We start from the raw sequence: 144,179 nt of genomic DNA on the forward strand, positions 1-144,179 counted from the left end.
CCAATCCTGGATGGCTGGCAACCCTAGTTGGGGATGAGCTGCAGTGTCATTACAGAGAGAGCTTTACTGTACATCGAAGCATGCTATACCTGGCTGCATTCCTCAGCATGTTTCTAGAGAAAATTCCACACTTCTGCATTCTCTGTCACACTCAATGGGAGCATTATTTGGAGATAAGATTACTGCACTGTAGCCTTGATTTTCTAACCCTCATTTCTTGTGAAAATGCATTCCCACAGGTAGCAGTGGATCATGGAATTCGCCTCCTGTCTATTTATAAACAAAATATACAAATTGCACTCCTTAGTAATGTGAGAAAACATAAGAATGTTTTCATAATTTCCCTATTAAAAAGGTAAGAGCCAAAGTCCATTACAAACAAATGATGTTTCAGGGAATAATAGCCCAAATTTTCTGGTATCCAGATCATTGGAGATTGGACGCCAGTTGGGAGATGTGTGTCAGGACCCCACGGAAATCCTGATGCATACACGTGCTGAAATTGCCCAGGATGTTTAAACTTCTGGGTGGCTAATTTATGCTGCCCGGGGCTGTCCGCAAAAGTCTCCAACACTGAGCTCAGTGTCAGTGGCCAAATATGTGGAAATTACCTGCTTACTTACCTTTGAAATGTTACGCTGGTTAATACCTGATCTAACTCAATGATTAGCCAGTGTAACTGAACTTAGCACCACAACCGACCCCCCCATATCATCTCCCCGACCCAACCCGACTAAACCCCCAACCCAACTACCCCTCTGAACTGAATACCTCCCCACCCAACTATATCTGACCCAACCCAATTACCACTCCAACCACCTGACTACCCCTTCAACCACCCACTCAGACCACCTAAGTATTTCCCTGACCTAACTACCCTTTGACTCGGCCCAACCACCTCCCTGACCACCCGAGTATCTATCCCCCACCCCGACCACCCGACTACTCTCCTGATCACACTACACCCCTCCAACCAGACCCAACTATTGCCCTGACCCAACCACACTACACACTCACACTCGGCACGATGCTGAACTCTTCTTCCGCCGTCTTCGTCTCCGTGCTCACTTCTTTGGGCAGGAGTCCCCTCCCCGTTCAACGGATCCTTTTACCCACCTCAATATTCCCCCTCCACCTGGACCCCTCCCTCTGGATTCTTACCTTCTCTTGATCTTTTCATTGAGAACTGTCGGTGTGACATTAGTCATCTCAATTTCTCTGCTCCTCTCACCCATTCTAATCTGCCTCTCTCTGAACTTACTGCACTCCGTTCTCTCAGGTCCAACCCCAACATTGTCATCAAACTCGCTGACAAAGGTGGTGCTGTTGTTGTCTGGCGCACTGACCTCTACCTTGCGGACTCTTCCTCCTACCTCTCCCTGAACCATGACCCCACCACTGAACATCAAGCCATTGTTTCCAGGACTGTCACTGACCTCATCTCCTCTGGAGACCTTCCTCCCACAGCTTCCGACCAGATAGTCACCCAACCTCGGACGGCCCGCTTCTACTTCCTACCCAAAATCCACAAACAGAACTGTCCCGGTAGACCGATCGTGTCAGCCTGCTCCTGCCACATGGAACTCATTTCTTGTTATCTTGACTCCATTCTCTCTCCCCTTGTCCAGTCCCTTCCCACCTACATCCGTGATTCCTCTGACACCTTACGTCACATCAACAATTTCCAGTTCCCTGGCCCCAACCGCTTCCTCTTCACCTTGGACGTCCAATCCCTCTACACCTCCATCCCCCACCAGGATGGTCTAAGGGCCCTTAGCTTCTTCCTTGAACAGAGGCCCAAACAATCCCCATCCACCACTACTCTCCTCCGTCTGGCTGAACTTGTTCTCACACTGAACAATTTCTCCTTTAACTCCTCTCACTTCCTCCAAATAAAAGGTGTGGCTATGGGCCCCAACTATGCCTGTCTCTTTATGGGGTATGTGGAACATTCCTTGTTCCAGTCCTACTCCGGCCCCCTCCCACAACTCTTTTTCCGGTACATCGATGATTACTTCGGTGCTGCTTCATGTTCTCATCGGGACTTGGAAAAATTTATTAACTTTGCTTCCAATCTCCACCCCTCCATGATCTTCACATGGTCCATCTCTGACACTTCCCTTCCCTTCCTTGACCTCTCTGTCTCAATCTCTGGTGATAGACTGTCCACCAATATCCATTACAAGCCTACCAACTCCCACAGCTACCTCGACTACAGCTCCTCACACCCCGCTTCCTGTAAGGACTCCATCCCATTCTCTCAGTTCCTTCACCTCTGTCGCATCTGTTCTGATGATGCTACCTTCAAAAACAGTTCCTCTGACATGTCCTCCTTCTTCCTTAACCAAGGTTTTCCACCCACAGTCGTTGACAGGGCCCTCAACCGTGTCCAGCCCATCTCCCACGCATCCGCCCTCACGCCTTCTCCTCCTTCCCAGAAACATGATAGGGTCCCCCTTGTCCTCACTTATCACCTCACCAGCTTCCGCATTCAAAGGATCATCCTCCACCATTTCTGCCAACTCCAGCATGATGCCACCACCAAACACATCTTCCCTTCACACCGCCTGATGGCATTCGGTAGGGATCGTTCCCTCCGGGACACCCTGGTCCACTCCTCCATCACCCCCTACTCCTCAACCCCCACCTATGGCACCACCCCATGCCCACACAAAAGATGCAACACCTGCCCCTTCACTTCCTCTCTCCTCACCGTCCAAGGGCCCAAACACTCCTTTCAAGTGAAGCAGCATTTCACTTGCATTTCCCCCAACTTAGTCTACTGCATTCATTGCTCCCAATGCAGTCTCCTCTACATTGGAGAGACCAATCATAAACTGGGCGACCGCTTTGCAGAACACCTGCGGTCTGTCCGCAAGAATGACCCAAACCTCCCTGTCGCTTGCCATTTTAACACTCCACCCTGCTCTCTTGCCCACATGTCTGTCCTTGGCTTGCTGCATTGTTCCAGTGAAGCCCAATGCAAACTGGAGGAACAGCACCTCATCTTCCGACTAGGCACATTACAGTCTTCAGGACTGAATATTGAATTCAACAACTTTAGATCTTGAACTCCCTCCTCCATCCCCACCCCCTTTCTGTTTCTTCCCCCTTCTTTTTGTTTTTTCCAATAATTTATATAGATTTTTCTTTTCCCACCTATTTCCATTACTTTTAAATCTTTTATGCCCCGCTAGTCTTTCCACCCCACCCCCACTAGAGCTGGAACTTGAGTGCCCTACCATCCATTCTTCATTAGCACATTCATTTAGATAATATCACTACCTTCAACACCTCTGTGTTCTTTTGTTCTTTTGTCTGTGACATCTCTTGATTATCTGCTCCTATCACTGCTTGTTTGTCCCTACAACCACACCAATACCACCACTCCCCGCAACTTCTTTTCTCCCCCCACCCCCCACCCCGCCACCTTAACCCAGCTTATAGTTCACCCCTCTCCTTATATTCGCTCAGTTCTGTGAAGGGTCATGAGGACTCGAAACGTCAACTCTTTTCTTCTCCACCGATGCTGCCTGACCTGCTGAGTTTTTCCAGGTAATTCTGTTTTTGTTTTATACTCACCCTCTCATCCATTCACTCACTCATCCATTCACTAACCCACTCATCCATTCACTCACTCATCCTTTCACCCACTCACCCATTCATCGATTCACCCACTCACCCATTCAGCCACTTATCCATTCACCAACTCACCCATTCACTAACCCACTCACTTACAGACATGAGACCTTTAAAAACTTTCCTGAATATGGCAGCTACTGTTGTGAAAAGGGGCTGTGCTGTCTTTGTCCATCTTTTCTTGTACTTGACGGTCTTCTCCATGGATGTTTGTGCTGACCCATCAATGCTTCAGCCTGGATCGGAAGTCACGACTCAAAAATCAAAACAGGGTCAAGTTGCAGAAATCTTCGCTGGCCAGCGTCAATGTGCACAGACCAACCGGAAGATCTGGACCAATATATTTGATTTTCTATTGCACAATTTCACTTTCAAAACGTCTCAAAAATACTTCTCATACATTGAATTACTTTTGCAATAAAGTTGTGTAGGCAAGCAAAGCAGCTATTTTGCACACAAAATCCCATGCACGAATTGAGATGAATGAACAGTTAATCTGTTTTTCTGGTGGCTACTGAGAGAAAGACGTGGAACTGTGTTTATTTTTAAGAGATGTATACATCAAAATAGATCACACTTTCAAAGCAGCTCTACCTCACCACCACCTGTCTCAACACCTCCACTGCCTCTTTTTGATCAGAGTGCTTGTCCAACATCCAGTCTTGGATTAACCTCAGTTTTCTTCAGCTGAGCATTGGAAAGATGAAAGCCATTGCCTTCAGCTCACACTACAACTCTGTGTCCTTGCTACTGACCCTATCCCTTTCCCAAGGCTACTGTCTTGGTTGAACCAGGTTATTTCCAACTTCGGAGACTTATTCAATTTGAGCTGAGCTTTGTATCCTATATCTTCTCTATCACAAAGCCCACCTACTTCCATTTCTGTGATATCACTCAACTCTGCCTGTACCACTGCCCATCTGCTGTCGAAACTTTCATTCTTGCCTTTGTCACCTTCAGGCTATACCAATGCTCTCCTAGCCATCCTGTGTCCTCCCTAAAGTTCAGCAGATCCAAAACTTTGCTGCCTGTATGTTATCCTGCACCAAGTCCCTCTGGTCTCTCATATAATCCCTCTCCCTTCACCCCACCATTGACCACCAGCCCTCAGCTGCACAAGACCCACTGCTCTTGGCTTCCCTCCTTAAACCATACTACCTCCGGCTGAATGACAACAACTTGATTTAGATAGCACCTGTAACATAGGAAAGCATCCCTTGAGCTCCTCACACTTGTTAATGTTTTGAGGAGGCCTCCATTAGGCATAAATTTGGATGAAGGTCTCTACCTGAAGGATTAATCCATCTGGTGTCCTTCAGCTGCTGGCAGACCTGAGGTGCATTTCCATTAATTTTTCTTTTTATTTCATGTTTCAAGCACTTATGTTCTTTTTCTCATTAAGTTCCCATTGGTATGGGTTGTTCCACTGAAATGATTAGATTCAAATAAACATTGGCTTCCTGAATAAGTATCATTATTGTTTCTTAACAATGTGATGTAGTGATGTAAAACATATTGGAATATATTCTGGTCTAGGATTATGCAGCAGAAGATTTCTTCTGTATACTAGTTGTAAAAACATGAACATATTTGTAACTTTTCTGCATCACATAGGTGCGGAATACGCACATCCATGATGATTAAAGTGATGCATAGCCCTCCTCCATTCTCCAACAAAAGAAATATAGCAAACACTTTTTCATATAAAGTGCCTCTTTAATCTCAATAGAAAGCTGAAACTTCTGTCTAATATAGTGTTTAAATCAATGTTTTCCAACTAATGCAATACAATTGCTTATTCTATTTGTAATGCAATCTTTTTAATGCTTCCTAATGCATTATTAACTTGCTTTGAATTAATGCCCAAGTTAAAAATACACACAGAGAGATTTAGTATGAGTAGATTAAATTATTGTATGACTAAAGCACCAGTCCGAAAACAAATAGCAAAATCTCAAAAAGATGATGTGGAACCAAATATGTTTCATCCAAGCTAATCGAAAATTGTCTGTGATCATCAGTTAAACTATAACCAATGGTTATTTGGTGGGTGGGGGGGGGGAGGCAGGGAGGGGAGGTGGTGGGATGGTTGGCGGGTGGTAACATGTGTCTCAGATATGCTGTTTTGATTCAAACTACCCAAAAATTGTAAAAATACATTTTATTCTAAGAATGAGCAAATTCCAGAGAACAGTTACTCGGTGATAAGATCACTTTCAATGGCCTGACAATGGGACTCAGTAGAATCCAATATTTTACCAGACCAATTTCTGCAAATACATAATTTTGAACTATTAAAAGCTACTGGATTATAAAATGCAATCTTTCTGTCACAACCTCATGAAATACACTTTGAAGTTTTACATAAAAAAAAACAAAATTTTAATGTCTTATCAGGAAAAGGAATTGGGGAAAGTGAAGGATGTGCATTTTTCCAGGTTGATTTTTTTTAATAAAGTCAGTAAGGTAGAAAGGTTCCTTTTCATAGGCTTTGTCATGGTACAATGCATTGCTGGGGATGAGAGGCTATTGGCTACATGATTGCAGCATTTTGCAGTAAAGAAATGTTGGGTATTGGGAGACTCACTTCCCCCTGTCCTCCTTAAAAATCACCTTCCATATAAACTCTCTTATCTATATTCATGAAAACTCTCTTGATTTTGCCATCTCCAATGGCCTCTCTATTTCAACTGCACTTTCAAACTCTCAACTGCATAGTCTTTGGTTCCTGCAATTACCACATTGCAAATGGTTCCCTCCCTTCAAGTACGGTGTCCCTCCATTTCAGAAGTGATGTCATCATTGTCTTCCTCAAAAAAACCCCGCCTTGACTCCTCTGCAAAGTGTTTGATTGTGCTGTTACCTCCCAAACCAAAATCTACTTTTCCCACATCCTGATTCCTGTTTGAATCACTTCACCCCTACAGCTACAGCACTGAATTGGTACTAACTAAAGACACAAATGATATTTTCTATGATTACTATAACCAAGGTGCATTATTTTTTCTCAGCCTCCTCAACCTCCCTGCAGCCTTTGGCAAACTAATCATTCATAACTATTTCTATTAGTTGCCATCTTTGTTAAAGTTCTCTCCGTTGTTGGCCGGTTTGACTTGACTGCCCATACTTGGTTCCACTCTTATCTTCTGATCATAGCAGGGGCATCTCCAGACATTACTTCTGTTCCTGCACTTGTCATCCTTGAAAGTCTATCCTTGGTCCTTTCCTCTTCCTCATTTTCATGCTATTACATGGTGACATAGAAACAGAGCTGGCCACCATCCGCAATCGGCTCCGCGCCGCCATTTTGCACGGGCGGGCCAATTAAGGCCCGCCCTGCATAAGATGTGAGCAGTAGCGCTCAGCACTACCTGTGCAGGCGGGGGGAGGATGGAGAGTCAGGGCCAGCACTCTTTCACATTGTGTGTGAAAGAGCCCTTCAATCTCCCTGAAGCATGGAGCTGCCTCAGGGAGATTGAAGTGCTTTTTAAAAACATAAATAAATGTAATAAAAATTTATTGAAACATGTCCCCTCATGTGACTGTGTCACATGAGATGGGACATATTTTTATTTTTCTGAAAAACTTTTTATTGCATTCATAAAAGCTTTAGGAAACCTCATCCCGCTCGTAGATGAGGTTTCCTAAAAAACTTAAAGGCCGCTTGGCCTTTTAGGCTGCCCATCAATCATAAGGTTGGACGGACAGCATAAACTTGAAATTAATTACCTAGTTAATGGCCTTAATAGGTCTTTCGATTATCGGTGGGTGCGCAACCAATTCCGGTACATGCCCACTGAATGAAACATCGCGAGAGAGTGCGATGACGTCGGGACTTATGCCCGATGTCATCACGCGTCGATTTACACACCAGCGTGTCGGGCCCACTCCCATACGCCAACTAAAAAATCCTGTCCATAGAATCACTGACTGCAATTTCTGGAATTTCGAGTTTAATTGTGCATCTGCGGACTTCAGGAATTACTGTCAGCTTCAGAGGAGTTATGATGGCAAACACTGTTAGTTTTATAGTTATTATCACAATATCTGGGCCAATAAATAAACATTTTGCCTTATTTTTCACTAAAGAGCTGTGTATTGTTATAGCACATGATGTGGATGTAGAACAGTTTTTGTTATTCAAAGAGAGACAATAGAAGTTACTCAAATTTCCAGTTGATAAATTGCTTTGACCTGATGGTTTACATTCAAGGATCCTGAGAAAAGTAGGAGAGAAATAGCACCAGGGTTGAAGTATAATTTTCCAAAGTTCTGTGGAAATGAAAATTATGCCAAAGGATTAGAAAGTGACAAACACAACAGCCTTCTACAAAAAAAAGACAAAATTAGGCCAAGAAATTATATGTCATTTAGTCTTACTTCAGTGGCTGATAAACTACTGGAATTTATAAAAGACATGAAATTACTAAGCATTTTGTGAATCAAGTTAATTACTGGCAGTCAGAATGAATTTCCATAAAGCTGGTCATGCTTGATCAAAAAAAAAATCATTGAAGAAATAATAGGAAAGATAGATTAAATAAATGCAGTGAATGTGGTTTATATAGATCTTCAAAAAGCATTTCATAAGTTACCAATTAAAAGAGCTATGTCAAAAATAATGAATCATGGATTTCAGGGAATTGGAGCCATATGGATACAGTGATTATTGAATGGAAGAAAGCAATGGCGAGATGTATTAGTAAGCTTCTAGGACTGAGAAGACTATAGTCAAATGGGGTTAATATTGAGCCCGGTTTTTATTTACAAATAAATATTTTATATATATAACATATAAATACAATAAATCTTTTATTTGCAAATACATGATCTGCACTTGCAAAATGAGGGAATACAATTTAAGTTTGCTAATGACACCGAATTAGGTATATGGAAATTTTGGTAAGGATTGTGAAAAACTACAATCTTGACAGGCATGTAACAGATGCAGTTCAATGTAGAACAATGCAGAGCAGTAAATTTAGAAACAAGGTCAGGGAAAGGACATACAATTTGAATTAAAAGACTTTAAATGGAGTAGAGAAAAGGGAACTTGGTGGATCAATATACACGTCAATAAAACGTGCAAGCAGATAAAGCCATGATAATTGGAAACCATTGGTTTAGTACCTAGAAACATGGAATTTAGAAGCAAGAAGATAATGTAGAACTTGTGTAAAACCTTATTTAGGCTTCAATTAAAGTATTAGGTACAGTTTTAGATATCTCATTAGGATAAAATCAATGGGGAAAGTCCAGCATAGATTTAAAAGAGATGATGGGGTTACCTCTGAATAAGAGTCATACGGATTCGAAACGTTAACTCTTTTTTTTTCTCTCCACAGATGATCTTTGACCTGCTGAGCTTTTTCAGCATTTTCTGTTTTTGTTTCAGATTTCCAGCATCCGCAGTATTTTGCTTTTATCATGGGGTTACAAAGATTTGTTACAGACAGGGAGGAGGCTAATTTAAGCAGCCTTGAGTTCTTCACTCACGACCAGTCCATAAACAGGCAGCTGTTATGATTTGGCTTCCCCCTTTATAAGCGGTGGTGTATTTCCCAACTTCTCAGTTTTGGTGTAATCAAATTTCTATTAATAATCCCACAGCAAACCTGTAATAGGATGAACTCAAAGGGTTAGCTTATTTGCACACTCTCAAACGTGGGAGGAGGGTAGCAATGTTGCTTCTTTTTCACTCATAGAGTAAAAGAGGGATAGAGAAAGAAAGATTTACAGAGCAAAAACCACAGATAAAAGAATGATTGTTTCACATGAGTCCAGAATCAGAGCCCAATGAGGTATTCCTTCATGGGGGTCTGCAGATTGAAAACCAATGCTGTATAATTCACTTTTCCAATGGAGTTAACTTCACACAAGGAGATAGGCATGCAGAGAGAAGTCAGTCTTGTAGGTGAAGGTACAGAAGTTCCAGTAGAAACAGTATAGATGGGACCAGGTATTCAATCTGGGCAGGGCCCATATTCTGTGCTGCTGCTGCTTGTAGATTTTAAAATAGCAGACTGAGTTGTCAGTATAGCAATGCAATATAACTGGTTTCACCAGCTAGAGGTTCATGTCACATGACTCCCACCTCTCCCAAAACAATGTCTGAGTCCCTGAGATTCTTAAATGTTCCAACCATTAAGAATCGAAAGGAAGGTTGCAGGGTCCTTTGTCCTGGCAGACAAATAGGCCCCAGTTTGCCAGCTTGGCTTATGAAATGCAGATGGCCTTTGTATAGTTCTCTTTGAATTTGATCTCTGTAGCCCACAGGGGCTCGTTCATGTCTCTTCAGAGATAATGAGGTGCAGGTTTCTGTGATACTGCCATGGTAGCTCCTTTTACTAGAGGGCCACCGACAGACATAGCTTAAGCCATGTTGAGAGGTCTTTATCCAGTTTTTAAAATTTTAGAAATTAGCCATGAGGTATTATATATATTTTATAAATAAAAAATATATATTATTTCTATATATAAATATCCAGTGTGGGATCTTAGTCTCCTGACAGATTTGAGAAGTTAGGAGTTTTCACTAAGTCTGAGAAGGATATAGGATTACCTGATAGAAATGTTCAAGATTTTAAATAGTCATGTTAAGTTAAATAGTGATAAGTTTGTTTCCAATGGTTAGCACAACAATAACAAAAAGAAGTAAATTTAAGGTAATCATATTTAAAAAAATAAAGGGGAATGTTATGAATTTAGATTCGTAGTAAGGTACCTTTGAAGGTTCAGTGGCGTCAGTATATCTCCTATTATGTTGTGAAGTCTTAAGTTTAAGAGAGTTGGATATTTATTTGTATGATTGCATAATCCAGGAATCTAAAAGCAGCCCCTTGTGATTTGGTTTAGCTACAATTTTCTTTTGCACATTTGTACCTTCAATCTCTCTGAAGGAAGACCGAGCAAATTTGGTTTAAATATTAAACTGCATTATTCCATGGCAAAGTTAAATGTACGATTTAATCAGTTTGATCAGAGTTGCTTAGCCTCCTGCCATGCAGTGAAAAGTTTGTTTTTATTTCCTCAACCAAAATCTTTCATGACTTTGAACACTTTTAAAAATGTTCCCTTAATGTCCCCTGCTTTAAGGAGAACAATCCTAGCTTCTCCTAGTCTCTTCACATAACTGAAGTCACTCACCCCTGGTAACATTCAAATAAACCTCCCCTACGCCCTCTAAAAGCCATTGAGTCCTTCCTACAGCCATTTGAGACTGAGTGGCCAGAATTCCCTCCCTAACAGCACTATGGGTGTACCTATACCACTTAGACTGCAGCAGTTAAGAAGGCAAGCTCACCACCACCTTCTCAAGGGCAATCAGGGATGGGCAATAAATGCTGGCCTAGCCATCGACATCCACATCTCATGAACGAATGAAATCAAGCAAAATACCCAGAATTGGACAAGATACTGGCCTGGTTAGTCACACAGTGACTGCCATTACATTTGAGGCTTTCTGCGACTGGTGGGCAGCAGATGGACTGGAGTGGATTGTAGATGAAAAAACAATATTATACTTTGAAAAGATTTGTATCAGAATTTGGAATTCATTGTGTCCCTTTAAAAAAGGTGGAAATTATGATTTGAGGAATTAAGGGTTTCTGCTTCAGGATTAATCAACCTAATTGGTAAACTAAAAGAATTATAGTAGAATGGGGAGAAAAAATACCACCTGAAGAAGATTCATGATGTACAAAAACAGAAAATGCTGGAAAAACTCAGCATGAAAGAAAGACAGTTAACGTCTCGAGTACATATGACTTCTTCAGAGATGGACAACACGAGGAGTCAAGATTCTGACATCTCATTGGCTGACTGCATTGTCAATCGGTATGATGTTCAGGAACTGTCATGGCGACGGCCAGACCAATGGGGAAAGGTAGCGGGCGGGAGCTATACTTGAGACGCAAGGCGTAGAGGGGCGACGCGCACAAAAGCCACGGCGGAGTGATGGACGTCCGCACCGTCCAATCGTAAGCGGCGGATTGAGAGTGGATTGGGCGGGCCCAGAGGCGGCCCAGTGAGAGCGGGAGACGGCGGTTGGGCGGGACTTAACGGTTGCCGGGAGGAGAAGGTGTTGTTGGTGCTGCCGCTGCTGCTTGGGGCCGGTTGGAGGTGAGGAAAGAGCTCGAATGTGTGAGGGAAAAGGGCGGCGGCGGCGGCGGGGGGTGGGTTCAGGGAGCGGCGGCGGGGTCTTCACCTCCCGGTTGAGCGGCCGATGGGGCTGACGGGCGGGGAGGGAGCGGCCTGTGGGTTGTCAAGAGGACGAAGCGCCGCTTCTTCCCCTCCCCACCCCCTGTGGCCACCGGCCTCAGCTTCCCTCGCAACAACTTTACAATAATATAGGAACAATATAAATTGTATGAAAGAAACCGCAGGCCCAGTGTACTCACCATCTTAGATCCATTTGTGCCCTTTGATATTACATTTCTGGACGTTTTGAAGCATTTATATTGAGAATTTGTGATAATTAAAAAAAAATATTTAGTTAAAATTCGTTTTGCTTACCTGGGAGTTCTATAGAATGTAAGTATATATTATCCTTGTGACCATGTGCCTTGGGTATTCATCATGTGTAGTCTGGGGCCGAAAACCATTCTGCTTCCCATTTTTGACTTATGGTTCATTGTGATTTTTTACTTCTGCCTGTCAAAGCCAGCTGGTGGGAGATGGTCACCTGTCAAGTGTTAAAGTACAAAACCCCGGCCTTAATATTTGGGTCTTGAATGTGGCCTACCCTTTTTACAGTTACTGCTCAGGTATACACCTTGTCAGAAAGTTGTCTCTAACTGGGGAAATGGCCTATGTAAACGACTGCAGTTTATCTGAGACCATTTATAGTTACTTGTAAATTTCTGCCTACAGGATTGAAGGACCCATCCTGAAGTAGTTGATTTTTTTTCTAAAGTTTGCTTTCAATCTATAACTAAGTGACATCTGGAATTTTATGACTTCACGCTAATATAGATATATGTTGTTTCAAACGCTAACATAATTGAAATTGCAGTGAAGATAATGCTCTCCATTCCAGAATGTTTTATGTTGTTATTGTTTGTGGATGCTACATTGGTAAGGTGGGAATTTTGCAAACAAAAATTGATAATATATTGTAAAGACAAACATGATATACTTTGCCATTGTGGAATTAATATCTGTCAGCAGCTCAAGTAATCTTTGCACTAAATATTTTGTTTATGGAATTGGAGGTACAAAAGTAGATTGTCCATATAAATGAATGCCAGTTTCCAGAACTGTGGATCCCCTATAGTTTGATAGTTCTTTTGCTGATAAAATGAACGTTTGGTCATTTGAAGCCTTGAATTGTTTAAAAAGTAAAGGAACTAATTAAAGAAGGGGTAAGAAATTTAAAACCTTTTTATAGAAGGGTGGAAACTGAATCTAATGGTCAGGATATTTATCATATTTACTTAATAAAGTACTTAATTTGATTTGTGGCATCTGGGAAATGTCAAACAAGGTTGGTAATATCTCTGTAAAAATGCTGCCAACTTTGTACCAAAAAAAAATGCTAACAAAGTCAACATTGCCCAACCCTAGATGCCCTTGAGAAGGAAGTGAAAAGCCACTGCCTTGAATTATTGCACCCATAATATTTTTTATTATTCCAGATGCAACTTACCATAACGCTTGCAAGATAGTACATATCATGCCCATTATAGCAAAGCCATAGGTGATGCTTTAATTCCAAGTGAAGCTCAAATGGTTTCATCAATTGTCTAAATTCTTCCGACCTGAAACCTGCTTCACTGCATGTGTTTCATTAATGCATGCAAAATTCAAATGCTTACTACAAGGCGATGCTTTAACTTCAGATAAATATTAAGGAAATACATAATCCATGAAGTTTTTTAACCATTTACAGAGTTAATTTTGTTGAAGTGCTGAAGCAAAAGCTTTCACCTTAGTGTGAATTCAGAAGAATTTCTTCCCTTTCCCTTCCCCACTGATTTGAACTGCAGTGGTCTTTGTTTCTGTTACTGGGAATATTCTAGCTGTTGTCTCGGGAACACTGATGGCAATTTTATAGACTATTTTCAACCATTGAGATGTGTACTGCAAGCAGATATCTTGCTGCTGCTTTGCAGTTCGTCACCTGCATGTTATGTAAAATGATCCTAAAATGCTGTATTCCTATTTTCTATACTTAAAGCTGCTAGGTATCTGTAGGAAGTGGGAAATTGACAAGTTGAGCAGAAAAATCATGCTTGTTTGGAAAATAGTTCATGTTTCCCAGCTAGAAATCAAAGAAGAAAACACACTACTGTCATTCACTTTCCTGACTTGCATTGCATCCCTGAAACTTTGATCATACCTTCTGTTTTGCTGTGAGTGATGCTGCATAAAAGACATTAGTTTCATCTATTTTTACGTGGTAAATAGCTGCATATTGAGCACAGATTTAATTAAGGAACTTGGATTTATGTGTAGGTTTGAAATAAGAACTTCAATTAGGATGTTCAAATTGGCTCCTTCCACAGACCCAGTACTGTCTAACCTACTGCACAGTCAGCACCACAGAGTTAATATCCCACTGCATTAAGTTTTGCATAAATAAGCCCTGATCCCCAAAGAGAAATCCTGAAGTATATATCATTCTTTTGCCTATATTTACTCTTAGCCTGCACCTCTTTGCAAGCAATGCTACTGGCCCCACCTTGTCTTGATGGAATATTTAATCATAAGTCGGTATCTTTCTTTGTAATTTCATTTCAGTTCCTAACCAGATCTTTTTGACAGAATAACTAACACCACATCAGTTGATTTTGTTGATGTCAGTTCCACATACCCATTATTTGTGGAGGTTTGGGAGAAGGGGCTGATTTTTTATATATACATAATCTCTAATCTATCCTGAGGCCCATTCATTTGGAAGTGTGGTTTGCATACACCCACACTTTAAAGATTGGTCCAGCAAGTCTCAGATTACAGTGGTGAAATCATCAGTTGGTATTGTCAGATGAAACTGGAGACTAGTTTTCACTGTGAAATTACTCAAAGGTATCATTGTTAATCATATGTAATGTTTGTTTTATGTTTCAGTGCACAACTGTCAGTTTTGAGATTTGTACACGATGACTAATGAACTAATATATAGTGACTTCAGGGCAGTAAACCAATTTCCAGAGATCTGGAGAACACTATTGAAACATACAAGCAGAGCATCTTGGTTATTGGTAATCTTGTGCACCATGTCGTTACTGAATTGCATTGAATTTACAGCATTAAAATAGTCCACACAGTCCAACTGGTCTGTGCTGGTATTTATGCCCCACACAAGCCCCCTGCCTTCTTAACTTAGTCATATCCATCTATTTATTTCTTTGTTCCTCGTGGATTTACCTGGTTTCCCCTTATATCCATCTATGCTATTTGCCAGAACTACTAAATGTTCCACATTCTCTCAATCCTTTGAGTAAAGAATTTTTCTCCAGAAATCTTTATTGCATTTATTGATGACTGTCTGTCTTACATTTTGTCCAAAATGGAAGCATCTTCTCTAAGTCTACCCTATCAAACCCTTACATAATTTTAAAGACCTCTGTTGGGGACCTATTTGACAATAATTGCAAACGTTAATGGATATTTACAGTTACTGTATATTGCTTTGCAATTCTATGTTGTAATTGATACTAAGGACCAAATGTAAAGGTGAAATAATGGCCAAGAGCAAGTCGAGGTTACTTGTGAAGGCAATGCACAGATTTCACTGTGGAAGTGACCTCTGTTTATATAAGCTGAATCAACCTGTTGTTTCAGTTGCTTGTACATTGCTTACAACTGGATCAAAGTGTAAGTGCCAAAACAGACTTGGGTAAAAGTAAGTTTCAATCTGAAAATAAAACTTTTGCTAATCCAAGGCTCAGAATTGATGGTTTAAGAACAGGGTACCAAAAGTGTATAAATTACATTTAGACGCACGTAAAACAAGTTAATCTAAGTCTCTTGTTTTTGTTAGAATTCTTAGGGCCACATATTAAATCAATATTCCAATACTCTTACCTATATTCTAAGTTGCTGATACCAACACATCTCCAGGACCTGATTAGTACAAATCCACCACCGCTCTTTGCAAACCTTCAGGTCTGAGAAATTCAAATGGAACAAAACAATGAAGAAAAAAATTTGAGCACAGATAAGATTCAACTATCTGACGGGGTTTGTAGGTGATGTGACCCACAGGTCATTTGGGATAACGCAGCAATGCAGGACTTCTCATTTGTAAAGGCTTCTGAAAGATTTTTAAATTGTCAGATTTGTAGTAGGGGATTTTTTTTTTAAAAACTTTGTCTTTTGGTTTTAAATTTAGGCTGAGAATTCCACTCGTTCTAAAGAAGTTTCCACCTTTTCCTGCATTTTTTCCTTTTGTGGGTGGAGAGGAAGAAACTTTAGGGAGTAGACAAATTCCTACGTGAAAGGATTTGTGGTGATTACATTTTATAAATGAATATGGGTAAAGATAACTCTCAGAAATGGAAGATTATAATAGGATAGGCAGGCAAGATGGCCGATGCTATTTGATGTTGCTATGCTACAATCTGTGTGGGAGGGCAGATGTGACCTACAGTTACTTCCTGAAGCTGGCTGCAAAAAGCAAGAGAGCTTTCTGGGGATAGTTTTTCCAATAGGAAGGTACCTGGTTTCAGCTTGCCACCTCCCCATAGCCGTGCAGAAATTTTAGATATTTTGTATGACAAGAATCTAGATTGGCCCTGCAGCTGTGAGAACCTGTTCCATGCCAATTAAAGATAGGGGACGTGCAAGCTCACCTGGATGTCCTAGAAAGACAAGGATTCGGGCTGGTAGGTGATGGTTGGCAGGTGGAAGGTGATGTCTGTGGGGGGTCGACACTTGGGAAAGATGGATGACTGGGGAAGGGAAAAGGATGGGGAAGCTGATCAAAAACTTGACTACAATCATCGCTGTCAAAATCGAAAGCGGGCGGAGCCTCTTGTTGGAAGGGCACAGGTGCTGCATGGGAGTGCGATCAGTGGGTGGGCTGAGATGCAAGTTGCTCAGATGGACAACTGAAAGGAAACCCCAACAGGCAGCATTGAAGATACTCAGGATAGTAAAATGAGTGTGATGAATGAAGGCTCTGCGTATGTAGGAGGCTTCAAGAGGCCCTGCCACATATGCACTTCTCCCTCCAGAGTCATTCGTGGTCTGGCTGCATGCAGCTGAACTGCTGGTGGGGGGAATGCAGTGGGAGGACTCGGGAAGCCTGCCAATGAAGCTGAAAGACAACATTACATGATGTTCAGTGAAAGTGAATATATTTTCAGATTATAAAGTGACAAAATGTATTCACCCATGCAACCACTTGTGATTAGAATTTCTTAACTTTTCTAGGCCTACCACTTCGTCTAGGTGCTGCCCTGACATCCGCAGCAGCGTTGAGACAGCCTGTACAATGGTTGGCTCTATTGCCTCTGATGACTTTGATGTGGTTTAGGCATGTTCATTGTAATCCACCTTTTAGAAACTTCCAGAAGCTTGTCCTGTGGTAGCCATTTAAGTCAGTGTCTTTTTTTTAGCAGTTGAAACTGCTGTTTTTTTGAAAAAAGTTTCATATGTGAGTCCTGCAGATCAAATTGAAATCCAACGTTTGACAACCCACCTCCGTAACAACCCAGAAGCAGTTCTCACTGCTGTTTCCTGTTCCCAGACGGAAAATCCAGCCTGTGGATTCTACCATTAAAAATGGCAGTCACTGTATTTGAATATAAATAACTGGTGTATAAAAAAACAATGCCATGAGTGGTTTCCAATAATATATTGTTCATTTAAAGTTCAAATTACTCAAACTTAATCTCTCAACAAAAGAAGCTTTTTTATCAAAATGTTTTCAAAACTTGTGAAGAATTTTGAGAAGGTAAAAAGTGAAAGACTAGTTGTGCTGGTTGACAAATGTGTCGCATACATATTGATAATAACGACAAGAACAAGGAAGGAGGAAGCTAAATGAAATGTTTTCACGCAAATGGTTATTGAATCATGAAGTGTTTAACCACATTGACTATTAGGCAGACACTTTAAAAGGCAGCTGGTAAATATTTGAAAAGGAATTTTGGAGAATGTGGGGAAATAGCAGGAGAGTAGGATTTAGATCAGATTTCTCCAGTTGAACTGTTAACGTGTAAGCTATGGGCTGCATGCACTTGTTCTGCCCTCTTACCATTTGAACTAAACTCTTGTGATTTTTAAAAATATTTTGCATCATTGGGTGAGATTTTATCGCATTCCTTCTACATGCCTGTTCTTTTCTAAATGCTCGAAAGTTAAAAATTAGAAAATAACATTTTTCAGTCCACTATGGAAATTACTTTGGACTTTGTGTTATAAATACAGGTTTGACTGTATTCCAAGTGTTCTGATAAAGTACTTGCCAATAGTGATATTTCATCATAACATATTATAATCCAGTCTAAATTGCAAAGTGCAAATCCAAAGGTTCAGGTTCAGAGCTTGACTTGATAAGCTTTGTTATTCTGAGGATGAGGTGACAGATTTTAGGTACTCTACTTGTAGCAAGAGCTGAAGACGTAGGTGGAAGCTGTTAGTTTTGGGGGGAAAATATTTCCCTTGTTCAATCTCCAAAATTGTTTGGTCTATCTCCTGGCATTCGAAAACTAGGATTAAGAATATCTATCAACAATCTGCTTTTAGAAATTTTGGTATGAAATTACATTTCACTTCCACTCTCCTCCGCACCACACTCATGTATTTACTTTGAGAAGTGGGCAGCTAGGAAAAAACTGATGCTTGACTTTGCATTCCATGTTATAACTCCTTCCTGAATGATGGTTGAGATTTAGCAGATTGCTATTGACTTCTACTTTTTAAATATTTAATCAAATTTCCGTTTGTCAGTTTTAATAGCTTGATTGCAAAACAGATCGAATAACATAGGTTTGTTCTCAATATCGCCCACCACAGTGTAATTTGTAAATTGCTTTAACTGTCTCCATCAATGTAAACAAGTTGTGTCATGGCTGGGGCAGGCTGCTGTAAATAATGATTGCACCTATGGAAAAGGGATGTGTTAAAGCCACATAAATCGTTTAAAACTTAAAGAGCATTAGGTCTTTTAAAGCCAGTAGTTTAATTTTTGTTGGTTTTGAGAGGTGTTTGTTAACCAGGCTTGGTTTGATAACATTTGACCCTTGTGCAAAAGATTGTGCATTCAAGCTGCACTCCAGGATGGGCGCATAAGAGATGCTTTGAGGCACATGATTGATGCAAGTTTTTTTTATTTTATCGGCAAGCAGTGCAAAGAGCAATGCTTCAGTGAATATTACTCTTATTACTCTAAAGAGATTTTTCAATTATGTAGATTGAGAGCATTGAGGTGTTGCTTATTTGGAAAGGAGGTTGATAAATATTGAAACAAAGCAGTAAAATAAATTGTGAAATTGATATGCAATGGAGGTAATTGTTGTAAGGTAGAAAAAGATGAGAGGATAAAGCACTTGCAGACTTGTGTGCTAATGGAAAGACAAAGGGTTAGCTGCTTTTGATAGAGCAGTGTGAGAGATGATGCAACAATGGCTATAATCCCTGTTTCCTTGTCCCCAATTCACTGACTTCAAAATTACACAGCATAGAACTGGCAGTTCAGCACCACAATTCTATGCCAGTGTTGATACTCCACATGGGCCACCTCTCATCTTCCTTGATCTTGCTCTATCAAGATATCCTTCTATTGCTTCCCCCTCATGCACTTGTCTAGCTTCCCCTTAAATGTATTTATGCTATTTGTCTGCACTATTCTATGCAGTAGAAAATTGCACATTTTAACCATGATCTGGGTAAAGTTTCTCCTGAATTCCTTATTGGATTTATTATTAATTATTTTACCTGATGGCCTTCAAATTTGTTCACAACCTCATCCTCCCTAATGTTGCATTCTTTTCCACTCCTTTGTCCAGCTAGTACACTCCATTCCAAAATATGCTCCTCTCCCTCTCTGTATAATCAATGGCAATGTTTTCAGGCTTCTTACATCAACACAATGGAACTTTCTCTTTTGAGCTCTTTGTCGTGCTACATTTCTCCACACTTTCAAAACCTTCCTTTTAAAACCTGCCTTTTCAGTACTGTTTTCAGCCAGTTCTCATAATACTCCTTCCACTTTAGTGTGACCTTAACTTTAAAGCACCTCGGGGCATTTTTCTGCATTAAATTAGGAACACAAGTAGAACACTCATGGCAAGAAGTATATAGCAAATTTTAGATTAGGCCAAAACTTTCAAACCAATGGATAATTTGAGAATTAACAACAGCTTTGGCAACTGTAGAAAATGTAACTATAAAGTCAATAGGTATGTAGTTACAAAGGCATAAAACATTATTTGATTTGCTGTTTATTAAAACCTAAAACTAAATCATAATTCTAAAATGTAAGGTTACCTTGCACTGACTTAATAATTTACAGGATCTTTTTAACTCCAAGCTACGGATGCCTTCACACAGTTAGTGTACTTTTGCAATTTTGTACATGAAATAATATAGTTGTTGTTTGTTTTTTAGATTGGGAATTAGAGAACTGAATCTTGTTACCAGAACAAAATTAGTCTGATGACTGAAGTTTTTTTTTACTAGAGTGAATAACCAAATTGGTAAGTTCTACCCCATCCTTAATTTTTTTTCTTATTTTTGCACTGTATTGTAGAAAAGGGTTGTTTAAAAAGTTAGATAAATTGGTTTTAAGATTTCCTCCCCCCACCCAATACTTGAAATTCTCCGATGAGTGGGCAAGGGTCTTGTTAGAACTGTTTCTGTACTTGTTTTAAATGCGAGAAATCCAAATGAAGCAAAACCCAGCATGCAGGACACCACCAAGACTGAAAGGTAAATTATAAAACAAAAACAGAATTACCTGGAAAAACTCAGCAGGTCTGGCAGCATCGGCGGAGAAGAAAAGAGTTGACGTTTCGAGTCCTCATGACCCCTCGACAGAACTTGAGTTCGAGTCCAAGAAAGAGTTGAAATATAAGCTGGTTTAAGGTGTGTGTGTGGGGGGGCGGAGAGATAGAGAGAGAGAGAGAGAGAGGTGGAGGGGCAGGGGGTGTGGTTGTAGGGACAAACAAGCAGTGATAGAAGCAGATCATCAAAAGATGTCAACGACAATAGTACAATAGAACACATAGGTGTTAAAGTTAAAGTTGGTGATATTATCTAAACGAATGTGCTAATTAAGAATGGATGGTAGGGCACTCAAGGTATAGCTCTAGTGGGTTTTTTTTTTATAATGGAAATAGGTGGGAAAAGGAAAATCTTTATAATTTATTGGAAAAAAAAAGGAAGGGGGAAACAGAAAGGGGGTGGGTATGGGGGAGGGAGCTCACGACCTAAAGTTGTTGAATTCAATATTCAGTCCAGAAGGCTGTAAAGTCCCTAGTCGGAAGATGAGGTGTTGTTCCTCCAGTTTGCGTTGGGCTTCACTGGAACAATGCAGCAAGCCAAGGACAGACATGTGGGCAAGAGAGCAGGGTGGAGTGTTAAAATGGCAAGCGACAGGGAGGTTTGGGTCATTCTTGCGGACAGACCGCAGGTGTTCTGCAAAGCGGTCGCCCAGTTTACGTTTGGTCTCTCCAATGTAGAGGAGAATTATAAAATGCTGATTCGATAATGCCAAGTTGGGTTTAAAATCTCTAAATATTGGAAGGAAGAGAGACTAATATGTTTCATGTCAGTCGACCGCATAAAGGTATATAAGTGAAAAATGGGTTACATTATCTTGTCAGTCTGGATGGACAGTTTTTTTGGATCAGGAATTTGCTGTCTGAAGAATTTGAGGTTGAAAACCCCTGTGACTTGCTGCAGCTGATGTGTAGCCAGCTTTGCAAATCATGTTCCGGTTCTTTCTTATCCCCTTTTCTCTCATAGGTCGTGAGTCATTTTGCAATAGGCAATCTTGCACATCAGACATGCTGGTTGCATAATTTGTTCTTATATTTGTTCATGGGATGTGGGCATTGCTGGCTTGGCCAACATTTATTGCCCATCCTTTATTGCCCTTGGGAAGGTGGTGGTGAGCGACCTTATTGAACCGTTGCGTCCACAGTTTTGTTAGAAATAATGAAACAAGTGAACATTTTGAGTCCTAATGCCTTGTAAGTTTCTGCCAGGATGAAAATATTCTTGTCTTTCTTGGCTTCCCTTTTTCTTAACCACACCCCACCCTGATTTTTCTTTTCATGGGATGTGGCGTTGCTGGCCTTTATTGCCCATCCCTAATTGCCTTTGTTCAGAGGGCATTTAAGTCAATCACATTGCTGTGGGCCATGTAGGACAGCAGATTTCCTTTCCTAAAGGGCATTAGTGAACCAGATGGGTTTTTACAACAATCGACAATGGTTTCATGGTCATCATTAGACTTTTTATTCCGTATTTTTTATTTAATTCCCCCACCTGCCATGGTGGGATTTGAACCAGATTCCCCAGAGCATTACCTTGAGCCTCTGGGTTACCAGTCCAATGACAATACCACTATGCCATCACCTTCTTGATGGCCACTAATATTGGTCAAAAGCAAGTTTTCGCATCAAGTAAAACTGATTTGAGTTGGGAAATCTTGATCCTTGCACCTGCTTGATGGTCATCTATTTGAAAGCTTTGAACTGTTGTTTTAATGATATTTGTACTTGACCAACTTTTTTTTTAATTACCTGTAGGTAACGATGGCTGACTCTGAGACTGTAAGGATTGCTCCTGAAATGCCAGCCATGTTTGATGGGATGAAGTTGGCTGCAGTCGCCGCAGTGCTATACATCATTGTAAGATGTCTGAATCTTAAGAGCCCAACTGCATCTCCAGAGCTGACTTTCCAAGATACCCCACTCACACGATTCTTGCTGAAATCATGCCCTCTGCTGACCAAAGAGTAAGTAAATTAAGTCGCTTCTCAGCTATTATTGGTACAGAGATAAGTGCATTGTTGGCAGTACAGATGCAACACCTAACGAGAAAGACACAAAAATGCATTTTGTGGAATTGTAAAGAAATCACTTAATTTTGCAGCATGATTGACTGTCAGTGTTTGCACAGTAATAGATTCAAAACTAATTGTAACAAAATGTCAAATACGGCAGATGCTAGATATCTGAAACAAAAGCAGAAAATGCTATTATTACTTAGCAGGGCAGCCAGCATCTGTAAGAAAGTGAACAATGTTAGTATTTCAGGTAAACTCTGTCAGAAGTGTTCTCTTGATCCGCTGAGCCTTTCCAGCATTTTTGCTCAAACAAATTACATTTATTGCTAAGATGTTGCAAGAAATGATTAGAAGTGAGTCATCTGCCTTCTGTTAAGCTGCTTTCATATTAGTCTCTTCCTTCAGATTTTGGGACCCCAAGTATCTGTGTCTGGTTCTTGACCTTTGCAACAGGCTGTTAAAACTGTTTTCTGTAGATGGGCAGCTGACCTGTAACCTAGTTTTTATCCACGTTTTTATCCACATTTTCAATTAGAGTACCAATGTAAAACACCATTTCAAATTGCCTTGTGTTCCACTCTGCACATTCTTTGATATAATCAGAATTAAAGGGTTCAATCACTTCCATATTCTCAATTTTTATAAAACATTTGAGCACATCAGATCCTAAGTGGATTATCCAGGCTGTTTGGAAGTTTGTTTGAATTGCACTTGTGTTTTTCTGTCTAAATATTTCTAATGTATTTTTTATCTTTGCAACCATTATTATTTTAGAATAATTTAGAAAATAGTATAAAAAATTAGTGGGACCCTAGTTATGCATCAGCTAGTCTAATTTTGGTGGCTCCTGTCAAATGCTTCAGTGCTTTCCCAATAGTGTGTGTACAGGGAAGTTAATATAGTCTTAGAAGCAACATTTCACAGTTCCCTAATCTAGTGGAATTCTTTTGAGGAGGTAATGCAGTTAATGAACAAGACCAATTTCTGAGGATATAACTTGAACTTCCAGCAAACATTTTAATAAAAGCTATTTTAACATTGGTCACTTGGAATCCACATTAAAGCAAAACCAGTTTCTGAGTCATGTCCCCCAGATCCCTTGATTTTAAATCCGTTATTCTGATAAGAGTCTTGTGGATCCAGTTTTTTTTTGTGGATGATTGAATGTGCTTCTTGGGTAAGGGAGGCAGATTTAACAGCTTAAATTCTGCAGAATCAGAAGTACTGAAGTTTGACTGTAAAACAGCTGAGCCGATATATCTAGCATTTAAAAAATCACAGATTAATGTATTAATTTAATGTTAGCCAATTGACTTGAAAGTGGGTTTAGCAATGCAAGTGGATAATAATTAATCGGGCTGTGAAAGATGGGAAGGGGATGGAAGAGCCATGGTTACTTGTGGTCTGGAGGAGTTTTTTCCAACTCACTTACTACTTAGATTATTAAATTAGATTGCTTCCACTAATATAAAATGTGCTGTTGATGTTGGACAGAGCCTCTTTCACTTACCACCACCTTTTAATGGCTGTTTTTCTTGCCTTCCTTTTTTCTCAACCAATTTTGAACCTGACTGAATCCATTTTGGGTTTAATTCCATGTGCTTTCTCTAAGTGCTTGAGACACACAACATTTATGAGAATTTTCTAAAAGATATTTCCACCAAACACTACAGATTGAATTAACCCGGATCATTGTGGTGCGACTGGTTCAACTTGTAACTAATGGGTGGAGGGGGGGCTTTCTTTCTGAATTTGTATAAGTTTGTATCAAGCTTTTCATTAAAATAATTAAAGAAAAAGCACTTTAATTAAAATAAAGCATTTGAAAGATGTAAACCATCTGGTTTAGATTTGGAGACAGAAATAAAACTTCTACTATATTGAAATCTTCCAACATTGTGTTTCCTGGCTGAGTATAAATGGTTATTTCTATAGTGAGCACCAGTATGTTGATACATAGATGCTTAGGGAGGCCAACAAGTTTATTATTCCCGTGCTGCCTTTTGGTTATGTATTATACTACTTCTGATATAAAATGTTTTGCAGATGATGGATCATTCTACAGAACAGTGATTTTTTTTTTGTTTTAATAAACCCCCCATCTTTTCCTGCCAACTTTCTGTGTGTGTGTCTGTGTGTGTTTAAAAGGCTTCCTGGTGTTCAGCTAAGCACCACCACCATTTACCATGGATAAGTTAAAAGCATCTTCCAGTTAACACAAACCTATCACATCCATAACCAATAAATACATCAAATTTCATCCAAAATGATATAACCCCTCCATATTAAAGGTAAGGTTTTTCAAGAAATATACATAATCAAAACAATCCACATCTGTTCATCTGTAGGTAGCAGTTTATTGCCTCAATAATATAAGGTGCGGAATTTTACCAGACTCAACAAATGCTTTCCTTTCTAAATTCTTCGGTTCCATTTGTATCTAGGTTTAATTTAAACTGTATGCCTAAATATCCTGTGCTTTCACACTATAATTAAGTAAATTTTTGCCACAATTGATGCAAGAAAATCTTTTATCAAATCCCTGACTCCTTTTTGTATGAAGTAAATTGGAAACCTTTGACAGAGGACTGTGCTACTGTAATTGACTCAGATGTATAAATTTCTTGCATTTCTCCCTTCACAGGGAGATAAAAAAAATTGCTTTCCACCTCTCCACCCAATAACAATGATTCATCTTTACTCGTTTGCTACTACTACAAAGGTGCACCAGAAACTTTACAATGTTCACCATGACAGCATGTCAAAAGGCTACATTGTTTGTAATGCTATGATCAGTGCACATAAAAATGTGTAAAGAGCAGGATGATTCTTTTTTGGGGAGGGAAAAGGAGGAATTTGGTGGTTTTATTGCAATAAAATACTAGTCGTGAGGCAGTAAGTGAGATTTTGACTTGAGCAAGACCCATTCGTGTGCACAGATTTGAAATCAGGCCCACCATTGTTTTTGTAATGCTAGTATTTCTTATTCATTCATGTGATGAGCGCTAGCAAGGTCAGCATTTATTTCCGTTTCTAATTGCCCTTGAGAAGGTTGGGGTGAGCTGCCTTGCAGTCTGTGATGTTGGTGCCCCCATAGTGCTGAACACAAAAGGAAAGCTATGCCATTGTAACAATAAGTGCTAAAGAAATAGGCAATTTCTAAAAGAAAACAAGTTTATGATCCAGAAAAGGCAGTTTGACATAAGTCAATTCCTTTTACAATCATGTAATATAGGTTTGAATTATAGTTCAGGCTATTCTGCATACATGTACTTTACTTAGTTTTTCATGCTGTTATTATTGTAAATGTCCATCACTGATGTAAATATTACAGTTTCAGTGCCTCCATGCTGTTAGCAGAATTTCCTACAAGCTGGCCATGCCTTTATGCCATGTTCTTTTCACCTGACCCCTCCATTTTACCGTTGACTGTGTTGCTAAGCCAAGAGAAATAGGCAGACACAATCTATTTCCATTGTGTGGTAAATGTTTTTTTCTTTTAAGAGTAATGATTTGATACTATGGCTTGCCTCTATTTTCTCTTTTGTTTATTGCTGTTTCTTCTTTATTTACATTCTTTTCCTCTGTCTCAGGATTAAAGAGAGAGACCTACTGTTTTGGTCCCATTTCAAGTACCTTTGCTGTTCACCAGTTGAGTTACCTGATGCTTTTGTTTTGACTTTTAAACCCATGAAGCAAGGTTTAAGAACATTAATGGGATAATAACTTTGATTATTGCTGAAACAATTATTATGTTAAATATAAAGGTATGTGGGTAGAAAATAAGGAAATTACTGTCTGGTGATGAGAGCCTAAAGTGTATCACAAAACGCAGTATATTTTGGAAGCTCCAAATGAGCGAACTTTTTTTTTTTGAAGCTAATTGGTTGTGGGTAATCATGCTGCTCACTGTTTGACGTAAAGACATTGCGAAACCCCAGGGCTAAACTTCCTGTTGATAGAGTTCACTGTTATCATGGTGGTGACTCAGCATCTCAGCTGCTCTAATTTCAGCTCTGCTCCAGTGCAGATATCAGTACTGTAAATGTTTACCTTTCAAGCAGGGTAGTTTAGTTCTTGCAGATTTTTAGGACCATTAGCATTTCAGTATATCCAAATGTATAATTTGGGATTTTTCAGCATTGAAGTGTGCTGTATTTGTAGACCTTTAATAAAAACAGCAATGCTGGATATAGACTGTAGGTGAACTTGCTTTCTCTGGCCAGCATTGTCTATTTTTATTTAAAATTTATAGCACTGGTAGCTTTATGTTTTGAACTCTATCTATAATTTTTGTTCTACATCCTGCTTTCTTTTCTATGTTATAATTTTAAACTGTGCAATTATAAATTGAAATCCTAAATACTTTTTACTGTTTTATGTCTGGCTTTTTAAAAGATCTGACATTTTGATGCAGAAGTAATCCATTTGGCTGATTTGTACCTCCTGCTGATGTTAGTTCCCACACTGGAGCTCTCTTCCAATCTTGTATACCTGCTCTTTCCCCTGTTAGTTAGATCATAATGGTTAAAAAAAGCTTCCCAGGATCAAGCCTTTTTGGATACTTGACATTCACTTTTATGCAATGTCTTGTAGAGGCAGAGACAAAATTAGTCCCACGCAACAAAATGCAATTAAAGATCATCTGTCAGAGTTCCATTAAATTGAGGTGGGAAACTTGAGTCACTGACTAATGGTCAGTTTAGACCACGGCCTGTGATCCCCTGGATTATTAACCTTTTAAGAAAAACACCTGGCAGCAAATGCTGGAAGCTATTTAGTGCACAGCAAGATTGCATAATTTGTAATGAAATGAATGGCCTGTTGCTCTTATGGGGGTGCTTGAGAGAGTAATGTCAGCCAGGACACAGAACTCCCCATGATTCTTGCTTAGTACCAAGGAATCTTTAACTGAGAGCAGGCACGTCAGTTTACAATCTCATCTGAAGCACAGCACTTCAGCAGTGCAGTACATTTGATGGATCACTGGCATGACAATCTGATTTATGTGCTCAATACCTACTTGAACTCTCAATCTCCTGACTCCAACACAGGAATATTACCAAACGAACCCATACTTTAGCTATGTTTTCAGGACATATTTTGCAAATAGCTTTTTTTTTGGCTTCTTATATTTTTCCAAATATTTATTCTGACAGATGAGCAGTATGAACTGTCAAACTGTGTATCGATTTTAAACTAATAAGTTATTGGAAAATATTGTACCCTCCCAAGGATGGTTTTGGCATTGGTGCTCTTGTTGTTATAAGTAAAGTAAATGCGATGTGATTTTCTAAGGAGAATGGGGGTATCCTAGGTTCACTTGAGCCCCTCCCTTCCTTAGCTAAAGCACCTAGCCTTAACTTGGCATATTCTTTTCATAGCTAGCTGATAACCTGATGTGGAAAATTGTCAGTGCAAATTCATGCTCTATCTCTCAGAAAATGATTGCTCATGCTTTTGAGTTTCATTGTTTCACTAGCTCTCATCCCAAGGCACTTTGTAGAAACGACTCCAAGTCAAAGCCATATTAAGAGCGTGGCTAAAAGCTAGGGCAAAGAAATGGATTTTAAATACGTTCTTAAAGATGGAGCATTTTAGGGAGGAATTCCAGAGTGTAGAGCTGAGACAGTTGGAGCCTTGACTGCTGGTGTTAAGGTGAAGGGAGTGGAGGATGCACAAGAGGATAGAGAGCTCCTGAAGGACTGCAGGGCTGAAAAAGGTTAAAGATGGGGAGAAGCAAGGCCATGAAAGGATTTAACGATGAGAATGAAAATTGGCTATTTTAAAAACAAAGCGGACTTTCTGCTGAAATTGAAAAGCTGAATTGAAAACTTCATCTTTTTCAAAATAAACTGAGGCTAGCATTGACATATATTTAGCCTTTACTCTCTTAAATAAACATGAACCATGTAGAGCTGACAGGAGACGCTTGGGTAGACAGGAATATGTTGGATTGATTTCCGCTTGTCTGTCTGGGTTCAAGAATTTAAATCCTGCACTCATGCTCTGAGATATTTGCTGAACTGTATTTCATTAACAGAATTGTGACTGTGTTTTACATTGCCTGTTACTTTGCATGGAAAGTTTCATGTCACAGATTTCTAAACGAAATTTTGAGTTACTTAGTTGCTTAAAGCAGAAGTAGCAGTTCTCTTTCTGTGAGACACTTCTGAGAAAATCTTAAATTTTCTTCTGTAAACTTGAAATGCAGAAGAATGAAAAGCAACTTGGGCTTTGTAGTTAACTATTCAATTTAACCCTTTTGAGGATGGTATAAAACCATTTCTGCATGTGATTCAGATGTTTTGAATTTTTTTTTACCAAAAATTATTGGCAAGTCATTTGCGTTTATCCATTTCTAAAAGAAAAACAGTAACTTCTTTCTTATCCTCAGTTATCATGGATTCTGGGTGAGGACACAATTAATGACATTGCACACCGCCCTATGGAGTCTCAGATTGGATGATTAGGTAGTTGACTCACCTTTGACTCAGAACGTTTAGGGTTCAAGCTATATTATGGATTTGAACACATAATCTAGTTTAATACCTCAGCGCAGCACTCGGAGGCTGGTGAACCTGTGGAATTCTCTACCACAGAAGACTATGGAGGCCAAGTCACTGAATGTATTTAAGAAGGAAATAGATTTCTAGACTCTAAAGGCTTCAAGGCATATGGGGAGAGCGTGGGAGTATGGCATTGAGATAGAGGATCAGCCATGATCATATTGAATGGCAGAGCAGGTTCGAAGAGCTCAATGACCTACATCTCCTATTTTCTTCGTTTGTATGTAATACTAAAGGGGTAGTGTATTGTCAACTTTCAGATGAGATGTTAAATCCAACCCCATTTGTGTATTAGTGGATGCAAGAGCCTATAGCACTATTTGAAAAGAGCAAGGGAGTTCTCCCAGTGTCCGAACCAACACGTATCTCTCAGCCAACACGGTTTAACTGATCATTTATCTAATTTGCTGTTGTTGGAACCTTGGCTGTCTCATTTGTCTTTGCTTCAAAAGGATTACTTTGGCTTTAAAGCAGTTTTGATGTCAGAGCGCATGAAAAGCACTGTCAAAATGCAAGTCTGAATTTTCGAGAGGCCAGCCCTTATCGATTTCTCTCTTGCTGCCTGCTACTATTTGTGTTGATGCTGTCTGTGGTTCATTGAACATTATGTACACAGTTACTGTGTTTGTATTGCATCAGAGTTTATATAAATATTTGCTTTTAAAATGGTGGCTCAACAGAGCCTGTATTGAAATGTTTATATCATCAGTACAATAGCAATACAATATACACAAAATTAAGGTATGGAATGACATGCAAGATTGTAACTTATTGCATCTTCCATTTAGTGTTATCAACTGCTTCATATTTAAACATGGAAAGAGTTCTATTTTTCCTTTCTTCTGTTACTTTCCCTAGCACAAGGTCATTGGGACCAACAAGTATGCCACATCTGCTGTCCTGGCTGAGATCAGCTAATTCGGCACAGGCAAGAAATGGAGTCTTCTTCCTTGAATCTCCAATTTAAATGGGTGTGCTACATTGTCTCTTTACACACTGAGCCAACATCAAAGCTTTAATCTGAATATTTCATTAATGTGTTAACTTGCATAGCTGGTTAATGATTTGACATCCAACAACTTGAATTATCCATTGTGATGCTTCTCTTTACTGTCTGCATTAAATTTTTCAGTAGCCAGTAACAGAATATCCTGTGGAATCATTGTTTATGTGAATGATGTAATGGTTCCAGTGGGGTAGTGTTGTGTGCAACATTTATTTGTATAGAGAATAGCTGAAGGCTGTGTGAGGTGTATGTGACCTTTGGGCTCAGGTACAACCTGAACCAATACAACAGTGTATAATTTTTATACAAAATTCTTGGGTTTAGTAACTGTTGCTCGTATGATCATAAGAAATAGGAATTCGAGTAGGCAACTCAGCCCATTGAGCGTGCTCCGCCACCCAATAAAATTGTGGTTGTTCTGATTGTGGCCTTAACTCTGTTCCTGCCTGCCCCCCATAATCCTTCATTCTCTTGTAGATAAAAATCTGTCTAACATATTGAGACATGGAGGAAGAATTTTTAAATTCCTTTTTCAAAAAGCTTGGTCTATTTGTGTATTACATTTGCGTGTCTTCTTGTAGACACTCACTTTGTAGTCAGAAGCTGTCAGTTCAAACATGCAATCCAAGCAAACATTTCTTGCACACCACTGAAATAGTGGACTGTCAGAGGTGCTGTTCTTTAGGTAAGATGTTAAACAGAGGCCCTACTAGGCTATTCTTTTTGGGTTAGGTCAATTTTTGAAGAGGAGGAAGCTTTCTGAACCCTGGGCAACATTCTCTCCTCAATCAATATCTTCAAAAACAGACAAATAGATCATTCATCTAATTGCTTTTTGTCGAGCTTGGTGTAAAAATGGCTGCCACATTTCTAAATGCTTATAATGGTACTTCAGAGTAACTTGGTGTACATGAAACACTTTAGTTTTCCTGAGAAACACAATAGTTTGCTTTGTTAATACCAGTCTTTCTTGGAACAGATTTCAAGTGATGTAATCCTCTAGGGCCAAATGGCAGCCTCATGTAATGTAAATGAATTCATAACTGCCTATAATCTAAAGTTGTGTTTTGAGAACTATATTTGTACAAATGTAAATTCATGATTGAGGGAAAAAGATTTAAATTTGATAGTTGACCAATCTATATTGGAAGCTTTTCAGAAGGAGAATTATGGATGTAGACATTGGTTTTCAACCACCCTATAGGATTTTTTGTGATGTTGACTATGTGAGAAACTACTGTTAAGGCTTCATAAGGACAGTAGGTTGGAATTAACAGCTTCCTCTTGAATCAGGCCCATAACTATGGCAGAGTTGAGCATATGCTCTAATAGCAGGGTTAGTTCCTACTGGGAGATCCAGCTTCACAATTTTGGACCATATGAAAAGTAAAATGAGAAGGGGCAATTTAATCTGCCAAAGAGAGGAACATTTTCTTTTTTGTGTTAACTTTGCCAGCTATACTGGTGGATTTTGTTGGTGTGATTTGCAAGAAAGCAGAGATAATTGTCAGTTTCAGACTGTCCTTTTCCAGCCAAAATCAAAAATATTTTCAGTGGTAGTTCGACAATTTTACATGTTAGACATGTGGACAATCATTTACAAATGAAAGCCAATCATAGACCAGAGCCTGGAACTTGGCAAATAATGTATAAATTGCCTTGACATATAAGTGTTGTTGAATAGCTTTTATGTGATAGGACCATAGACTGTAAAATTGCATTTAAGTCAGTGTAATTCATTCACTACCTCAAAATACTACCAGTTAGCAATGGCTGACCTGCAACTCTGCTGTTGTACAGAGTAGAACACCCCAGAAATGATCCAAGATTGCAAGGACCATATCTGTAACTGTAACATAGTATGAAAATTTTAATCGCTACCATTCGACTTTACTAAAACCCAAGAGTAGATTTGTCTCATGATCACCTAAAATGTTAACATTGGTTCCCCTTCAAATATGAGCTTATTACTAAATCATAATACTTGCTCATTTTATGGTGATGCCTCTTCAATTTTTACATGTCGATGCCTGCGTTCACCACAGTTAAAATAGTACAGGAGCTAGTTTTGCACTCCTGAGAAACATGTTCTTTTAAAGGAGTCTTCTTTCTATTCTAAGACCATGCAATATTTACAGATTCAGGATTTTCATTTGTGACACCCTACAAAATTTCATTTTTTTATGTTTCTGAAGGTAAATGTTTAATCACACTAACCTGATGCCTTGTAAAATCTGCAACCTTGTTTCCTTCTTCACCTTCTGCCCCATTTTATGTCTGGGTTTCATAAAAGGAGGAGAGAGGTCATTGAGCTTTGTGGTCTTCGAATACTGTTCAACACAATCCCACATGGCTGACAAACTTCTGATATCCTTTCCCATTAGCTTTGTTTGCTGATAATTGTGCATTTTGCGATATACCATATATTTCCCGTTTAACCTAAAATCGTGTAATTGAAGAGCTTTTTCCGATTTTTTTTTCTTTAAATCCTGTAACGTTTTAGACAAAATGACATTCAATACTGCTCTTAGTGACTTAAACCTTGACAACTCAGGCTGTGTAATTACTGTAGTAGTTTATAAACCAACTTCTAATTTGTGCAGTGTTATATTGTGACCTGCCATGGTTTTAATGGTCAGTTATATTGTACTGCTTTTCTGTCAGTGTAAATTGCTTTGAATTCAATGTTCAGACAAAGCATTTCTTATAACTGGAAAGATAAATGGTGAATGACAAAAACGTGAAATATAAAAATCAAAAATGTTGCAAATATGCAGCAGGTTTCAAAACTCAGTCTCCACCCAAAAAAGTCACCATCTTTTTAGGTGCTGACTAAATATTTCTAGCATTTTCTGTTTTTGTTCGATGACCCCGATTGCAAGACGTAATTAGTCATAACCATAGACTGCACTATGGCAAGGAGTGCACAACTACTTCCAGGAACTGGCTTTATGTTTTACATTGGTCCAAGGCAATTGTGGTTCAAACTTTTAACTTTGGTTTTTTTTTAACATTAGGCAAACATCAAATAATCAACTCTCTCCTAACATTACAATTGAATCTACTTTGAGTACACCTATGTTGTCCGTGAGTAAAGTATTATAAGAGCCAGCAGTGTAAGTGCAATGTGCCAACCCTACTTCATTTTACACTGAATGGAAGGAATTTAGAAGATATACCTAACTGTTGACAGCATTGCAGTTGTGTATTAAATTAACTTTAATTGCATTGCTTCTGTCAACAGTATGTGATGCAGCATTTATTATTTAGAGAGATAGAAGATAATGTCCTTGAAGTATAGCACAAATTTAAAAACTCCAGAAGATCAAAGCAATTATTAGGTCTAAAACAGTCTGAACTAGTGTTCATGTGACCTGAATTCTAGCTGACTCAACAAATGGCGCTTGATACTAAAACTTGAGTCTAATGTTTCACATAAAAGCAAAATGTGACCTGGTTGTATAGGTGTTGTACTTTTTTTATACTGGAGGTGTGATTGAAATTGTCAAGTAACCAGATGGATAGAGTGTAGAAAATTATGTAAAAACTGATACAAAGGGGATGCCGTCAGTAACTTTACCTGAAGAGTTTTAAAAAAGTTTTCATTTGTTCAGTCATTAGTTTGAAGAGCAAGCCCCATCCTGAGTGCTATGCGACTTCTGTTCACGGGAGGTGTATTTCTAATATAGTATACACAAAAGGGAATTATCATAAATAAAGCAAACTTTCTACTTTCAAAGAAAAAAAGGCTTCTGTGTAGAAAACACCAATTTGGTCACAGGTTTCCCCAAAGAAAACTGATTTTAATTTTGCGTATGTTGCACACAAAATGATGCCTGGGAAATGGAGATGTTCTCGACTACAAGAATTACTTATCAGCTTAATTGTAGCTGTTCAGACTTTGATACAAATCAAAAAAGGCATTCTCTGAAGAAACAAGTAATTTTTTTGACCCTCAATTCAGTAAATTTGTACTGCTTTGGAATCTTGCTTTTGGTTTTGAGACTTGAAGCCTCATTGGTAAATCAGGATAATGTTAAAAGAAGTTTTATTTTGTGGATCAGCTGTAGTAGTGTTACCACAGCATTCGGGTGAATGTAAAGCTTTTTCCCAGTGAAATGGGCAATCAGTTTAAGAGCATAAGAATATAAGAAATTGGAGCATGGCTGATCTTGGCCTCAGCTCCACTTTCTTGCTTGTTACCCATAACCCTTGACTCCCCATTTATTCTTCATCTCAAATTGCCATCAAGAATCTGCCTATCTTGAGTATATTCAAGGAAAGTTGTGGTCGCGAATTCCAAAGATTCACGCTGGTATAAGAGAAGAAATTTCCCCTCATCTCAGTCTTAACTTGTTGATCCCTTGTGCTGGAAACTACAGCCCCTAGTTCTAGATTTTCCTCAAGAGGGGAAGGATCCTCTCAGCATTTACCCTGTCAAGCCCCATTATAATCATATGTTTCAATAAGGTCACCACTCATTCTTCTAAACTCCAATGAGTATAAGCCCAACCTGGCTTAACCTTTCCTTCATTAGACAATCCCTTCACCTGAGGAATCAACCTAGTGAACCTTCTCTAAACTGCCTCCACAGCAAGTATTTCCCTCCTTATGTAAGGATACCAAAACTGTATGCAGTATTCTGGGTGTGGTCTTGCCGACACCTTGGGCAGAACTTTCTGGCTGACGTGTGGGTGGCAGGGCCCGCACGTCAGCGCTTAAAATGTCGCACGAGCGTCCGGACGCATTGCGGTATTTAGGTCGGCAGGTGCGCATTGCATCGTCACCCACGTCTGCTGTTATTTAAAGGCCTTGTTAAGGCCCTTAACTTGCCAATTGTCAATGATTTTGAGGGGCCCGTGCGAACTTTGGCTCAGTGCACTGGCTCAATGGGCAGGCGGGTAGGAGATTTTTTATTAAAACTCATGCACTGGCGGGATCTGTGGACTCAGAGGGATTGCTCATGTTTTTCATGAAGTACTTAATGCAGAAAGTGTTTTAAACTTGCCTGTGTGATTGTTAGCAGTTCACATTGATTTTCAAGAGCTTTTGGTGTACTTTGAAACCACTCTGCAGACAGTTATTTTTATCGGGCCTGCAGCTTTCTGGAGGCCTCCATTTAGCCTGGGTATGGGTTCTGACATCTCCACTGGAGGCAGCTCCTCTGCGGAGGAAAGGAGAGATAGAATAAGGAGGTGGCCAGGAGTGGTCAATCAGTCTCCAGGGAAGCCACCTTCGGGAGGCCAGGCACAGAGCCTAGAGGTTGTCCAAGGTGGAAGGGCCGCAGGGTATACAAGCGGCAAAGCAGCTACCTCAATATGACTGAGGTGCAGTGCTGAAGGAGGCTCCATCTCTCAAGGGAGACAGTCAACTATATCTGTCAGATGATTGGCCCTGAGATCTCCCCTAACTGTGTGGGTGGACACCCTGTGCCAGTGGCTCTGAAGCTCACAGTTGCCCTCCACTTCTATGCCTCTGGCTCCTTCCAAGGCTTGGTGGGTGATCTTTACGGTGTCTCCCAATCAGCAGTCCACACTTGTCAAGCAGGTTACAGACGCTCTGTTCTGACGGGCATTGACCTTCATCCACTTCCGCTGCGACCAGGCAAGTCAGGCACAGCGAGCCAGAGGCTTCGCGGCCATTGCTGGCTTCCCCTGAGTCCAGGGTGCTATAGACTGTACACATGTGGCCATCAAGGCGCCAGCAGGTGAGCCTGGTGCCTTCATCAACAGGAAGGGCTTCCATTCCATGAACATGCAGATAGTGTGTGATCACAGGATGCAGATGCTGCAAGTTTGTGCAAGGTACCCAGGTAACTCCCACGATGCCTGCATCCCAGACACTCCCAGGTGACGGGGCTCTTCAGTGCTCTGGCTCAGCTGGATGGTTGGCTGGGGCGTGACGAGGGCTATCCCCTCCGAAGATGGCTCATGTCACGACTCCGCTGTCCAAGAACAGAAGCTGAGCAGTGGTACAATAGAAGCCAGGGCACCACCAAGGCTGTGGTGGAGAGAGCCATCGGTCTTCTCAAGATGTGCTTCCATTTCCTGGACCGCTCAGGTGGCGCACTCCAGTACCCCCCAGATCGCGTCTCTGTGATAGTGGTAGCATGATGTGCTCTGCACAATCTTGCGCTGGAAAGGGGGGATGCAGTTGACGATGAAGACCTTGATGCAGTGGATGAGGCTGCACATGATGAATCCAGCAGTGGCTCAGAGGATGAGGAAGCACAGGGCGATGATGAGGGGCAGCACGCCGGCCCACTACTGCACCAAGGAGGCAGGGACACCCGGGACAATTTAACCCAATGAACCTTCAGCTAGCTTCACATACATCGATCAGCAGGACCAGCATTGCCTGGTGCTTCCACACGTGTTACTTAAGTGTTAAATCTTCCAGCTCATCAGCTGCAACTAAGGGCTTAGTACAGAAACATCAATGTCCACTCAAACACTCATGAGATGTCTGTCAAAAATACAAATGCAGCACAAAGAAAGCACCCTCAGCCATGGTCAGAAAAGTGGACTTTATTCTGTCCAGCATAAAACAGAAACGTCTCTATGACGAGCGTAAGTATTTGTTCCCTAATCTAAGGCCAACACAAAATCACCAGTGACATACCCGTGGAGTGCCTAACGGGCCTTATGCTTTTGTTTGCGGGTGCTACGTCTAGATGCCGCCCCATTGCTCAGAGTGGCTTGTGAGACAGCCTGCTGACTCTGCTGTCCTGTTGGCCTTGATGACCTTGATGGGTGTCCTCTGGCCCATGGAGCCTGTGATGGCCCTGCCTGGGAGGGAGTGGCCAGTTCCAGAACTGGCACTTCCCCAGTTGTTGCAGCTTCAATGGATGCAACATTGACTGGCAGAGGGGTGGAGGAGCTGCTGCCCTCATCCGGAGTGCCCTGAGAGGAGCTTGCAGCGACGACAGGTAGCTGCTGCGCCAACGTGAGGTCACATTGGACCTTCCTGCTCACCACAGATGCATGGGCACCAAGCATTGACACTTGGTGCCCAGGACCTCTCCCACATTGGGAATGACCATCCATGGCCGTTACCACTGTGAGGGCTTGCAGGTCAGAGCGTAACCCAATCAGAAGAGCCTCCATCTGATCGAAGCCTCCCTCCATGAGAGTCGCCAGTCTCTCAATGGAGGAAGCGTGAAGCTCTGCCCTAAGGTTCATGCCTTCACTTGCACTTTGCCTGGACTCCTCCATCGCAGAGACCAACTGAAGTATACCCTCATGCAACCCTGCCAGATGCAAACGCGATTCCTGCCGCTTGTCCTGCAGCTGCTGCATTGGTGACATCTCCAGAGGCACATCATCAGTGCCGGACTCAGCATGTGCCTGGTCCCCTGCAGCCCTCCGGCTGCTGGTGCCATTGGCACTCTCTGTCCCTGCCATCTCCTCCAGCGATTGTGATGTGCCCTCTCCACTGTGACCTGGGACACTAGCCGACATTAAATTCCCCACTGAAGTGTTTGTGTCTGTGCTGGTGCCTGGCTGGCTGAAATTATGTGCCACAAGTTGCACGTCTTGGCCCTCAGGTGTGGAGGGGGGCCTCCGGTGTTGTTGGGTGCGGCCATGCGGTAGTGATGCTGAAATTAGCAAAAAGGACAGTGCATCAGTTAGCGTTCAGTCAGTAACACCTTTCAACCCTAATCCCCCCCCCCACCCTAAGTCACTCACCCTTCAAGACCCTGAGGAGATTGGTGGGGTGGAAAAGAGTCAAGAGGAAGCCCAAACATTAGACGTGCATGCAGACAGGCTGGTCAGATGGCCTCAGGAATGCCACATGGCATGTTATGTGCCATTGGAGTGGGAAGAGTGCAGAGGTACCTGACCTGGATGCATGCTGGCCTGGACAGTGGCGGTGCTGAGGAAACATTGCAAACACTTGCGACATTTGCCGTGGAGCACAGGAGTTTGACAGGTCACATTATTGACCTTCATACCATTATAAGGGGCATAGAATGGGTGGGCAGAAGGCAACATTTCCCCTTGGCAGGGATGAATAATGTGGTGGCGTTTACTTAAATTGAGCGCCATGAGGTTCACAGGTGAGGTGCTGAGGACCTTTTGGACAGAGTGATGTGGGACGCACTGGCTGAAAGGGTGGTGGAGGTACCAACCCCCCTAAGATGCAAAATGCCTTTGGCTGTGCAGCAGCGATGCCATGGCACGTTAGGCATGGGGATAGTGGTCACAAATGGGATAAGGCGACTTTGGAAGGTGCTGGAGATGAGCATCCTCAAGGGGACGGGGGACCTTTGTGTATGACCCACATGTCAGAGTGTCTCAGTCAGAGCAGTGTGGCAGCATTAACGATCGCAGCAACCATCAGTGGTTTAGATGGTGGGCAGACAGAGTGGATGGGACTATGGACCTCAAATACTGGCCACTGGACCCCAGCCTTACTGCCGCCCTGGCCGCCTGCCTCCTCCCCACTTCCATGGCCTGCTCCTCGAAGGTGATGAGGTGCTGGAGCAGGGCGTGCCCACCACCAGTCCTCTGGCGCTCCTTTTGATTGTGCTCAGTTTTTGCCTGCAGAACAGAGAAGAGGATTTATTGGGGCTGATCGCTCATGTACTCTGCACGCACATGCCGCACCCCAACTACAGAGGCCCATCTGAGGCCTCCCGCAGCTCCTAGTCCACACTATTGGTGATCAGTCCCCTGAAGATAGTACTGCTGGTCCCAATACCCTCCCCCAATAGCCACCTTGGACACATTTGGCGTCCATCACTTTGAATAACACACGGGTCTTAGCGCCCATGGCAAGGAGGCGCAACTAGGTGCGGCGCCGAGGCCAGCAGATGGCTCTTGGCCACGACACCTTGAGGCTCCCCTTCCACCATCTCATCACCATTAATATGACATGTGTTGGAGTTCTGAGTATGTGCCTAGCTGTCTCCCAGGTTGCCCCCCAGACTACTCAAATGCGACAAGCACTGACATATGCTGCGGGGAGAACTCATCTTCTCCTCAACCACTAAGGCTGATTAAGCATGGTCACTATCTGTTTGCCCACCCAGCATGTGCCAAATGCCCATTGCAGTAATGACACCAAGACGTGGGGGGGGGGGACTCAAATGGGTCAAATGGCCAAGGCGACATGGTACTTACCCTTTCAGAGCGCAGCAAATCATTGGATCGTTTGCGGCACTGTGTTCCTGTGCGCCGCACATCATCGTGGGCGTTTACTGTGTCACCCACCTCCCCTCACGACTGTCTGGTGACATGGGGGGCCCTCCTCCTCTCATCCTCCAGATACAAAATACCCTGACGGCTGGACACCTCTTGGAGGAGGAAGCAAGGCATGCATCAGAGAAACGAGGGGCACACTGGCTTCTTGCTGGCCCCTCCTGCAGCCTGCTCTCCACCCCCCCACCGCTCCTGCTGCTGTCCTCTGAGAGCAGCCTCTCTCTCTCTCTTCGAGGCTGCCTGCCCACTCTTTATATAGACTGCCGGTTCCCCATTGGAACCAGTGGTCTGAGTACGCCCACCTCCGCGACGATTTTCATGTTCTACATGGGAATCACTAACCCGCTGGGCAGGCCTTAATTGGACCGTCCGCACAAAATGGTGGTGCAGCCCGTTTCGGCGGTGGCAATCGGCTGCCCACCTGCCGCCGAGTCGGTCAGGCCCGCCTGCCCATCAAGGGCAAGATTCTGCCCCTAGCGTAACAGGAAGAAGAACCAGGGTAAAAGGTCAATTCAAAACTTAGGCAGTGGAAACTGAAGAAAAGCAAATATTAAAGTATGTGTGCAATGTTTTAGTGTTATTTTTGTAGGGCCCCTGCCAAGTTCCTTGTCACAGCTGCTGTGAATGGAGAGGGAGAGAATGTTAAAAATCTGATAGGATTATTAGAATCATTAGAGCTGCCTACAGCACACTCTCAGCTACAGAGGTCCCAGTCTTTGGTTTGGAGGGGAGACAGGAAGGAAAGGGATAAAGGTCTTACAAGTGGCGTGAGGAATAAAGCATTCTTAAAGTGACTTACTAGGACATAATATGTAACTAGTACTTTTGAAATCTGTTTTAATTAATAGATACATCCCACCCCTGATCTGGGGAAAGAGTGGACATGTACAGACTGCATTATATGGTAAAATGGGGCGTGTAAGCTCTCCTCATCCCTATGGTCTCCGCAAATATATCTCTATGCCTGATGGGGCAACTGCTACTTGGGATCTTTTTGAGCGTTTGGCAGAACATAACACTGGAGGTAAGTGAAACAACATTATGGTGAATGTAAATTTGAAGATTCGTTGCAATGAAGTTTTCTTGATATTGTCATCTTTTGTACATGGGTGTGAAGGCAGGAAGGTTCAATTTCTGGTCTATTTATTTAATTGACCTCTACAGCAGAAATGGCAAAGGCATTATGAAGCTCTCTGCAGAGCTGGGTTTGGAGAAAGTGAGGGGAAATTGGCATTGGTTTCTGCTCTTGTTTGCTATCCAGCAACTCTCTTCAAAGGTTCATGTGGGAACATTGAGTGAGGACAGTATTCAGCTCACTGTGCTGCAATCTACATGAAAATAGAATGTGCATGCTAGGCTGATTTACAGTGCTGTATAAGGCATTGGTCAGGCTCCATCTTGAGAACTGTCTATAATTCTGGTCACCCAATCAAAAGGATACAGAAGTTTCATAAAAGCAGGAAGTTAAATTTTATAAGGAAGATTTAGTGAAATTGGGCTTTTATGTTTTAGAAAAGTGGAGGTTGACATTACATTTGCAAGATTGCAAAGGGAATTGATGAGGTTGAAGGAGATCAATTGTTCATTGATGCAGGGTCTAATATCAAGAACACACATTAAAAGTTAAGAAGTTTTCTTTATTAATTCAAAGAACGTGAGCGCCGCTGGCAAGGTCAGCATTTATTACTCATAAATTGCCATTGAGAATTTAAGAGTATGAAGGGAAGTTGAGCAAAATATTTTCATTCAAAGGGTACTAGAATTGTGGAATTATTTACCAGTGAAGGGCATTGAAGTACAGTCCAAATGAGTTCTGGAGAAAGAACTTTGGAATTAAGGTGGTGTAGCTGAATGAGGTTGATTATGCCAAATGGCTTTCCTGATTTAAACAAGAATCTTCTCTTAAGAATTGAGACATTAGATAAAATGATTGTGAATTGATGCTTAAATGAAGTTCACTGTATTTATGTTAATGCTGCTATATTCCTATGTTTGCTAGATGATATTACTATGGTGATTTGCCCTGGGATAGCTAATCACAGTGAAAAACAGTATATACGAACATTTGTTGACTATGCCCAGAAGCATGGCTACCGATGTGCTGTTCTCAACCATCTTGGTGCATTGCCAAACATTGAGCTTACTTCTCCTCGTATGTTTACGTACGGTAAGGAAGTTTTCATTCTGAATTTTTGAGTAGGAGGAAAAGGTTTATTATACAGTGGTCATGAGTATATGATACAGTAATGGACATAGCTACAGGAGAATTACACAGTTTATGTAAAACAAACCTATCCTAATGTTCCATAACTGTAAGTAAATTTTCCATTTCAACAGAAGCTAGTTATCTCAGTCCTATTTCACTTCAACAGCAACAACTAATTGCATTTGTATAATTGCTTTAACATATTAAAGTGGCCCAAGCTACCTCTTGGGAGAGTAATCACCCTTGAGGCCATGGTAATGTTGTCACAGGCAGAGCCTTGGAAGAATGCCAGGTGCCACAACTTCAGACCAAGAGCTGATCCAGTCACCTGTTTGGTGACATGCAACCAGCTAGTGCTACTAGCAAAATAGACAGCATACATGTTTTCATACCTAGATCAACTCTGAGGGCATTTCAAAGTATGCCCCATTAAACCTTTGGGAGACTCTAATGGCTGCTTTCCTTCTATGATGATATTGGAGTAACCTTGAGGGAAGGAGGTTTAAAATAGCATCATTGTGTCTTCCCAATAGGTTTGTAGCTGAGTGGCAGAATTTCATGTGGCGAGAACTTTGTGTACTGGACAGAAGGTGCTATTGTCATGGTGTTATTTTTCCCACAGATTTAATATTAATTCCTATTTCTGTTACTCGGATTGTTCATAAAATAAACGTGCAATAAAAAAAATTGAAATAGTTTAACCTTTTCAATGGCTCTTTGCATTTGCCAGAAAGCCCACATTTTATTACAGTGCTAATACCATGTTTGCTTAACCCCTACACTGCAAAAATGGGGTTTGTAGTCCACAATGAAAGCACAGATAAGACTTATATGCCAAATTTATATGCCAAAGCTCTGTTTAATTTCTGGTAATGCTGTTCCAGTGCCAGTCCAATATGATTAAAATTTGCAGGTATATTTTCCATTTCTCAAGGAAAAATTAGTCTGTTGTGGATCTTTGCTCTTTGCTACTAAATCTGATTTGTTTGAATTCTTAAATTGAATTTTAAAAAGGAAACCTCCGCTTCTCTTCCCAGTTGATGGAACGATTCTTTCCCTTCTTTCCCCCCCTCACCCCACCCCAATGCCCCCTGCTGTAGTTCATGTTGGTACTCTTTTCTTCTTTTTCTTTCCAAACACTTTCCCCTGTCACCACTCCCCCCACCTCACCCCCACCACTACCATTCCCAGTTCCTACCTGCTACACGGACAAATCAATCACAGCTGCACATTGGGCAGAAATCCTGATTTTGCTGTTTTGTGCTGCACAGCAGGCTATGCAGCTCAATCCCTTGGCGTGGCAGCATTATTGGGTAGAAGCTTTGAGGAAAGGATTGTGAAGTGAAGCAGAGGCAATTTTTGGACAAGGAATGATTTGCTCAGATTCAGTGATTCTAAAACTCTGACCAGAATCTTCCATATCCTTGCCAATGGTTCAACTGGTAGCTTCCATTACAGTGCCAGGATATGCAGATCAGAAGTTCTAATGTTCCATCCCTATTCTGTGCTGGGTGAGATGATCTCAATGGGCAAATTGGTCTCTATCAATGCATTAGGCAAGGGAAGAAAATTAGCCAGGAGTCAAACCTGTTATCCTGGTGGAAAGTGCATGCCCTGAAAGTTTCTTGAGCGGTGGATTACAACTGTTCTGGCATTGCTATGGAGAATTGCACTGATCTCTCCCATGGTGGAATAATCTGCCTGTCCTCACTTGTTTAGGCTCATACTGTACATGGAGTGGTGCTTGAAGGAGGTACCAAGAGGTGTATCTTAGCAAGAGCACACTGAAGAGAGATGTGGACAAAAAACAGGGGAAAAAATGTGTGTATCATTTACATGAACTTGATTGTTAGTGTTCAGAGATCACCTTTGGATACTTAAGATAAGCAACACCTTCAGAGAGTTTATTATTGTGCTTTCTTATAGAAGGAGCTAGCGAACAGTAAGTATCAACCTTGGTTTGTGTTTGCTTCCTTTCTCAGTTGTTTTTTTCACTGGTTAGCCTCTTTACTTGGGAAGAATTCAGCTGGCTTTGTTTAACTTGCAGACAACACTTCTAGCAGCTGATGTGTGAAAAATAGCAACAGTTGAATGCAATTAAAAATAGTGTAACTCTTTCAAGTACAAACCCGTTTCCATCTGTTTTAGATGAAGTTACATTGTTTCATAGTTTGCCATTGTGAGATTTGAACTCTTGATCTTGGGGTTACAAACCCAGTACCATAACCACTTGGCTATTTAGGCCAAGCCTTAAAAAAAAGTGTAATGGAATATGATAAGACGAAGCAGCAAACTTACAGCCCATTTCTATGGTTCAGTGTCTTTCTATTATGTATGGAATCTTGCTACTCAACAAGGAGTCATTAATCCCCATCCACCACTACTCTCCTCAGTCTGGCTGAACTTGTTCTCACACTGAACAATTTCTCCTTTAACTCCTCTCACTTCCTCCAAATAAAAGGTGTGTCTATGGGTACCCGCATGGGCCCCAGCTATGCCTGTCTCTTTATGGGGTATGTGGAACGTTCCTTGTTCCAGTCCTACTCCGCCCCCTCCCAGAACACTTTCACTGGTACATCGATGATTACTTCGGTACTGCTTCATGCTCTCGTCGGGACCTGGAAAAGTTTATTAATTTTGCTTCCAATCTCCACCCCTCCATCATTTTCACATGGTCCATCTCTGACACTTCCCTTCTCTTCCTTGACCTCTCTGTCTCAATTTCTGGTGATAGACTGTCCACCAATATCCATTACAAGCCTACCAACTCCCACAGCTACCTCGACTACAGCTCCTCACACCCCGTTTCCTGTAAGGACTCCATCCCATTCTCTCAGTTCCTTCACCTCCATCGCATCTGTTCTGATGATGCTACCTTCAAAAACAGTTCCTCTTACATGTCCTCCTTCTTCCTTAACCGAGGTTTTCCACCCACAGTCGTTGACAGGGCCCTCAACTGTGTCCAGCCCATCTCCCGCGCATCTGCCCTCACGCCTTCTCCTCCTTCCCAGAAACATGATAGGGTCCCCCTTATCCTCACTTATCACCCCATCAGCCTCCACATTCAAACTATCATCCTCCGCTATTTCCGCAAACTGCAGCATGATGCCACCACCAAACACATCTTCCCTTCCCCCCCCCCCCCCCCCCCACCGCGGCTTTCCGTAGGGATCATTTCCTCCAGGACACCCTGGTCCACTCCTCCATCACCCCCTACTCCTCCTCCCATGGCACCTCCCCATGCAAACACAGAAGATGCAACACCTGCCCCTTCACTTCCTCTCTCACAGTCCAAGGGCCCAAACACTCCTTTCAAGTGAAGCAGCATTTCACTTGCACTTCCCTCAACTTAGTCTACTGCATTCGTTGCTCCCAATGTGGTTTCCTTTCCATTGGAGAGACCAAAAGCAGACTGGGTGATCGCTTTGCAGAACACCTTCAGTCTGTCCGCAAGCATTACCCAGACCTCCCTGTCGCTTGCCATTTCAACACTTCACCCTGCCCTCTTGCACTCTTGCCCACATGTCTGTCCTTGGCTTGCTGCATTGTTCCAGTGAAGCTCAACACAAACTGGAGGAACAGCACCTCATCTTCCGACTAGGCACTTTACAGCCTTCCGGACTGAATATTGAATTCAACAATTTTAGATCTTGAATCTCTCCTCCATCCCCACCCCCTTCCCGTTTCTTCCTCCTCCTTTTTGTTTTTCCAATAATTTATATAGATTTTTTCTTTTCCCACCTATTTCCATTATTTTTAAATGTATTTCCACCATTGTTTATTTCTACCTTTTAGTATTCCCTCACCCCCACTAGAGCTATCTGTACCTTATCTGTCCTGTCCTATACTCTTAATTAGCGCATTCCTTTAGATAATATCACCACCTTCAACACCTCTTTGTTCTTTTGTCTGTGACAGCTTTTGGTTATCTCCACCTATCACTGGCTGCTTGTCCCAACAAACCACCGCCCTCCCCCAAAACCAGCTTATAATTCACCCCTTTCCTAATTTTACTTAGTTGTGTTGAAGGGTCATGAGGACTCAAAACGTCAACTACTCTTCTCCCCCGATGCTGCCAGACCTGCTGAGTTTTTCCAGGTATTTCTGTTTCTGTTTTTGTTTTGGATTTCCAGCATCCACAGTTTTTAGTTTTTATCTAAGGAGTCATTAATGCTTTCTGATGGAGAGAAGTTGACAAAAGCGCTGGCAATATTTCATTTTCCTAAAGGTTGTATTCATCTTTTCAAGATTGCCAGGTTGGAGATGACCCATAGTATTTATACCTGATGCTGCTCCTAACTGTGTTGCATGTGTTCTGGTAGTTGAGTTTCTATTTAAATCAGCGTGGATTTCACAGAAGTGTTGGTCTTCCCTGCTGTAACTTTGTTTCAGAGTTCCGTATGAAACTGAAAAAAAAATTCCTCTTTAAGAAGCTTTGTATTAAATCACCAGGCTAGTGATGCTCAAATAGAGATCAGTGATCATCACTGTATGTCTTTTTCTCGTTTGTTGTTACTGATAGTGGTTAAGATACTGGAGATCAGAGGCAATTGAAGATCTGGTGACAACTCCCAGAAAAATATAGGTGTCTGATACCATTGGTTATCCAGAGATCGCCAGCTTCATATTTGAATACTGGTGATTAGGGGCAGGGTGGAGAGTTGATGCCACTGTTGACAATGCCCCTTTCCATTAGAAAACTCTCTTTAGAAGCCCCAATCTATCAAGACATGAATCCTGCAGCACATGGGGCTTTTTTCCTCCCTGCCACAATAGTAAAGGTGTTTCCACAACCTATCTCAATCTTCCTTGTTTATATTTTATTGATGGGTGTTGCACCTATGAACTTATTTTGTTCTGCATGTTCTTAATCCTCCTTTGCATTCTCATTGTTAAAATTAAGACTTATTGCAGCAAACTAATCTGCTGCTCCAATTTTAGGCTTTCCCAGAAGAATGCCTTCATCTTCCTATAATCCTATCCTATTTTATAATCTCCAGGCTTTTGAAGTCCAAAGATTGGTTGCTAGCGCGAAAGTAGGGAGTTTGAAAACTGAAGACGAAGACTGGACTTCAGGAAACATAACTATAATACAGTTTTGGAAAGAGCATATGGTTACACATTTTGAGAGGAAAATAAGGACTGGAAATGAAAGGGTGTAAACAGCAAGAAATCTAGAGGTTGAAAGACAAAATTCCTCGAGTGCAATTGGAGGTGCATTGAACCATAGGTAGCATTTTAGATTTTATAAATCAGGTATACAATTCAAGAAGAGCAAGATGATGCTAAATTTGCACATGGCAGTCATTAGGCCTGATGATATTGTGCAGTTTTGAGGAATGTATTATAGAAAATGCACTAAAATTATAGTGAGTGTTCAACATAAATTTGTCAGGGTGACATTTGGGTTGAGGAGAGACTTGAGATACTGGGACTAATTCTATTGCAATAAAATCTAAGAGGTGATTTAATAAAGGTGTTTTCAAAAAGGATTTTATAGTTAAATAGATAGAACTTTTGCATCTTTTCAAGTATTAATAAATATTCGCATTATTGGAAGTTAATGGGAAATAGGGAGAAAGCAAATGAAACATTTGTTTAGGATTGTCTAGAAAGCTGGCAAGATTACATGACTTCCTACTGTGCTGTGAGCTTTCATGATACCTACTACTTACCTCTTTTCCCTTTCTACCTCTGCAATCTTGTTTATGTCCTGCATTCTGATCCTTTGGCTTCTCACCTCAGCTTCTCATTTTATTTTTTTTAACAACATAGTTTAACTCCAAAAGTTGATCATGCTGCATAACAATCTCACTTTAAACAGTGGGCTGTTATAGTTTGAAATTTTTTCATTTGTGGTAAATGACCAATGTTGATTGCAAGTAGGTTACAATTGCAAAAAGGTCATGATATTATGAATGCAAGTGCTTTGTGTTTCTGGAAGGAATCGGGGATGTGGTTACTGCCAAATTTGATCTCATCTGAGACCTGTGCTACATATATGCTGGTGCAAACTGAAATATGAATTGTCTTTATAAGGTGCATGGTCACCAAGGGAAAACTGAGGACCCTTTTTGTTAAACTTCAACCTATGCATCAATAGTGCATGAAAAACCAATCTACAACAGCACCTTCCATACTTGTGATCTCTACTGCCTAGAAAAACAAGGGCAGCAAGTGAAAGGGAACACCACCTGCAAGTTCCCCTCCAAGTCACACACCGCCCTGACTTTGAAATATCACCATTTGTTCATCACTGAGTAAAAATCCTGGATGTGCTATACACTGTATTTGTCAGCTGCCCCTTGATTCAAGAATGATATCTACTGAGTCGCGAGTTTCTGCATGCGTCTTCATGTGATTGAACAGGCCAATTCTCAACCCGCGGATCTTGGCACACGGAGCAGGACGTCCCTCAAGGTAGTGGGATCTGGAGTGCAAGATTTGTTTCCTTTTCTTTCCTTCTCTGCCACTACTCTGCCTCATCCTGAAGACGTTGGAACTCGAAGCATGATGCAGTTATTGTCATTCTGAATGATTGGTATCAAGCTCTTCCCAGTTGTTTAAGTTCAGTGTTGCCGCACTTCAAGGAGAGCTTGATGGTGACATTGAAGTGTTTTCTTTGTCCTCCTCAAGAATGTTGACCATTCAAAAGTTGAAAGAAAAAGACTTGGTGGAGGAGACAGTTTGCAGCCATCCAGACAGTGCCCAATCTATCAAAGTTAATTTTGCAGGAGTTTGTGGACCTGGCTGCAAGAAGGACATTAGTGTTTGTTCAACGGTCCTTCCGTTGAGTGTGGAGGATGCAGCAGAGGCATTGCTGGTGGAATTTCTCTACCCTGCACAACACTGCAGCAGCTCAAGAAGGAAGCTCACCACTGCCTTCTCAAGGGCAGTTAAGGATGGACAATAAATGCTAGCCTTACGAGTGATGTCCACATCTCATAAATGTTTTTAAAAGGAAAAACACTGTTTCCTAGGCTTTTGACAACCGTGGAGATCCAAGATCAATTGAATCCTCCGTGCCACTGGAGGTGTAGTTTGTCAGGTGCTGGAGCTATCTGATTACAGTGCTTCTACTATTGGCAATACTTCATCAGTTGAAAAGCTCCTACGGTTTCACATCTGTTTGAACTTTGTTTTGACGCTGAGTTTAACTATTCAAAGATTTAACATTAATCAATCGTTCAAGTTTCATCCCATTTGTTTTTAGTCTTCAAGTACATTTTTTAATGCTACTGCCAGGGCCAACTTGATGTCTGAACAATATTATTACTAAGATCAGTGTTCAGCTGTGTATTATTTCTTAATCAAATGGATAATAACTGCTAGCAATGAACTGGCCTAAAATATTAACATGGACATGGAGCATAGCAGAATGGAATTGTAATGCTGTATCTCTTATGGATGTAGCATATTTAATTTCTACTTTGTTTGCTGCAGATATTTCTGCATTTCAAAGTCCTGTTAGCTTCTTTTGTTTCTTGGAAGTTATTTAATACTTTTTCCTGCTTTATAAAAATAAAAATTAACATTTCATTAGCTCGCTCATGCATTGTCCAGATTAATTTAACCAAATGCTAATCAAATATCTCTTAACAGCTGAATAATTGTATTGATGTAGTTTTATTATGATCAATGTACCTCTTCTGATTAGAGTTGGGGAAGAGAAGTCCCGTTTCTGAAGTTACAATGCAATTCCAATAAGGGTATTCTGCCCGCTCCCAATAACTTCTCATTTTCAGATATTTTAACTCTTGGCTCCATACCATCCCTATCCCACAAAAGTGCACTGATTTCCATTACAGTCAGCAGAGCAGCCAAGTGTAAATTTTTGTCGTCTAACATAATGCTGATGGAAGAGCATAAGACTAAATAAAATGATAATTCTTAAATCAAGGTTAGCAGTTGTGAACACATTGCACTTAGCACACACCCAACTGTTTTTAAATTCTATGTTACAAAGCTTGCAGATAATTGTAAGATTCTGATATAAACTACAAAGCCTTGGATAGTTTGCCATCAGAACCTCTTAATTTTGTTACAAATTTAGAACACATGCCCATTTCATTTACTAATTTTTCTTGTAGCAAATTATATTTTGTATAGCTCTTCAGTCACTGTGACTGTCAACTACACTCCTTTCAAGAATTGCTACTTTGATAAGGACTGGTCATTTGTGAAATTGCAACATCAAAGGTAGACTTGGAAGAGATGGAAAGAAATTGGGCACAAAAGTACATGTGTGTTCTGAATACATTCCCCTACCCCAGTGTTTGATGAACCTAATCCCTACAGGCCTGGTGCACCCAAACATTCCTTTTTCCAATACATAGGTAATGGCTGAATAGCCTTGATTCTCCTGCAATAGTTCAGAGTGCCTCTTATTGCTATGGGGGATGGGACTGAAGCTGTAATCATAAATTTTCTTAGTAATTCCTTTCCACAATGTCAGTTGAATGCTTTGGTAGTAAGTCACTTGCTAAAGAAAGGGCACTTGAGGGTGTTATGTACTTGGTTCCTCCTCCCTGCACTTCACTGATTTTTAAAAATAATCAAGACTCACATTGCACCATCTCAGATTCTGCACTTTTTTAGAACTCAAAGTTTTGGAACTCTATCTATTTTAGCCTTCCCTTCCTCTAATTATCAAGTTTTCAAATCTCAACAATTGAAATGGCATTTGATTCCCCCCTTTATCTCCTACTCTGGTGCCCTGCTCCAAGTGCCTTGACTGGGTTCTAAGTCCTTTTTTAAAATGACCAGATTATCTAGTTGAGAAGTGTTCATGAGTCGAGGGAACTCTTTTTGTATTATTTCTGCAAGACAAGTTGTCCCTAATCAAATTATTGCGTTCATATACAGGGAAATATATTAGCTTAATTGGTCGTACTATCACCTCTGGGTCAAAGCAGCAATCCTATTCTTTAAATATGATGATAAACTGAATTCCCATTTTCCTGTTTGGGTGGAGGATAAAGATGTGTATGGGGAAAAGATGACATTGGGGTTGTTCTGTATGGATGAACTAAAATAAACCAAACGGCCATCTCCATTTTGAGATTCCTTGACAGTATTTGATGAAGAACAGGGAGATTTCCAGCACCCCTTTCAAGTTTCATATATATTCTCAACACATATCACTGAAACAAATTGGCACCTCAATGCTTTGTAAGGTATTGGTGATACTAAATAACTATTGTTTTTACCCATACAATGATCACAGCACTCTTAAAGTAATTCACTCTGTGAATCACTTCTGTTTATTATCAGTGATGTGATCAGACACTCTCAGTGCAAGCCTGCCCAGCTGTCTTTCATGCAGACTTCTGGAAATTCTGTTAATCTGTTTTGTATGTCCACTCTGAAATTGGAAAGGCACACTCGAGCAAAGACTTTCTGAAGTATTCAAACAAAGGGTTTGTGCTTGTTTAATATCTTTCCCTTTGAATGTGTATCTTTAAAATGTTGTTTGTTTTCTTTTTAAGTCTTTTTAAAGTTAACAGTTTCTATTGCACTAACACAAGGGTGACAAAATTGTGGCATAATGACAGGTGTGCTGTTCATGACTGGAAGGAAGTATATGCACAACTTGCCTGCAGTGGGTTGTCAAGAGTTTTTTTGTTTTACATTCACATTTTAACATTTACATATGTGTGGGTATCAGTTGACTAGATGGTTAGAGTGTGGTGCAGAATTATGCCAGTGGCCATTGGCACAATTATAATAGTTTCTATAGAATGTGCACTTGTCTAAACTGCAAACCTGCCTGTTCTCAACAGCACAGCCTGCATCTGGAGTAAGAAATCTTTGAATTCCAGAATAGGTTGACCTATTACTGACAGGGAAAATATTTGCTCAGAATTAATGTGGATACAATCTGGTCTGCATTACTAGGGCATGCTGTGTGCAGCTTCCAAAATTGAAAGATCGAAGCTGCTTCTGGTGGGTTTTTTTTTCTGGTGGTTTGTTTTTTTGTCACCTGAAGTAAGTGGACTCAAAAGCCCCATAAGTGGATTCCTAACTCAAGCAGTATTATAATTCTGACAATTAATGGGCTTCCTTAAATGTATATGTTTCTAACTTGTTTCAGAATACTACTTGCACCTCTCAGTTGGTCAGATTGCTGGGACCCAGGTGGTAGAATCTATAGAAGAGCTCAGATGGAATAGAATTAATGTCGGTTTAAGTGTTAGTACAAATTGTTTTAAAATCTGTTTTCCCTTCAGTCATTTTGGTGCTTTGAAAGTTAACTGGTATTTTTTTTATATAGGTTGTACTTGGGAGTTTGGCGCCATGGTAAATTACATAAAGAAAACCTTCCCTCAGACCCAGCTGGTTGTCGTGGGCTTCAGTCTGGGTGGAAACATTGTTTGCAAATACCTTGGAGAGAATCGAGCAAACCAGGAGAAGGTGCTTTGTTGCATCAGTGTCTGTCAAGGCTACAGTGCGCTGCGGTAAGTTGTTTTAAAATGAAGCGTGCACACATATTCGTTCCAGTGTGCAATAAAATTTAGCTTGAAATGCTCAATTGAATTCAGTGAGGCTAAATGTACCATATAGTGTAATGCTGAGCCAAACAGACCAGATGTTTTCCGGTACAATGCCCAATTGTTCAGGGAAGACAGCATTTGGACTGCTACAGTTGGCTTCAGTGGTCTATGACTGGAGAATACTAACAACATGTATACAACACCTTTAACATAATAAAACATTATTATACAAACGTGTAATTACATAAGTGTGAGGTGATGCACTTGGGCAGGACAAGCAAGGCACGGGAATACACAATGAATGGTAGGACCCTGGGAAGTACCAAGGATCAGAGAGACCTTGGTGTGCATGTCCACTGGTCCCTTAAGGTAGCGGGACAGGTAGATAAGGTGGTTAAGAAGGCATATGGGATGCTTGCCTTTATTAGCCGAGGCATAGAATATAAGAGCAGGGAGGTTATGCCGGAGCTGTATAAAACGCTGGTTAGGCCACAGCTAGAGTATCGCGTGCAGTTCTGGAATCTGCATTATAGGAAGGATGTGATACACTAGAGGGAGTGCAGAGGAGATTTACCAGGATGTTGCCTGGGCTAGAGAGTTTTAGTTATGAGGAGAGATTGGATAGACTGGGGTTATTTTCCCTGGAGCAGAGGCAATTGAGGGGGGACATGATTGAGGTGTATAAAATTATGAGGGGCATGGGTAGGGTAGACAGGAAGGAATTTTTTCCCTTAGTGGAGGGATCAATAACCAGGGGGCATAGATTTAAGTTAAGGGGCAGGAGGCTTAGAGGGGATGTGAGGAAGAATTTTTTCACCCAGAGGGTGGTGGGAATCTGGAACTCACTGCCTGAAAGGGTGGTAGAGGCAGAAACTCTCATAACATTTAAGAAGTATTTGGATATGCACGTGCGATGCCATGGCATACAAGACTATGGGCCTACTGCTGGAAAATGGGATTAGAATAGTTAGGTACTTGTTTGACTGGCGCAGACTCGATGGGCCGAAGGACCTTTGTCTGTGCTGTAGACCTCTATGACACTATGACTCTAAATGGTAGAGTTATAGAAAAACAAAATTTGGCGCCAAGCCTCATGATGTATTGGGGCAAATGGCCAAAGGTTTGTCAAAGAGATAGGTTTAAAGGAATATCATAAAGGAGAAGAGGGAGCGAATTCCAAAGCTCAGAGCCTTGGCAGCTGAAGGCACAGCCATCAGTGGTGGAGAGTTAAAATCGGGGGTGTGTGTGAGAAGCTAGCACCCGAAATTAGCAGGTATCTTGGAGGGTTGTACAGCTGGAAGAAATTGGAGATGGGGAGGGATGAAGCCATGGAGGGGTTTGTAAACAAGGATGAGAATTTTAATATCAAATATTGCTGGTCTGGGAGTTTATATGTCAGTGAGCACAAGTTGATGGGTAAAGGTGTCAGGATATGGGTAGCAAAGTTTTGTATGACCTCAAGTTTACGAAGGATAAAATGTGAAAGACTACTTAGGAGTGCATTAGAAAAGTCAAGACTAGAGGTCTGAAAAACATATGGGTCAAGGTTTCAGTAGCAGATGAACTAAGGTTGGGGAGTGTTAGCAATATCACAGAGGTGGAAATAGATGGTCCTAGTGTGCAGCTAGAATTGGGGGTCAAATGTGAGATCAGGGTTGCAAACAGTGGTTCAGCTTCACACAATTGCCAAGAAGAGGGATAGAATCGTTTGAACATAAATTATAGCAGGTACCAAAGATGATGGCTTTGTGTTCCTAATATTTAGTTTAAGGAAATCTCTGCTCATCTCACCTCAGACAAGAGGTTTTGACAATTTAAAAGACAGTGGAGGGGTTGAAAGATGTGGTGAGGTGGAGCTGGTGTTATCAGCATGCATATGCAAACTAACTTTTTGGATGATGTTGCTGGGCAATAGCATGTATTAGAGAAGCAGGAGGGAGCCACAGATCCTTGGGGGACACCAGCGAGTAAGAAAATATCCTGTGCAGGTGATTCTCTGGCTATTGCTGAATAGATAAGAATGGAAGAAAACCAAACAAACCACCTCTCTGTAACATGACTCAACAGACAGTGGCTAAGGATGTCAGGGAAGGAAAAGGTCAGGGCTCACAATTTTGAATAGCAAGCTTACACTTGTGTTTAAGGCAAGGCATAATGAATGGTGCTTTACAGAAGGAACCATATGACTTCCAGCACTCTGGGAATACACCCCCATCCCTTCAAGAGAGGGAAAACAAAAATCGTTTTAAGATGCATGTGTTTCTCATAGGAATCCGAATTTCATATAAATTGTTAAACGTGAATAACTCCTGCCTTAAAGTTGTAATTTTTTAATTCTTTCAAGGCATGTGTGCATTACTGGCTAGGCCAGCATTTATTGTCTATCCCTAATTGCCCTAGCGAAGGTAGTGGTGAGCTACCTTCTTGAACCGCTGCAGTCCATGTGGTGTTAGGCACACCCACAGTGCTGTTAGGAAGAGACTTCCAGGATTTTGACCAGAGATAATGAAGGAACAGCAATATAGTTCCAAGTCAGGATGGTGAGAGGCTTGGAGCGTACCTTGCAGTGGTGGTGTTCCCATGCATCTGCTGCCCTTGTCCTGTGAGGTGATGAAGATTTGGAAGGTGTTATTGAAGGAGGTCAGTTGCTGCAGTGCATCCTGTAGATGGTACACACTGCTGGCACTGTGTGTTGGTGGTGGAGGGAGTGAATGTTGAAGGTGGTGAATGGGGTACTAATCAAGCGGGCTACTTTGTCCTGGATGGTGTTGAGCTTCACTCATCCAGGCAAGTATAAAGCATTCCGTCACATTCCTGACTTGTGCATTGATGCTTCGTGCATCAATTGTTCCAGAAATGTATCAATTAATTTTGAAGAGCAAGTTACAAAAAAGATACAGACGCCAATTCAAAAATGTTAATGTTAATTGCCCTATCTCTCATGCTGTGTTAGATCCATTTTTTACATTACGTTTTGCTCTGTAAATAAAATCACTGTTTGTAATCGCGAGCAAGCAAAGCATGGTGTATCAAAGGTTCTGGTAAATCAAAGAACTGGAGTTAAAGAGAGTATATCTAGTGGGCCTTATGCACTTAGTACTAAGTTAAAGACTTTATATTACAGATTAGATAATGTAGTAGAACCTCAGATAAGAATACAGAAGTTAAGAATTAACTCATCAATCTAGGACAGAAATGGAACACATATATGATTTCTGCATTTCTCATTTGGTTTTATATTTTAGTACAAGTACATTGTACTATACTTTTTGTTTTGAGAACCTTGGTAGAAAGCTAAAGACTATTTTATAGGATACACCAAGTGAAAAGAATAGAGAAGATAGGGTGAGTCAGAAAGTGTTGGCAAGCTTGAGTTTTGAGCAAGTTGATAGAGGAAACCAAGGGCAGTGAGGAGTTTTATGGCTCAAAGTCCCAACACAATGTGTTGTGAGCTCAATGGTGTGATAATTTTAATACAGCATTTTGACAAACTCTATAGAGACAGATAACTTCTTAAAAAAAAGGTTCAAACTTCCAGTTATTAGCTGAAAGAATGACCTGACAAGCTTTCACGTTTTAAAACTTTTACCCTAACAAATGACTTTGAAACACAACGGTATTTTCTTTTTGTAAGCAATTTATACTTTATCTACAAATTGACGTTCCCCTTGTGTACTTATCACTCATTGCACTCTCCACAGAATTAGACTTTTTAGCAAACAGTCCACAGTTGCTCTTGGTTTTTAGTGGGTTCCTGTATCCTCACTTTGCCCCAATAGTAATCCACCTTAAAGCCTGTTCTGATAATCATTCTTTCCCCTGGCCAGAACAAATCTGTGAGAAACAATAGAAGACTGCAGAAAACGTCTCTTCAACCAGAGACTAACCCCCTTCCACATCATGCTGTGGTAGCCTGAAAAACCAAGTGGCCTTTCTCTCTGCTGGCCATACAACGGTTGCTGTCTGTGATATTCATTGATTTATAAGGAAGCCTGTAACCTGATCTCAAAGTGGTTTCCACTTCCCTCTTTCCCCATGGCAGCGTGACACACATTAACCTTGCATTCAAGTAGAACTGTTAATTAGTTATCATTGACCTCCATTTACTTGTTAGAAGAAAGGAAATTGATGATTTACAGCACAACTGTTTACAGCCTGATAACCTACAGCTATTTTCTGAGACCTTAGAAAACGCAGGGTCTGCTCATGGTAAACTCAGACTGCTACATGGTCTCCAAGCATAAATATGTTGCATCTTCTCAGCAAAAACAACCTGGACCCTCCTTTGATCTCTAACAATCAAACACCTAAGGACTATTGTCAGACAGGCTTGAGAACAGATTGAATGGCCCCCTTCATTTACCCTAAATTAAAAGTTACAGTCCCAAAATATAATAATTCTATAAACCTCCTGATTGTAACAATATAGGGATGACAAAGTCCAATAGGATGTTGGGGGTGTGGGGGAGTTTCCACAGTAAACCTTTTCTAGTCATCAGGGAAATTTCACTTTAAAATCTGTTAGTTCAGAATACTGTTCTGCAGACTCAAGGTCTTTTTAAGGTTTGTTGGGTATTTCTGAAATTTGCAGTTATTTAATTTGTAGTTCAAGTTGTCCCTCTCATGCCTTTATGCTTGGGTTTCTTTTTCAATTAGATATCAAGTCTTTTCTCTGTAATACTATTCAAAAGATTTTGAGAGGATTTTGAGAATAAGCCAAGGATTACAAAGGGCAACTAATTCTGTACCAGCATTGGCATTTATAAGTTAATTCCTGATCTTTATTCAGCACTAACGTTACAAAATAGCAGTACTGATGCAGCTTTGTTACTTCAGGTACGATAACTTTTTAAAAATTCATTCATGGGATGTGGGCGTTGCTGACTAGGCCAGCATTTATTGCCCATCCCTAGTTGCTCTTGACAAGATGCTGGTGAGCTGCTTTCCTAAACAGCTGCAGTCATGTGGTGTAGGAGCACCCACTGTTAGGGAGGGAGTTCCAGGATTTTGACGCAGCGACAATGAAGGAATGGTGATATATTTTCAAGTCAGGATGGTGAGTGGCTTGGGTGGAACTTCCTGGTGGTAGTGTTCCCATGTGTCTGCTGCCCTTGTCCTTCTAGTTGGTAATGGTTGTGGGTTTGGAAGGTACTGTCTAAGGAGGCTTGGTGAGTTCCTGCAGTGCACTTGTAGATGGTACACACTGCTGCCACTGTGTGTTGGTGGTGGAAGGAGTGAATGTTTGTGGACGGGGTGTCAATCAAGCGGACTGCTTTGTCCTGGATTGTGTCAAGCTTCTTGAGTGTTGTTGGAGCTGCACTCATTCAGGCAAGTGGAGAGTATTCCATCACACTCCTGACCTGTGCCTTGTAGATGGTGGACAGGGTTTAGGGAGTCAGGGGAGGTGAGTCATTTGCCGCAGGGTTCCGAGCTTCTGACCTGCTCTTGTAGCCACAGTATTTATATGGTCAATGCAGTTAAGTTTCTGGTCATTGGTAATCCCAGGATTGGTCTAGTGCCCCTGTTGTTAGTTGTACAGATATCCCTGCCATTGCAGTGGACAATATATAGGATGTTTTGAAAAGATGGAATGTAATGTTATCATTTGGCTCCTCCAACTATCTTGTTCCAACAGACTATGCCCAATTTTCACTATTTTAGTGTCAGGTTGACTCACTGTTAGTACACTTGCCTTGCAGTCATAGGGTTGTAAGTTCACGTCTCTTTAGGACTTACTGCCATTTCAGTGCAGTTCTTCGAGTGCTGCATTGGTGAAAGTTTGATCTTTGGTTGATATGATAGATTTTATTTCTTTTGCAGTGGATATTAAACAATTTGATAGAAGTTTTCAAAATCATGAAGGGGCTGGACAGAGTAGATAGGGAGAAGCTGTCCCCACTTGTAAAAGGATCAAGAGCGAAAGGGCACAGATTTGAAGTGATTTGCAAAAGAAGCAAATGTGATGTGAGAAAAAATGAGTAGTTCGGGTGTGGTGGAAGCAGGTTCGATCGAGGCATTCAGGAGGGCATTAGATGATTATTTAAATAGAAAGAAGGTACAAGGGTATGGGGAAAAGGCAGGGCAATGGCACTAGGTCATAATGCTCATTTGGAGAGCCGGTGCAGACATGATGGGCCGAATGGCCTCCCTCTGTGCCTTTAAGATTCTGTGATTCCATTATTGTTCCACTGTTTGATAAATAGGGTTCTCTTGCTGTGCTGACTGCATTGTTCCCTCAACTAAATTTCATTTCATTCTGAGATCCTGCTGTGTGCAAAATGGCTGCTACATTTGTTTACATAATGGGCACTGCATCTCAAAATAATTTGTTGTGTGTGAACAGTGCTATGTTTTAAAGTATGGAAACAGGCAGGGCAGACAGGACTACAGTTCTTCTGTATCTCAATTCTGGAACTTAAACAACAGACTTCAGTACTTCACTCGAACGTCAGATGTGATTAGATTGTACCATCTACAAGATGCACTGAAGCAACTCACTTAGACTCTTTCGACAGCATCTTCCAAACCAATGACCTGTACCATCAAGAAGGACAAAGGCAGCAGATGCATGTGGACATTACACGCTTGAAGCTCCCCACCAAGCCACATATCATACAGACTTGGAACTATGACACCATTTCTTTGCTGTCGCTGGATCAAAATTCTGGAACTCTCTTCCTAATAGCACTGTGGTGTATCTACACCACATGGACTGTGGCGGTTCAAGATGGTGGCTCACCATCACCATCTTGAGAGCTATTAGGGGTGGGAAGTATATGCTGTCCTAGCCAGCGACGCACGCATCCTATGAAAGAATTTTTTAAAATTGGGACTACAATCCACGGCCTTTCTGACTGAGACAAGTGGTACTGAGCTGATACTAACTACTTCAGTGTTTAACTAGTTCCGGACTGCAACACTGAAACAAGCCATGTCTTGAGCAGTTAATGTGGGAAAGGGGGTGGGGAGCACAAATTAATTAAACTGAGTTTATTTCATTCAAAGTAGGACACTAAATGAAAGCAAGTTAATTTAACCCAAGCATAGAACAAGTACAATTATGTTTCAGTGCTAACCTTCAATCCCTGTTGAGGTGGCATTTAATTTAAAGTTACATCCCAGTTGTTCCTTGGAGTGTTGTGGATTGTTACATTTAAGATTATTTGATTCATCAGAAGCTTAATTGAATTTGATTGAGATAATGTTTTGCACAGCAGCTCTTGAGTTATTTATCCTAAACTAAGTGTGACAAAGATATCGACTTCATGGTTGAATCCAAATTAAAACGGTAAATTAGGTGATTTAAAATGTCATACTTTTAGAAAGTGTGTAGTGAGGAATCATGGTGGTCTAAATCATTGTACCACAAAATAATAGATTGTGACTTTGCGCCTGTGATTTCCTGCATGAGTCTGGCCTTTGAGGGAAAATTGTTTTGCTCATGCTTAGCAATTTCCCACAGGATTGGAAGAGAAAGTTTGTAAAGTCTTCCTTAAACACATTCATTAAGAACCTGGTTACAGAGTAGCCTTTAGCAGTGAATGTGCAAGTTCCTGAGGAAAGAACAAATTGTAAAATAAGAGGTTGCAACTGGAACAAATGCTCAGTGTTAACTTGTTGCCTAACCTAATTCTTCAGTTGACACAATTCTCCACTTAGGATTTCCTCTCTTTACGCCCCTGCTCCTTAAAGTGCTGATTTTTATTTATTTTTTCATGGGATGCGGGCGTCGCTGGCAAGGCCAGCATTTGTCCATTCCTAATTGCCCTTGAGTGATTTGCTAGGCTATTTCAGAGGGCAGTTATGGGTCAACTGCATTACTGAGAGTTTCGAATCGCATATAAGCCAGACCAAGTAAGGATGACCGATTTCCTTCCCTAAAGGACATTAGTGAAGCAGATGGTGTTTTAATGACAATTGACAATGGTTTCGTGGTCACTATTACTGAAACTAGCTTTTAATTCCAGATTTTATTAACTAAATTCAAACTCCACAACTGCCATGGTGGGATTTGGACCTTTGTCCCCAGGGAATTAGCCTGGACCTCTAGATTACTAGTCCAATCACCACCGTCTCCCCAGCAGATTTTATCAATGTTAAATACAATTTGTCAACTGTACAAAACTGGAGGTAGCTTTATTAGTACATTTTTGTCAAAGCTCATACTGAGAATTTTCAAAATGGTGCACTTCCTAGTCTTTACCTCTATCACACAGTTTCCCTAGGAGATTTTTGCTTAACAATCCCAAAAGGAAAATTTTCTGCAATTCATGCCATAAAACATTGTTGGTACATAGCGCGATAAGACCTCTTGTGATTGAATGAGTGTACTGCATCCTTTTAGTATCAATTACACCTACAATTTGATTACTGTACTAGTGTCAGTCTTTTCCTTTCATTATACAAGCTAAATGGGTTTCCGTTTTACTGAGAGAGCATACCCTTGTTTCATACAAGCAAAGATTGGGCATTACAAAGGAACTGTTTGTCCCTCTAATTTGTAACGATTGACCTTAAACTTTATGAACTCCCAGGGAATAGTTCCTGCTTACAGCTCTTCAATAATTAAATATGAAAGTCATGTACTAGAATGTAAGCTTACTGGCTAGCACTTTTAATGAACAGTTGATCTATAACACTTGGCCTTAATGGCTTTTCAGTATGATTCATTGCACTGGATAAACAGGTAATAAAACCTACCCCCTGGGCATTTGTTTGGCCTATAACAACAGAAATGTTTGTACTTCTCAGAACTGGCATGTTAGACATTAGTTTCTATTTTGCTCATCTATATGCATTGGAGAAGGTAACATTTCATTCTTTACACCCAATATTCCTATAAAGCATAATTAGATGGATGTTCAAGGTAAAGCTCCTCTTTCTGTAGCATGAGAAAACCAATCATATTAAATCCTTGTATGATTTCCATATCACTGTGTCATGGTAGTATTCTTGCCTCTCGATCTGTGGATTCCAGTCTCACTCCAGAGCCTTGAGCATAACATCTGTCTGACACTCCAATGTTGGACTGTCAGAAATGCTACCTTTTGGAGGGATGTTAAATTAACGCCCCTGTCTGCCTCCTTAGGTGAACGGATGAGTCCCATGGTACTATTATAAAAAAGAGCAGGGGTGTTCTCTCTTTTCTCCCCCACCTTCTGATTATTTGCAGAAATAACTATATTGTTACATTGTTTGCAATAAAATAAGACATTTAACATTACAATCATTCGTAGACCTGAAGCACACCTTGACAATTCTGCTGTATCACGTTGGGTGACTTCACTTAGTGTTGGTGTTAGTGACTGTAGTTCTCTTGTGTTTACACAATAATTATTACATCAAAACATGAACCTAAAAGCAGAATTTATTCCCCTTTGACTCAACAAAACTGGGAGACTAATGCAATACACTTAAGCAGCTGCCATGCTTGATGTAGAGCAGTGATAACTTACTCCTTACTCTGTGTCTCCAAGCTACTCCAAAATTGTATAAATTTCTGACTTGACTTCTATAAAGGTGGATCATATGCTGTGAGAATTGTCCTTTTAACATTGGGGTAAAAACTGATGAAATGCAGACAGGAATGTTAACCCCTTTTGGAACTTATTCAATCACAAAAATGGCTGCAAGGGTGCAGATATATAGATTTATTTTTTCCTGCTTTCGTATGCACTGAGCATGTCTCTAGAATGATTGAATGAGGAACTGCTTGGATAACATAAATGGATTTTAAATCTTCTTTCAAGGAAGCAATTTCTCCCAAGGCACTTTATGTACCACCTTTGAACCTCTCCTGTTGTCTGGCTTTTGAATATTGCCACATTTTGTATTGTTAGTAGGTTTAAACTGTCCTGTGTTGGTTTCATTAGCTAGTTGCATCAGCTAAAAGTTTTTAGTTAATGGTTAAAATTACTGCTGCATTATTAATCCAATTAATAGAGCATTTTAGATGTATTTTTTCACTTTACTACTAACGCCCAGGAGTGTCAGTAATTTACTACTTATAGTGGAGCTGTTGTTGCAAGGCATTTATTGAAGGCACCTACTGAACTTGTTTTATTAAACCTGTTGTGTGGACTCAGTGCAGTGTTTACCTGGATTGAGGGCCAATCGCCATTTATGCAGAACACCACCAAGGTTGAAAAGAGATGAGGTGAATGGAAGTCTAGTGACTAAATGATGCAAATCTTCAGATCTTGACATCTGGATACTTTATGGGGCATGCTTTGTTATGGGATGGAAAGAGTTCCATAGTTTTTAGCTTCTGGAAGAAATGAATTTAAGCAGAAAACTCTGCAATGACTCTTAATTTTGTGGTATAATCAGGTTGAAAGAAGTAGCACTGTTCACTATGTTTGGACCAGTAATGAACACAGTACGATTAGTAGAATATTGCTGGAAAAAAGAGACATGTCAAAGCTTTTCATCTTGCACTCATCAGGACACTTCGCAAGAATACCAATGTAAGGGAAAAGCAACAATTTATACTGAGAAGAATGTGCTGATTGGTTGCCAAATGGGTTCTGGTAGAGGTGTTGCCATGGAGAACGCACCAGTAATGGTGACAAAATTTTCATTCTTACCCTTATGCACCTGTTTGTGCTTTCTTATGCAACATTCATTGCACCCTCGTATGCAAGCGCAGACAAACGAAAACATAAGTTGGTTTAATATTGTGCTTGCTATGATTGTGATGCCCCAAGCCTTTGATATATGGGCCTTGCACAACAAATGACAAAATTAACTGCCAAGCATGGTTGAAATTTACAGCTTGACCCTGATTGGTCAAAGCAATACCCTGAGGAATGAGTCAACAAATGGCTGTCACTTATTTTGTTTTGCTAAAACAGGTGCAGTGTGTGTACATGTTCTTTCTGTCTGCAAAGAACAGGGTATTTGTGTATTATTCGATGTAGCTTCCAGTACACATACACGCACTACATTGTGAGCCTGACTGACTACCTTAAGTTGGTTGTCAGCATAATTCTTCGCACATTGAGGATTATTCAGCAAATGTTGTCAAATCGCAGAATCACATCTAATGTTGGATACTGTTTTTAATTTTGCAAACAGCATGTCCCAGCCACTGTTTGCAATCATACCCAACCAAGCCCATGCTTGCAAAATTCAAAACACAAAGCTTATGTTGGTATTCTTGTGAAGTGTCCTGAAGCGTGCAGGACAAAAAGCTTAGACATGTCTCTTTTTCAGCAATGCTCAAGTTCTGTGCTACCAAATGACAATTAGTAGAATAGATCCACCATAGAAAACTTGAGGGAGAGATAAGTTGAAGGATTGCCTACTGGACAGGAAGTTGCTGCTTACCTCCAGACTCAGAATATCAGATGGTGTTGCAAGAGCTTCCTAAAAGGTGGGATTAGAGTCTTTAGCAAAGTGTTTCAGTGGAGATAAAATATCACTGCTTCATTTTATTTTACATTTGTAATGCTGACTTCTTACTCATTGGAAGAAACAGGTTTGCACAGCTCTCCACAAATTATGTTTTATATTTTGATGCCATGTATCTAAGGTAATTTCTTTTGTTTTTGCTTAGGGCACAGGAAACATTCCTCCAATGGGATCAATGTCGAAGGTTTTATAACTTTCTAATGGCAGACAACATGAAAAAGATTATATTGTTTCACAGGTGACTTTTATTTCTGTTGGTCATTCATTTGCTTATTGTGATTGTAGAATATGTTCTGTAAAAGATGTTGCAAAGGATTTGGAGTTCTATTTAGAGAACAAGACTGGCCGTATAAACCACTGCATAGTAATAATAACGAATGTTTAATTTTTTTTGGCATAACTGTGCGCTCGATGAAGCGGTTTACTGAATTCTTTTCATTCTTACCCTTATTATGTACCTGTTTGTGCTTTCTTATGTAATGTTCATTGCACCATCATATGCAAGCACGCACACGCGAAAACATAAGCTGGTTTAATAATGCTTCGATTGTGATGCCCCGAGCCTTTGATATTTGGGTCTTGCACAATGCCAAAATAAACTTGTTGGATTTGCTAATACCAGTGCTTGTGTATTCCTAAATCACTGGCCCAGGGAAGTTTACTTTGATGCCGTTATGCTAGTTGTGTTTGATGTGCTAGCACTTATTGCCATAAAAAAGTAACCCTTGTCAATTGGCCAATGCAAGATTTTAATATTACTTGAAGGCAAATTGTTTCTCAAATTTATAATGTCACTTTTGTATTGATGCATTGTCAGCTGCAGGTGGAGGATAATCTTGCTGCCAGAATCCAGTAGTATAGGGAGAGAAATTTTGCACATCTAACAGTTTCCAGAACTAATTTTCTATGGCTTCTGAGAACTTGAAGATGTGGGCCTCCTTCCTGTTAACTCTCCAGTAGGCCTAATAGAACTGAGGCTGTGAAATCTGTGCTCTTCCTCAGTATCCTAGGTGCCATATAAAATAGTCCATTACTTGCTTAGAATTTTGTTCTGTTAAATTCAGAAGTGTGGAGATTGGGGCAACCGAAATGTTTTGTTCATTCTTGCATTTTTAACCTGCGATGTATATATGACTTGTTACCATTAACAATTTGGAGCCAATGTTTACAGGACAAGGTGTGTTCTATTATTTTAGTACAGATATGGTTGTTAATGCTCACTTATATGAGCTGACTGTATTTCACAGAACAGAAATTGGATTTTAATATTTTGTTAAAGACAAATATTCTATACTTAAAAAAAAAAATACATTGTTAGTCATTTGCTATTCATTCCATGCACCCTCTCCTTCTCTCGCTAAGGAAAATAACTAATAGGTTGAGTTCCATGAAGCAAGGGTGAGAAATTGTCTTCTCATGCTTAATGTTGAAGTCTTGCTTTTCAAGGACAGAAGAGACGGCCATGGCTGCTATAATTGATGTCAGTCAACATTGCATGTGTTTGCCTGTAGTTACTTTTCATAATGGTAGGTCCTCTTCCAATTGGCATGAGTAAATATTAGAAATAGGTATAATTTTGCTGGTGTTGACAACATTTTATATGTTGCAGAAAAATGCTATTTGGAGAAAATGAGTTCAGAACACCAAATCCTCTGGCAGATGTAGACCTTAGCAAACTTTATACAGCAACTTCCCTGATGCACATTGATGATAACATCATGAGGTAAGTGGCAGTATGTCATCTTGGTTTCTGATAATAATATTGCTTCTTAGAAGTTGTGGTTTCCAAGTTGTGAGTTTAATCTCTTAGTCTAAGTTACGCTCCAGCAAAGTACTGAGGGAGTGCTACTACTACTGTACTTTGAATGGTACCTATTTAGGTGGATTAACTTGTCAAATATTTCATCTATGTTTCAATCCATACATGTTTGAGAGGATGATTCTCTTAGTCTTGCTTGTTTGGATATTTTTTTTTAAATTCATTCATGGGATGTGGGCTTCGTTGGCTGGGCCAGCATTTATTGCCCATCCCTAGTTGCCCTGGAGAAGGTGGTGGTGAGCTGCCTTCTTGAACTGCTGCTTCCATGTTGTGTAGGTACACCCATTGTGCTGTTAGGGGAGTTCCAGGATTTTGACCCAATTTTCTGTTAATTTAAAATACTTCATATTGTGTTCATTTGAAAGGGAAAATATTTTTGGTAAGAGTGTTTCAGTTCATGGGAATCTAACACATAGAAGCTTTAACAGTGCTATCGCTGTAGGCTTTCTTCTAATGTATAGGACCAGAAGAGATTGATACCAAATTTAAAACAAAAAATACCATGCACTCTATTTGTCTTTCATATTCTTGATTACTGCTTCTGCCAATTATCTGCTCAGCTTTTGAATTTGCCTGATTGTCTGCCTTGCTGGGCAGTCTGTGGCATGTATTTGCCCTCTTGTGTTAGACGGTCAATTCTGAATTGTCTTCTCACCTTCCTTTTTCTGTGTTTATCGATGCAGCGGGATTACAGATTTTTGTTTTGTCAAAAATGTTAGGATTTGAAGATGCTTTGTATTTTCCTTACATATAGGTGACAACTGTGGATTACATTAGATCTCAAATCTGTTATTTTTCAGCTAATCTTCAATATTTCTGCTAAATTTGCTTACTTATTTTCTGTCTTCACGGTCTTCACCCTGAAGAATCCTACATTTAAAATAGACAAATAGACATCAACAACTTTTATCTATATAACATATTTAATGTGGAAAATGCTCCATGGCATTTCAGAGGTGTAGTCAAAATAAATGAGCACAGAACCAAAGAGATTTTTTTTTAAGCAGGAGTGACCAAAAACTAAATAATTGAGTTTTGAAGAAAGTCTTCAGGTAAAGAGAGAGGAAAATAAATTTTGCAAAGGAATACCAGGGTTTGTGGCCTTAGGCTGCTGAAGGCACCACTGCAACTTGTGGGCAAAGTTGTATATAGACATGATGTCAGAGTGGAAATACCAGTGAATTAAGGGAAGGGCTTATAGAGTTGAAGGTTAGAGTATGAGAATTTTAAACTTCGGGGGCCAAGAAACCAATGTTTCTCACTTGGCAAGAAATGGATTTTATAAAACAGTGCACAACTTATGGGACAGAATTTTGCATTCCCTTGCTGGCAGGTTTGCAGGCGGTGGCACAGGGGGGAGAGGCCATAAATTTCTTCAGATGCTTTCCCCACCAGTCTCCTACCTGCCCTGACCTCTCTGCAATTTTGTGATGGGATGAGCAGGACGCCCAACCTTTCCCCAATTAAGGCCCTTAAATGGCCAAATAATGACCACTTAAGTGTTGTTTTCCACCAAGCCTCAACTTGGTTGCTTCAGGCTGGAGGGAGAAGTTCAGGGCAGGGGGGAAGCCCGAAAAATGACGTTGCCCAGGTCTCTGGCAGGAAGAGAGGAGTGCACACCTCCATCAACAGCCTCCTTTCATCATTGGGCAAACCCCCCACCCCCCCCAAAACAAGGTCTGGCCATTGCGGGTGCTCCTTCCTCCTCTGGCCTCTCTACCGCCCCCCTTTCACCCACTTCAGCACCCCCAGACCTCACTTCCTCTCCCCACCCTGAGATCCCCAAACCTTACCTGGTCCTGGACTCCCAGGCCTTAGATTTTGGGAACTGCTTTCTGTGCCAGTCTTGTCTACTGCAGCTTCTGGGACTAGAGAGATGCTGGCCAGTCAGATTAGGCAGCAGCTCTCTGAGGCAAGACTTCGTCCCAAGTGAGGAGTGGAAGCCCAAACTCAAGTCAATTAACACTTGGAGCTTTTTTGGCTGCCCTGCAGCTGGTTATCGACTCCTCCGATAGAGAGAAGGAAACCCTGCCATCCTAAATATCCTGGCCAAGGTGATATTTTCAGTTTTAATGACAGGAAACTACTTAAAATGAGTGTACTAATGACAGGGTGCAAAGTGTAATGAATATAGAAAAATGTTCAACCAAACTTCAACGTTTTCCCTTTTCTTTTTTTCACCTGGGTGCTACCTTTTGATTGCAACGTAATAAAACACATTTGGTTCCACATGTACCACTTCTCTCAGCCCCTCCAATGTCTCTAATTTGTCATATTGCATGGGTGTTATTGGATTAGTCTAAATATTGTCTTGTCTTTCGTCTCTGCCACAAGCTCTGTCCTTAGCCACTGACTCTTGAGGCTGACCCTTTCTCAGCCTTGATAATGTCATTTTTGGCCCCAAGATGAACTCCTTACAACACATCAATGCCATCACCAAGACTACCCACCTGTGTAATATTGTCTGACTCTGCCTTTACCTCACTTATTTTTTGAAACCTTCATCCATGCCTTTGTTACCTCAAGACTTGACTGTTCCAATGCTCTTGTACCCAGCCCCCTACCTTCTACTTCTAAACTTGAAGACAGCCAAAACTCTGCTACCCATGTCCTAACTTGCTCCAAGTCCTGGTCACCTATCACCCCTTTGCTCACTGACTTACATTGGCTTCCATTCTAGTTGTACCTCGATTTTAAAATCCTCATCCTTGTTTTCAAACCCCACCATGGTCTTGCACCTCCCTGTGTCTGTGACCTCCTCCAGCTCTGCGATCCTTTGAGATTGCTGCGCTCCTCTAATTCTGGTCTCTTGTGCATTCCCGTTTTTAATCACACTACCGATGATGAATGAACTTTCAGTTACTTAATCCCTAAGCTTTAGAATTCCACCCCCCCACCTCACCCCAAACCTATTCAACTCTCCGCCTTTTAAAACATTCCTTAAAGCCTACCTCTTTGACCAAGCTTTTGGTCATCTGTCCAAATATTTCCTGATGTGACCAAAGTCACATTTCATTTGATAACACTCCTGTGAAGCACCTCAGGGTGCTTTACTACATTAAAGGTACTTTTTCCTTGCAAGTTGTTGAATAGAGAAATCTGTATAATCTGCACTAAGAGCTCACTGGTCGGAGCCCCTGCTGTACATCACATAACCTGTGATTGACGGGAGAGAGTGACGATACATCCAGTTAACACGTTTCCTCTCCCTTTAGTTTTTTACAATTACTCTTTACAGAAAAATATTTAAACAGTCCAACAAATGATATACAATTTCAGGTGATTATAAGCCAAGCCTCTGTGGTGCTCTTTTTATACAGCTAGAGTGGCATAGCTCTAGCACTAGAGGTTCTTGAATGGGATCAGGATATGAAGCTGCACTGAGAGATGCATCATCAGAACTAGGCAGTTCAGGATTTGGCAACTCTTCTGAAAAGTCTGTTCTAGGTCGATCACATACCTCGGAAGTTGACGGTTCAGTCATAATCACAGGTTGATCAGTTAACTGTTGGAATGCCTTTCTGGCATGGATGTGATCTACGTGCTTACGGACGATTCTATCTCCCACTTATACTTGGAAAGATAATGGACTGGTTTCTGAAACAATGGCTCCCAGAGCCCAGCAGAGCCCACCATCGAAATTTCGCACGTAAACCATGTCACCTACACTGCGAGCTTTGCTGTGTATGTCAGTTAAATATCTGATTACTAAAGTTCTGCACTACCTTTCCCTCTAAACTTGGAAACACCAAATGTAAATGTGTACGCAGACGGTGTCTCATTAATAACTCCTGTGTTGAACCCGTAGTTGAATGTGATGTTGTATAATAACTGAAAGAGAAACCAGGAAAGTCGAGATTCCAGAGTGCCTTCTGATAATTTTTTCTTACCAGACTTAAAAGTTTGTATTGCCCTCTCGGCTAGACCATTCGATGAGGTATGTTGAATTCCATTCAGATCCATAAATTTCTGAAACTCAGTGCTAGGAAAGGCTGTATTTTTATCAGAGACGACAATTTCAGGTAGGCCATGTATGTTGAAACAGTGACGTAGCTTCCAATAGTTGTGTTCGAAATTGGCGATTTGACTTCATACACATCTATCCATTTTGAATGTGCATCTACAATTAACAAGAACATGGTACCAAAGAATGGTCCTACATAATCAACATGTAGTCAAGCCCAGGGTCGGTCAGGCCACTCTTATGGATGTAGGGGAGCTGAAACAGGCAACTTCTGTTGTTGCTGACAGTGAAGACAGTGCTTGACCATGCTCTCAATGTCGCTGTCAATGCCTGGCCATCATACATAGCTTCGCACAAGCATTTTCATCTTTGATATGCCTGGATACGCACTATGGAGCTCTGTCAAGAGTGGCTCACTACCTTGTGATAGTACGACAACTCTTGGATCCCACAATACAATTCCATCTTGACAGCTTAATTCCGTGTTTTTGACATAGAATGGTCTCAATTCTTCAGATACAGGCGAGTTTGGCCATCCTTGCAAAACAAAGTCTCTATCGTTCAACAATATTGGATCTCTTTGTCCAATTTCTAATTTGTTTCACACACACAGGCGGAGAATCTAAGAAATTCAGTAATATCAGTAATTCTTGTGGAACAGGAGTATTTACAATACTATCTGGCATTTACAATGTTACCTGGGAGGCGAGTGCATCTGCATTTGCGATGTGTTGGCCAAGGCGGTACGTAAAAGTATACTCATACGCAGATAATGCCAGACCCCAGTGTTGTATTCTTGCTGATGCTGTTGGCAGAATAGCCTTATCCTCACTCAATAACCTTGTTAATGGTTTATGGTCCGACACAATGGTGAAATATGGTCCATGTAGGTACAATTGAAACTGTTTTACACTGAATATTACTGATAATCCTTCTTTTTCTAACTGAGAATGGCCCTTCTCGGCTTGGAAAAGGGTTCTCAAGACATAGCCAATAGGTCTTTCTGATCCGTTTTCCAATTTGTGATAACACAGCTTCTCACCCTAAGGAGAGGCATCACATATTAATACCTGCTCTTTTGATGGGTTGGAGTGTACCAATAAACACGACGAGTGCAGCAATTTTTTGCTTTCACAAGCCTTCTTCCTGTTGTGAACCCCAGTAGCAATGGTGGTTCTTTTTTAGCAGCATCTGTAATGGTGCCAAAACAGTTGACAGTTTTGGTAAGAAGTGGCTACAGTAGTTGAGCATACCCAGGAAGGACTTAAGTTCTGTTACATTGGATGGTGATTGTGCATCTTTTATTGCCTGAATTTTATCTTCTACCAGATGCAAACCCATGGCATCCACCCTGTGACCTAGATAAGTAATTTCAGGTGCTTGCAATATGCATTTTTCCTGCTTTAACCATTCACTGGCTTCCATGAACTTTCTTAATACCTCCTCCAAGTTAGCCGAGTGTTCAGTCTTGGTTGACCCAATGATAAGAACATCATCTCAATATACTACCACTCGTGGGAGTCCTTGCGAAAGGTTTTCCATTGTTCTCTGGAAAATAGTGCATGCTAACGAGACTCCAAAGGGTAGACAAGTGTACTGGGAGAGACCCTTGTGTGTGTTAATGATCACGTTTTTTCTCGATGTGCTATCCAGTTCTAATTGTTGGTAGGCGTGGCTCATATCCATTTTTGTAAAGGACTTGCCTCCAGCCAACTTGGCATATAAGTTGCCTGTCCTTGGATTGGGGTACTTGTCTAGTTTTGCTGCCTTATTTACAGTCAATTCATAGTCTGCACAGATGTGTATGGTGTGATCAGGCTTAACCACTGGAACTATGTGTACCACCCATTCAGAATTGGACAGGTTGGATGCTGCCCAGTTTTTCTAACCTGCACAGCTCTGCATCCATCTTTTCTTTCAAAGTATAAGGCATAGGTCTGACCTTAAAGAAACATGGTGTCACCTGAGGATCAACATATATCATGACATGCATGCCTTTTTAACTTCCTTAATTCATCCTGAAAAACCATGTTGTATTTCCTTAGAAGTTCTGGGATTCCATAAGACATAGGAGCAAAAATTAGGCCATTCGGCTCATCATGTCTGCTCTGCCATTCAATCATGGCTGATAAGTTTCTCAACCCCATTCTCCCGCCTTCTCCCTCTAACCTTTGATCCCGTTACCAATCAAGAGCCTATCTATCTCGGTCTTAAATACACTCAATGACCTGGCCTCCACAACCTTCTGTGGCAATGAATTCCATAGATTCACCACTCTTTGGCTAGAGAAGTTTCTCCTCATCTCTGTTCTAAAAGGTCTTCTCTTTACTCTGAGGCTGTGCCCTCGGGTCCTAGTCTCTCCCACTGATGGAAACATCTTCCCCACATTCACTCTATCCAGGCCTTTCAGTATTCTGTAAGTTTCAATCAGATCCCCCCCCCTCATCCTTCTAAACTCCATTGAGTATAGACCCAGAGTCCTCAAACATTCCTCATATGTTAAGCTTTTCATTCCTGGGATCATTCTCGTGAACCCCCTCTGGACCCTCTCCAGGGTCAGCACATCCTTCCTGAGGTACGGGGCTCAAAATTGCTCACAATATTCTAAATGTGGTCTGACCAGAGCCTTATAAAGCCTCAGCAGCACATCCCTGCTTTTATATTCCATCCCTCTTGAAATAAATGCCAACATTGTGTTTGCCTTCCTAACTATCGACTCAACCTGCAAGTTAACTTTAAGAGAATCCTGGACTAGGACTCCCAAGCCCCTTTGCACTCCATCTGATTTTAAGTGAAATATCTCAGACCAGTCGTGTTTGACCTTCTGTAGCCAATCCCGACTAAAAGACTGGGTCCCTCTCCTTTCACTATTATTACAGCAGTTGGGCTGTCTGTCACTTGTGAGAGACTGGCACAGTGGTGACGCCTTTTACTTGAATAGATTCTCCTTTATAAACTCTTAATTTAGTGGTTGTCTGCTCCAATTTTATTGGCCATCTTCCTTCATTAAGGAAGTGTGCTCTCCTACCACTGTAGTTGAGGCACCAGTATCCACTTCCATTGTCAGTGGCATGTCATTTGCTTGTACTGTCACCGTAATAGGCTCAGTCTTCACAACAGTCATATTATATAAGGAGTAAGCATCAGGAGCAGCAGCTTCAGTCTTTGTTGTACCCATTACTTCTATCATGTTTGTTTGCTGTTTTGCAGACTACTTCAACTTTGTCCGGCATTGCCTAACCACGTGATCCTTCTTATGACAGTATTGGCATTCTGCCTCTTTGAATTTATAGGTATCTGCTCTGTGTTCACCTCCACATCTATAGTGCTTTGGTCTTGAAACCGGTGGTGAAGCATTTCTGTTAGGCTTCTTAATGTTTCTCAGGGTGGCCATTGAATCGTGCTTTAATTCTGCAGATCTGGCTTTCATGCCACACCCAGTGGCAGGTTCCCACCCAACATGGAAGTATGGTGCTATTATTTTTTTTATCGTTCATGGGATGTGGGCGTCACTGGCTAGGCCAACATTTATTGCCACGTGTCGCAAAGCCTGCAAGTCTCTCACGACACTTTCTGTGGCGAGGGAGATTTCTAGGGCACTTTTAAAATCGATATTGACCTCGGTAAGCAATTGGCGCTGAATGGCGTCGTCCTGGACTCCACATATCAATGGGTTCCACAGCATATTGTTCAAAACGCCTCCGAACTTGCAGTATTCTGTTAACTGCTTGAGGTTTGCTGCATAGCTTGCAATGGACTTTCCCAGGGCCCGATCTCTTGAACTGAATTTAAAGCCCTGCATTATCACGGATGGCTTTGGCTGAAAGTGCACTTTCACTAGGTCCACTAATACGCTATATGACTTGGAATTGGATGTGCTCCTGGCAGTCAGGTTACGAATCAAGTGATATGTTTTACTGCTGCATACACTTAAGAGGATTGCTTTCAGCTTTTTTGCGGCGGTTATTTCATTCACTACTAAGTAAAACCCGAGGTGCGCAACATACTGGCTCCAATATTCAATATTAGCATCACATGAGTCAATTCTTCCAAACAGCAGCCTGGCTGGTGAGTAGTTTTTTTAAATTCGATTTACCCACAGTAACATTGTTTCATAGTTTGCCATTGTGAGATTTGAACTCTTGATCTTAGGGTTACAAACCCAGTACCATAACCACTTGGCTATTTAGGCCAAGCCTTACCCACAGTAACAGGGCAAGGTGCAGAGTCGAAGTTGATTTGACCTCGTTGCCAAATGCAATGACTCTGGTGCAGACTGGTTTTGTCAATAAACAGTTAAACTTTATTACAGAGACATTTTTAGTTCTTGCAGCTCGACCAGATCTCACCGGAAAAACCCTGTCCTAAGAGCTTGCTGGTCAGGGCCCCTGTAGTACGTCACGTCCCATGATTGACAAGAGGTGTGACTATTCATCCAGTCACCACACCCTCATAACTTTAGCTCTTTTGTTAGATCACCCCTTAACCTTTGTTCTGGCAAATAAATGATCACGTGAGCAATGTTGATTTGAAATGTTCTGGTAATTCAACTTTTTTTACATTGGAAATACATATGTAGTTAATGCATGTTTTGACTGTAAAGTGAGTGTAACATGCCTGTTTGTTCAAAAGCTTATTCTTTTAATCCATTTGAGCCTATCTCTAACATATCTCGGATTTACAGCAATATCGGTCTATTTCAGAAAGTTCCATGGGTATGACACGCTGAAGGAATATTATGAAAAAGAAAGCTGTATGCACTATCTTCACAATGTAAGTGATCTCAATTTGGGTTTAAATTGTAATCCATTTCTTTGCACCTCACTGCAGTGTGATTTGTACTAACTTTATGCAGCTTCAAAAAAAACCATTGGCGACCAAAAAACGCAGGTATCACTATAAAGGATGAAACATTGCATGTGGTCAAATTGACCTTCCTGGAATGCCAGCTGCAGTAGCTTCCATATCCCTTCCTATTAATACTCAAGTGATGGAAATGGCCTTGAATGGTTTCAAAGACCAAAGACCAAGCACTGCATTCAGTTTGTCTATGTAAGAGTTATATCACTCAGCTTGGAATGAGTTACTGGAGGATGCACATCAGGGGCAGTTTAGCCTCAATTGCTTAAAGGCAATACTTTCACAGGTCAAATAATTTTACACATTGGAGACAGATGAGTTCACCGTTTGTTTTGTAGGTAAATTTAAAATTGCTATTGAGCTGTATTGTGTTCCAGTGCAAATTAATGCAATCAGAAGGGTTTTGATATTGCCCCAAAACATCACCATGGCTACAAAACTTAATTAGAACCCAGAGTTTGAGTTGCATAATGTATGTACAGATGCTTTGGCTTTCTAGCCTGTCATTTTGTTTCTCCCTTTTCTCCCCTGTTCAAATGCTTGTGGTTTTAGACTCTATTGAAAATCCACTCTATTGTGGGTCATGTGGCAAGAAAGTTAAATTCCACAGTGTCAGAAAGCCTTCCCTTGCTTGATATTGTGATGCAAGCAAATCTCTCTGTCTCCCAGCATATTTTTTGGACTTGAGGTTTATATCTTACAGGAAGATGAAGTAGTCAGTATTGCGGGTTGTCCAATAAGGAGAACAGAGGGTGTGTTTTTCCCCACTTCCCAATTCTTTTTGACTTTTTTATAAGATACTTGCAGGTTGATCAACAAAGGTGTATTGCTTGACTTCTAAAATATTGATTTTGTTGCAACAGAATAAGCTTGTGCATCTGAGGAATGCATATTCTTATTTGTAAATGCTACTAGTGTTGATTTCAGCTGCACTTTAAACATCTGCACTTCATAGTGAATGTGGGAACTCTAAACTGATCCATCAGAGTAATTAATTAAAATAGTTATAGCATGCTTTTGTCCTTCACACACTATACATTGTTGCTGGGATTATTTAACATGTTAGAATTGCACAAGTCAGTTCACTTTAAAGTTGTGTCCATTCTTTTCTCTCCCAAACCATTCCCATACATCATAGGACTGAAACCTCTGCTACCGTGAGCAAATTGTTCTCTCAGGACAACCCCAATTTATTTTTTTTTTAAAAACTAACTATACTGGGTATTTTTCATCGTTAAGGGAGACAAAGTGCAAACACTTTTCATACGTCCACCGGGGTGTGTGTGTGTGGGTGTGTGTGGGTGTGTGTGGGTGTGTGTGGGTGTGTGTGGGTGGGTGCGTGTGGCGGAGGCAGTGGAAAGATTATGGGAAGGAAGAGGAGATTAAATTTATAGTGCTTTCCATAAAACATTGACTTAACTGCCATGAAGCTTTTCTGAAATCCCTGTGCCAACATATTTACAGTAAGAATACTTGGGACTGGGGTAGGGGCAAGTTAGTCAAACTAGGAAGGCAAACTTCATGTAACTAAGAAGTTGAAATTATTTGAAAGGCTTGCCTTTGCTATTCCTGTCAGTAGATGGCATCTGTTTGTAATGTAATGACTGTTTTACCTGCTGACGCAGATCCAGATTCCCCTTCTACTAGTGAATGCTTCTGATGATCCCCTAGTACACGAAAGCTTGCTGACCATCCCTCGTTCACTTGCAGGTGAGTTTAATAATTATACCTTTTGCATGTTAGAAACAAAAAGCAAAGTCCCCATCCATCTTTAATACGTTTACATTCAAACAATTGTTTATATAAATATTTTTTGCTTACCAGCTAGAAATGTTTGACAGCTGTTTCAGTTCTAAAATTCACCCCAGGTTCAATCCATGGCCTCAACCAACTTGCTTTGTTGATTCATTGTTTCTTCTTTCCTTTTATAAATATCTTCATGTAGCATGCTGCCCTTTGATTAAATTCTCTGCCAATTGTTGCACTGACCAGAAAGCTGCAGGGTTCAGTCTTCAGTTTTAAGTCTCTGCCCTCACTGAGAGTAACTAACACACAACTATCTCATTGTCCCTCTGCTAAGGAGGGGGAAAATCAGCATGGTTTCCTGCTCCTGATTGCCTTCCAGTGACAATGGCTGGAAAAATGAATTTGTAGATGTCTACTGAGGACAGGGTACATGATGCCTAAGTACTTGTCTAGGTACTTGAAGAATTACCACTGGAATGAGGCACTGGAGGGCCTTTGTTGCCTATGGCACCATACCCTTGTAGGAGAGGATGAAGAATATTAGAGATACAAAATTGAAAACTTAAAATGAAATAATTTTGGAATCAATTCACATGAAGTTGTTTCAGATGTGATAGAGGGGGAGGGATGAAAGGGGGAAGAGTGGCATTACTCGTCAGGGAAAATATCACAGCTGTGCGTAAGCAGGACAGCCCGGAGGGCTCGTCTACAGAGGCCATATGGGTGGAGCTGAGGAACGGGAAAGGTGTGAGCACACTAATAGGGTTGTATTATAGGCCGCCCAATAGTCAGAGAGAATTGGAGGAACAAATCTGTAGAGAGATAGCAGACCTATGTAAGAAACAGAAAGTTGTGATAGTAGGAGATTTTAACTTTCCACATATTGACTGGGACTCCCATACTGTAAAAGGGCTGGATGGCTTGGAGTTTGTCAAATGTGTTCAGGAAAGTTTTCTAAATCAATATATAGAGGTACCAACGAGAGAGGATGCAATACTTGATCTCCTATTAGGGAACCAGACAGGTCAGGTGACAGAAGTATGTGTAGGCAAACATTTTGGGTCCAGTGACCACAATATCATTAGTTTTAAGTTAATTATGGATAAGGATAGGTCTGGTCCTCGAGTTGAGATTCTAAATTGGAGAAAGACCAATTTTGTGGAAATGAGAAAGGATCTAGGAAGAGTGGATTGGGATAAGTTGTTTTTTGGCAAGGATGTGTTCAGTAAGTGGAAGGCATTCAGAGGCGAAATTTTGAGAATGCAGAGTTTGCATGTTCCTGTATGGATTAAAGGCAAAGTTAACAGGCATAGGAAACCTTGGTTTTCAAGGGATATTGGCGATATGGTTAAGAAGAAGAGAGAAGTGTATAGCAGGTATAGGCAACAAGGAGCAAATGAGGTACTTGTAGAGTATAGAAAATGTAAGAAAATACTAAAGAAGGAAATCAGGAAGGCAAAAAGAAGATATGAGGTTCCTTTGGCAGATAATGTGAAGGTAAACCCAAAGGGTTTCTACAAGTATATTAAAAGTAAAAGGATAGTAAGGGACACAGTTGGTCCCCTTGAAGATCAGAGTGGTCGTCTATGTGTGGAGCCTCATGAGATGGGGGAGATCTTAAACAGATTTTTTGCATCAGTATTTACTCAGGAAACTGGCATTGTGTATAAGGAAGGAAGGGAAACAAGCAGTAGTGTCATGGAACATATAGAGATTAAAGAGGTGGAGGTGCTTGCTGCCTTACAGCGAATAAAGGTAGATAAATCCCCTGGGCCTGACGTGATATTCCCTCGGACCTTGAGGGAGACTAGTGTAGAAATTGCAGGGGCCCTGGCAGAAATATTTAAAATGTCCTTAGCCATGGGTGAGGGGCCGGAAGATTGGAGGGTAGCTCATGTTGTTCCGTTGTTTAAAAAAGGCTCCAAAAATAAACCAGGTAATTTCAGGCCAGTGAGCCTGACGTCAGTAGTAAGTAAATTATTGGAAGGTGTTCTGAGAGATCGGATATACAATTATTTGGACAGCCAAGGGCTGCTTAAGGATAGTCAGCATGGCTTTGTGCGTGGTAGGTCATGTTTAACAAACCTTGTAGAGTTTTTCGGGGTGGGGGGGTGGTTTAACCAAGAAAGTAGATGAAGGAAAGGCTGTGGATGTTGTCTACATGGACTTTAGTAAGGCCTTTGACAAGGTCCCACATGAGAGGTTAGTTCAGAAGGTTCAGACACTTGGTATCCATGGAGAAGTTGTAAACTGGATTCGAAATTGGCTGTGTGGGAGAAGACAAAGTGGTAGTGGATGATTGCTTCTCAGACTGGAGGTCTGTGACTAGTGGTGTGCCTCAGGGATCTGTGCTGGGACCATTGTTGTTTGTTGTCTTTATCAATGATTTGGATGATAATGTGGTAAATTGAATCAGCAAGATTGCTAATGACACTAAGATTGGAGGCGTTGCGGACAGCGAGGAAGGCTTTCAAAGCTTGCAGAGGGATCTGGACCAACTGGAAAAATGGGCCAGAAAATGGCAGTTGGAATTTAATGCAGAAAAGTGTGAGGTGTTGCATTTTGGAAGGACAAACCAAGGTAGGACATACACAGTAAATGATAGGGCACTGAGGAATGCGGAGGAACAAAGGGATCTGGGAGTTCAGATACATAATTCCCTGAAAGTGGCGTAACAGGTAGACAAGGTTGTAAAGAAAGCTTTTGGCATACTGGCCTTCATAAATCAAAGTATTGAGTATAGGAGTTGTGATGTTATGGTGAGGTTGTATAATACATTGGCGAGGCCAAGTTTGGAGTATTGTGTGCAGTTCTGGTCGCCTAACTACAGGAAGGATATCAGTAAGATCGAAAGAGTGCAGAGAAGATTTACTAGGATGTTGCCGGGTCTTAAGGAGTTGAGTTACAGGGAAAGATTAAACAGGTTAGGTAGGACCTTATTCCTTGGAGTGTAGAAGGATGAGGGGAGATTTGATAGAAGTTTACAAAATTATGAGGGGTATAGACAGAGTAAATGCCAGTAGGCTCTTTCCACTTAGATTAGGAGAGATAAACACGAGAGGACATGGCTTTAAGGTGAAAGGGGAAAGGCTTAGGGGGAACATTAGGGGGAACTTCTTCACTCAGAGAATGGTGAGAGTGTGGAACGAGCTGCCATCTGACGTAAATGCGGGCTCATTCTTAAGTTTTAAGAATAAATTGGATAGATACATGGATGGGAGAGGTCTAGAGGATTATGGACTAGGTGCAGGTCAATGAGATTAACCGCAATAATATTTCGGCACAGACTAGAAGAGCCGAATGGCCTGTTTTCTGTGCTGTAGTGTTCTATGGATGTAAGTGACTACAATGTTGCAGCTATGTTCTGGATCCAGCTCATCCTCTGGATTCAAGCAATTTACATCTCCCTTTAAACCTAAATGCCAAAATGTTTTGGTGCTGCCTAGCTCATATTCAACTTGTGATCATTTTAAAATCCAACCGTATTTTGGGGATTATGAAAAAACAGTAATGATGGTAAGCATGGCAGGCCTGTTGCCATGGAACAAAGGGCTGTGAGCTCAAACTCCCACTCCACTGGAATGTGGGATGTCAAGTTCCCCAGCCATGGATGAGGCCAGATATCTTTTTCCAGCCCACTTTTAAAACCTTTCCAAGAAAATCAAGTGAGGATTCCAAAAGGCCTTACCTGTTAAAAGACTTCTAAGAGTCTTTGATTAGACTGTGGTCTTGAGTTAAAGCTACTTAGGTAGCCTGAAGCACCACATAAGAGAATGAGGGATAAGGATTTTATACAATTCATTGCAGTGTTGAGTTTCTTTGGGCTAGAGGGAAGTGCAGAAATGTCCTCATTATTTACAAATTCTGTACATATAGTGTGCAAAATAATTTGAGGCTGTAATATTGAATTGATAGAGGCCCAACACTTTTCAACATTGTTTTCTGAACTAATGTAATTTATACATGTATTGTTTCCATACAAAGATGGCACCATGCTTAAAGTTAGTTTGATTTTCCTACTGTCGTGGCCTGTGCATATCTTCTATTGATTGCATGGTGCAAATGCTAGCAGTTCAGAAGTAGTGCTAATTATCTACCTAATGCATAACTTAACTCTTAATGTTTTAGCATAGTATGGAAAGAAATTGTGTGGGAGCTATTTTTGAGTAACTTAGAAGACAAGGGTTTAGATCTTCAGTCTAGCAAATCATTGAAGATTGGGATATTTGATTTTGTTGATGCCATTTCTGGGATTTAAAAGCTGATTAAATATTTTTCTAATATTGAGAAAATTTATTTTCAAATACACCAACAGAGTTTATGGTTTTAAAATTGAGTTAGACTTATAGTCGTCCTTAATATATTCAAATAATAAAAAGTAAGTGCACAGATCCAGCAATCTGGCAAGCTTGTATTCCATATCACTACCAGCTGTGTAAGACCTCTGCATCTGGAGCATGTTGTACCGTTGAAATATCAAAGCAGTTTATGAATCAGCACTCGCAATATTCACACTTGAGATAACTCCACAATTATGTCATCTTGAAACTAGCTGCCCCGTTAACCTTTTTCAACACACATCTTTTACTTTATAAGAATGAAGATGGTTTCAGGATGGCATGACCTGTGTTTGAGTTACCTTGTTCCACTTTTTAACACCCAGCAGTCAGTTATGTTTTTCATCTGTGTTGAATTCTGCCAATGAAATATGCCTGAAATGGATGCAGCAGAGCAAAAAATGGAACTGAATAGATTAGCTAATGTTCCATAAACCAGATATCAAGCATAACTAACTTTCAGTAACCATATCTTAGTCAGTAGCCCTCACTAAATTAATATGTGACCAGGGTTAACTGGGGGGGCCAAAGAAGGACGATAAATGACTTTGTCTGGAGCACAATTTGAAGTACAAAACACTAGCAGGAGGCATGTAAGCAATAAAACACATGGATTTTTTAGGCTTTAAAAGCTAGTTTAATACAAAAGTAGTTATGGGAAAGTCTCTTCAGCTGTTACAGATTGAAGCATGAGATCAGCATGGTGTGTACCTCTAAACTATAATAGTTCTGGACTGCAGCAAAATTGATTAGTGTATGCTCTTGAGTACCAGAGAAGTTTGGCAGCCGTGAAATCCTCTTCTTTGCACTAATGGAATGAATTTGTTCAATTCTTAGCCATTGGCTGAGTGTCTCTTTTACTATGTTTATGGTGTACTACAAGTCTGAGACTGATAGTTGCACAGTGTGCTATATAGCTAGCAAAACCTGAATCTGTGTGCTGTGAATCACACTTTAAAAAACAGCAGAGAACTCTGCTTGTGTCCAATCAATTCTAAGTATTTTGAGAGCACAGATGGGAGCATCTGTTTTCATAAAGCACTAAAATAGAAAACTCATGTTTAGGTTATGAAGTGGAGATGTACTTCATTGAACCTGTGTGAACAGTGAATACTTTCAGGAATGAGATATGACTTGGCTCTGGAATTCTACTATTGATTTTGCATGGATGTGAAGCAGTTATACCTGTGCTGTTGAAGTTTTTTATTCCAGGTTGTTTCAGGTAGGGGTTGGGAGATGGAAGGAAAGTGAATGCCAAAGAGTATTAAAAGAATTGGATGAGTAAATTGCGGATGTGTTAATCCTAAATTTCCAAAATTCTGTGGATTCAGAAATTGTGCCTTTTGGGTTAGAAAATTACAAATGTCATGCTCGCCAAGCCAAGCCTAACTTGGAACTACATTGCCGTTCCTTCACTGTCACTGGGTCAAAGTTCTGGAACTCCCTCCCTAGTGGCACTGTGGGTGTACCTACACCACGTGGACTGCAGCAGTTCAAGAAGACAACTCACCATCACCTTCTCAAGGGCCATTAGGGATAGGCAATAAATGCTGGCCTAACAAGCAACACCATATCCCATGAACGAATAAAAAAAATTAAGGGAGGGAGAGACTAACTAGTGAACTACAAACCTGTCTGTTGAAGTGACTCAAATGTATCATCGGACAAGTATGACTGACCATTTGACCAAGTGTCAATTTACCCAAGAGAGTCAACATAGATTTGTGTAGTGTCAGTCTTGTCTGACTAATTTAGTTGATTTTTTTTGTGGCACTTGATGGATAGGGAAATTGTCTCTGGTCTGCACAAGAAATTCTTCTCAAAAATTGAGAGCACAAGGAACTGAAGATAACGTTGTGACTTGTACAGGGAGGTAGGTGGCAAAGACTGGAATAAAGGGAAGTTTTTTTGGCCGAATGTGACAAGTGGTGTTTTCCTTGGGATCTGTATTAGGGCCTTAATTTTTCACCATGTATATTAATAAATTGGATGAAGGAACAGAGTTATATATTCAAATTTGCAGATAGCACTAAGTTACAAGGTGTTTCGACCAGTCGCCAGACGAAGTCCCCCAATTTATGATCCCAGATGACGTACCCCAAATTGTTAACCTCACAAGCGGGACCCCAATTTTGCTATGCTCCTGGGTGAGGATGAATAAGCTGGCTCCCCTTTATTCAACCCCCTTGGTTGGTTGCAACAAGGTTAATTCAAAAGGGATCCTTTTCCTCGTGGGTACCTTTTCCCAGTGCAACTGTATTTATGACTTAGAAGGGGTCAATTTAACCAGGCTTTCTTGAATCAGAGTAAGTTTATTAGTTACTAAAACCTCGAGGAGAAAAAAATAATAAAAGTGCAACACACATCCGCACAGATCAGAAATGAGAAATTGAGTCCAAAAATAAAAGTTTAAAAAGATATATAAATCAATCTTTGGCTTGTCCATGAGGAGTAGATGGTAAAACGGTGCGGCCGTTAAGTTGGATGATTCCGGTAGAGCTGACTTTGGCAGTTGAACAGTTGGTTTGGAGTCATTTGGTTCTGCAGATTAGCTGAATGAGCTGTCTTGTTTCCTCCTTGACTGTGGCTTTGCTGACATGCCTCCAGCCAGAGAGACTTTTACCAAATTTGCAGGGATATCTAGTTGATGATCTTCTGCTGTGACCTTCACAGCACATATTAGCATACCAGAACTAGAACACCCGATCTGGTTTGCAGCTAGCCTTTTAACCCATTTTCTTGTGTACTCCTGGAAGGGAAAAGCAAATATGCTTTTTGCCCAGACTCTGCTTTCTTTCAACTCCAATCATTTCCATATTCTGAGAGATAACTCAACAGGAGATGGTTACTGCTGAGATGTGGTAGCCTGTCTCCATTGTCTCTGCAATCACAGGAGATTAAAGTTCAATCTTTTGTATTTCAGGTGTCTCTGTCAGAAGTAGGTCTTGACACCTAGAGTGACATTCCAGAGTTTCGTTGGATTAGTCAGTCAAGTGTAATCCACTTAGAAATTTTCCAGAAAGTGGTTACTTTACATTCTCAGCCAGCTCTTGCTTGTATGTCTTTTTTTAAAAAAAAACATATATCTTCCTTTAAAAAGTTCAATATGCCCATAAGTAATTCGGGGCTGTGAACTGCTGTCATGACAAAGGCACAATAAATTATTTAGATGGAAGAGGAAGTTAAAAAGGACATAGATTATCTAAGTAGGCAAAACTATAGCATATAGAGTGCAAGGTCATCCAGTTTGAATCTAAGACAAATTGGAATATTTTCTTGGTGATGAGACACTAAGAGCCATGGAAGAGCACAACCCTCTGGAAGCTAGTGCACAAGTACAAAAATAATCAAGAATCAAATGGAATGCTGGCCTTAATCTCAATGGGGCCAGAATTCAGAACTAAGGAAGTGCTGTTTCAGTTGTACGGAGCCTTGGTCAGACTGCATGTGGAGTATTGCCTTGAGTTTTGGGCACCAAACCTGAAGAAAGATATATTGATTAGCCTTAGAACAAATTTACCAGAATGATACTGGGTTTAAAGGATTACATTGAAGAAACATTACACAAACTAAACTTGTATTCTCTTAAATTTACAAAATTGAGAGGTCACTTAATTGAGGTGTTTAAAAAGATTTGAGATTCAATAGGGACAAGGTATCTATTTTGTTTGTTCAAGGAATCCAAAACAAGAGAGTATAATCTTAAAATAGGAGGCAGGTCATTTAGGAGTAGAATTGGGAAACACTTGATAAAGTGTAATGGAAAATTTAGAACGTGGTCTTCCAAAAGCCAGTGAATGCTGGATCAATTGAAACTTTAAGAGTGTTACATTTTTGGTCGGAAAAGTGTAAAAATGAATATTGAGTAAAGGTGTATAAATGGAATTGAGTTACAGATAAACCATGATCTAACTGAATGGTGAAGCAGGCTCAGGTTGTATATTCCTGTTCCTCAGCTTCACAAACAAAAAAGCAATATTTTATGTAGTTTAAGGGCACTAGCCCTAAACTTTGAATTCAAGCATGGACTCACGTTTGAGGGTGATGCTCAAATTAACTTTGAGCTCTTGTCTCTATTGCTGACAGGCTGCAGGCTTATCCGACAATGATCCTGCGAGTAGAGACAATCCTGCTGTAAACTCCACCTTAAGGTGGTCCTTATCAGCACATTTTATTGTACAATGATGCTGTCTTTTGAGTTTAAAATATTCTAAACAAGAGGTTAAACTTGCTGTTTAAAATGTGTCCCAGGGTGAGTTATGTTGAAGTTTCTATTCTACAGTAGTGCAGAGTAACAAAATAACTCCATAAACCTGTCATGGGATTAGTGTAGCTATCCCTGGAGGAGAGTCCTGCTATACCACATGCGTTTGACGTGACATAAGAGTATACCTCCACTGGGGTGTGCAGGCTAGTTTAAAAAAGTGCTCGGGATCAGTTGAAATATATTTTCACTCCCCACCTGTCAGAATTGAAACAATTTTACAAATTGGAAAAGCTGCCAATATATTTGTGAAATAAGGAGCAGCCTTAACAGTTAAATACCTCTCACCTTGGCAGCACTGTCTAAGAGTTTGATTTGCAGTTGGGCAATATGAAAAAGTGTTGCAAGCTAAGGCTTTGATTTGAGATTAGCGACTACAGTGCAATAAAGATCTGTTTTAGTTTGTTTTTCACCCCAAAATAATATTGGGGCAATCTCTGGGATTCTAAGGTTATTGTAATCTGTAAAAACATTTATCCTAATCACCATTTTTTTTATATCAATGATTGTTATAGACTAGTAAAACAAAATTGCTCGAAAACTCTAGAAATCAGAAACAGATAAGGCCCCTGTGTTGAGTTTGGTGTGCCTGCAGTATGCTGATGGATAAAAACGCTGGCAAGTGTAGCACAAACATGTATTTTTATCCTTGTTGAAAGTTAGTGGAAAATATATTTTTTTTGCTTTTGGTTGGATCTTTCATCTACTAATTTAATTTTGCCTGATGTAAATATAAACCTCCCTTCGGAGCAGAAGACCGTAAAAGACATTGAAGCTTCTTAGCACCATCAGTCAAGCTGCTGATTTCCTGTTATGTACGAGAAAACATGGCCTGCTTAGTGAAAAAGCCATTCAGCAGTGGAGAGTTCAGAAGCCCTCTGATGTTTGTTTGGTTACCTTGTACTCACAGTATGTCGATTGACTATGAAGCGATGCTGCAGTTTAATGAGCTGTACGGCAGGTGCTACTGGGTAAATATTTGGCTACGGCGCCATCTCCTGAGCAAATACACTGCACTTACTGACACTGTTGTCCTTTATACTCTAAAGTGTATGTATTCATGAGCTAGGGCAAGTTTTATAGTTAAATAGAAATGTTTTATGTTTAATTTTGTAGGGTATCAGAGAGATTCAGATGAATTAGATTATTTAAATAGCTGTCACTTGATAAACTGCAGAACATTAGTGGAGATTTAATTTACATCTTTAATAGGATTGCAACATTTGACTGTTGTGGTGTGGACATCACAACCAGGTCTAATCTTGTCCTCACCTAACATCCACATGTGAGCATTCCAGGAAAAGGTCACTTGATAGTGATCACGAACTCTTGCTGATTTCCTGCCCCCTCCTCTCTCCTGCTGTTCTTCGTCTCTCTCCCCTGCCCCCTCCTTCCCAGCAGATGGGCACTGAGGCCCATTGTAACAACCGTACCATTCCCTAGGCTCAAACCAACTCATTCAACCCAGAACAAAAACAGAATTACCTGGAAAAACTCAGCAGGTCTGGCAGCATCGGCGGAGAAGATAAGAGTTGACGTTTCGAGTCCTCATGACCCTTCGACAGAACTGTTCTGTCGAAGGGTCATAAGGACTCGAAACGTCAACTCTTTTCTTCTCCGCCGATGCTGCCAGACCTGCTGAGTTTTTCCAGGTAATTCTGTTTTTGTTTTGGATTTCCAGCATCCGCAGTTTTTTTGTTTTTATTCAACCCAGAATTGGGTTGAACCTTAAATCTTTATGGTCGATATGGCTCCATACTTCACTAACCAGTGCACTTACCAACTGAACCATCAAGGAAGCTATAAAGCCAATATGAAACCAAGTTAATTCTTTACATACAATCATACAAAGGCTCAAGGTTGCAAATGTTTTGAACTAGCTCATGTTAGTGTTTACTTTTGTATAGCAAGTTGTCGATGAATAACTGGCAATTTCTAACTTCACTCTCTCTCTCTCTTTCTTTTCAGAGAAAAAAGAAAATGTCATGTTTGTGTTAACTCTGCATGGTGGTCACCTTGGATTCTTTGAAGGAGCAGTGCTCTTTCCAAAACCTTTAACTTGGATGGATAAGCTTATTGTAGAATACACAAATGCCATCTGTCACTGGGAGAAAAACAAGCCCCAGTGCACAGCAGCTGGAGACCAGAGCTGCTCGGACCTCAGTGATTAACTATTGCACAGACCTGATTTGCCAAACTCTCTCTCCAATCATTTAGCCCTTTTATCATCGTTACATTCCTGATCTGGGTTCTGACTACCTTAAAACTAATCCCTGCTATTAATGTAGTTCAACCAGCAGAATTATACTCTTTTATCACAACTCTTTAAAAATGATTGCAAGACCCTTTTCTATGCCTTTCTCCACTAAAAGCAACTTGGAGCACACACAAAATGATGACTCACTACATTTGCACAACAACACAGTTTTGTAGTGAATAGAACATGATATAAGAGTTACTGTTACCACACTTATATCTGGTACCAGTAGGTTTGAGCAAATGAGCAACATTTAGGGTTCCCAGAAGTTAACTGTGTGTTTTGCAGGAGCTCATTTGTTTAAAAATTGTGCCTTCTCTTATATATTTTTTAATTTATGAAAAAAGGCATTTATTTTTTTGCCCTACCAAGAGATCCAGTTTTGGTCATTTGATCAGATTAAAAGCAGCAAAGTGTTTTAAGTTAAAAAAAATAAATTTGCGAAGTGAAGACTTCCATTGGCTTTTGTTTTTTTAGATAAACAAAATGTAGAATTTTCACTCAGCAAAAACTCTTGCAAAGTTATTTTATTACTTCTGATTGCTCCTCCTTGACAGGTAGCCCAGATTCACAGTTGAGCCGTATGATCTGCAGCTGTGGTGCAACTTGCCACTGGAATGAGTCTCTCTCAAACTCAATTGTTTGCATTTCCATGGCACTTATTACTGCAATGTTTGATCACTATTTTAGCCTTTTAAAAGAAAAACACAGTCCGATAAATATTGTTTTGAAATAAAATGATCACAAACAATTTCCATTTGAACCCATAAATTTCTACCTTTTTGTAAAATTTTTGCAAATGCAGTGGCATGGAAGCTGCTGCAACTGATTCATGGCATAAATGTGGGATAGATCTACATTTATTGAAAAATAATTTTTAAAAAGTTATGTATTCTCCATTTATAAATGCTGACCTATATAGAGATTATTCCACTGGAGAACTTTGTATATGCTCAGTCATTCCAGCTAGTATAAAATTAGCCCTAAATCCTCTTATTCTGATTGATGGCCTATTCTGTTGCCTGGTCGATATTTTGTGTATGCATAGCCCTTAATATGCTCAAATCAAAGAAATGAGAAATAGTGTAAGTTGCAGAGAGGTTTGTTACATTGCTGACTCATGATCAGTCCTGAAAGCTTATTTGCTGTCAGTACTATAAAACTGTTTCCTAGGTTTACTCCTGATTGGTGCTGAGTTAGCTAATTTCAGTCAGAGAAGCAATAGGAAATGCTTCAGTTGGGCACTGCGTTCCTAGGGATAAATGGAAAAATCATTGCCTTCCCCTCTCTGATCGCTTTCCAATAGCTTCTGCAGCCAACTAACATCCATTATGTGGGAATGGCCTGTGAGATACAAGAATGCAGTTGCTGTCTGTGGAGTTGTAGTACCATCAGAAGAGAACAAAGTTGAGAAACCCATGTTATCCAATGTTGAACAACTGATGGCTTATCCCTTTTCATTACCAAACAGACCCATCCTACATTGTCCATTTCCAAACTGTATGATATTTAGTCTGTCAACCAACAGCAGATAAGCATGAGATTTTATTGAACATCCTGTTATGATTTGGGGTTTCAATGCTTCCTAGATGTATAACATTGGTCAGAGAGTCAACTTGGCTCTTATCAGAGATTCTTGAGTTAAAGGCTTAATTGCTCTCTAGCACGCTACAGAAAATATATTTATTATTAAATCATTAAACCAATGTATTTAAACAAAATTACCCAGTTCGTATCACCAGAAATCATTCTCCCTATGAATAATGTACATAAGCACTAGATAAACCACATTACATTTTTGCTTTGAATGAACTGATATCCGATCATACTGATTTTATATTCTCAACACTCCTCTTGACTGGTTGAACCAAACACTGTTGCCTCTGGGTTCAATACTAAGCTGTACATGTTTCCCAAAAGTGTTTTTTCATCCCCTTGAGTCAGTACCAGCTACTTTGCAGTGAGGAAACCAAAGGCCTAAAGTTCAATTTTGACTATTAAAACTATATCCAGTGAAAGGTAGGATTCAAATTGAAGTTAATCCAGATTTTTGAGCCCTTGTGACTTGCAAAGCTGTTTTAGAAATTCAGTCAAATATTGTAATGGTCATGCAATTCAGATACATTTATCCATTATAAAAGCAAAACTATTCAACTTGTATTTATGCTGCATCCAATAATGTTTATCTGTCATGTGGAATGAACCACAGCTTGCTCATGTCAGTAGGTTAGTAAACGATAGACTGTTGAGTAAATTTGTATTTAGTCACTTCATGATGCCAGCAGCAGTCTTTGTGGCACAGGGTCTCATTCACTAAATTCAAAATATGTACAATTCTACACTGGTGGCTGCCTCCAACTTGAGAAGGAAACTCATTCATTTGAACCTTGGTATTTTAAGACTTGAGAACAGATTATGATTCACAGTCACAAACAAAAACATTAAATGCTGGAAAAACTCAGCAGGTCTGACAGCATCTGTGGAGAGAAAAACAAAGTTAACATTTCAAGTCCATATGACCCTTCTTCAGAGCTCGAAACAGACTCAAAATGCTAACTTTGTTTTTCTCTCTCCACAGATGCTGTCAGACCTGCTGAATTTTTCCAGCATTTTCTGTTTTTGTTTCAGGTTTCCAGCATCCACAGTATTTTGCATTTATGTTATGATTCTCAGTCCCTGGTTTTCAAGGCTGTCAGCTTAGCCTTATAAGATAAGAGACAGTACAAACACCTGTTTATAGATACATAAGTTAATGTCATTGTCATATTTGGGGAATGTGGAGAAGGGCAGGAAAGTGCATTGGTAATAACTAGGTCAACTGAAGCATTTTTAGCATTATAACTAGAACTGCTAATACCATAAGAAACATTGCTTCTGATCAGGTAATTAGTGCCTCAAATACTGTTAAGTGGCATCCAGGCGGCCAGTTACTGACAGAACTCTACTTCGTGCCAAGCTGTTTGTATCTGGGTGATGTTTGAATAGTGTTTAAAACCTCAACTTACCTGCTTGAAAATGTAACTATCTATGTGTGAGTAACGATAGACTTCATTACCTGTTACAAAATCATTACAATTCTCAACATTTTTAATTTGTTTACCAATTTGCTTAATGTTATCTATTTAAATGATGGGACATAGAAACTTTAAGATACTCTAATCAAACTTCCCTGGATTCTCTTATGATGACCTTGGATCCTAATACTTGTTTTTGTTATCATACTTTCTTGCTAGGTTTTTTTGGGTGCCTCTTCTCATTTGCACTTATTACATTGACCCCACCATCTATATTAAGTGAAGACCAAAGAAAAGAAGCCTTCATTATCATATGATTAGCAGTTTCATCCTTCAATTGAACCTGCATCTGAATGAGAGTTATAGGATGTGCCATAGAAGTGGGATACGATTAGCTAGGTCTGAGGTTTTAGTGATATCTATTGGGATGTTTGTCATTTGAAATGTATCCATGCAAATATGACTTTCAGTTCTTGCATAGGGTGTGTTCTCAAGTTTGAGGTCTTACAGCGAAGTTTATGGTTACACTTATGGTTTATGTTGGCAATCCAAGGATACTTAACCAGCATATTTGGTACACAATGTTTTAGTCTAGGTAAAATTGCATGCAGAATTGTGTTTGCTTTTGTGTAGCCTTCCTATGCAAGATCTTTTTTCCCAAGGCTCATGGATAAAGATGAGGGCAATAAGAGTTTCATTTACTGTTAATTAAGTGACAAAATTGTATTTCAGCTGCATTTTCCTATTCTCAGTTTCACTGCAGATCAAGTGGCATTAAGAAATTGAGTGTTGAGGTTGTCTTGATGAATATAATGTACTTCAGGATTAGTAGTTAGTGATTCAGTAAATGTAATGACAGCATAAGTCGGTAGTAACTTGACCAGTTGAGAGTAATGCCAACTATGTTGAAGTGTACTCTCTCAAGACCAGTAGCTTGAGAGTTTTTCCATGATACTTAGGGAATTAGATGTGGTTTTTGTTTCACTCAGTAAGGACCACTGATAACTTATCTGTGAAACAGATGCCGCATTTCCCTCATTACATTGTACACTTTGTTTTTGAATAATTCACTGCTCTGTAACTAAGGCTAAAAGTTGGATATTGGATATCTTGTAATTAGATATCTTCTCATTTTCACTATATGTTGGAGAATGAGTTTGCAATAGATCATGGGCATACACTTCAAGATGCTGTTAATTTTGTTTTAATATAACTTTTTGTTTTAGCGAGGGTTTTGAGTGTATAGCATTGCTATTTCCATGTTTGAACAAGTAGTTTGTAATTTTCAACAATTGTGCCAGGAATTAATTATTTAAAACAAATACCTTTATGAAAAACTTCCTTTAGAATTACAGTATCCCCATTGGCTTTGATAGTTCATCATTGTATTGCATTGGAATTGCTCCTGTACGGTAAGCATATTCCAGTGATGGGGTGCAGTACATGAGTGCACTTTACTGTCTTTTATTTAAGAGTTAGACCTTTAACCGTAGTTAGAAAACCAGTGAGCTTGTGTGTTTTTTTTCTTGTATTCAACTACTGAAGTTTTATGCAGAGTAAAAATGCAGAGTTTTGACCAGCCTACCAATGCAAGATCTTTCTTCCAGAGCTCATTGCCATAAATTAAGGGCATGAGGAAGAGGATTTTATTTGCTGTTTTTATATATAGTCTTGCTTCAGGGGAGTAAACCAAATGCATATTAGTTCAGGATCTGTATTTGTGTAACATAGTTCATTTTAAAATACAATTTTCACTTGTGGCTTTAAAGGCTAGGTAAAGCTGGCCCTAAGATTTCAATCAAGTATATTGGGCATGTGAGATTTTCTTGGGAGCAATTTGAAGAATTAAAAGCATTATGCAAGCATTTTAGCATAAAATGCGGTTGTGCTTGTACTAAATAAATCCCAGTTTAAGCATAGCAGTATCCTTAAATATTTTCCTATGTGCGTACAATTCTTGTGATGCATTAGCTATATGTGCCCTATCTAGTCAAAGTTTTGCAGCAATGACTGGAGCTTTGCTTTGAATTATCAGTTATTGACTAAGTTGTTATTGATTTTGGCCATTATTCTCATTAATATTTAGACTTCAGCTTTTCCCTTTTCTGTTAATATTGGTAGAAAACTTGGTTTATGAGTGAGACTAAGGTAAAAGTAAAGACAGTTTTTACAAATTGTGTATAAACCACTTTTACAGTTTGTTAATACCTCAACCAGAGAGGATCTGCACATTGGGAGTTGGTAGCACAAGCATAATATAAAAGTGGCTTCAAAATCTGAATCTATAAATCTGCTCCACCTTGTTTCAAGTGAAGTTTAATAGTACAAAGCGCCTTTTGTTAACTTCTTAACCCTGACCAGAGGGTCTTCACTTCAAAAAAAAATATTTTAAATTTGAGTGTTTATGTTCTACTCCTCAACTGGTGAGAGCTGAAGCTTTTTTCCTCAGCAGAGGAAATCCATATCCTTAGATATAACAAATGACATAATTGCAGGTATCCTTAATGTTTGCAGTGAGGTTTGATCTTCACGCCACCATTGCAATGGTATAGTTGGGAGTTAGTTGCAATTTGTAAACTGACTCCTGGAGCAGTGCTGCCAGGATATTGTGTGAATCCAACTGAACAGAATGTCCAATGAATTCTCCATTATTAATCCTCTTTTTTTTTTTCTTTGGACTTTTACCCATATTACCTGAATAAAAAGAGGAAAATATTTTTAGCTGCCTGTGTATCAGACTTATTTGTAATCATAAGTCAGAAACCCAAAATATATTCTAAATCTTGTAATGACTTATAATTCCTTGAGAACTTTGTCATTTGTATCCTCATGTCTCAGGGATTCTCTTTTAGATACCCATGTGGTAACAAAATTCACTCTGCATTTTGATAAAAGCAGAGTTTATTGATTATATGCACTTGTATTTAGTTAAATATTGTAGCTAGTGTGTTCCAATTTCTTTTTAGGGAGTTGCAGTTTCTTTTGAGACCATATCAGAAAATGTAATGTTAATTATTCACTGTGACTATTTAGACCCAGCAACACATTCTTGTTAAACAGTGTGAAGGTTCTAGAGTAATACAGAATAACGAAATATTTAGTCTCCCTTAGTTAATCATTAATACTCTATATGAAAGTGTGACTGCATTTTAAGATTTTTGATAAATTTGTAATTGTGAGTAGAGCTAATATCTGCAATGTCTGGCATGAGCACAGCATTGTGGAAAGGCTTGACTTTAGCAAGGTTCTGCATCTTAAATGGTATTTGTTCTATTTTGTGTTCAGTGCATCAACAAGCTGTCTTTTTGTATGCTCAGTAGAACACCCAACCCGTGTTCATTTTTTGTCTATTGCCTTGCTCCTAGGGATAGGACCACGGTACAATATTTTCTCCAACTGTCATTGCACTTCAAAAGTAATTATAGGTGAAGCACTTTGAGCTATCTTTAGGATATGGAGACTAACTATGGTGTTTTTTCATCACAAAGAAAATTTATAGTAATTTATTGTTGAACAGTGAACATTTATATAGTAACACAGATTTCTCAAACCTTATACTCTTTCTTTGTCTCTCTCTCTCTCTCTCTCTCACCCCCTTCCCTTCCATCTGTGCACTTTTAAAATATTATTATTGTGGGCTTAATTATGCAAAAATTGCACAAATATTTTTCCATACACTTGCACAACCTTCATTTTATATTTCCTGGGATTATTGTTGAACAGTGTTTTATTTCCTGCAGCTCTTATTGTTTTTGTGTAATGAAAGTAAGTCTCGAAGATGCACCAAGAGATGCATTGTACTTGAGCTGTTCTATTCAGCAAGTGAGCATATATTTAATAACTCCAGTTTGCCTTTTCCTCATTTGTGAAAAACATACTTCTGAACCACATCACAGAATATAACTTTAAAAAATAGCTTGCACTGAAAATATAAATTCCAGAGACAAAAATCCCCACTAACATTTGATAGAAAGAACTTGCGTTTGTATAGTGCCTTTTGTATTCTCAGGATGTCACAGAATATTTCACAGCAAATGAAGTACTTTTGAAGTGCAGTAACTGCTGTTTCTCTACATCACAGCAGTTTGCACGTGATAATATTCCACATTCAACATTGATCTATTTTTAGTAATATTAGTTGAGGGATAAATACTGGCCAAGAAATGAAGAAACTTCCCCATCACCCACTTCAAATAATGCCATGGGGTCTTTAATGTCCACTTGAGAGGGCAGCCAGCATCTTGGCGAACTCTGCCCACTACACTAATCTCTCTTTGCACTTTCCTAATTTTGGCAGTCTTTGACTGCAAAGTGAAATGCCTCATCTTAATTTAGGAAGCCACCATAGAGAGATAAGAATTGCACACAATAGTGAACAGAATGCAATGTTATCCTTGTGACACATCTCTTCATTTACACTTGGTAAGTTACAAGTACAACCCACACACAATTTCAAGGTTTGCTTTAAGTATATATTAATGAAAAGCTTGTCATATTCATCTCTAGGTATGGAAAAAAATATGTTGTAGATTGAAATGAATTTGTCACATCGCAGATTTCAAATAAAACAACCTTTTGATGTGACCCTGTTAATGTGAGAATACAAAGATTTTATTAGAGCTCTGTGACTGGTGCTGCTTTAAGATTTAAAAAATTCCCTCAGCCCTTCTCAAACTTGGTGTACAGCTTTAGTACTTTTTGCACGTTGAATGTTCCTTTTACATTGTATACATGATCGTCTCTGATCTGCAGTATCATCCAATGAAATAAGGAATATTGGTGGGAACCCAAGGAATCATTAACCATAATATTTAGAAAAAAACAAAACCACCAGCTGTTTAAAAAAAAACTCTTGAAATCAGAGTGCATTTTTGGCAGTACCCCACAGTAAGCAAACCTTTACCAGCTCCCACTTGGTTCCTGATGTACTGATATAGCTATCTTTCTACAAGTATGGTTAGAAACACTGTTTTGTTTGGCTTATCTTGGACTGTGCCATTTAAGGTTCCACAATAAAGCTTTCTGAATAATGCAGTAATGTTCACTTGTGAGATTTAGGGACATTTTATATACTTAAGCCTACCACAGCAAACTAAAGATAAGCTTCAGAGCATCTAACTGAATTTTTTGAAACCTTCTGCCTGTTTTAAATTTTGTAAGAGTTGAAGCTAAAATCTGCTAATGGCAGAAAATATTAAAACCAGGAAATGCATACCAACTATGTCAGCAACTGAACAGGGCAAAGACAGGAGAAAACTTTGGATGAGTACTGAAACATTTAACATGTCACTTTCAGATGCTAACTAGCCATTTTACATTTCCAGTATTTTCTAATTTTTTAAGAATTGGAAATGAGAATCTTCTCTAACTGTAAATTGTAAGATTTATAAGTCCTCTTCTGTTGAGATTTGATGTGCTTCTATCAAAATCCCCTTCATGCATAACAGCTTTCTGATCCTTTGGCTGGACTTGAACCCAGGTATAAGCATGAATGAATGACTGACTGATTTTATTCCTTGCTCCTTTTTATATTTTGGTACTGAAGATCTGCCTGGTTCCTAACCTGAAAAATACAAATAATTTGCCTTTTAATTGTGTTCTGGATTGTAATGTATTGAGTTAGCATTGTTGTTGGACATCCTTACCATTTAATTTTTAGAACCTTGAGTATGTTTTGTCATGCCATTAAAATTTCTATATAGGAATGTTCAACACTGTAGAACAGAATTAGAAGATTATTTTCTTGATGCCTCCTATTTTCATCCTTTCACAGGCTATTCACTGCCAAATGTATTTCTCCAGTCAGGAGAGAGCCTGAGGCACAATCTTCCATGCCAGATCCTGGCACACTATGCCTGGCTACCAGGAAATGAGGTGGGGACAGAATTGGCAATCTCTGCTGCATATGTGCAGAGAGATGGCAGGGTGGAATCCAGTTTGAGTGTAATTTCTAACCACTAGATTCACAAATTGCTGCATGGTAGCATTGAGCAGAGGCTAGATGCTGTTCCTCAGAGGGCTCACCAGAGAACCATCACCATTACTAACAACTGGTTCAGAGCAGCACAGTTAGAGACTAGAGAGGGTGGGGCCTCCTTGTACTTCATTGTTATGTTTGCTGCATGGCCTGAGATCACCAGAAACGGGCAAAATATGAAATAAATATATTAAGAAAGCAATGCCCTCTGACCTTCCCTGTGTCTCTCTAGTTAATGCTCCTTGTTTTTGACTCTATAGATGAAACCCACCTAACTGAGACAAGCAGTTCAAGTGATTGAACTGTCCTGAGGCTTGAACTTGTGCCTTTGTAGTTGGAAGATAGTCTATTCATGTTGAAAGGTATTCACTTAAGAATGAAGTTGAGAAATGCTAATGAAAATATTACTGCCTTTTGAAAACTGGCAGCATAAATCTGTTTCTTTGTCGTCCTTTGTGTTTCCATGTGTAATTTAATGAGAAAGTAGCTCCATTTTGTCCAGTTTTCCCTTGTGGCCAATGCTGTATTTTTTAGTCCAGTTTATAGAAGGAGCAGAGGTCATGTTTGCTGGATTCACATGATTTGAATGCATGGCTCCATTTAATTTGTCTCACACTTTGACACTTGCACAACATCAGTGGAGTATGTAAATGGACAGACTTGAACAGAGCTAAAGATGACTAATACCAGAGTGCCAATTATCAGATTCTGAATAAATAACATGTATGTAAAAAGGACCTTGGATGAGGGTACAGGCGTTAGAATGATACTTGAAGACTTAGGGGCCGGAGTGCCCAAAGTACCAATACAAAGTAAAATACAATGTACTGGGCAGAGGAAAGGTGTCAGCGGGGAGGTGGGCAGGATGTAGAAAAGATGGTATTTGAATATGTAGATCTGTCCAATTCAAAGTTTGTTTACATATGAGGAGGAGAAAGTTCTAAGTACTTTAGGTGACATGTTTCCAATTCACCCAAAATAAAACAGTTGCAGTCCTGATTGTAACATATAGAAGCCTTAGCTGCATCCACCAGAGGGTAACTCTCATGCTGAAGAGCATGTATTCATTTTGGAGAGTTGGTATTGGAGACCTTTAGAAAACCCACTGGCACAATGGCCTTTTTGATGAGTCATTCCAGGAGAGTCAAACTATCAAATGGGATTCTGAGTTTTATTCAGTACCACAAAATCGATAGGGAATTACAGCAAGAAGCAACTAGCAATGCAAAGTTCTGAACATCACAATGTTTACCTACATGTTCGAGTTGGAATTTTGTTCTTTGTGTTGATTTTTTAAAAACAATTTGCTTATTGACTTGTGTGGAATTGTGCAATGTATTTAAATAGTTACACTATTTTCTTTATTGCGTTAAAACTGTTGCAGAATTTTATAGAACTTTTTTTCTGAATTTGTTGGTTTGAATTCTCAATTGTTGAAATAAAAGTTGTAAATCTGATGATTAGTACACGTGTTTCAACTTTCCTCCTTGTTTAGTAAATTCATTCACGCTGTGTGTTTGACTTGGATTCTAATCAAGTCTGAACCTGTTATTGAGAAACACCCTTTTGCCAACTGTCCTCTGGATTGAGTGAGGTTGCTAGTTTAAAAAGAAAAAACATTTGCAATTATATAGCACCTTTTTAGCTTCAAGATGGTCCTAAGCACTTTACAGCCAGAAGTAGCTTTTCTTTAAAAAAAAGTCACTGTTGCAATGTAGGAAAGGTAGCAGATGAATTACACATAGCAAAAATCCACAAACAGCAAATGATGACCAGATGCATTTTCGGGATGTTGGTTGAGGGATAAATACAACACTGGGGGAATTCCACTCTTTGAATACATCCCGCATAAGAGGACAGACAGAACCTTGGTTTACAGTCTTGTTTGAAATATGACATTTCTGATAATGCAGCGCCCCCTCAATACTGGGAGTGTCAGCCTAGATTTGAATCCTGAACCTTTTGACTCTTGAGACAAGGGTGCAACCATCAAGCAAAGTAGGAACCATAGGCATTGCTTGGGACTGCTCCGTATGAGTGTTTTTAACTAGACATTATAAACTTTAGTTGAACAAAAGTGTGTTGCCCACACATTCCCACAATCAATTAAGACATGAACAAATTTATTCCAGTTCTGATCTTAAATTAAGATCTCAAGATTTGGAGTTTCCGAAAATACCTGGCAAGGGAGATGGTGAAAAATAATCTTAGAATGCTGACATCTATAGTGCTTTAATGTTTTTTTTTAAGCCTTGATGAATGACAATGCAGAACAATATCAACTTTCTTCCTATTTTTTCCACGTTAGATCAAGAATTAGCGATTAGATGAAAGCGGAGTTAAAAGCCTATAGTTTGTGGAAGAATGGGGTAAAAACAGAAGCAGATCAACAGTTCCATAATTTTGAGGTTCTGGAAGAGTTAGAGTTGGAAACAGTGCCTCACTGACTCAATTCCAAAACACAATGTAACTAGGCAGACAGCAAGTACAGTTTGTTTTTATTCATTTACCAGATGTGGGCATTGCTGGCTAGGCTAGCGTTTATTGCCCATCCCTAATTGCCCTTGAGAAGGTGGTGGTGAGTTGCTTTCTGTGGTGTAAGTAGAGTGGAGAGCATTCCATCACACTCATAACTTGTAGATGCTGGAAGGGCTTTGGGGAGTCAGGAGGTGAGTTACCTCCTGAAACTGCAGGATTCCTAGCCTTTGACATGCTCTTGTAGCTATAGTATTTATATGGCTAGTCCAGTTCAGTTTCTGGTCAGTGGTAACCCCAGGATGTTGTTAATGGTGGATTCAGTGATGATAATGCTTTTGAATGTCAAGTGATGGTTAGATTCTCTCTTGTTGGTGATGGTCATTCCCTGGCACTTGTGTGGCATGAATGTTACTTGCCACTTGTCAGACCAAGCCTGGATATTGTCCAGGCCTTGCTGCATTTAGGCATGGACTGCTTTGGTATCAGAGGAGTCGCAAATAGTGCTGAACATTTGTGCAATCGTCAGCAAATATCCCCATTTCTGGCCTCATGATGAAAGGAAGGTCATTGATGAAGCAGCTGAAGATGGTTGGGCTGAGGACAGTAACCTGAGGAACTCTACAATGATGCCCTAGAACTGAGATGATTGACCTCCAATAACCACAACCATCTTCCTTTGTGCTAGGTATGACTCCAACCAGCGGAGAGTTTTCCCCCGATTTCCCGTTGACTCCAGTTTTGCTAGGAATCCTTGATGCCACACTTGGTCAAATGCAGGCTTGATGTCAAGGGCAGTCACTCTCACCTCACCTCGGCAGTTCAGTTCTTTTGTCCATGTTTGAACCAACTCTAATGAGGTCAGAAGCTGAGTGATCCTGGCGGAACCCAAGATGAGCATCAGTGACCAGGTTTTTGCTAAGCAAGTGCCACTTGATAGCACTGTTGATGACTCCTTCAAGCACTTTACTGATAATCGAGAGTAGACTGATGGGGTGGTAATTGGCGGGTTGGATTTGTCCTGTTTTTTGTGTACAGGGCATACCTAGGCAATTTTCCACATAGCCGGGTAGATGCCAGTGTTGTAGCTGTACTGGAACAGTTTTGTCTAGAGGTGCGGCAAGTTGTGGAGCACAAGCCTTCAGTACTATTGCTGGAATATTGTTAGGACCCATAGTCTTTGCAGTATCTGGTGCCTTCAGATGTCGTGGAGTGAATTGAATTGGCTGAAGACTTATCTGTGATGCTGGGGACCTCTAGAGGAGGCTGAGATGGATCCACCCACTCAGCACTTCTGGCTGAAGATTATTGCAAATGCTTCAGCCTTAATTTTTTCACTGACGTGATGGGTTTCTCCATCATTAAGGATGGGGATATTTGTGGAGCTGCCTCCTCCAGTGAGTTGTTTAATTGTCCATCACCATTCACGACGGCATGTGGCAGGATTGCAGAGCTTAGATTTGTTCCGTTGATTGTGGAATCACTTAGCTCTGTCTATCACTTGACTATTGTCGTTGACATCTTTTGATGATCTGCTTCTATCACTGCTTGTTTGTCCCTACAACCACACCCCCCCCCCACCTCTCTCTCTCTCTCTCTATCTCTCCGCCCCCCACACACACACCTTAAACCAGCTTATATTTCAACTCTTTCTTGGACTCGAACTCAAGTTCTGTCGAAGGGTCATGAGGACTCGAAACGTCAACTCTTTTCTTCTCCGCCGATGCTGCCAGACCTGCTGAGTTTTTCCAGGTAATTCTGTTTTTGTTTTAGCTCTGTCTATCACTTGCTGCTTATGCTGTTTGGTACACAATCAGTCCTGTGTTGTAGCTTCACCAGGTTGACGCCTCAGTTTTAGATATGCCTGGTGCTGTTCCTGGCATTCCCTCCTGCACTCTTCATTGAACCAGGGTTGATCCCCTGGCTTGATGACAATGGTAGAGTAGGGTATATGCTGGGCCATGAGGTTACAGGTTATAGCTGAGTACAATTTTGTTGCTGCTGATGACCCACAGCGCCTCATGGATGCCCAGTCTCCAGTTCCTAGATCTGTTTGAAATCCATCTCATTTAGCACGGTGGTAGTGCTACACAACACAATGGAGGGCCAAAAGAAAAACAGAATTACCTCGAAAAACTCAGCAGGTCTGGCAGCATCGGCGGAGAAGCCCTCATTGTGAAGACAGGACTTCATCTCCACAAGGACTGTGCGGTGGTCACTCCTACTGATACTGTCATGGACAGTTACATCTGCGGCAGGCAGGTTGGTGAGGATGGGGTCAAATATGTTTTCTCCGGTCAAGGGGAACAGTCTGCAGATGAAGCATAATAATATTTGCACATCAATTTTTTTTTTTAAAGTTCCAGCAGATCTTGAGTAAAACCATCACTTCCCAACTTGGATGGCATGGCCTTAGTACTCCAATTACAGATTGTATGTTTACCATCTTTGAAGAAGACGGCATCAGTCATATTTGAAGAATTGAGAGTCAAAACAAGGTATATTTGGTGAAGCAACATCTGCAACGAGGTGGATCACTGCAATTCTTCTAACCTGTGTTTGTGATTGCAGTAGTTATAGCAACAGCAGCTTCGCTGGGCTGCAAATACCTTCATGATGGAAGAGATCCAGCGAAGTGAGCAATCCCACCTATGTTGATGTTAGCTCCTCCTAATTCCTGCTGCAGCCAACTAACCTTCAATTATCAAGTTTCAGACTGTATGTCTCAAAATATGAGAGGTGGAATTAAAAGCATGATAATACGTTTGAGAGAAGTGCTTTCATTTTGACCAATTCCCTTGCCCTTGATTCCAAAGGAAATAAATGTTATGCATTTTGCTTTACCAAGGCCAGATTCTAGCTTTGCTGCTTTTTTCTGTAACTTAACATTCCCTTGATGATTTACCACCTCCCAAAGAAAATTGAATCAATGGCACCTTCTCATGGAGTATTAAAACTGAAGCCTTGCCAGTGAATTGCAATGTTTCACAAGGATCGGAACATATTTGACTTTGGATTTATAGGAATGAAATTTATTTCCTTCAGATTTATTTTTCAGACAATCCATTATAACCTGCTGCACCACAATTTGGGCACCATTGCATCGCACCAGAGTGGCAGGAAATTATCTGTTGGATGCTAAGCTCTAAATTGAAGGCATGTCACAGTGGGGTAAGTGCAGAGCTGTTGGACTGTAAATCAGAATGTAATGATACTCCTCCTCAGGCCTGGTTTTGAGATGCATTCTTTTCCCCTCTTTGCCTCAAATGTCCCTGCACTACCCTGCCTGAGAGTTGTTGGTATGGGAGGGAAAATACTAAGAGTGAGATTTATGTTCTGAAAGTGAGAGGTTGTTCGCAAACCTCAAAAACTCTCTGTTTCATGTTCAAGAGAAACATTTCTAAACCTGAGTGAGCAAGGACTGTCGTGCCACAAGTACAATCAGAAGTCCTGCTTCCAGCACTTTTTGTTAATGCTCCACGGAGCCAACAGATAGGAATGGCAGTTGGTGACTTGCTGATTTCCTGCCCATCCCTCCATGTAGGGAAGTTCTGTATCTCCCTGTTGACCTTAAGAGCTATTGATAAGCTACATAGAGGTTGCAAGTTGCACAGGCTGGATCTTTTATTTTGCTTTTATCACACCACAACTGGTACCAACTTATTTTTCTCATTACTTAAACAAAACCTCTAGAGAAGTGCATGTCGCTTTTGGAAGGAATGCAAAAATCTCAACCTTATCAACGATATATTGGTTATCATAATTCTAATGTTATGTATATTTTAACATTCTCCTGATGAGGCTTAACCTTTAAGCAGTGAAATAAATGAGTTTTTTTTTTTGCTAAAGGCTTCTTGTGGCCATTCATGAGAACACAAACTCAAATTTGTTCAAAGGAAATGATCAGTTGAGACCTCGTTAGCTTGGAATTTTCATTCTATCCCCACTAACATTAGCTCCTAAGTTTGAACAATCACTTGGTTGCACAAAATTTACACAAGTGTTTTATCACATTGTACAAATACATAGAACAGGAAAAACCAAGCCAAGAAAAAGCTTATTACAGAAGGGATGTCTCATGGCCCAGGTGGAGATGGACCACACCTGATATAGGCACAGTTTATGACTGAAGCAGAGGAAAATTCCGTGAAAAATGTCATCTTGCCCTGGCTAGCATTTTCCCACTGCACCTTGACTTGTGTTCGCTAAGATTAAAAAAAAACTGACTGAGGAAAAAATTGATTAAATCACCTAAATCTCTATCTTCTATAACCTTACATAATGTACACCAGTGATGGTTCTACTCCAGCTGTTTTAGGGAAAGTTATGTTTGACTAGTTCCTGAACCCCAAAAATAAACAAAATTCCAAAAAATCTATTTACTGCTACAACTTAAACTATTTATTTTTAACAAGACTTGAATGGTGAGAATTCCTGTGCTGCACTGACTGTGTTTCTCTGCCAGATTTTATCAAAACTCCCCCATTACAAAACACTATCCTTCAATTTACCATCAACATTGAAAGATCAGCTAGAATATTTATAAAATGTGTTTATAAAGTAAGCTATGTTTATGATGAGGTTTTGAATAATTTTCCACTCCTGTTATGTGGTTCCAAGCCAGAGACCGCACTATCATTGTGGTTTCTGTGATGGGGCTTGCCAGTTTAGTATTAGCACGGGACCAGTTTTGTGCTATGAGTTCATCCCAAATTTGTTTTATGTAGGAACCTTAGTGTCTGATGGATTCAAAGGCAGTGAAATTTGATCACCAAACCCTATAGTTTTTCCTTCACAAAATTAAATCAGTTGTTGATCTAGAATCAAGATGGTTTTCTCTTGCAGAATGGGACACGTTTTCAGCATCTTGGGGCTTCCATATACTTCAGAGATATGCCCCACCTTGGCCAATTTTTCAATCATTAAGTCATTTATGTAGTTGAAGTGAGCTCCACGGCCTACACTGGCCAGTCTAACTGGATTGAGGTGTAGAGAATTGTTAGTGTAAATTTGTTGGCAGCCACAGTGCTGCTGGTAAAAGTTTCAAAATTGTTTTCAGATTTGATAATGTAAGTTTGTGTGTGATCCATTATCCTAATAGAGTTTAAACTTAAATAACCTTTTTTCATCACAACCAGAATGTTAGATACCAGGTTCCAACATGGGTTTGCCATAGCGGCAAGGAATACATCCAATAATAGCAACGTGTCCTTTTAATATCAAAATTATCCTTGTCCCATATGTAATTCATTTGTTACTTCTGAAAACCCAAACTATTTTCCATCTCGTCCACTCTACTTCCAAAAAATCAGCAGAGGACAGCGTAGGAAATATACTGTACTAAAACAAATAGTCTTACCATCAAGGCAAAGTTTGACTGGATTTCTTTTTAACATTGGAGGCAAAATATGCATTTAGAAATCAGGAAAAACATGAGGAAAGTTTGGAGAAGCAACGAGATACAACTACTCTGTATTGGTAAAACAGAGTCAAACCAACAGTTCCAATAAAGAGTTAGAGGTGAGATCTTTTACCCAACAAAGTGTCAGATGGAGGGGGAAACATGGCTGAGAGGTGCCCCTGTGAGCATATGCAAAATTGGTCTGTTCAGTGTTTGGACAGTTTTTTTAAACACCGATTAAAATTAGACTTTTACTATTTGGGACTATTTATGTCAGTGAGTTGTGTGGGTTGATTCGCTGTCTAGGGTATGATCAAGAATGAATGTTTTGATCTGGTTTTAGAAATATCCAGAGATTTTTGGACCTCCAAAAATGAATGGGAATGTAATTTTTAGCCCTTAAACTATTTTCTTTACTGATCCAAATCTCAATTACACAGCATTTGACCATATTCCTCATTCCCTTCTCTCTTTCAAATTGTTTTATTTCCCTCATCCACAGCGCCTGTATGAAGATCCTTCCATGATAGTTTTGTTACAAATACAAAGTTAATAAGATTATTGTTTTGGAACATTTTCTTTAGTTTAGGGTAAGTTGGAGGACTGAAAGGATCATGTGACCTGTTCTGAATTCTGCTGATGACAAGCCCAGGCAGTTTGTTTGTTTGTTAGAAGGGATCCCAGGTTGTTTTACTGGGACAAAGGTGCAAGGCTTACACCTGTAAACAATGACCTGAGCAGCTGTGTTGACGGTAGAGAGATTGTTAGTTTTCAAGTCACAGGGAGGTGTTAGGAATGTCAGATTTTATAAATGGTTATACTTTAAACTGTCTATTTAATTCCAAGATAGAATGGACTTGGGGGTCTAGAGGATAGCTAATTAGCATTTCTCCCAGGATACTTGGCCGATGTGATTCATGTTGCAATGGAGAATGGCTTTTGAGAGGGGAAGCATCCTTAGGAAGCCTTTGTAGGATCGAGTTGCATGTTTTCCTTAAAGATCATAGAACCTCCTTAGACGTGGGCAGTCTGCCAAAAAAGAGATAGAAGCTGTACGACTCTATTGTTCCCCACACAATGCAGATGGGAACTCAAGCTCAGATTGAAGAGAACAAGTTTGGAAGGTTTGAAATAAGGCTGGAAGATTCACCTAGTTTTGGCTAGAGGGAAGAATCTCCAATCCATCCCTCACCGTGAAAGTCAGTTTTGGGATTAGGAGTTACCCAGCTGGGAAAGGAAAAGAACAGTAGCAAGCCCGCAGAAGCTGAGAATCACTTTGGACTGGTTCTTGGAGAATAAAATATCCACTTAAGGACAGAGTAAATTATAACCATCATTTTAAAAGATAATGGGAAACTTTTCTGTGGTTCAGAGTAAAAGTCACCTACTGCAATGGTGTTTAGTCCATGTTGCTTTAATTTGTTACAGTAAAAGTCTTAACACTTGAAATCTTCTTGTATGATCTTTCCAGTCAGTCACTGGAGGTTCAAATTTTTTTAAAAAATGTAGTCTAAATGGGAGTCATAACAGTTTATTAAAAACTCTTGGTAAAAAATAATTTTCCCCTGCTTTCATTCCCCTAACTTAATTTTGAATGTGTCCCTGAGATTTGAACCCTTCACCACAGTGAAAAGTTTGCTATATTAATTTAGTTGATTTCCTACAAAATCTTGCAATTTCCACATTAAAAACTTTTAATCTTTCCTTATAACTTAAATTTATGATACTGCAATCTTTGCCATTACCCCAATTGCACTCTCCAAGGGCTATACTGACCTGGATTTTGTAGTTGTGGCAAAGCAAGGGCATCCGATGCTGACCCCAATGAAAGCAGCCCACAAAGGTCCAGCCTTCTCTGTGGTGTGAATTTTACATTTCCTAAAGTTAGTTTGAATCTGGTGCCAAGTTAAGGGAACACCGGGCATCCAAAACAGTAACTTCATCAAGCATTGTAAACAGCCAATCATTTTGAAGAATTCTCACAGACAGCAAACCAGGAATCAAAATGCACTGACTATCGTTTTTTTAAAATACATTTTAGAGAGCAAAATAAAGATTGGCACATGCACGAGCAACTGAAATATAAACTTTTAATATAACATTTTTGTTTTTTAAAGATCTATAGGTTCTTCTGGATTTCCAGGTTTAGCCACATGTGCGGATGGATGTCAGAAGTTATCAGTTTCAAAGTGCACTGACAGCAAATGCTGATAGTTTCTCTGTCATTTAAAACTGAAAAATCCAGGCCATTATCCCTCCTAGGATTCTGTGACCAGAACTTAATCTCATTGTTATCTGCCAGTGCACTGCACTTGTTAATTCAGGAATGTCCCACCCCAGCTGTCTGCCAGATGTTGGGTGTTATTTGTTCAGACTATTCCACAAACATCTGCTCCATACTTAAACAAACATTTAAATGGCAGGCATGAGCCATGTAATAATTGTCAGCTTGTAAATTTTACCAGCCCCACTTGCACACACTGTTTCTGTTTTCTATTAGATTCAGACCAAGGCTTTTAGCTTAGGATCCTGCTCTTTGTTTATCCTTAATTCGAAAGTTTGACTTCCTATCTCATACAGTTAGTACGGCTTCCTACAGCAGCTGTTACCCATTAGTCAGGAGGACTTTGCACATTTGGCTCACCCAATTGTACCTCATGGCTGGCTGGATGTAGTTTTCAGGTTCTTGGGGGGGAATCATGATAGGAGACGGTGTGATGAATCTTGATACACAGGTAGAGGGGGTAGGATAAGGGATTATTCTTGGTAGAACAAGAAAAGACATTTCAGAGATGCACGAAGAGTAGCAATAGAAGGAAAGCCAGAAGGATCTTAAAAAGGGAGGTTGTAGTGAGATTATCTTACATTGAAACATTTGTTTCTTGTTCAGAAACATTCTTTGCTGAGAGTCCTCAGTATTTCATTTTCCTCATTGTACCATGTGCTGTTCGTAAGGATGATTCATTTTGTTAACATTACTGTTACCTGCTGTGTTGTGACAGTAAGCTGCACATTCCGAGACAATTGCAGCATTTTCAAAGTGATTGGGCTCCAGGATGTGAAGTGATTTATTGGCCTAAAGATGTAAATTCTTCACATGCCAAGGGATGATTTTTTACATCCGACAGTCCTTTTTACAAGCCTATTGTGCTTTGACACAGGTTGACCCTGATTGACATTGCTGCACTCACTATGTAATAAAAAAGGTTCTCCCTGGCCTCCTGAGACACAGCCTACATGTGTTCTCCACTCCAGAACTCACATCCTATTCTGCACATCTGTCAGCAATGCCCATGCCAACTTCCACTGCATCCTCAACCCTAATGAATTGACTTGAAATACATTGTTATTCTTTTCAAACCCATTGATGGCCTTACCTGCCATTGTTGCAGCTCTGCCTAGATCTGAATCCCAAAATGCCCTTTATTCAGGTCTCACTGCAGCAGTGGAAGAGAAGTTAGTATCTTAGAATCCCCTTCCTAAATACATATGCCTTCAAAACCACATTGTAACCTTCCTCTTTAACTATTGCTGCCCGTAACTTCTACATGCTGTACAGTACCTTCTTCTCTCCCATAAAGTGCCTTGAGCTATTTGTTATATGAAAAGTGTTATCTAAATGCAAGTTGCTATTGTTATTGTTGTAACTCATGTTTTGTAAAGGTTACCTGATGATCTGTGACTTGTGCTGCAAACTGCAGAGGTGGGCATGGTGGTGAATTGCAAGATTGGTCCCGCAATGATCCTCTGTCAAGCATCCTCTCAATGCTGACCCATAAACAATGCATGAGGCAGTGGAGGATGGCAGTGTCCATGCAACTATACCCCAGAAGTCAACAATGTCTGGAGAAGTAGGGGGAAGAAATTGAGCTTGTGTTCATTAACTTTGTGTGAATGAGTTCCAACTTCGTTGGCTGTTCAAAAATAAATCTCTAGGGATTTGGTAGGGGTTAGTGACTGGCATTGTTATATGTACCTGGCAACCAACTGCACCTCTACAGTCCTTAAATCGTCCTTAGCAAAACAATAAAAACAATAGAGCTGTGAATAACCAAGATGTTACACCTCACTGAGCTAGGCTTCTATCCCTAAGTAGGGCACAGAATCATATGACACCATGTAGCACCTATTGCTTAAATATATTGTTTTCTGCCCAACCTTTCTCGCTCCAAAATAGAAATAGGCGTGTCCAAAAGTAACTGTACATATTTAAGTACACAGAGGACACATAACCTGTACCATGAAGATAAGTAAATAGGTGTGTGGCAAATCAGAAAAAGTAATGCAAAAAAAGTTGGTCAAAAGATACACATTTTTAACATACTGATCTTGTTAAATAATTCCCATTAATCAACAGCAATTTGTTTCTTGATCAGACCTGGAGGAGTGACAGAGTTCAACAGTGTGCAAGAATTGACTTAACTCATTCCAGGCTTTCCATCGCTTGGACAACTTAATTAGATTAAAGCACGTTCATCTTTCCCTGCAAGCTCCCAGACCTTCAACTAAGATTGACTCTGGCCTCGAGAACGAGCACAACAGTGCAAATGTATAGATCTGTGTAACTATGTATAGCTGCTATTATAAGTGCCTGCAGTTATTATCATCCATTACATCCTCTGGTATCACACCATGACCTTAAAGAGAATGTAAACTTCTTGTACAAAATGTATTTAAAAACAAATTCACTTTTGTTGCACCCATTATTATATCAACAACTGTTCCAGTGAACTCCCCCATTAAATTGACAGCTGTCAAGAATTTTTTTTAAAACAGTCAAAACTTTGGTTCAGATTGTTAGTCATTCATTGGGACTATTCTTAAAAGTCCCAATACATCTTCACCTTACTGTGTCTTCATTGCAACAAGTCAATCTGTCATTCCCATTAACGACTTATTGAAAATGTGAAAACTATCATTTTTCTTTGAAATATTTTTGTGTTAATCAAGAAGAGAGATCTTAGTGCTGGCAAATTAAATACCTTCTTTACCAAGCTTTTCTAAATGTTCCTATTCTTAGTGCCATCAGCTTTTTTTTAGTCATTGCCTTTACTTGTGTTCCCGAGCATCCTTCAGATGTTGTGAAGGAGGAATAAAATATCTATTTATATAACACTTTATCACATCTCTCGGGGAGTCCCATGCGCAGCACACAGCAAACTGCACAGGAAATTAGGTCAACCAGGATTCTGGGAAAACTCCTTGCTCTTCAAAGTGTGCTCTGGCATCTCTTAACATTCACCTGAACCACCAAAAAAGGTACCGGGGCTTCAGTTTTGCAGCTTACCCAAAGAATGGCACTCAGTAGTGCATCAGCCTAGATAATGTCTTTAATTCTCACAATGAGTTCACATCCAAAATATTAACCTGCCCTTTCTGTTCTCAGATACTGAGAAGCCTCCGTTCATTATTTTCTGATTTTACGTAAGAGATGGGCATGAGTACATCTCTCTAACTTGCATTCCAAACACTCTACACGTGTGTTTATAATCTTTGCTTAAAAGTTTACAAACAGGGTGACCAGTGAACACTTTAAATCCTTTGCAAAATCAGCTTCCTTTCTCTCACAACTGATGGGATTGTAGCACCCCCTGGTGTTTCTTCATGCTGTGCTTTATTGTGAGCATGTGCCATGTCCTGCTTGAACGTCCAACATGATTTTGGGATATGGCGAACAGCAAAGATATTTGAAGTGTTCGCTTTTGTTTTCAGACAAAACCAGTAAAAATACTTTTCTGAACAGGATAGTTTATGATAATATAAGGATGGTGTTTTGAACACCGTGACTGAGGATAGACTTAAATGCAGATATAGCTTGTAATAAAAATATAAATTGTTTACTTTTAACTCATTGATTCCCTGCTCTGCTGGCTGTTGCTGGGGTACAGATCCATACAGCCTCCTGTGAACTCATTCAAGTGACCGTTCTCCATGTGTGTCATAAGGATATGCTGTCATGCGGTGCACAATACACAAGTTGATGAATTTTGTAGGAAGGGTCATTAGACATTGCCTTGCCCCACCAACATGACCTCCCCCCCCCAACTTTCCCATCACTGCTTGCAGCCAAGTAACAGAGCAGGGGAAAACGCTACACGTTGGAGGTGGGGTGTGTGGAGGGCTGAGGATGCTGTTAGCACTGAAACGTATTTGAACAAATTCTTTGAAATTAAACCTCTGGCTCTAAAGAGTGAGCAATTATAATGTTATTAAACACCTCAATGCTCTGCTGTCTGGGGCAAATTTCTTAACTGTTGGCAAGTGTCCCACTGCATCACTGCTCATTTCCTGACAGGAACCTTACCCCATTCCCTTGGCCCGAAAGTGCAGCAAATACAGAAGCTCTCATCCACACAGCACAAGAAGCAATTCTCTGAAATAACGGTCACCGGATCCACACTTACAGGGAGAGTATTCAGCTCTGAGACTGGATTCGAACAGGACAGACTTAACCCTCCAAACCCTAAGGGGCGATTTGATGGAAGTATTTAAAATTATGAAGGGAAGGAACAGAGTAGATAGCAACAAATGGTTGTAAGTGATTGAAAGGTCTAGAATGAGGGGTTAGGGGTAGAACATTGGATGTAAAAGGTGTAGGACAGAGAGGAGAGAAACCTTTTTGACACATGGGTTTAGCTGTGGAATTCACAAGCAGAGTGTTTTTTTTATTCATTCATGAGATTTGGGCTTCGCTGGCTGGGCCAGCATATATTTGCCATCTCTAATTACCCTTGAGAAGGTGGTGGTGAGCTGCCTTCTGGAACTGCTGCAGTCCATTTGGTGTAGGTACACCCACAGTGCTGTTAGGGAGGAAGTTCCAGGATTTTGACCCAATGACAATGAAGGAATGGTGATATATTTCCAAGTCAGGATGGTGTGTGTCTTGGAGGGGAACTTCCAGGTGGTGGTGTTCACTTGCATCTGCTACCCTTGTCCTTCTAGATGGTAATGATCGTGGGTTTGGAAGGAGCTGTTGAAAGGAGCTTTGGTGAGTTGCTGCAGTGTATCTTGTAGATGGTACACACTGCTGCTACTGTGTGTTGGTGATGGAGGGGTGAATGTTTGTGGATGGGGTGCCAGTCAAATAGGCTGCTTGTCCTGGATGGTGTTGAGCTTCTTGAGTGTTGTGGGAGCCGCACCCATCCAGGCAAGTAGGAAGTATTCCATCACACTCCTGACTTATGCCTTGTTGATGGTGGACAGGCTTTGGGGAGTCAGGAGGTGAGTTACTCACTGTAGGATTCCTTGCCTCTGACCTGCTCTTGTGGCCACAGTCCAGCTAGTCCAGTTCAGTTTCTGGTCAATGGTTTATGATTGAAGCAAAGATCTTATCAACATTCTAGAATAGATAGATGATTGAAGGAAAGAAGGTCAGATGGATATGGGAACAGAATGGGGATAAGGGAATTAGAAGTTTGCTCATGGGGAGGATAAACACCAACATGTTGTTTCTGTGTTGTGCCATTGAAATGCTGTATGAATTTAAGCATTTTTCACTGGTATGCTTCTATTTCTGTTTTCCTGTCTCCCTCTACATTTGTCCCTCTCTCTCTCACTGTCCATGAAACCTTGTGTTTGTCCAGATTCAATTTTGGCTAGTTAAATAAGAACAGAATCAAGTTCCGCTGTGAAGCACATTCTTCTTCTCACAGTTGAATAGACCGATGGCAATCAACCTCTCGGCTTGAGGTAATGGAAGGCCTCATTATGAGATACCAGTAGGTGGCCAGTGCCTGCTGAATTTCCATGCCAGGAAGAGTTAGAGCATTGATGAGGGAAAGTTGTAAATATTTTGGACAAAAAACTTTCTATTTGTTGCCTACCGAGATGGAGCTTGTGGTATATTCCGCCCTGTGGAAGCAGCGCTAGCATCACATCACAATAGTGGTTCAATGACTTTGTTATGTGTGCTAATTATGGCCATTGTGATACTGTAGGGGTATGAAGCTCCCTCCTCACATGTGAAAAGTTGTAAATGCTATTAAGTAGTCACCTGGGTGAGTGCATCTCCAACAACACTAAAGAAGCTTAACACCTTCCAGAACAAAGCAGCCCCGCTTGATTGGTACCACATTCACCACCTTAAATATTCACTCCTTCCACCACCCACACACAGTGGCAGCAGTATGTACCACCTATAATATGCACTGCAGCAACTCAGCAAGGCTCCTTCGACAAACCCGCGACCTCTACCACCTAGAAGGACAAGGGTAGCAGATTAGTATGAAAGCTGGGAAGCCATGCTGCAGCTGTATAGAACCTTGGTTAGGCCACACTCGGAATATTAGAATATTGCGTGCAATTCTGGTGGCCACATTACCAGCAGGATATGGAGGCGTTGGAGAGGGTGCAGAGGAGCTTTACCAGGATGCTGCCTGGTCTGGAGGTTACTAGCTATGAGGAGAGGTTGGAGAAACTCAGATTGTTATCACTAGGGCGATGGAGATTGAGGGGCGACTTGATAGAAGTTTACAAAATTATGAGTGGCATGGACAGAGTCAGAAGCTTTTCCCCAGGGTGGAAGAGTCAATTACTAGGGACCATAGATTTAAGGTGAGAGGAGAAAACTATAGAGGAGATTTGCGGGGCAAGTTTTTTACGCAGAGGGTAGAGAGTGTCTGGAATTCGCTGCCAGAGGAGGTGGTGGAAGCAGGTTCGATAGTGGTGTGTAAGAGGCAGCTTGACAAATACATGAATAAGATGGGAATAGAGGGATACGGACCCTGGAAGTTCAAAATGTTTTAGTTTGACAGGCAATATGATCCGCGCAGGCTTGGAGGGCTGAAGGGCCTGTTCCTGTGCTGCACTTTTCTTTGTTCTTTGTTCTTTGACAGCAGGTGCATGGGAACATCATCACCTACAAGCTCCCCTCCAAGACACACACCATCCTGACTTGGAACTATATCACCGTTCCTTCACTGCTGCTGGATACAGAATAATGTTTCCTCAACTCTGCCCCAACAAGTGCCTATTACAATTCTGTACGCACAGAAAAGAGTGCGTCACTTGGAGGAAGGAAAGAAGGTTAAAAAGCATTTGAAAAGCACTTGGCAGCAAACTTAAATTTTTTGCATTTGTTTCATGTCAAATTCTATTTATTTTTCCAAAAGCAAGCAAGTCTAACAAATACATTTAACACATTCTCTGTGGTTGAGTGTTGTGTGAGCAGCTTTAGCCTGTCTCTAGTTACTGCTGTCCTCTACATTCTCTGTTGATCTTTGCCACTGGCCTCGTGCTGGGTTATAAATCCATCAAACACTGTCTCGTACTTCATCCAAGTGTTTGGCCTTCATATGCGAGACTAGATGTCAAGTGATTGTCTAATTTCAATCCTGTCCTCAACTGCTGAACTTTCACGTAGACTTACCAGTGGCAGAGGAGGGGAAGATCACTGAGTAGGTATCAATACCAGAAACCCTGGCTCATCTTTTCCATCCCTGGTCCTGAGGCTCTGAGGACAATTATAGTGCCTACCTCCACACTCCCCAACCTGCAAACTCTGGTCCTCATGACTCAGTACTACACTGATGTACCAGCTAGGACAGCTCACATTTAGGTGATCTCACAACTGGTGCTAATTTTAGCTGCAAGTCTCTGAAAGTATTGGATTTGCTCGGTTTGGCACCTTTCAATCTGCTCTGTAGAAGTATGTCTAAAATATTGGTCCAACACTGAACTGTTTGATGTTGGCCAGTTCTCAACTACTAAACAACTTGTTGGAAAGATTCCCTGCAAAACTGCTGGTCAAAATAAGTGAAAATAAAAGCGCTCAATATTTTATAGTAAAATATAAAATGTTTTGAGATACTTCTGAGGCGCCATTTATCCCATGCCATCAAAAATTTGCAGACTTAAAACATGAAAATTTAGGTAAATATATCTGCTGTTATTGCCTCTTTAACCTCTTCCAGTCCTGCATATTTCCAAGAAATCTGTGTTCCTCCAATGAACATTGTTCACCCCAATTTCATTTGCCCCACCATTGCTGGTCTTGTCTAGGCCTTGAGTTTTGGAAGTCCCTTCCATGTCTCTTTACTCTCTCTACTCCTCTAAGGAGCCTTGGTGAATTTCTGCAGTGCATCCTGTAGATGGTACACACTGCTGCTATTGTGCGTTGGTGGTGGATGGAGTGAATGTTTGTGAATGTGGTGCCAATCAAGCAGACTGCTTTGGCCTAGACAGTGCCCAGCTTCTTCAGTGTTGTGGAAGCTGCACTCATCCAGGCAAGTGGGGAGTATTCCATCACACTCCTGAATTGTGCCTTGTAGCTGGTGGACATGCTTTGGGGAGTCAGGAGATGAGTTACTCATCACACGATTCCTAGCCTCACCTCACCTTGGGAGTTCAGCTCTTTTGTCCATGTTTGAACCAAAGCTGTAATGAGGTTAGGAGCCGAGTAGCCCTGGCGGAACCCAAACTTGGCATCAATGAGCAGGTTATTGCTAAGCAAGTGTCACTTGATAGCACTGTTCTTGGCCCCTCCATTACTTTACTGATGATTGAAAGTAGACTGATAGAGCGGTAATTGGCTGGGTTGGATTTGTCCTGCGTTTTGTGTACAGGACATACCTGTACATAGCCAGGTAGTTGCTAGTGTTGTTGCTGTTTTGGAATGGCTTGGCTAGGGGTGCGACAAGTTCTGAAGCACAAGTCTTCAGTACTATTCCCAGAATATTGTCAGGGCCCATAGCCTTTGCAGTATCCAGTGCCTTCAGCTGTTTCTTGATATTGCATGGAGTGAATCGAATTGGCTGAAGACTGGCATCTGTGATTATGGGAACCTCCCCTTCCAGCACCCAGTCCGTAGCCTTGCAGGTTACAGCCTTTTAGATGCAGATTCTGGTATCTTTTAAATGAGTTGAGGGTTTCTGGCTCCACCACCAAACCAGGCAGTGAATTCCAAACACCCACCACCCTCTGGGTGAAGAAGCTTTTCCTCATGTCCCCTCTAATCCTTCTCCCAATCACCTTAAATGCGTGCCCTGAAATTGACCCCCCTGCTTGGGGAAACAGGGCATTACTATCTACTCTATCTAGGCCCCTCATAATCTAATGCACCTCAATCAGGTCAACCTTCAGCCTCCTCAATTCCAAGGGAAGAAACTCCAGCCTATCCAATCTTTCCTCATGGCTGCAATTTTCAAGCCCTGAGAACATTGTTGTAAATCTCCTCTGTACTCATTCCAAAGCAATTATGTCCTTCCTGTAATGTGGTGACCAGAACTGTACACAAAATTCCAGCTGTGGCCTAACCAGTGTTTTATACAGTTCCATCATTACTTCTCTGCTTTTGTATTCTATACCTCGGCCAATAAAGGAAAGCATTCCATATGCTTTCTTTACCAACTTATCCATCTATCTTGTCACCTTCAGGGACCTGTTGACATGCACACCAAGGTCTCTCACTTCCAATGGTGGCAAATGATTAAAATCAGGGACATTCATGAGGCCAGAATTGGAGGAGTGCAAAGATCTCGTAGGGCTGTGGAGGTGGAGGAAATTACAGAGATAGGAAAGCAGGAAAATTACACAGAGGTGCAAAAACTATTGATTAAAAGGGATTTTAATTACTCTAATATAAACTGGAAGGATTGGAAAATGAGGATGAAATATTTAAAAGCGAGGCGCTGTTTAACTGGAAACCCACGTGGGTCAGAAAACACAGGAAGAACAGGACTTGGTGCAAATTCAGATACAGGCAACAGAGCTTTGGATGGCCTCAAGTTTACTGAATATAGAATGTGAGAGATCGTTCAGGACGCTGCTTAATATCTACTTCTCCCTGTCCTAACATCTCTATCTCTTTCATCATCCAAGCAACTCTGGCTCTGACCACTTTTCCCCCTTGTGGCAACATAACTGTACGCAAACCATCACCTCTTTAAAGGCAGTCCATTGTTCTGCTACAGTTTTGCATGCCAATTGTTCATTCCAATTTACCCAGGACAGATCTGCTCTCAATCCATTTTAATTGGCCGTCCTTCAACTAAATATTTTTACTCTAGGTTGCTCCCTGTCTTTTTTCCATAGCTGATCAAAACCTTTTGACACTATGATCACTGTTCCCTAAATGTTCCCCAAATGACAGTTGGTCCTCTTGACCCACCTCATCCCCCAGTACCAGATCAAGCAAAGCCTCCTTCCTCATTGAGACAAAGACATACTGGTCAAGAAAATTCTCTTGAAGACATTTCAGAGACTCATCTCCCACTCTGCCCTGTACACAGTTGCTGCCTTAGGATAATTAAAGTCCCCCTTTATAACTAATCTATAGCTTTTGCACCTTTCTCTAATTTTCCTGCAAATTTGCTCCTCTATACCTTTCCTATTAGTTGGTAGCCAATAGGAGACACCTGTAGTGCAATGGCACCACTACTATTTCTTAACTCAAACCAAATAGATTCTGTCCTTGACGTCTCCAGGGTATCCTCTCTCCAGTACATTGTATTATTCTCTTTAATCAATACAGCCATCCCTTCAACTTTCTTTTCTTCCCAATCCTTCCTGAACACCCTGTATCCAAGAATATTTAGCATTTAGTCTTGCCCTTTATTGAGCCAAGTGTCTGCTATCACCACAACATCACATTGCCAAATGGCTATTTGCACCTACAGCTCAGCAACATTATTTATCACACTCTGTGCATTGTATACATGCACTGTAAACCTGAATTAGATCTTACAGTATTTCCTCTTTTTTTCACCTCACCTAATATCTATTTAACGAATTGGAGGTGGTTCTGAAAGATGTGATAAGGCGATGTAAGAATGCATGCCTGTCTGCATTTATGAAGCCACTGGTGGAGCTGCATTTTGATTCTCATAAAACCCCTTTATTGCTAATTTTACATTTCAACAAGAAAAGAGGCAATGGTTTAGTTGCAGCTTGGGCCTGCCATGAAAACACCAATTATGTAAAGGAAACATTCTGAAAAATTCAGTTTTTGCAGTGCAATATTTTAAGTAGACAATTCTTTAAAAAAAAACCCTTGAGCTTAATATAATAACTAGCCTGAAACCTCACTATTTGAGGCTTTCTTCAACACCATTTATGGGAACTAAAGGGCAGTATCTTCTGACTCAATACTCGGACCGAGGATTTTCTCAGCAACCAATTTGCCGTTGTATTTGGGTTGATTCCCTCCGAAATCTTCTGGGAGTATATCAGCATCAATCTCCTTGAAAAAGGCCTCCAGCTCCTCACCATAGACATAAACCTGTAAAGAGACAGTTCATGTTTATTCCATGTCAGAAGTAATCTAATTCGGCAAAAGCCATAGCAAATAAAATCACTTCTAAAGGATTAAATTAAATGGATAAAACAATTGTATATTACGTTAGGTATATAGGCCACACGTTTAATTGATAACACATTGCAAGTACCTGTAATTGTGGCATGGTGAAAAGTATTTTCACTGTTGAAGTTGTCACACTGTCTGATGCACAATCACTGCTATTTTATAGTTAGATTAGATTACTCTGATTGTCTGGCCAGTAGTTTCCCATAAATTGTTCAAATGCATTCTGAATATTTTTTCATCCGCCGTTTTTCTTCTCAGTAACTGAAATTCCTAATACCCACTATAAATACTTGAATAAAATTTGAAAAAAAATGTATTTATACTGCCTACTTCAATAGCTTTCCTTAGTAATTTATTCTCCAAACCTAGCTTTGATCTCCTGAGACAGGAAAGAGCTGCAGACCTTCAAAACAGCAAATTATTTGGAGTTTTTGTATAGAACATATGGAGCAATCCTTAGTAGAACTTGAGAGAGGGCAACAGGTTGAAAAGTACATTCGATACCCTTTGTTTTTCACTTACCCTCTCCAGAAGTTTGTTCTTCAAGAAAGGCTTGACCATGTTGTAGGTGGTGGTGAAGTACCAAGGTTGATGAATGAAGTATACGGCTTTAAACCGAGCAGGGAAGGAGTCCTGAAAATTCCAAAAGCGGAGCAGAGATGAAACAATTGAACTTTCCTCACTGTCCCTTTGCTCGCTGTATCTGAGTTTGTCTTGAGATGGGGCTACCAGATAAGTATGGGACAACACCAAGACAATATCCCAATTCTTAGAGCCCAGTGTTTGCAACATCATTTTATGAATCAGCTAAAATCAAACCACCTACTTTTGTGATTTGGTCCCTTGAAATCTTTTGATCCCTGGTGATTTGGTTTTTAAGTCCAGCCCAGTTGAAGTATAAAAACAAAAAACTGCGGATGCTGGAAATCCAAAACAAAAACAGAATTACCTGGAAAAACTCAGCAGGTCTGGCAGCATTGGCAGAGAAGAAAAGAGTTGACGTTTCGAGTCCTCATGACCCTTCGACAGAACCAGGTGAATCCCAGGAAGGGTTGAAATATAAGCTGGTTTAAGGTGGTGGGTGTGGGGGGTTGGGGGGGGTGGTGTTTGGGTGGGGGGAGAGAAGTGGAGGGGGGTGGTGTGGTTGTAGGCAAAAGCAGTGATAGAAGCAGATCATCAAAAGATGTCACAGACGCAGAACAAAAGAACACATAGGTATCGAAGTTGGTGATATTATCTAAACGAATGTGCTAATTAAGAATGGATGGTAGGGCACTCAAGGTATAGCTCTAGTGGGGGTGGGGGGAGCATAAAAGATTTAAAAATATTTTAGAATAATGGAAATAGGGAAAAAGAAAAATCTATATAATTTATTGGAAAAAAACAAAAGGAAGGGGGAAGAAACAGAAAGGGGGTGGGGATGGAGGAGGGAGGTCAAGACCTAAAGTTGTTGAATTCAATATTCAGTCCGGAAGGCTGTAAAGTGCCTAGTCAGAAGATGAGGTGTTGTTCCTCCAGTTTGCGTTGGGCTTCACTGGAACAGTTGAAGTATGTTTGTCAAATTGGGTATGATTATGCCACAAAAGTTCCAATTGTCTCCCCACTGAGTTTCCTATTTTGGCTGAGTTGCTTTGGGGAGGGGGTGACTGGAGATCTGGGACTCCCCAAGGACGAGGTGGGGGAGGAGGAGGGAAGGAAAATCATAGGCCTTCACTGCAAGCCCCTCCCAGTGACAGGTTTGGAGCAGCACTGGTAGAAACCCCTCAGCTGGAGGGGAACAATGGAGACCAAATGAAATGGGGAGAAGTTAAGTTCCCTCTGGCTTGATGGCTTTCAACACTCACCTGAAGCATGTCTACCATTTTCTTGAGCTCTGAGGGTTTGATGCCAGAAGCCTGTTGCATTGTAAATCCCTTAAAGTTTTCAATGATGCAAAATCCATTAATCTGGGTCTCATCGTTCTCTAGAAGATTCTCCAGGATCACACAGTAAGCACGAAGGATCTAACAATGAAGAGAGCTGTTCTAAATCACTCGCAATTACCTTCTGAGTCAGATCGCCAAAAGAAACGATGGGCCGGAATTTACATTGGGGTCTCACCACCAGGGCCATAAGTGGGGAGGGGTAAGCACGCTTCGACAGGCAGTGGGACTGGGACGGCATTTTGCTGCCAGTGACTGATTAAGTGGCTCCTACCAAGGCTGCCCTCTCTGTGAAGGAGGACTGGCAGCTGAGCAGTGCAACAGCGCCACTGGTGGCAACTGTTAGTGCTGCACCTGGAGGATGAGGGCGCATTGATGGCCTTAAAGTCAGGTAAGTGGGGTCTGGTGGCCCCTGAGTCAGGCAACTCCCGGCTAGTATGGTGGAGGGGGAGGGGTGGGTCGCTGAGGGCAGGCAACACTGGTGCTGAGAGTGGAGCCCAGTTGAGCCAATAAGAGCTTCTTCCCACCTCTCCTGGCTCAACTGGGCTCCAGATGGGCAGGCCATCTGCCATCTTTCTCGCTGCTGGCAAAACAACATGGCAGCAAGAAGACAATGGGTTTGTCACCTCCCCATGCTGCCTTGCCGGCCTTTGTGCATGTAGCCTGTCCCCAAAGGGCTGGTAAAATTGAGCCCATTCTTTTAGCTGAATTCGTCTAGAATTTTCACCAATATTGCTTCAATTGGCACAAATGCCAATGAGCAGAACCATCAACCATGATTCCTATTCCTGATCGTTCTACATCAGGTGTGAACCTCAGAATGGTTTAAGCTGTGGTATCCTCTCATGGTCAAATAGCCAACTGACAAGCAGTGTTTAGGTCCCAGCTTCAGTCACTGTTCTTTGTAGAGTTATGTGATTGCAGCTGGGGCCACTATAGAGGTACCACAGTCGGGTTCAGTTCCCTGATTAGGGAAAGGAAAAAAAATCAATCAGTCTTCCTACTCCAGTTGTTTTACCCCTGCTGGAAAGTGTGTGTGGATAGAGGGGCAGGGGGGACAGGTTGGCAATGTCCTCCACAGCCTCTTGGCACTCACCGTCTGGGTTTGCACATGCAGAACAGCTACCTGGCTGAGGTAGTGGAGTTATCCCAACAAGTCATGCCTTTGAGAATCGGCAGCTCACCGATTTCAACATCTCGCTGGGTTTGTGCCCACACCAGGAACATCTGCAGCTGAGCCTGAAAGACTTTCTAGTGTCAGGCATCAGTTCCCTGATTTGCCAACAAATGACAGGTGCATCCAGTGAACCTTCCATCCAACCTCACCTCGTGGGGATCATTTTCAACTGAGCGCTGGAGTATAAAACAGGTGTTGCTGGTCAGGCTCCCATTGTGGACAAAGTCTGACTTTCATCAGCCATTGAGATCAAAGAGAAGGAAAGTCAGATGGTTTCTATAAAGGCCGCTGGATCTGCAAGTTGTAAATTATCCCTCTGAGCGTCTGTGGATTTTCCAAGCCAATTCAAGAGAGGAGAAGAGATAATTTGAACAAAGAAGATCAAACAAGAGTTTGGATAAACACACCCTCTTCAGTTATTTTGGAATAAACTGAACCTTACTGGAGACAGGTTCTATTACCTCATCAAAAGTAATTTCCTCGTAATCCCAGTTCTCAATGTTAAAGAGCAATACGACACGGCCATACTTGTCTCGACTTTGGAGAACACCTGGATAACCTGCCTCAATAGTGCTGCGTACGGCCTCAGGCGTCAGGTTTTCAAAAAGCTCAGGGTATTGCTCCCGAAAACGGACATAGCCTATAGGAGAGAACAAATTGGAATTAATCAATCTCTTCAGCTGAGGGCAGGACTTGGACAACACAATATTCAGTATTTTGTAACAAAATGGTGGCAATCTCTATCTCAGTTAGGTATGAGATCTTCTGTTGTGGTGTCTGTTCACTTCTCAGGTTGGGATGATTGTTTTGTGCATCTTTTTCATAAGATGGTCACTAATAAATCCAGTCAGAAACTCAGGAGAAACCTCTTTACTCGGATAGTGGTGAGAACGTGGAACTCACTATCAGGTAGAGTTATTGAAACAAATAACAGCAATGCATTTGAGGGGAAGCTACATAAAGGAGAAAGGAAAAGAAGGTTGTACGAGTAAGATAAAGTATTGTGAGGGGAGTTTTGTGCGGGGCATGAATACAGCATAGACCAGTTGGGCCAAATGGTCCATTTCTAGGCTGCAAAATCGATGTAATTCTCTGACTGGTGAAACAGTAAGCTGCTGGAAAGTGGTCATGTTTAAGGAGAATCAGGCTCACTATCCGAACCATTCTCCAGACCACATTGGTGAGCAATGCCATGGGAGATCATCTAGTTTTAATTACTTGGTCTCCCATTTATTGAAAGGATTTGTTTTTTTTGTTTGTGCGTCAGCATTTTCTCCTCTTCCTAGTCTCATTTGGTTATTTCTTGCTTTGCTTAATCACTGGACAATGTTTGCCTGTGTCTCATGAGCATTGAGATGAACCTTCACATTGAGAGGCCACTAATTAACACAGAAAAGCTCTACTTTCCCATGCCAAAACTCTGGGTCTTATCAGGAGTAATTACTCAATAGCAGACATAGGAGACCTGTCTCCTCTTTAATGAGCATCTTCTGAGCCTCTAGTGGCTAAATACTTTCTCATTTGCTGATTAGATTTCAATGAAGGATCAAGACTTGAGCTCGGACATTCCACAGAAACCAAAGCTATTGCTGGCTGTGACCCAACCTACAGTATATGCTGAGCTAGCCAGGATGAAGAGGAGGGACAGACAATTAGTCTTGTGTCCTCGAACAACAGAGATGCAAAAGTTCCTCCTCCGGTTTGGTGTATGGGAGCTCCACCTGGGTGGTCTTTGTGATATAGAATCCAGATTCGGCTATGATGCCATTCACAATCAAACTGCCTTTCAGCGCTTACAAACCAGACTCACACATGAAGAACCACTACAGCAAACCTTGCCCAGTTGGAAGGAAATCTGAAGGAACAATTGGCAGAGTGTCAAAAGTCTGCCAGTCCTTCCCGTGGATGCGTTGCTCTCTCAGTCCCAGGGATATTCTGAGCTAACTGGAAAAAAACTTAAGGTAGCCAATCAGGGACATCTACAATCTTTGCCACAACATCATTTCAGTGCCCACTTGGTGTTAACTCTGCATTTCATTGGTTGTGCAGTTGAACTGATGGCTGAATTGGGACCGGGCACTTTGTCAACTGAGAATTGCTTAAATTGATGTTCAATCACTACAGTAACAAGTTGCTCTTCCGTTCACGGTTCAGTGGAAAGCAAGTAGTGAAGATAAAGCAATTCGCATCAGATACTATTTCAGAGAACTGGTCAGTGTAAAACCAACTCTGGGAAATATCCCGAAATTGTGGTAATGAGCCGGGTCCCGACACCTCCAATTTCTCTTAATCAAGCTAGTTTCATCGTTCACCTTTGAGAAGCTCGTAAGCCCTTTTCACATCGTACTTTCTTGCTCTAACAAATCGCAGGAAGAAGGAATTATCTTTGTCTTTTGTCTTTTCAAATACAGTCTTGCAGATCTCCTCCCCAGTGTCAGCTGATTCGAGAACAAGTTTCTGAAGCTCTTTCACACATATCACTCGCTTCTCCTCTGTCTCGTTCAATTCATCCTTAGCCTTTGGAAAGAAAAGAAACTCTATAGTCATTATTCAGGAAGTTAGCAGTGTCTAAAGCCAATATTGGACTGTATCCCAGATTGGGATAAAGTGAGCTTTCTTTTGCCTACACCAAATGGGAATTCCTGATCTCAAATGGTCTAGAATGGAACTTGAGGAGGAAAAGGCAAAATAAGTCAGTCTGTGCCCTTCTTGTGCGCTTCCTGCTAACCAATTCAGAACAATGCTGGATTGTGCCTCCAAACAGACCACTGACCTATAGTTAGAAGTGGTTTAAGACTCTTAAAAGAAGGCAGAAAGTAATTACTAAATGGAAGACATAAGATGACATTTTAAAGTTCAGTTAAGCAATCTGAAAAATTAACAATGGGTGGAATTTTACGGCAGCTGGATTTTACCTTCCCGCCAAAGTCAATGGAGTTTAGAAAGGTTCACCGCATTTTATGGCCCCGCCCCCAATGTGACAGGCCCGTGGAATTCCAGCCAATATCTTTCCTCCTTAACCTTATTGATAAAGAACAAGTACAAGACAGGACCAGTCCCAGAAGTCATATTTGATGGATTCGAAATGTTTGGTACGTCAGGACTGTAGTAAGTCAGAGCTGTGCTGATGGTGTGGGTCTGGTGGCAGGGTGGGGACAGTGGGAGGTTGGTGGTGGTGAACATGAAATGCTTGCATTGAGACACTCCAGCATCTACTGTTTACAGTTTATCCACCATCTTCAGAACAAAATGGATTACATAGCTGTGCTACAGCATACTTAAATACCTGCTCTGCGTACTTGCAACATCACTGAAAGAAAGATCATTATTAACATGATTCCATCCATTAAAGTTACTTGGTTGAACTTTGAACCTTTCAACATGTCAAACAGCACTCAGATAGCCCGCTCTATGACACTTAAACAAAGCAGATGGTAAATGAGGCTCGATTCCTGGCTATTCTTGTCCTGTCTCTCTCTTGTTCTGACATAATGTGTACTGACCCCATTTCAAAGGATAATAAAGATAGTCCTTTTAAAGGGTAATTATCTGTATAGATTTGACAGCAAACTGTTTGCTCATTGTATACTGCTTAGTAGGTGTGAGATCATTTTTTTCAGATTTCTACTTTGAAGGCCTTGGTAACTTTTGAAGAAGAGTTTGGGACTAAAGGGTAGCTCACAAACAACTAGATAGATGGTCGCAGCCCTCCCTTAAGACTGCTTACAAATATAAATCCATAGACACTATGCAGCCAACATGGGATCCTGCACAACCCTCACCAGATCTGGACTGTGAGAGCAGCCAGAGATTATATTCTGGTGCACAGAATGACAGCAATTCTAAATGAGACAAGCCTTGAGACAATTACGTTGAACTGGCGTATTCGAGTCACAGCAGCTTAGAGTTCAATCCATTGCTTTCCAGCAATGCAGCTACAATCTTAAATCTCCAGACTGCCAGCCATTCAAATTTTGCTTCCAGATGACAGCAAAACTGACCCTGCCCATCCAAAGAGATTAGACAAAGACCAACTCCATTCTCACATCTGCAGAAACTTGAACAAAGTTGAAAGGTATTTTAGAAAAAGCAAGGAAAATCATGAACTTCAAGTAAGTGAAACAAGAGGCCGGTCTGTCCATGGGGATTGCTTCTCTACTAATAAAATATAACAAACCAGCAACTTAGGGCTTGATGGAATTTCACCACAGCTCAGACCATGATATTATTTTCCAAATGTTTAAAAATGAATCCAATGGACAATTTGTTGTGTAAAGATGCCTGGAAGAATTCAGAGCCTCTTTGTGTGTGTACAACACCAATATTTCTATATTTATGCAGTGCATATATCCAAGTTTGTGTATATGTATGTTTGTATGTCTGGGCGTATGTGCTGTGTCTATGTGTATGTTAATGTAAGACACTGGTTAGACTGCAGCTGGAGTATTGTGTGCAGTTCAGGGTGCCACACTATAGGGAGGATGTGAACACATTGGAGAGGGTGCAGAAGAGGTTTACGAGAATGGTTCCAGGAATGGGACACTTCAGTTATGAGGAAAGATTGCAGAAGTTGGGACTATTTTCCTTGGAGAGGAGAAGACTGAGAGAAAGCTTGATAGAAATTTTCAAAATCATGAGGGGCCTGGACAGAGTAGATAGGGAGAAATGGTTCCCGCTCGTAAATGGCACAAGAACCAGAGGGCACAGTTTTAAAGTGTTTTGTAAAAGAAGTAAATGCGATGTGAGAAAAACTTTTTCACACAGCGAGTAGTTAGAGTGTGGAATGCACTGTCTGGAAGTGTGGTGGAGGTAGGTTCAATTGAGGCATTCAAGGCGACATTGGATGATTATCTAAATAAAAACAATGTTCAAGGTTATGGGGAAAAGGCTGGAGATTGGCACGAAGTTAAAATGCTCAGAGAGCTGGTGCAGACACGATGGGCCAAATGGCCTCCTTCTACACTGTAACAATTCTGTGATTCTGTGTGTGTTTTGTTCCAGACAAAAGCCAGTACTGGTTGCCAGTTTCTGCAGTTCATAACACATTTGTTTTCTGAGCCTTTGAAATTCAGTAGCTGTTTTTGTGAAATCCAACAAAAGTGCCTTTGGAAGACTTAGGTAGATCCCGGCGCAGGTGAACTTTATTTCGTTTTGCTTCAGAGGGATTCGAAAGAAAGGTCACAACATCATTAAAATCGAAGAGCAGGTCAGATGTGGGCTGAGAATGCTCTGTAAAAGCTGCTGAACATTCCAAAAGGAAGCATAAAATAGCTGATATAGCCGATATCTTTGGCTGACATAGCAAACTGCAGGAGTGCTCTTTGAGTGTTGTTTGTGTTCTCAAGACTGATTGCTTCTTTGCTATACTTTAACAACAATCATTTTTCCTCTTTATTCTTTCTTACGATTTAGGTGTTGTGGCAAGGCCAGCATTTGTTACCCATCCCTAATTGCCCCTAAACTGAGTGGCTTGGCTTGCTAGGCCATTTCAGAGGGCAGTCAACCACATTGCTGTGGGTCTGGAGTCACAGGTAGGCCAGCCCAGATAAGGACAGCAGATTTTCTTCCCTAAAGGACATAAACGAACCAGATGGATTTTTTCCCAACAATCGATGATAGTTTCATGGTCACCAATTAGATTAGGTTTTTTTTTAATACACCAGATTTATTAATTGAATTTAAATTCCACCAGCTGCAATGGTGAACGCTTGTCCCCAGAGCATTAGCCTGGATCTCGGCTACCAGTCCAGTGATTTTACCACTATGTCACCATGTCCCTTTGTTGCTTCCCATGTGATGCTGTGCTGCTTATTAAATGGGGAATTTATAATCTTATTGCTCTCAAACCTCAAGCTGATGACTCAGGAGGAAACATTGAAAATCTTCAAGCCAGTGTCTTTGCCCTCACCAGAAACTCCTTTCCCTGGAAATCCAATTCTAGGGGAGGCAGTGGCATAGTGGTATTTGCAATCCAGAGAGTTACCAACTCGATTGGTAATCCAGAGACCCAGGGCAATGCTCTGAGGACTTGGGTTCGAATCCCACCAAGGCAGATGATGCAATTTGAATTCAATAAAAATCTGGAATTAAAAGTCTAATGATGACCATGAAACTATTGTCGTAGAAACCCATCTGGTTCACTAATGTTCTTTAGGGAAGGAAAGCTGCTGTCCTCGCCTGGCCTGGTCTGGCCTACATGTGACTCCTGACCCACACCAATGTGATTGACTCTTAAATGCTCTCAAGGGCAATGGGATGGGCAATAAATGCTGGCCCAGCCAGTGACGCCCACATCCCAAGGAAGAGTTTTTTTAAATGTTCCCTCTCTGGCAGGGCCACTGTTCACCTTTCTATTTGACCCAATTCTGAAATTCCAACCCCATATCTTCTCCATCAGCAAGTTCCCCTCTTTCCACTTCTATAACATCACCAGCCTTCCATCCCTGACTCAGCCCATCTCCTGCTGAAGCCCTTGCTTTGGATATTGGTAGACTTGACTATTTAAAGGCTCTCCCACCCAAAGTTCTGTTTTCCCATACTCCATCTACATAAACCCCATTCAAAAGTCTGTTGCCTCCATCCTATCTCACACCATGGATGGAATTTTATGTTCCCAATGCAGGTGCCACCTACTGGTTGAAGAACCAGTGGGAAAGCCACATCACTTCGGTGGGGGAGACTTGACCAAATTAATGGGCTAGTGCCAGGCCTTTGCTGGGATTTAAGAGGCCGGCAGCTTTACATTATAGGCAGCATCTCCAGGAGAGGTGGCTGCTGCTGGTTTTACAGTGAGGCCTTTACCAGGGATCATCAAAGACACCCTTACCTTCTGCTGCGTGTGGGGGGGCAGTGTCTCACATTTGCCAAACACAGGCCCATGATCCTTGGTGGTAAGGTGCTCAAGTTTGTTGCGGAGAGCCTGCTCCTCCTCAGAAACCATCCGGAATGTTCCTGATTGCTGAAGAATGAAATACAATGATTTCAACACTACATACAGTTTAATATTAAAATTATAAGCTGCTAAAACAAAGTCACCAAATGTGGTCAATGACTGGATGGATATGAGGGCCACATAGCTTTGGCACATATGTTAACATTTATTAAATACATTTTTCTCACCAATTTTCTTCCCCTCCTGCCACCAGCCCATTTGCGCATATTGACTCTTTGCTGGGTTATTATGTATTCTAGGGATACACAGCACAGAAACAGGCCATTCAGCCCATCCAATCCATGCCGGTGTTTATTCTCCACTTGAGCCCCCTCCCAGCTTTTCTCATCTAAATCTATTATCGTAACCTTCTATTTCCTTTCTCCATCATATGCTTGTCCAGCTTCCCCTTAAATGCATCCAAACTATTTGCTTCAATCCTTCCTGTGGTTGTGCATTCCACACAAGAACATAAGAAATAGCAGCATGGGTAGGCCTTTCAGCCACTCAAGTCTGCTCTGCCACTTGATAAGAACACGGCTGATCTGGTGTCCCTCAACTCCACTTTCCTGTCTGTCCCCCATAACTCTTGACTCCCTTGTTAATCAAAAACTTGTCTAACTCAGCCTTGAATATATTCAATTACCCAGCCTCTGAGAGAAGAAATTCCTCCTCATCTCTGTCCTAAATGGGAGATGCTTCTTTGGTAGAGAAGTTTTTTTCTCAATTCCCTATTGAATTTCTTGGTGACATTCTTATATTGATGTCTTCTAGCTATGCCCTTCCCCACAAGAGGAAACATTCTCTCTGTATCTGTTCTATCAAAACCTTTTAAAATTTTGAAGGGTTATGGTTCTACTCTCTCTAGGCACTTGCTTAATCAGTATTCTTATTGATTATAATCTGAGTGTCAGCAGACTTTCTACTGTTGGTAACCAAGCATCACAGCAAAGCCAGAGCCTATCCATAACCAACATCAACTCCTCTGCACTATCACCAGGACTCCCTCCTTGGAACCTAGGGACACAGGAGACATTGGTGGTGCCTCTACTCCAAAGTGGTGATCAACCTTTGCACCTTCTTAGTCTCTCTGATTCAACCTCTCACTCCCATAACCAGCTGTTTCACTGAGGGAGCCAACCATGATACTTATATGAATTGCAACTTTGGATTCCCACCTGACCTAACTTACGATGTTAACAGGTCGGGTACTGTGTGGAAACCTCCGACTGAGGATGCGGACTGGCTAGGGAGTTGGATTATATGTGTCTGCATCAGATTGCAACTCACTAAGCCTCCTTCAACAACACCTTCCAAATTCACAACTTCTACCTAGGTAAAAGGAGAAGGGCAACAAATGCTTAGGAACACCACCACCTGCAAGTTCCCCTCCAAATCTCTCACCATCCTGACTTGGAAATAGCTTGCCAGTTCCTCCACTGTCACTGGGTCTGGAACACCCTCACTAATGGCATTGTGGTGAATGTACCTAAACCGCATGGACTGCACTGATTCATGAAAGCATCGCACCACTGCCTTTTTTTTTTATTAGTCATTCACAGGATGCGGGCTTCGCTGGGTAGGCCAGCATTTATTGTCCAATCCTAATTGCCTTTGAGAAGGTGGTGGTGAGCTGCCTTCTTGAACTGCTGCAGTCCATATGGTGTGGGTACACCCACAGTGCTGTTAGGGAGTTCCAGGATTTTGATCCAGCGACAGTGATGTATTTCCAAGTCAGGATGGTGAGTAACTTGGAGAGGATCCTCCAGGTGGTGGTGGTGTTCCCATCTATTTGCTGCCCTTGTCCTTCTAGGTTAGTGGTTGTGGATTTGGAAGGTGCTGTCTAAGGAGTCTTGGTGAATTCCTGCAGTGCACCTTGTACATTGCACACACTGCTGCTACTGTGCATCGGTGGTGGAGGGAGTGAATGTTTGTGGATGTGGTGCCAATCAAGCGGGCTGCTTTGTCCTGGACAGTGTCCAGCTTCTTCATGTTGTGGGAGTTGCACTCATCCAGGCAAGTGGGGAGTATTCCATCACACTCCTGACTTGTGCCTTGGGGATGGTGGACAGGCTTTGTGGAGTCAGGAGGTGAGTTACTCATCACATGACTCCTAGCCTCTGACCTCTCTTGTAGCCACAGTATTTATATGGCTAGTCCAGTTCAGTTTCTGGTCATAGTAACCCCCAGAATATTGATAGTGGGGGATTCAGTGGGTAATGCCATTGAACATCAAGGGGCGATGGTTGGATTCTCTCTTGTTGGAATTGTGATTACCTGACACTTGTGTGGCACATATGTTACTTGCCATTTGTCAGCCCAAGCCTGGATATTGTTCAGGTCTTGCTGCTTTTAGACCATGGACTGCTTCAGCATTTGAGGAGTTGCAAATGGTGCTGAACATTGAGCAATCATCAGCAAACATCCCCACTTCTGACCTTAAGATGGAAGGAAGGTCATTGATGCAGCAGCTGAAGGTGGTTGGGCCTAGGACACTAACCTGAGGAACTCCTGCAGTGATGTTCTGGAAGTGAGATGAATGACCTCCAATAACCACAACTATCTTCCTTTGCGCTAGGAATGACTGCAACCAGCGGAGAGTTTTCCCCTTGATTCCCATTGACTCCAGTTTTGCTAGGGCTCCTTGATGCCACACTCGGTCAAATGCTGCCTCGCTGTCAAGGGCAGTCACTCTCACCTCACCTCGGCAGTTCAGCTCTTTTGATCATGTTTGAACCAAGGCTGTAATGAGGTCAGGAGCTGAGTGGCCCTGGCGGAACCCAAACTGGGCATCAGTGAGCAGGTTATTGCTAAGCAAGTGCCACTTGATAGCGCTCAAGGGCTATTAAAAATAGATAATGCCAGCGAAGATCACATCCAATGAAACAATTTTTTAAAAATCAGAATACATTCTCTATACTCTAAATGCTGGCCATTAAGACATTTTGTAATTGAGGAGTGCAGGTGATCCCAGTTAGTTCCAGTTTTGCCTTAAACATCCACAGTGAGATTCAAATTGTTGTAAAGTTCATTTCAGAGTTGAAGGCGGCTTGGAGTCTTCCAGGATAGGAGGATTCCCACTTTTTTGGAGATTTCCAATGTCACTCACAATCTCTGCTGAGGGGGTGTGTGGAGACTGGGAGGGGTTTGAAATCGCTGCTTGACTTAGAAGCCTACAGCACAGAAAAAGGGCACTCAGCCCATTGTAGCTGGACCACATAGTCACTCTGAAAGTACAAGCTAAAAGACTCTTCACTATTCCCTCTTTTGCAGATTGACAATGATATGGGTGTGACCACTGTATTGATTGGTCGGAGATCGCAGATGCAAATCTCCTGCCGCACATTACATCATGCTGCCTATTGATGTTATGAAATATGCAAAAAAAAATTGATTTCTTCACATACTTACAATCACAGCCATTGTATCTCTGTAGTTCTGGCCTTTGTTTTTAAATTCTGCAACAGAAAACAAGATAGGATCAGACAGTCATAGGAACATAAAGACAGAAATAGATCATTCAGCCCCTCCAATGGCTGATCTGTATCCTAACTCTATCCACCTGTCTTAGCTCCATATTCCCATAATAGTCCAGCAAGAATCCATCGATTTCAGTGGATAATGAAGAAAATACGCAACAACGATTTACATATACATGGCACAGTTAATGTAGAAAACTGCTTCACAGAGGTGTGAGGAGGTAAGGAAGGTGAGAATTTGCATGGTTTTGCAGGGAAGGAATTCCAGAGAACAGGACCAAGGTGGCTGAAGGCACAGCCACCAATGGTGGGGCAAAAGGGCTGGGCAATATACATAAAGGGTTGAGGCACTGAAGGAAGTTACAAAGATAGGAAAGGGTGAGGCTATAAGAAATTTATGGGACTGGAAGTCAGCAGGGTTTGGATTCATGAGACTTTGTGACAGGAGCTTTGTTGAGGATGCAGGATAGGAGACCAGCCAGGAGAGCACCGGAGCTATTGGGGTGACAAAGGCTTATCCGTGGCTTCAGCAACAAATGGACTAAGTGAGAGGTAGAGGAAAGAAGATCTGGAGGTGGAATGGATGGTCTTTGCGAAGGAGAGAGGATGTGGCTCTAATTTTGGGTCGACTTTGGGATCCTCCTGGTTGGCCCGAACCCTTTTGAGGAATGGGCCTCATCTGTTTAGCTGAGTTACAAAGGCAAAGCAAGCACTCAGAAGAAACTTGTCCGTGGGTTTGAGGAGTGGGAATTTCATCAGCTCTTAGGCTCTTAGGCTCTTTGCATAGCCAAGCAAAAATGTTACCTTTGGGGGTGGGAGGGGGGCAGGAAACTATTATGGAGCAATTATGCAGGTCAACAGTAGGCTAGATGGAGTATTCAAATTCCTGCTGTCACAAGCAATTCTTTAAAAGCCGAGAAACTTCCCTGGTTTTGGAACAGTTTCTTTGAGGGTCACCAGCTTGGCCACTCAATGCCTGATATCAACACACAATCCACTCATTGGTACCTCAAAATTGTGTCAAGGTCCTATATATGTCATTGGACCCCGATTAGCTTATGTTATGGACAGGGAAAAGATAATAGGGATGGCTCCAGCTTTTTCCACCTTCCAACTAACTAAAGACAGCATGGTTTAAAAAATGGTTCAACCCCTGAGTACAATCGCTGACAGGAATAGACAAATGACAGGTTCTCTCTTAAGTTTTAAAAGAAAGATAAATGTTTATTATTCAACACACAAATATATATATGCATCTGCAACCACAGCCACTAGAAGATACACACACACTCAAAAAGAGATGGTGAATACACGAGGTAACGCGCATTTAGGTCCTAGGAGTTCAAGAGTCCTTTATCACACTTGCTTTTGCCTGCGGTGAGTCTGGAAAGGATGCCGGCCTGTAATCCTTTCTTGGTCCGCTGAGGAAGAGTCTAGGTTTGACGAAGACGGATTCACTGTTGTTCATTGTTCACAGCAGCAGTTTTCTCTTGTTCTCCTCCAGTCCAGGTACAATATCAAAACCCTGGTCCGGCTCCTTAGGTAAAGAGGCCAAGGCCAACCTGAGTCTCTACCTAGTGATGTTTCTTAGGTGGGATCTTTTTCCTTCGCTGCTTTGGATGTTTCTTTCTCCCTGCTTCAAAAATGCACCTTATTAAATCTCCTTATCAGAAACCTAGGCCAGAATTTTACACCCCGTGGGCGGGCGCCAGACCCGTCCAGCCGTGAAATAATGCGAGAAGATGTCGGCCGAGCTTCCTGACATCATCGCACACTCGTGCGATATCTTGCTCAGCAGGCACACAAGGCAGTTGGAAGCACGCCTGATGACAATTAAACGGGGCAATTAAACCCATTAAGGAGGCAATTGAAAGCAATTTTTCGTGGCTTGTCCACTTTTATGGTTGGCGGACAGGCCAATCGGCCAGGCGGCCTTTATATTTTTGCTCAAACCTGGATCCAGGGCAGGATGAAATCTCCATGGGAAAATAAAAAGAGATATCTGGGGACTGGTTTTTTTATAAGATTCGCTTTCAGGTGCTTGATTGTGTTGCATGGACATATCTTGCAGCACTTTTGTTGTTTTTTTTTATTCTGTGGAGATCTGCAGCTCCCTGAGGCATCTGTCACCTCCAGGAGTCTCACTGGAAGTGCACACCAGCACCCGCAGTGACGTCAGTGCCCACCCTCCTCCTGCCCCCATAGGCAGTGCTGAACCTTTCTCCATGCGCGTTTCACGCTGGCTGTCTGTTAATTACCCAGCCTGTGTGAAATCACCGTTGGAGGTCGATCGTGGTCAGGAGCCTATTTTCCATCCACTTCTGGGCCCGTCAATCGCCCGTGCCTAACAAGTGAAAAATTCATGCCCTAGTTTCTGTTATGTGAGCTGAGCATCTTTTCCCATTGTCCTCACATATGGTTTCTGATGGCTAGGCCACTGTCAAACAATGGGGTCCAAGTATCACCCGTTCACATACCATCATGATAAAATACTCTGGGGTGAAAAAGTTTGCAAACAGTATTGTAAAACCAGTTTTTTAAATCATTTGGAGAAGAGCAGCCATTAACCTCAGGAATGGTCTTTTGCATTTTCATGACTTCTCAAAGATATGTCCAGAAAGATCATTTGCATTTTAATTACACCCTCAAGACTTGTCCAAACATGAAGATTAACTCAAGGACTCTTGTAATTTCATGTGTACTGGCAGGAAAGAAGGCTTCCTTTCTTCAGCATCATTCTTGTTAAGCAAATTGGGCCATTTTGCTACATTAAAGGCACTATATAAATGCAAGTTCTTATAGTTGTAAACACAGTGGTGATACACAGTCTACAATGGCTATGTTATTATTGGAGGATAAGGAGACATAATTAGAATGTGTTCAATTGTAGAACAAAAACAGAAACAGAAATACCTGGAAAAACTCAGCAGGTCTGGCAGCATCGGCGGAGGAGAGCACAGTTGACGTTTCGAGTCCTCATGACCCTTCAACAGAACAATTGTAGAGAGGACTAGAATATAAAAGCAGGGATGTGCTGCTGAGGCTTTATAAGGCTCTGGTCAGATCACATTTAGAATATTGTGAGCAATTTTGGGCCCCATACCTCAGGAAGGATGTGCTGGCCCTGGAGAGGGTCCAGAGGAGGTTCACGAGAACGATCCCAGGAATGAAAGGCTTAACATATGAGGAATGTTTGAGGACTCTGGGTCTATACTCGATGGAGCTTAGAAGGATGAGGGGGGATCTGATTGAAACTTACAGAATACTGAAAGGCCTGGATAGAGTGGACGTGGAGAAGATGTTTCCATTAGTAGGAGAGACTAGGACCCGAGGGCACAGCCTCAGAGTAAAGGGAAGACCTTTTAGAACAGAGATGAGGAGAAACTTCTTTAGCCAGAGAGTGGTGAATCTATGAAATTCATTGCCACGGAAGGCTGTGGAGGCCAGGTCATTGAGTGTATTTAAGACCGAGATAGATAGGTTCTTGATTGGTAAGGGGATCAAAGGTTACGGGAGAAGGCGGGAGAATGGGGTTGAGAAACTTACCAGCCATGATTGAATAGTGGAGCAGACTCGATGGGCCGAATGGCCTAATTTTTGCTCCTATGTCTTATGGTCTTATGGTCTTATGTCTGTCTTCAATGTATGTGTGTAAATCGATAAGGTTTTATCCTTGAGGTTTTATTTCTGTCATCAATGAGCCCTTCAACTTCAGAGTTGATTGTGCAACTCTGCTCAGAGCATCCCATGTCCCAGTTCCTGTTTCCCTCAGGAAAAAAAGCTTATCTTCAGGAAGAGACAACCAGGGAAAGTGCAAGTACCTTGCTACTTTGATGTTTACAGATTTCTGTAAAGTTCTGTCATCAAAATGGCTCTTAGATGACTGCAACAGAACTTCCCAATTCTATGGGAAGTAACCAGCCAAAAAAGTGTGAGCATTGCTGGCCACATGTGAAGTAGAGTTATTAATAATAAATGGCCCTAAACTTTAGCAAAATGCTAATTATTCAATGTTATCATTGAAATTTACTCAATGAATAGAGCTAGTTTAGAAAATAAACTGCTTTGACAAAAGAGAGTGAACAGAGTGCGACGTAGTGTTGCAGCATTAATGCCCAGTGCAGTGAGTGAGAGCTGATTGTTATACTCTTCAGTTTCCATGCTGAGCTGAGTCACATTGCCGCAGCTACGACATCTAGAAGGTGATCTCCTATCTCGGTACAAGTCAGGTAGCTGGGAATTTGGAGGGTCCAGAAGCACAATATCTATCCCTCCTTATCCACAGTTGATGCTGAACACTCAAGAACATTGGGATAAATGAATTGAGCACAGAATTGTTATGTATAATGGAGAACAAGGGATAAAAATAACATGATAGATCATCTGGCTCTCAATTATTATAGGCTGAGTGTTTATAGACTCGACCCTCACTTTAAGGTTTTCAATTATGTTACTCTGTCACATCACCCCCTCATTTTAAGATTCTCAGTTATTACACTCTGTTACCACACTGTCACTAGAAGACACTGAGTTATAACCCAATCTCTGATATAAGCCTTGCCTCTGTTTAGTTGGTTTGTGATGTGCTATACAGAGCTCACTCAGTAAGTGTGCCCTCGTCATATTCTGCTAACAGTATGACTTTGGGGAATTGCCTTTTAAAATATATCTTAGAATGGCAACTCTAATAACTGCTACTCTGCACATTCCTATTTTCTCCTGACTCCATGGACCAGATTATACACAGAACTTAAAATTGAGGCAGAAAAATGAGGTTTCATATTTAAACTGAATCAATTGGGAAAATTATACAGATCACAGAAAATTAGGCATATTAACCTGGGATATCCAGGCTCATGATTGGAAATGAAGTTAAAATTCTGCACAAAAGCCTTCACAGCAGTGTTACTTCATGACTGTAACCGGTCTTACAATTGGGCTCAGTACTCCGGGTGAAGGAAGGGGAAAGACATCCAGGGTTCCAGCAATTAGCTATAATCCCAATGATTCTCAATGGAAAGTGCGCACCTTTGTGGATGCAGAAAAAGGACAGGGAATGGGGATGCCCTGCTGTGATGACCTCCACAGATGAATAGCATATTGGCACTCACAGAAAAGCACTTAGACAGTAGGGTTCTAGAGAGATACCGAGTCAGATCTAAGCAAGAATCGGTGCCATCATGAGAGTAGGCACAGATGGAAAACTAGTAGGGAGAAGTAAAATGTAGTTAATAAACCAGCCATGCTGTTGCTACAGTGCCAGCAATAAAAAGCCATTCAAAAGGTTACTGAGTAATCTGATAAAATGCGATTATAGTCTACACAAACACACTACACAGCAAACCAGAGTGGCAAAACAGTGCTAATCACTACAGAGTACACATACCAGGAACTGAATGGAGCAGATTGTCTGAATATTTTTTAAGGAGTCATTCTTTCTGCTCTGTTTGAGTGACATAAGCATTTGAAAAGGATTGCAGGTGACTGGAATTTAATCTAATTTACAAGTTCACAGAATCACAGAATCACACCGTGCAGAAGAGGCCCTTCAGCCCATCGAGTCAGCATCGACATGTGAGAAACACCTGACCTACCTACCTAATCCCATTTACCAGCACTTGGCCCATAGCCTTGAATGTTATGACGTGCCAAGTGTTCATCCAGGTACTTTTTAAAGGATGTGAGGCAACCTGCCTCCACCACCCTCCCAGGCAGCGCATTCCAGACTGTCACCACCCTCTGGGTAAAAAAAGCTTTCCTCACATCCCCCTAAACCTCCTGCCCCTCACCTTGAACTTATGAAGTTGGTGAATGACTGCCTAAGATTATATTTTTTTAAACTTTTTTCTTTATTCATTCCTGGAATGTGAGCAATACTGGCAAGGCCAATATTTGTTGGCCAACCCTAATTGCCCTTTGAGAGGGTTACAGTGAGCCGCCTTCTTGAACTACTGCCTTCTTGAACTGCTGCATTCTATGTACCATAGGGACACCCACAGTTTCTGTAGCAGTTTGATACAACTGATTGCCTTGCTTGGCCATTTAAGAGTCAAGCACATTGCTGTGGGTCTGGAGTCACATATAGGCCAGGACAGGTAAGGGCAGCAGATTTCCTTCCCACAAGGGCATTGGTGAACCAGATAGGTTATTTGATCATTATTAGTTTCATGATCATTATTAATTAGACTAGTATTTTATTCCAGATTTATTAAACTTATAATGTGTTACATGATAATCTTAGAATATTAGCATCAAATAATGCCTATTTTTGATGTTGAGGAATATCAGTGATGGGAAACAGAGCATATTTTATTGGTCTGACTCACAGTTTAAGTATAACAGGGCTATTCCTTGGTGTACTGGTTTTTATTATGAATCTGTGCATGTGATGAGTTCAGTGCAATGCCAAGTCCCAGGATAGCGCCAACAATTCTATTATGGATGCAATCTCTTGGCTTCTATTAATAACATTATTGACTTCAACCTGACAGGAAAAACAAGACAATGTTCTAATGTCTGCCATGAAGCACTGATGTCCACCAGAGAGACAATTTTTACCTGCCTACAAGGGTGAGCCTTGAATCACAGTAAATGCTGCACAGCTAGGTAAATGCCCTGTCTGCCTGGTTGGGTTTTACTCATTAAAGTTCTTCCCAGAAGTGGTGATCCATTGTGCAGCCACAGGTACACACAGTAAGATAAGGATATAGCCACCTGTTGTAGTTCAGTGATGAAAGGAATGGGCAAGACAAACATACATAGATTATTTCACTGGTAGGAAAATCGAACACAAGAGGTCATCATGTTAAGATAATCACTTGATACAAAAAAGGGGAGATAAGAAGAATCCTTTATCATGACAAGTGTTATCAGAGTGTGGAATGCTTTACCACAAGAGGGACAATGTGTAACTGGGTGTAGCATTGAAGATACTGAGTAATTATTTGTAAAGGAGTATGAAAGGATGTGGGGAGAAAACAGCGAAATGAGCCCATACAAAATCTGTCCCTGTAAGATTAGCACAGATAAGGAACAACTAAGCTCACTCAGCCACTCAATCAACAGAGACCAAGCCTGCAGAATCAAACTTTCGTAGCTTTGCCGATCACCTCCTTATTCCCCAGCTGAAGGAAAAACAATTCAAGCTAAAGACCGATTTGAAGCGGGGCCGGATCAGAGCAGGAGGGGGGTATGGGATAGGAGGGAACCCGCATGCGGAGTTCAGCATGAGGCCCTGGCTGTTTTAACTCCAGGGCTGCTTTGAATGAATCTCTCACCCAAAACTGGTGGGAGTGATGTCGGGGCCTGCAGAAACAACTGGCTCAGGAGTCTCAGGACGTTGGTTGTCAGCATAAAGCTAGCACTGGGCAGGTGGTTTGGCAACTGATCCTGGCAACAGGAGGGACAGACAAGTTCCTCTGGAGCCTCAAGGATTCTTTGCAACGTTCTAGGGCAGAATTCCTGCTTCTAGTTGACAAGAGTTCCACAGAAAATGGAACTTGTTAAACGGACCTTGATCTCTTTATGTCACTCCACCACCTCTACCATGATTTGGCCTTGTGTGGATCTCTCAAATAAAGATAATAAAATGCCATTGCAGTGCCAATGACATCATTGGGCTGTGATTTTCCTTGGTTATACAGTGTAAGCCCCTACCTGAAAATGGTGGGTAGCCCTCCTGTGCCTGTTCTCTGTTAAAATGGTGGGAGATGGGAATGCACTGGGAGTGCTGCCCATATTCCCATCAACAGCTTAATTTCCACTCCAGCCCCCACCCCCACCTGCCCCATCATCTTCTGCACAATTCCCTCCAGGCATGTGTGCATTTAGAATCTAGCCCCTCATCACTGCTGGCATGTAGGGAAAGAAAGTTGAGAATTACATGGGTGAGTAGACTCCAAACTAGAAACAATGCTCCTCTTTTAGAAATAATCGCAGTCCAGGAAATCAATTATTCATAGAAATTGATTTAGAAATCATTTCAATAGTCTGAGTTAGAAAGTGTTTCTTTGTTAATAAACAATTCTGTGAGATTGAGGTTGATACTACATCACTGTGAAGCACAACTGGCCATATGGGAAACCAGGAGATTTCCAGAATGCTTCGTTTAATGTTTCAATGATGCAACCCATCTTATTCCATGAAAATCCCAAAGAATCTCTTACAGTAGACTGAACCCTCCCTGATCAATCTAGATCTGGCCCACCCCTGGTCCAGTCCACCCCATTGGCTCTAGATCCAGTTCATCCCTCTAGGCCCAACCCACCTCTGATTGCTTTGGACCCAGTCCACCATTGATCCCTCTAGATCCAGTCCTCCCTGATTACTCTGGATCCAGTCCACCCCTGATCACTGGAGGTTTAGTCCACTCCTGATTGCTCTGGATCCTGATCATTGCACATCACGTTCATTTCCATTGTTGCATTCATGCTGCTCCTTGGAACATTCCTGATTTTCCTTTCAATGAACCTTATTTCATTCAAATATTAGCTTCTAAAGTGGAAGTTGCTGCCAACTGGAAATACTCCGAGAACTGGCTTTAATCTCAGGCACTGGTCAGAAAGAATCAGGTCCATTTCAGAAATGTCATTTAATATACTTCCCTAAACATGATGCTACAGGGGAAAATATGGAGAAAAGATATCGGAGACTGTAAACTGTTTCCTAGTCAATCATTTTGGGAACATGTTTTGTTGTTCTGGAAGAGTCTCTTGAAACAATGTCAAAATTTAGTAATTAACACAGGCCAGGCTGCCTGCTGCCATCTTCCTTTTTTATTTGTGATTCTGACTTTCTCCAATTGCTACGACTTTAGATTGTCTTACACTCTCTTTGGATACTTAGCTGTGTTTTACTATCGCTTACAGCCTAACAGCATTGGGGGAGCGCCTTTACCATAAAGACTTTAGCGCTTCAAGATGAGGCCCTCCACCTGGGACAATGAGTGATGGGCAACAAATGCCAGCTACCCTTGCCAACAATGACCACATCATGGGACTAATGTTTTTTTAAAAGGCCAATCATTTATCTGGCTAACGAAAGCCTGTTCTGACAGGCCCTACAGAAATCCAATTAATATTTCTGTGTTATTTAGTCCTCAAGGTGTGTGTCTGTGTGTGTCAGCTGTCCCTTGATTCAAGTTTCTGCCATGGGTCTTCATGGACTGAACAGATCAAATTTGACCCACAGATTTTTGGGCACATGGGGCAGGAAGTCCCAGGAGGTAGTGGGATTTGGAATGCAGGATTTGCTTCCTTTTCTTTCCTTCTCTGTCACTTCTCTGCCTCATCATTAAGGTGTTTGGACTCAAAGCATGATGCAATTTGAGATGGACAGGTTGTCACATTTTGAACAATTGGTAGCAAGCTCCTCCCAGTCATACATGTCAATGCTGTTGCACTTCAGGAAGAACTTCAAAGCGTCTTTGGAACATTTTATTTGTCCTCCCCTGGAACATAGGACAGTTGAGAGTTGAGAAAACAGAACCTGACAGGGAGATGCTTTTCGGCCATCCGCACAGTGTCCAGTCCATTGAAGTTGATTTTGCAGGAGCTTTGCCTGAATGCTCATAGAGCTGGCTTCAAGAAGGACACTAGCATTTGTTCAGCTCCCATTGAATCCAGAGGATGTGGCGGAGGCATTGCTGGTGGAATTTCTCTACCACTCTTACATGTCACTGATATGCAGTCCAGGTCTCACTGCAGTACAGGAGTGTGGTGATGACAATTGCTCTGTGCACTAGGACTTCGGTTGATTTGCAGAGGTCCTTGTTATCAAACACTCGTTGCCGTGGTTTGTAGAAAAGGCTGAGCTGGTGCAGCTAATCCGGTGTTGGATCTCCCCGTCAATGGTGACCTTTTGAGAGAGGTGGCTGCCAAGGTATGGGAAGTGCTCCACACACTCAAGTTACAGTCACAAAAGGGATACAAATTTTAGATAATCTCGTTAAGACTGAAAGAGGAGGTTAGAAAAAGCTTTTTATCAGAAGGTGGCTGGAATGTGGAATTGTCCACACAAACAGTTTTTGAAGTTGCAAGTAGAGTCCATAAAATCTCTGTTATATTGTTATATTATTCCAAAATGATTTGCTGTAACGCGTAGGTATACCTGTATAGTCAGAATGCCACATCACTCACAGCTGCATAGTCAGAGTGCCAAGCTAACAATCTATCACCCCACAGCGCATGGCGAGAATTAAGAAATACACTTACTGTCAGCTCCAGCATTTGTGTCAAAAAGTGTGATTATTTCAAACTGTTGGGAACCACAACAAACTATTTACAGGAACTTAGCTCCCTGAAATAGAGTACCCAGTACTGTACCAACACAATATTTCTATCAGCCTCCATATAGAGAATGATGATTCCCTCAGAGTCCTGTTACCATGGGAGTAGAAGATAAGAGGATACATTTCAGCCCATCCGGTCTCCTCCACTATGGTGGTCCCAGATGCTGCATGTTTCAGATCAATCACCGTTGGTCCATCCCTTTTCACTGATTTTAGATCTTTCATCCTCCCCTGTCCCTTTACTATTTTCTCTTGTTCGTTCTTGCTTAACTTTCAGAATCCCTCATCACATTGTCTTCAGCCTGGCTTTAGGTCACAACTCTTAGAAAAACAAATGTTTTAACTTGTCTGTCCTTAGGGGAGGAAATCTGTAAATTAACCTTGTTTCTCCACCTACCAGGCACATTTATATGTTGAGATTCCACAATTTTCTGCCAAAAAAAATATAGAATTTGGACTTAAGAATCACCTTATACAACCTTCTAGGCACCAAAACTTGATGGGTGGAGAAAAGGAGCTAAAATATCATCACTTCTTAAAGAAAGGTAGGTTAAAATGCTAGTTTATTTTGTCTAACTTCACAACCAATAAATTATGTTTTAAGTGTGCAGATGCTCAGATAACAGCTCCAACAGCAAATACACTGAATGATCAGCTAACCTGTTTAGCAGGAGAGAGAGGGTTGTCAGCTAAAACACCAGGCAACCTCCCTGCTCTTTTTTGAACCGATGGAATCTTTAACATCCACCCAAATACACAGGTGGACCTGGATGAATGAGCTCACTGAAGATCACAATTCATTTAACCTGCCACCACACCCCACCCTCCCTCCCCTCAGTGCTGCACCGAAGCCTCAGCCAAGATGATTTGTTCAAATCCCAGAATGGCCCATGAACCTACAACATTCTAAGTGAGAGTGCTGTTACTGAGCCAATATCAAGGTAAGTAACATCATTAGCTCCCTGATCTTATCAATGCATTTTAAAAAAGAGTATCCGTTTCCTGAGCATGACTGTCAAAGGGTACTCTCACTCTGGTGAGGTAACCATTAGTAGTTCTACAAGGTACATACAGGATGCACAGCATGTTGTGATTACATCACCTGTGACTATATTACCTTATTGTGATTATATATGCAGGTAATAACAGGTACTTTATTAGAGTACATTTTAAATAAATTAGAAGACCTGAGTGCAAACCATGCTACAATTATCTAGTTTGCCAGCAATTCTTGTCTAATTTAGAGGCCATATCCATGCAGTGGAACAGCAGAGGGATGTCCTCTCTGTCAGGATCTGCTCACTCTCCATCAGCCACCGTTCTAAAGCAGCAATGCTAAGTCTGGCAACCCAACAGGATGGGGTATCATACCTGCACCCTGCCCCTTGCATCCCAGAGCTGCAATGTATTCCCCTCTGTGCTACACCCGTCTGTCCCCCTCTCCCTTTAGATTAAATCCCCAAATATTAACAATAAAATGCTAATTTTGTACCAACATTGATCTAGTGTAGCAACTCATCCAAACACCCAACCAATAGTAAACATTTTGGTAAAATTTTAGAGATTTTGAAGCAAATAGACAAATATATTACACTTTAGTGCTTTCCGGTTAACTGAGTATATTAGGCTATAATTCACTGTTTGGTGAATTTGTGTACTCTCCTTTTTGGGAGACAGACTCTTCCAGGTAAGGTGTCCAACAAGTGCCAACTGCCTTCTGATACCTGTGCCAAAAGGCCAAGTGAATGTCAACAAAGTATTCAATTACAGAATCAATTAAAGATATCACAGAGAAGCCTGATTCTGTCCTTGGCTGATATTCACAGCTTGCACATCCCAGCAGGGCCCACAGAACAGTGATCAAGAGCAGGAATCTTGACTGCTTTTTTTCACTCCCTAGCCCATAGGTGCTGAGAGCAATTGTAGCAGCCATTTTGCCACATGAGGTTGGCTGCTGTTAACACAGACTGGAGATTGAAGCTGGAAATTTCCTTGTCTGTCTCATCACTGTGCCAAAGCCATCTTTCCTGTCTTACTATGCACATAACCTGAGCTTTAGAATGGCTGTTAATATCTATTATATCCAATCACTTCAGCCACCGAGACAAGATTTGAGGGAACTTTAATCAGACACAAAACATTACAACCATCATTTACTAATCACACTTAATGCTTCGCCTGATGACTTTAGCAATAACTTTAGTAAGATTTTATTTTACATTGCATGAATAGTACATAGCAACAGATTTATAATTATAATATTAATCCCATATTACTAAACATCACTGTGCTGCAGATAAATTAGCAACAGTCTAGTTAAACATTGAATCAAAGGTCCCAGGAGAAAATGACTTTCCTAGAAAGTAGGCGAGCTGTGATTTCAACATGGTTTCCTCTTTTACCCGATAGTTTAAAGCACTTCTTTGTAGGTCACAGGGTTCAGTCATGCACAAAAGAGGCAGATTCACAGACAAATAACGTATTGTTGCAGTTCAAAAAAAGATAATAGCACGAGCGTGTTCTGAGAGCATCTGTTTGAACTGATATATATATATATATATATATATATAGATATATATGGCCTAAAATTTATTTTAATGAAAAGAGAAAAGATGGAGAGAAAAAATAAATCTGTGAAAGCTGGAAATCTGAGATGAAACTGGTAAAATGCTGAAAGTACACAGCAAGTCACTCTGTCCCTGAAAGAGAAATGTTTCCGGCAGGACTCAGAATTGTTTTGATGAAGAGTTTGTACCTTAAAATTTAAACTGTTTGTTCCCTGAGAGATCTGCCGTGTATTTCTAACGTTTTTTGGCTCTATATCAAACTCCTAGTATTCACAGGTTTCCAATGATTTTAAGCTTTTTACTTAAGTACTGCATTATACTATGCCATTAATGTACAGCTTATTATCTATTCACTTCCCGTTGTGCCATGACAATGTATCTATTTTACCTGGACTCATCGACAGATTCCTATGTCAAACTGATAAAGTGCACCAAGTTCTATTTGATAAGGTTGACAGACTGAGAATTGAGTAAACTCATTGGATATTTAGGGATTCTTGTCACTCACCGGGTATTGGCAGGCAGAAGAAAGTGGTTAGTTCACTGTATCAGGCAAAGGAAGGCACCCAGTTCTCCTAGGAGGTCGACACAACTGAGAAGCAGGGATCTTCAGGAGAATGCTTTGTAGAGTCAGTTGATGTGGATTACATTGTCACAAGGCATCACTCACAACAACTTTTAATTAAGTCAGCCTAAAGCAACAAGCCTTCCATTTGTGAACTGCAGGTGGAAGGGGGGGTTGGGGTGGGGAGGGTGAGGGGATGGCCGTGTATTGTGTAAGAAAAATAGCTTGTACGGATTCCAAGTCTTATTAACAAGCCATTTGTAGAGCACTTTCTCGGACAATGTACCCACTTGGATGAAAGGCAGAAAGGCTGGTGGATGCCTGATCAAACTCCAATATCAGCA

At 41.0% G+C, this 144,179-nt stretch overlaps 2 protein-coding genes across 2 annotated transcripts; one reads left to right on the forward strand and one right to left on the reverse strand.

Moving 5' to 3' along the window:
- The first annotated feature begins 11,681 nt into the window (after positions 1–11,681).
- On the forward strand, positions 11,682–88,897 carry LOC121270001 (monoacylglycerol lipase ABHD2-like). The gene is made up of 11 exons (XM_041175242.1): positions 11,682–11,760; positions 20,197–20,285; positions 22,344–22,552; positions 40,230–40,405; positions 41,381–41,548; positions 51,861–52,044; positions 63,638–63,730; positions 65,102–65,215; positions 73,979–74,048; positions 75,761–75,845; positions 86,451–88,897. The coding sequence occupies exons 3-11, from the start codon at positions 22,350–22,352 to the stop codon at positions 86,651–86,653; spliced, it is 1,296 nt and encodes a 431-aa protein (XP_041031176.1). The 5' UTR covers positions 11,682–11,760; positions 20,197–20,285; positions 22,344–22,349; the 3' UTR covers positions 86,654–88,897.
- A 27,766-nt stretch (positions 88,898–116,663) lies between these two features.
- LOC121270048 (retinaldehyde-binding protein 1-like) lies at positions 116,664–130,390 on the reverse strand. The gene is made up of 7 exons (XM_041175375.1): positions 130,348–130,390; positions 126,832–126,963; positions 122,318–122,522; positions 120,467–120,645; positions 118,751–118,909; positions 117,429–117,539; positions 116,664–116,822 (listed from the first exon to the last, which is right to left on the reverse strand). Exons 1-7 carry the CDS (start codon positions 130,357–130,359, stop codon positions 116,664–116,666), a joined length of 957 nt encoding a protein of 318 aa, XP_041031309.1. The 5' UTR covers positions 130,360–130,390.
- Positions 130,391–144,179: the final 13,789 nt, after the last annotated feature.

This window comes from Carcharodon carcharias, chromosome 26 (assembly GCF_017639515.1).
Source record: "Carcharodon carcharias isolate sCarCar2 chromosome 26, sCarCar2.pri, whole genome shotgun sequence".
Taxonomy (NCBI): Eukaryota; Metazoa; Chordata; class Chondrichthyes; order Lamniformes; family Lamnidae; genus Carcharodon; species Carcharodon carcharias.

What these genes read in the sequence shown, in the direction of transcription:
- LOC121270048 (XM_041175375.1), bottom strand. An exon ending in AGGAAATTACTTTTGATGAG is followed by an intron (nt 118,910 to 120,466) that starts GTAATAGAACCT and finishes CTTCATTGTTAG; the next exon opens with ATCCTTCGTGCTTACTGTGT. An exon ending in AAATGGTAGACATGCTTCAG is followed by an intron (nt 117,540 to 118,750) that starts GTGAGTGTTGAA and finishes TGGAATTTTCAG; the next exon opens with GACTCCTTCCCTGCTCGGTT.
- LOC121270001 (XM_041175242.1), top strand. Translation starts at nt 22,350, where the DNA reads ATGGCTGACTCTGAGACTGTAAGGATTGCTCCTGAAATGCCAGCCATG. An exon ending in TGCCCTCTGCTGACCAAAGA is followed by an intron (nt 22,553 to 40,229) that starts GTAAGTAAATTA and finishes TTTAATTAATAG; the next exon opens with ATACATCCCACCCCTGATCT. An exon ending in GGCAGAACATAACACTGGAG is followed by an intron (nt 40,406 to 41,380) that starts GTAAGTGAAACA and finishes TATGTTTGCTAG; the next exon opens with ATGATATTACTATGGTGATT.